This window comes from Dama dama, chromosome 8 (assembly GCF_033118175.1).
Source record: "Dama dama isolate Ldn47 chromosome 8, ASM3311817v1, whole genome shotgun sequence".
NCBI classification, from domain to species: Eukaryota; Metazoa; Chordata; class Mammalia; order Artiodactyla; family Cervidae; genus Dama; species Dama dama.
Genome location: NC_083688.1, coordinates 44,468,774 through 44,590,669, shown reverse-complemented (window position 1 = coordinate 44,590,669; position 121,896 = coordinate 44,468,774). Strand labels below are relative to the sequence as shown.

The window sequence follows — 121,896 nt, the reverse complement described above, 5'->3', positions numbered from 1 at the left end:
TTTTATCTTCATAAAAGCATTTACTATACTTACTTCCTTCATATATTACATCATTTCTTCCCCCTTTCTACTATCCTTCAAAGTCAATCGATTATTCTTGCTAAGGTTAATGAATGGCATGATAAAATGTATGATTCCAAAGAGTTACAAAAGCTAAAATCACCTACTGGCTTACTTTTGCAGCTATATAGTGGGTCTGTGTGGCAGCCTGGGCTGTGTGAGAGAGCTGTGAATGGTAGAGTGGGACTGACCTGGTCTTACAGATTAACAGGAAGCATTCTTGTCTGTGCTCAGGTCCTGTGGTCTCCATAGGTCACAGGAGACATTGAGGCATGATGTTTGCTCAGGAGACATGATCTGTTTGCTCAGCCAAGAACCACGTCCATTTGGCTGCACTGCCACAAGAGTTTCAAAGCTCAACATCTAGCAACTCCTTGAAGCCCCAGGTTGTTTTCTCTGATGTCCCACACTGCTTTTCACTCCATCTTACTTACTGAAACCTAACTCCTGCCACAAATATAATAAGCCCCATTTCTTCAAGCCCTCAGCACAATGCTTATACTCAATTTACTATTTACCTCATTCCATTTTTGTTGTTGTTGTTCAGTCATTAAGTCATGTCCAACTCTTTGGACCACATGATTGCAACACACCAAACTCCCCTATCTTCTGGAGTGTGCTCAAATTCATGTCCGTTGAGTGGGTATGCTATCTAATCATCTCATCCTCTCCTGTCCCCTTCTCCTTTTGCCCTCGATCTTTCCCAGCATCAGATTTTCCAGTGAGTTGGCTCATTGCATCAGGTGGCCAAATTATTGGAGCTTCAACTTCAGCATCTGCTCTTCCAATGAATATTCAGCATTCATTTAGGATTGACTGGTTTGATCTCCTTGCAGTCCAGGGGGCTCTCAAGAGTCTTCTCCAGCACCACAATTTAAAAGCACCGATTCTTCAGCACTCAGCCTTCCTTATGGTTCAACTCTCATATCCGTACATGACTACTGGAAAAACCATAGCTTTGCCTAGACAGACCTTTGTCAGTAAAGCAATGGCTTTCTAATATGTTGTCTAGGTTTGTCATAGCTTTTCTTCCAAGGAGCAAGCATCTTTTAATTTCATGGTTGCAGTCACCATCCACAGTGATTTTGGGGCTCAAGAAAATAAAATCTGTCACTGCTTCCACTTTCCCCCCCATCTATTTGCTATGAAGTGATGGGACTGAATGACATGATCTTATTTTTTTATATATATTTTCAGTTTTAAGCAAACTTTTTCACTCTCCTTTTTCATCTTCATCAAAAGACTCTTTAGTTACTCTTCACTTTTTGCCATTAGAATGGTATCATCTGCATATCTGAAGTTGTTGATATTTCTCCTGGCAAATGTGATTCTAGCTTGCAATTCATCCAGCCTGGCATTTCGCATGATGTACTCTGCATATAAGTTAAATAAAGAAGGTGACAATATACAGCTTTATCACACTCCTTTCCCAATTTTGAGCCAGTCTGCTGTTCCATGTCTGGTCTAACTATTGCCTGTTGATCTGCATAAAGATTTCTCAGGAGACAGGTAAGGTGGTCTGGTATTCCCAACTCTTTAAGAATTTTCCACAGTTTATTGTGATCCACACAGTCAAGGGCTTTTTAGCATAGTCAGTGAGGCAGAAGTAGATGTTTCTCTTCTGGAATTCCCTTGCTTTTTCTATGATCCAACAGATGTTGGCAACTTGATCTCTGGTTCCTCTGCCTGTTCTAAACCCAGCTTGTACATCTGAAAGTTCTTGATTCACATACTGCTGAAGCCTAGCTTGAAGGATTTTGAGCATAACCTTACTAGCATGTGAAATGACCACAACTGCATGGTAGTTTGAACATTCTTTGGCATTGCCCTTCTTTGGGACTGGAATGAAAGCTGACTTTTTGGCTCAGCAGTAAAGAATCTGCCTGCAAGGCAGGAGTCACAGGAGACGCAGGTTCGAACCCTGGGTCAGGAAGAGCCTCTGGAGGAGGAAATGGCAACCCACTCCAGCATTCTTGCCTGTAAAATCCCATCGACAGAGGAGCCTGGTAGGCTACAGTCCAAAGAGTCACAGAGTCAGACATGACTGGGCATGAGCAGCCTCATTCTACTTTGCTTGACTGTTATCTTGCCTCTAGATTGTTAATTCTTTGAGACTAAGACCAGGTATTTTCATCTTTATCTTCTCACTATTCCTTTGTCATCCCATTCTGGGTCCAGATGGATCCAAAGGTTCACCAAAATAAAAATGAAGTTGTGTTTCAAAACTTCTTTGGTTTTAGCCTCCTTTGGGACCAGTGAAGCTGTACCACCCATTCTGATTTATTTTAGGATTGAACACATAAGCCACATGTGACTACAGGTAAGCATTGTTTATACAGCAGAAGTGTGACCAAGTGTTTTTGACAAAGAGCAACATGATTAGAAATTCACTGTCAGAAGGAGAATTTTTAAGTAACAACTATAAAAACCATCAATTCCAAAAAGCTAATTTTTTCAGTAATGTAAAAGCTGCCCAAATACTTTCTTCAACTTTATTTATACAAAAGTGCCCTATTGCGGAGTTAGTATTTGTGCCAATAGCATTTATTGCTCAATTATGATTTCAGCAGCAAGAATACAGGCATTTCTCTTAAGGCATATTTGATGTGAGGACATATTTCCATTCAGTCTCCAAATTTATATAACAAATGCTACTGGAATTCTCAATTTTCAACCTGATGAAATTTTCACAACACCCAGGTGGATCCCAACATTACTTGTTTAGCATTTGGTCACATGGTTAGAAGGCTTAAATTATTTCTGGAAATCTTTTTATTGAGATATGATGGATCTATAACTCTGTGTTTGTTTTAGGCATACATTATAGTGATTTGGTTGTTGTCATTGTTCAGTCACTCAGTCGTGTCTGACTCTTTGTGACCCCCATGGACTGCAGCACGCCAGGCCTCCCTGTCCATCACCAACTCACTGAGTTTACTCAAACCCATGTCCATTGAGTCAGTGATGCCATCCAGCCTTCTCATCCTCTGTCATCCCCTTCTCCTCTTGCCTTCAATCTTTCCCAGCATCAGGGTCTTTTCAAATGAGTCAGCTCTTTGCATCAGTGGACAAAGTACTGGAGCTTCAGTTTCAGCATCAGTCCTTCCAGTGAATAGTCAGGGTTGATTTCCTTTAGGATTGATTGGTTTGATTTCCTTGCAGCCCAAGGGACTCTCAGAGTCTTCTTCAACACCACAGTTCAAAAACATCAGTTCTTTGAAACTCACCCTTCTTTATGGTCCAACTCTCACACCCATACATGACTACTGGAAAATCATAGCTTTGACTATACGGACCCTGGTTGGCAAAGTAATGTCTCTGCTTTTTAATATGCTGTCTAGGCTTGTCATAGCTTTTCTTCCAAGGAGCAAGCATCTTTTAACTTCATGGCTGCAGTCACCATCCACAGTGATTTTGGAGCCCTAGAAAATAAAGTTTGTCACTGTTTCCATAGATTCCCCATCTATTTGCCATGGAGTGATGGGACCAGATGCCATGATCTTAGTTTTTTGAATGTTGAGTTTTAAGTCAGTCTTTTCACTCTCTTCTTTTACCTTCATTAAGAGGCTTTTTAGTTCCTCTTCACTTTCTGCCATAATGCTGGTGTTATCTGCATATCTGAGGTTATTGATATTTCTCCTGGCAATCTTGATTCCAGCTTGTGCTTCACCCAGCCCAGCGTTTCTCATGATGTACTCTGCATATAAGTTAAATAAGCAGGGTGACAATTTACAGCCTTGACGTATTCCTTTCCCAATTTTGAACCAGTCTGTTGTTCCATGTCCGATTCTAACTGTTGCTTCTTGACCTGCATACAGGTTTCTCAGGAGGCAAATCAGGTGGTCTGGTATTCCTATCTCTAAGAATTTTCCACAGTTTGTTGTGATCCACATAGTCAAAGGTTTTAGCATAGTCAATGAAGCAGATGTTTTTCTGGAATTCCCTTGCTTTTTCTATGATCCAACATATGGATCATATCCAACATATGGATCCATATGATCCATGATCTATGATTCATGGTGGTGAAAGGTTGTTGCTGAACAATAAGACGCCAGGATTCTTGGCCTCCGGAGGAGACGAATTCAATCTGGGGCCAGAGACGAGGCTGGATCGCTCAGAGCTTTTGTGTAATAAAGTTTTATTAAAGTATAAAGGAGATAGAGAAAGCTTCTGACATAGGCATCAGAAGGGGGCAGAAAGAGTGCTCCCGTCCTAGTCTTTAGTTGTTAAGTTATATAGTCACTCACAGTCTGTTAATGAAAAGAAAGGAATGTCTTAGAATTTAGAATGGCACCAGATAATTCATCCCTGGCCATAAAACGATTGACTTGAATCTTGTAGAAGGGCAGATTACCAAACAAACAGTTTCATTTACATAGATTAGGGAACAATACTTGAGTAAGTAGGTTGGGCCATTTGGCGGAACTTACAGAGTCTGGGGTAAATTAACATATCTTAAGACAAACATTTCCATTAAAAAATGTATTGGTTAACTCAAGGTTTGAGAATAGTTAGCTTCAGGTGAAACCAGGTGTCATGGCAACACAACATTTTAAGAGAAACCTCCTTTTAAATTTGTATAGAGAAGAAGAAAATATCGCTGGTTTTTTTCCTCCTGCCGCTTAAGAGAGATGAAAATGTCTGGCACTTGCAACCTATTTCCTCTGTTTGGAGACCCCTGGCCTTCCTGCCTGTTACCCTCTCAGTGGCAATTTGATCTCTGGTTCCTCTGCCTTTTCTAATTCCAGTTTGAGCGTCTGGGAGTTTTGGGTTCACATACTTTTGGAGCCAAGGTTGGAGAATTTTGAACAATACTCTGCTAGCATGTGAAATGAGTGCAATTGTGCAGTAGTTTGAACACTCTTTGGCATTGCTCCTCTTTGAGATTGGAATGAAAACTGATCTTGTCTAGTCCAGTGGCCTCAGCTGAGTTTTCCAAATTTGCTGGCATATTGAGTGCATCACTTTAACAGCATTAACTTATCATTTGGTGTATGTATGTATTACAATAAATTTAGTTAACATCCATCATCTCACAGTTACACTTTTTTTTCTTTGCTATAAGAACTTTTTAAGACCTATTCTCTTAAAAATTTCCTAGAAACTTTTCATAGGAAAACTGGTAAAAATGGTCGTGGCCTGTCTGGTTTAGCTTCTGAGGACTGGGATCGGGGACATTTCCAAGTCAGGTCTGAACAGAGTGCTGAGAGCCAGAAATAGGAAATTCTTTCCAAATGGATTGTGCAATTACAAAGAACGTGTACATAGATTAAAATTCAAGGGGATTGTCAATCCAGGAAGGCAAAGAAAATAAATAGGACAATTCTGGACAGTAAATGACAGACCATCTGAATGAGAGCTGGGGACAGCTGGTATTGCCTGAGGCTGGATCTCATGTTTTAGGGCTGATCTGATTCATTTAAAGAGTCTGGAATGGAACAGACACTAAACTTAATATTTTGTCGAAGTTCCAGGAATACCATGTCTATTGTTCAGTCAGTTCTGGTCCAAAAGGAAAGTTGTGGGTTAGGTTGATCAGTCAGTCATTTCATATCACTGGTTTAAAACAACTTTTCATGTTATTTGGTACCATTTTATTCATGTTTCTTGTATTTGTGTTTCATTGAGTTTCTTCGATCTATGGGTTTATAGTTTTTATTTAACTTGAAGTTTTCATTCACTATTTATTCCAGGGTTTTTTTCTGCCCCTCAAATACTTTTTCAGAGACTCCAATTGCATATATATTAGGTTGCTTAAAGTTTTATTAACTTTCCCTGGTAGTTTTTTTTTTTTCCTTCATGTGTTTCATTTTGGATAGTTCTGTTGTTTTGCCTTCAGATTCACTGTTTTCTTTTTGCATATTTCATCTGCTGCTAACCTCATGCAATATATTTTTCACCTCAGACATTGTAGTTTGCATCTAGGATTTTAATATGGGTCTTTTAAATCTTTCATATCTTGACTGAACATGCTCAATATTTCCTCTATCTTCTTGAACATATAGAATAGTATCTGTTTTAATATTCCTGTCCTCTACTTCTATAATCTGTGGTTTTCCTGAGCCTGATTTTGTTGATTGATTGTTGTCTTCATTATGGTTTGTATTTTCCCATTTCCTTGCATTTTCTTGTAATTTTTTAATTAAGTGCTAGACATTGTGAACTTTACATTTCTAGGTGCTGGATATTCCTGTATTTTTGAGTTTTGGTCTGGAAATGCAGTTAAATTATTTATAAATAGTTAAATCTTTAAAAATATTTCTTTACTTATTTGGCTGACTCAGGTCTTAGTTGCAGCATGCAGGATCTTTGTTGTGGTGTGCAGACTTTCTAGTTGCAGACATTGCATAGTTGCATAGGCTTATTTCCCTGACCAGGGATTGAACCCACATTCCCTAAATGGCAAAGCAGATTCTTAAGCACTGGAATACCAGGGAAGTCCCAAAGAGATAAATCTTTCTGAGGCTTTCTCTTCAGCTTTGTTGTATGGAACTGTTAGTGTAGGGCTAATTTTTCTCTACTACTTAATGAAACACAAATTAAAAGATTTTCCATTTTGTCTGATATGAATTTGAACTATTTTTGTCCCTGTATGAGCTTTGAGAATTGTTTCCTTTGCTCCTGTCAGGTAGTTCTTCCCCAGACTTGGATGATTTCCTTCCTCATATGCACTAATTCAGCTGAAAACTTGAGGGACATTCTCAGCTCTGGGACTTTGCCCTGTGAACTCTAGCCACTGTGGCTCCCCAGACCCTGTCTCCTCAATCTAAAGAAACTACCAATAGAGGGATATATGACCATTAAAACAAAAGATCATTAAATTCTAGTTGACAAAAAGAAGAGAGTCAAAGGCAGAACCATTATTTAAGGGACAAGCAAAAGAAAGGAAGTCTGTAAAGAGATTGAGAAGGAAAGATCAGAGAGGTGGGAGATATATCTGGACAGAGTTGGTTGCCAGCAGCGAAGAAAGAAAGGATCGTTTCTGGTTTCTTGCCCTGATGGGTGAGGTTGGTCTGGTGGCTTGTGAAGGCCTTGTGCCTGCATCCCGGTGGGAGGTGAGCTTCTCCCTCTGATGGGCGGGCCGTGTGAGGTGGTGTGTTTCGGGGTGTCTGTGGGTGGCCCTGTCTGCTGGTGCTTGGGTTTGTGTTCCTGTCTGGCTTGTTGTTTAGCTGAGGTGTCCAGTGCTGCAGTGCTACAGGCGGTTGAGTGGTGTAGGTCTTGGATTTGGGTGGAGGCTTTCGTGGGAGTTCTCGTTGAGTAATACTTCCCGGGGTCAGAAGTTCCCTGGTGATCTAACATCCTGGACTCAGCGCTCCCATCCCAGGGACTCAGGTCCAACTTCCGGTCAGGGAACCAAGACCCCACAAGGTGTCATGGCAATAAAAGGGATTAAAACAAACAGACCAAAAAAAAAAGCAAAATACAAAACCCAGACAAAGGGTAAAAGAAAAATCAGGCAGATAGAAACAAAAACAAAGGAACACACATACACACACACACCCACATATACACACACGAAATCAAAACAGACCAAGGAAAACAAAATCCAAGAGACTCCAACAAAGTCAGGTCAGTTCTTTGAACCTGATGAACAAAAGAAACAAAAATTAGATCAATCAGTTAAAAACAAAACTAACTAAAACAGAAAATAAAACCAAAGCAGAGTGCAAACTGAACAATAAAGCAAAGAAAACAAAGCAAACAAAAATGGTGGGGGAAAAAAAGAAAAAATAGAAACGCAAAGTCAAACAGAAGTATGTAAAAAAGATCCACATATATTAAGGAAAAACAACAACAAAAAGAACCCCCAGAAAACAAATAAAACAAGCAGAAAAAGCAAAGAACAGGAGAAAGCTAAATAGAAATAGAATATATAAAGGAAAAAGTAAGATTTAAAAGAATCTCAAAAACCTAAATAGAAATAATAATAGTAATAAAAATAACAACCACAACAGAGAAAAAAGAAGAGAGAAAAAACAAAAACAACAAAAAAGGAAAAAAATCAGAACCCACAACAGAAGGAATCAAAACATAAGAATAATAATAAATATTTTCTCAGGTCTCATCCTTCTCCTCACTGACCCACAGTCCATCTCCACTTCCCTAGGAGGCCCTCCAGGGCTGGGGAAAGCTGGCCTGTGGACCAATGTCTCCAATGTCTGCAGCTGCCAGAGCTAGAGGGTTTTCTTTTCCGCGAACGTTCTTTGTCTTCATATATTCTACAGACACAGAGTCTACCTGTGTATGGTAGATTGATCGTATGGATTTAATCTGCCGCTTCCGCGGCTGATGAAAAGGTTCTTGATCTTCTTCCTTAGGCACTCTGCCCCTGGAGCTCAATTGTGGTTTTATCCCCACATCTACCTGCTGGCCATCCATCGGAGTCTACTGCCGAGTCTGCCCTGGAGGACTTGGGTCGGCCCGAGTGATGGTCAGCAGTGGAGATGGCATGGCTGCTTGGATCGTGGGGACTCCCAGATCACCAGGTGCCCAGGGAAGCCGGTGGCCATGGACAGAAGAGATACGACTCTATTAGGAGTCTTTTCCAGCTTCTGGCAGCTGGTGTTTGAAGGGATGCCCTTGCTGGGGTCCTTCTCTATTGCTCAGGGGCCAGTGCTCATACTGGGGAGAAAGAGGCTACGTAGATGGCTCCACCCCCTGCATGTGACTAAGCAGTAGCGCCCTGCTTCCGGAGCCGCCCTGTTTCCCTTAAAAGGCATTCCCTGGTGCAGATTTCCTCCTTTCCTTCAGGTCATCTCGCAGCAATCAAGAGCAGTCCTCGCCCTGGGTTTGCTCTCCAGTCTACGTGCTCCGGCTCCCAGCTGCCGTGCGCGTCGGTGGACGTGCATCCCGGGACAGGTTATGTAGGGCCGCGACTCGGATTGTCTGTGTGGTTTTCACTCTTGCCAGACTGTCGTGGATCAGCTTCTTCACCCGCCGACAGCTTCAGATGCTTCCCTTTCTGTCCCAACTGATTCCTCTGGATGTGGGATCTTTCCCCTGCTACAGCTCCCCAAGCGCTTACTCTCCTCTTCCTTCTTTCTTTCTTTTGTCCTACCCAGATATGCGAGTATCCATATAATCCTTTCCAGTGGTCAGGGACTGCTGCTAGTATTCAGGCCGTGTTCTGTGAGAACCGTTGCATCTATAGATGTATTCTTGATACATCCGTGGAGAGAGATGTACTCCATATCCACCTACTCCTCCACCTTCTTGAGCCCCTTCTATTTCTTCCTTTTTTACTGCTGACTACTGTTCCATTTTATGGACTGCAAGGAGATCCAACCAGTCCATCCTAAAGGAGATCAGGCCTGGGTGTTCATTGGAAGGACTGATGCTGAAGCTGAAACTCCAATACTTTGGCCACCTCATGCGAAGTGTTGACTCATTGGAAAAGACCCTGATGCTGAGAGGGATTGGGGGCAGGAGGAGAAGGGGATGGCAGAGGATTAGATAGTTGGATGGCATCACCGACTCAATGGACATGGGTTTGGGTGAACTCTGGGAGTTGGTGATGGACAGGGAGGCCTGGCGTACTGCGATTCATGGGGTCGCAAGGAGTCGGACATGACTGACTGAACTGAACTGAGCTGTTCCATTTTATAGATACACTCACATGGTTTATCCATTTGCCTTTTGATGAGTAAGTTATTTCTAGTTTTGGATTATTATTAGAGGAGCTGCTATAAAAATTCATATGCAAGTCTTTGTATATATATTATTTCTCTTGAGTAAGTGCTTAGGAGGGCTTTTGTTTTATTATATGCTAAGTGTACCTTATAACAAATAGCCAAATGTTTTCCAAGTTTTATTATACATTTCTGCCAGTAATGTATGTTATAGTTATTTCACATTCTCACTGATTCTTCATATTGTCAACTGTTTTGATTTTAGCCATTCCTGTAGGCTTTTAATTTTCATTTCCCTGATAACTAATGATATTGAATAGTTTCTCATGCACTTTTTGGCCATTGTGTATCCTATTTTGTGAGGTGTCTGGGCAAAGTTTTTGCCCATTTAAAAAAATGAGTCATTTGTTTTATTATTCAGAGTAAGAATTCTTCGTATATTCAGGCTTTATGTCCTTTGAAGATATATATTGAAGCCCTAATCTATGGTTTGCCCTTTCATTTCTTTAGATAAAACAAAACAAAACAAAACGTTCATTTATTTATTTGGCTGCTCCAGGCCTTAGTTGTGGTGCCCAGGATCTTTAGTTGTAACATGCAAACTTTTAGTTTTGGTGTTTGGGATCTGGTTCCCAATCAGGGATCCAAATCTACGCTCCTCAGTGGAAGTGCAGTCTTAACCACCAGGCTGCCAGGGAAGTCCTATTTTTATTTATTTTTTTTAATGAGGATATTTTGAAGGACAGATTTAAAATTTTTGATTTGTAAATGTTTTCTGCAATGATTTGTGCTTTTTTGTGCTCTAAGAAATCTCTGCCTACCCCAAAGTTTCAAAGATTTTTCTATTCTGTTTTCTTCTAAGAATTTTATAGTATACAGTGATGAAAATCAATTAACTGTACTGACATACAACACAATAAATCTCAATGAACATAATATTGAGCATAAAAAGAAAGGCACAAATGAATATGGTTTGTTTTCATCCATATAGAGTACAAAAATAGTAAAAATTAAGCTATATTGTTTAGAGATGCATATGTAAATGGTAAAACTTATAAAGTCAAGAAAATTCTTATCTCCAAATTTGAGAAAGTTGTTACCTCTTACGGGAGAACGTGGGTTATGATAAAAGATGGGCACACAGGGGCCTCTGAAATGGTCCTATTTTGTGCCTTTGGGTGGCAGTTACATGGATGTTTTTTACCATTCTTTATTAATATATGTATTTATGTTTAGTGCACATTTCTGAATTTCACAATCTTCAAACATTCAAGGAGCCTTAACTACATTATTATTCTTAATTCTGGGATTAAAGAAAAAGAAAAGAAAACCTTAATAGAATGGTTGGAAAATAGAAAAAGTATCCCCCAAAATAGAGATGAAAGACAAAGAAAAAAGGAGAAAATAGGACAAAAAGTACAGAGCAAGTTCAGGAGGGGCAATGTAAAAAAGAAGGAAAGAATGAAAGGAAGGAAGGAAAATAAAAGAAGTAGAGAAAAATGGATAGGACAGATCACCAGTTAAATACTTAAAGTCTCCTAGAACTTAAGAATGTATTTCCAGATTGAAGACTCTGAGTGTGAAGCACAGTGAAGTCAAATAGTGGATGTACAGCATGTACTGTGAAATTTCAGAATACCTAAGAATAACGAAAAGACGCTACATACTTCTTATACTAGTCATAGTCCTCCAGAAAAATAGGACCAGTGGTGTATAAAGAGATTTAAAGTGATTTATTTTGAGGGATCACCTCATTGGTTATGGACACTACATCCTATGATCTGCAAGCTAAAAACCCAGGAAAGCTGGTGGTGTAAGTCCCAGTCCAAGTCTGAAGGTCCAAGAATTGAGAACACTAACATTTGAGGGCAGTAGAGGATGGGAGAAAATACTTGCAAGTGAAAGTGAAAGTGTTAGTCATTCAGTCATGTCCGGCTTTTTTCGACCCCATAGACTAGCCCATCAGGCTCCTCTGTCCATGGAATTTTCCAGGCAAGAATACTGGAGTGGGTTGCCATTCCCTTCTCCGGGGAATCTTCCTGACTCAGGGATCAAGTCAGGGTCTCCCGCATTGCAGGCAAATTCTTTACCGTTTTCAGTAAGGGACTTGTATCCAGAAAATATAAAAAATTCTGACAACTCAATAATAAAGAGACAAATAATTTTTAAATGGGTAAAAGATCTGAATAGACATTTCTCCAAGAAAAATATACAAATGACCAATAAGCTCATGAAAAAATGTTCAGCATCATTAGTCATCAAGGAAATGCAAACCAAAACCACAATGAGATACCATTTAATACTCACTAGAATCAAAAAGTCAGATAATAACAAGTGTTGGTATGGATGTGGAGAAATTGGAAACTTCATATACTGTTAGTGGGGATGAGAAATGGAGTGTAGAAAATAGCCTGGAACTTCCAAAAATGATTAAAATAGAGTTACTGTATAAATCAGCAATTCTGCTCCTAGGTATAAACTCAAAAGAAATGAACATATGTCCATAAAAATACTTTACACAAATGTTTATAGCCGTATTCTAGTCAAAAACAACCCAAATGTCCATCTACTAATGAGTGTCTAAACAAAATGTGTTATATTCATACAAAGAAATACTACCCAGCCATAAAAAAGAATAGAGTTACTGATACATGACATAATATGGACGAACCTTGAAAAATCCTGCTAATTTTATGTGTATGTTAAACCTACCTTGCACTCCTGGGATAAATCCCACTTGGTTGTGGTGGAAACCACACTTGTTTTTAAAAGTTACTGGATTCAGTTTGCTAGTATTTTGTTGAGGACTTTTGCATACATATACATAAGATATTGCCTGCAGTTTCCTTTGCCTGTGATGTCTTTGTCTGGTTTGGGAATTGTAGCAATAATGGTCTCATATATTGAGTTGGAGAGTATTCCTTTCTTTTTATTGGTTAAGTTGTGTCCTACACCCTTGTCCCGACTCTAGTACATATGTTAAAGCCCTAACTCACATTCTGTAGGTTGTCTTTTCATTTTCCTGATTATATCATTTGAAACACGAAAGGTTTTAATTTTGAGGAAGTCACATTTATCTATTTTTTCCTTTGTTGCTGAGTGTTTGGGGTCATATCTAAGAATCCTTTGCCAAATCCAAGATCATTAAGTTTTACCCCTATGTTTTTCCTAAAAATGTATAGTTTTAACTCTAATGCTTAAATCTTTGATTAATTTCACATTGATTTTTATATATGGTGTGAAATAGTGGTCCAACTTTATTCTTTGGCACATGGAAATATATTTGTCCCAGCACTATTTGTGGAAAAGACTATTTCTCCCATTGGATAATCTCAGCACTCTTGCCCAAAATCAGTTGACCATACATATATGGGTTTATTTCTGGGCTCTTAATTTTGTTTCATTGATCTATATGTCTATCCTTCTGCCAGTACCACACTATTTTATAATTCTTTTTTTAAAACTTATTCCTAAGTTTAGATGCCCTTTATAAAGTTGTGGATTCCCTGGTATCCATAGCCCTAATTCCTAGTACCTCGAAATGTTACTGTAGTCACAGATAAGGTCTTTAAAGAGGTAAAGTTAAAATGAGGCTTTTAGGATGGCCCTAATCCAATATGACTGGTGTCCTTATAAGAAAACGTGCAGAAAGACACCGGCATACAGAGGAAAGAGCTTGTTGGGACATAGCGAGAAGACTGCCATCTAAAGTCCAGGACAGAGGCCTCAGAAGTAACCAAACCAACCTTACTGATGTCTTGGCTTCAAACTTCTAACCTCGACAGCAGTAATTTTCTGTTGTTTTGAGTTTCCTAGTCTGTGGGGTTTTGTTATGGAAACTTGTTTTGAGGTGCATCCACTCCATTGGAGACTTCAAATTGTGGGGGGGGCTCCCATGTATAACCCCAGGCTGCAAATTGATATTATAGTCAGTTTGCATGAAAAAAAACGCAGTTCTGGCTTTTCTGTAACTTTTACAATGCTGTTTATTTCACCTTGTGAGCCACAAGATTTTCCAGACCCCAGAGGCTAGACAGGTCCACAGGGCTCAAGAAATTCCAGGACCCACTCCTTTTCTTATCTAAAGTGCCACTTGGCTTGGTGGTAACAGTTGGTATGCTTGCAGGCAAGTATGTAGTCCAGGAAGGGTCAGAAGTTGGTCAGAGGCCTGCTCTAGTTCTGAAGCCCGAACAAGACTATTCCCATTTTAATTTGTCTAACACAACCCCAGCAAACTAATACATTCCTCTTCTGTTTTTTGGATGAGTTTGTAAAGATTATTCTTCCTTAAGAGTTTGGTAGAATTTTCAAATGAAACTGAACCTGAGCTTTTCTTTGTGGGTAGATTTTTTAATTTCTTCACCTTTTAAAAATTAATAATCATTTTTTTATTTTTGGCAGCACTGGGTCTTCATCACTGCACAAGGGCTTTCTCTAGCTGTGGAGAATGAGGGCTACTCTCTAGTTGCATAGATCTACAAAGTGACAATCTGCGTGATCGTCTATTTCTTCTTGAGTCAGTTTTGATAGTTTGTGTCTTTCTAGGAATTTGTCCATCTAGGTTATCTAATTTGTTGGAGGACAGTTATTCACGGTGTTCCTTTATAATCCTTTTGGTTTCTGTTGGATCAGTAGTAATGTACCCTATTTCATTTCTGAGTAATTTGAAATTTCTTTTCCTCTTGGTCAATGGAGCCAAAGATTTGCAATTTTTTTGACTTTTTCAAAAAATTATTTTGGGGGACTTCCCTGGTGGTCCACTGGTTAAGAATCTACCTGCCAATGCAGTGGAAATGGGTTTGAGCCCTGGTCTGGGAAGACTCCACGTGCTTCAGGGCAACTAAGCCCAAGAGCAGCAACTACTGAGGCCCGGGCCCTGGAGCGTGTGCTCGGCAACCAGGGAAACCACTGAAGTGAGAAGTCTGCACAGCACAGCTAGAGAGTAGCCCCCACTCACTGCAACTGGAGAAAGCCTGAGCATAGCAATGAAGACCCAGCACAGTTAAAAAATAAATTAATTAAATTATTAAAAATCAGCTTTTTGCTGGTTTAATTGATTTTCTCTATTGTTTTTCTATTCCATTTTAATCTGTATTATTTTCTTGCTTCTGGCTGCTTTAGGGTTTGTTTGCTCTTCTTTTACCCATATCTTAAAGTCAAAGTTTAGGTTATTGATTTGAGAGCTTTCTTTTTGCTTAATACGGACGTTTAAAGTTATAAATGTCTCTCTCAGCACTGCTTTAGCTCTACTTCACACGTTTTGAAATGTTACGCTTGATTTTCATTCACCTCAAAGTATTTTCAGATTTTCCTTTTGAGTTCCTTTTTGACCCACTGGTTACTTAGGAGTGTGTTATTTATTTTCCACAGACTTGTAAGTTTCACCCATTTTCCCTGTTATTGGCTCCTAATTTCATTTCACTGTGGTCAGAAAACATACTTTATATTATTTCTGTTCCTTTACATTTATTGAGGTGTGTTTTAGAGCCTAGCAGATGGTATGGCCTGGATAATATTCCATGTGCACTTGAATGTATATTCCTATATAGTGATAATGTACATTCTGTTGTTGGGTGGAGTGTTCTATGGCTGTCAGTTAGGTCTCGTTGGTTTATAGCATTGCTCAAGCCCTCTACTTTTCTTTTTGACTATCTGTCTAGTTGTTCTGTCCATTATTGAAAGTAGAATGTCAAAGTTTTCAACTGTCATTGTTGATTCTTCTATTTCTTATTTATTGTTGTAAGAACCACTGGACCTATGGAAGTCTCCATAGATATTTTATTTTTTTAAATCCAGTCTAGCAAACTTTCCTTTTGATTGGATCATTTAATCTATTTTAACTTAATGTTATTATTGTTACAGCTGGATTTGCATGGCTCATTTTTCTTTTGGTTTTCTATTTGTCATATGTCTTTCTTGTCCCTCTGTTCCTCTCTTTTGTTGCTTTCTTTTGCATTAAGGAAATATATTCTAATAAAGCATCTTTATTTCTTTAATGATTTTTCACTATATATTTTTTGAATTGTTTCAGAGGTTGCTCTGAAGTTTACCATATATAGCTTAATTTATCAGAAGCAGCTTTGGATTTACACCAGTTAATTCCAGTTTTATATAGAAACGTTACTTTATATAGCTTACTTATATAGCTACTTATATAAGGTTACTTATATAGCTCTACTCCCTTCTTCTTGTGCCACTACCACTTTTTAGTATTTTATTTTATATATATATGTATATAAAACATCAATTAATGTTATACAACCAACAATACATTGTTATTATACTACTTTACAGTCTGTAATCATTTCTTTATCCCAATGTAGCTTTTCTCCCACCCACCTCTTTTGTCCTGTTATTAGCAAATACATTATGCATATTAATTTTGTTATAGGCACAATCATCCATTATATTTTTTTAATAAAAATTCATTTATACTGTCTCTTCTAATTATACAATTGCCTTTTCTGATGTTTTGTTTTTCTTTTGGTATAAATTTGAATTACTGTCTGGGATTATTGCTTTCAACTTGTTACTTGCTTTCATCCTTTAGTATTTCTTGTAAGACACATCTACTAGCAAAAATTCTCTCAGTTTTTGTTTGTTTGGGAAACCATTTCACCTTATTTCACCAACTTACTTTCATAAGATTGTTTCTTGGAGCACTTTGAATAGGTTATGATATTGCCTTCTGGTTTCTCTTGTTTTTCCTTAAAAGTCAGTTTTTGGTCTTACTGGCATTAACTTGTAAGTCATGAGTCATTTTTCTCTTGCCGATTTCAAGATTTCTTCCTTTGACTTTCAGCATTTTTGCTATGTTGTGTTTGTAGATCTCTTGCATTCATCCCATTTGGAATTTATTGAGTTTCCTAGATATGTGAGATAGTTTTTCAATAAATTTAGAAAGTTTTTAGCCATTATTTCTTTGAATATTTTTTCTGTTCCTTCTTCACTCCCCTCTCCTTCTAGTACTCCTACTATGCACATGCTGGTGTGCTTAATGATGTCCACATTTCTCTGAGGCGCTTTTTATTTTCCTCTGTTCTTGGGAACATAATCTCTATCTATCTTCAAGTTAGCTTATTCTTTCCTCTGCCAGTTTGAGTTTCCTGTTAAGCCTCTAATAAAGTTATTTTAGTTATTGTACTTTCCAAATTCAGAAATTTCTGTTTGGTTCATTTCTATAATTACAGAGTCATATCCCTGATCCAGGGGCTGAATATATCTCTATTGATATTTCTATTTGGTGTGACATTATTGTCATACTTTATGCTTTTCTTTAGTTTTGTGAACATGCTTATAACAGTTACTTTGAATTATTTTTCTGATAAATCCAACATCCTGTTGCTCTCAAAGGCAGTTTCTATTGCCTATTTTCCCAATGTTTGGGTCATACTTTCCTGTTTCCTTGCATGCCTCATAATTTTTTGTTAGAAACTGGATATTTTATTTTATATTTTAAAAATTTAAACAGTTTATTTTCTATGGGGATATAGCCAATTAACAGTTTTGTGATAGTTTCAGTTGAACAGCAAAGGGACACAGGCGTACATATACATGTATCCATTCCCCACAAACTCCCCTCCCATCCAGACTGCCACATAACTTTGATCCAGGTGCTATACATTAAGTCCTTGCTGGTTATACGTTTTAAATATAGAAAGGTGTACAGAAAACGGGACATTTTAGATAATATAGCAACTCTGGGTACTTGTTTCCTCCTCACTCACCAGCCTCACCAGCCTCTTTTATTGCTGCGGGCATGCTTATTTATTTAGTGGCTGACTGGATCACTTTAGTGAAGTTTATCCCCTCCCACCTCCAACCCCCACCCCTTAAATTTCGCTAAACCTCTTCTGAGGTTTATAGAGGTTTATCTGGTATTATAGAAATTCAAGCAGGGCTCTGGGAAATGGAATATTTCCATTTCCAGTTATTTTTGCAACTTTCCTGTACGTTTAAATATATTTCAAGAAAAAGTTCAGAAACTTAAAAAAAAAAATCAGACGAAAGTAGTTGTGAGGAATAAAGCATATAGCGCTTTTACATTTGCTATTTATTCTTTTCCAGTACATCAGTAACAAAACTACTAGTGCTTGTTGCTAGAGACAACTAGAACTGCTTGGTAAGCAACCGCCCAGAGTTCATAGCAAACACGAAGGGAAGTAAAAACAGGAAATAGCCAACAGCCGGCTGCGGCCTGGCACCGGCTCTACTGGAAGGGCGAGTGAGTGGGGTCTCTGGGTCTAACACAGTGCATGTCGGACCATCGGACTTTTATCAAGTGAAACGTTTTTATAGGATGAGAGACGCGTCCAGAGAGAGGAAGGCCAGAGCGCTTGCAGGCTGGATAGGAAAGCCACGTCTGCTTTCAGACTTTTGGTTTCTTTTTCTCCATCTTGCCTGCGGAGTTTCAGGCGTCGGAGTTAAGTCTGGGCTGCCGCCAGAGGAGTGCCTAGCCGCAGGCCGGACGGTAGGTGCGCCCCCCACCCCACCCCCGACCCTCCCACGCTGCCTCCAGAGCTCCCTCGGACCGGCGCTTCCTGGCCCTGCGCCTGGGCGGGGGCGTGGGGCCGGGGGCAGGGGCGGGGTGGGACTTCTAGCGGGTGACTCAGTCCTGTAGAGATACATATATATATATATAATGTTCATGAATTTTTAAGTTTTTAATTGGAGGACAATTGCTTTACAATGCTGTGTTGGTTTCTGCGGAACAACAGCCGAGAATCAATAGGGCATCCGCTCCTTCTCGAGCTTCGCCCCACCCTCCAGGCCCCCATCCCAGCCCTCTAGGGCTTCGCAGAGCCTGGGGCCGAGCTCCGGTGCCAAGCAGCAGCTTCCCGCTAGCTGTTTTACGCATCGCAGGGTACAAACGGCAATGCCCCTCTCTCGGTTCCTCCCGCCCTCTCCTTCCCCGCATAGATCTGTTGTCTTCGCTTTGCCCCCTGGGCCCCAGACCGGCGGGAGCGCCCCGCGCCCCCAGTTCTCTGGAGCCCGATTCTCTGAGTCTCCCAGCATCCCAGGTACCGTCTGGGCGCGGGATCGCCCAGACCCAGAGACTCGCCCAGCAATGAAGCCGCAGAACCGCAACTTTGGTGGCAGATCCCCAGGGTCTTGTAAACTTTGCTTAAGGACATCCCGAGGGTTGCTCCTTTCCGGGCGTGACCTGATGAAAAGTTTGGCAGCCTTCCTTTGAAAAAGTTGATGAGAACTGGGACTTTCTGTGGCGTAGTACGTGTCTCCGCGGAAACGACTGGTAGGACGGGAATTTTTACTCTTTTGAAATAGCCTGGTGAAGTAGGTTAGGGCTGCTGTTTCCTGAAGCAGTGTGTGATGTGTGTTTTGGCAAACTGGAAGAACAGCTTGCCTTAGGGAAGTTCGCAATGGCTGACTGATAAGACTTTTTGCAGAGCCTTGAAATAAACTTGTTTCTACCTCCCCTGCTTTTTCCCTTAAAAGGAACTGGGGAATGCCTGGTCAGGGCATATATTTTTTTAGATATTAACAGTGGAAGGCAATAGAACAAAGGCCACTGAAATTCAGAACAAGTTTTCAGTTGAAGGTTACAGGAAGTAAGTTCAAGGACGCCAAAGTTCTCCAACAGTTTCATTTGTTGACATTTGAAATTTGTTTACACGTTGAGACCAGAGCCAATAGGGAGCTTGTTGGACACCAACAAAACATGGTTTAAAACTAAGGGCTCTGAGGGTTGACCCGCTTCAGGTAAGAGATTTCAGATACGATAAACGGAGTTCTGGGTAATTTCCCTTCAGTGGTTCCCCTGAATAGTCTTTAAAAAGTTTCTTTGGAAAAAAAAAAAAAAGAAGTTTCTTTGGGAGAGCCAAAAAAAAGAAACTTGGCCTAACTCCAACACTTAAAAAAGAAAAAATACTCGAGTTTGTAAGGGAATTTTTGAATGTTTGCCCTACAGAAGTTGCATTTTTAGTGTGAACACTTGTTCTATTTATAGCTTCTGGATTGGACATCCTGATTAAAATGGCTTTTCCTAGGGACTTCATGTTTTATATTTGAAAGTGACATTTGCACTTCATTTAACACTGCTATTTATCATCTGGAACCCGCTCTGGAAGGTGAATCCACCTGCAGGCCTGCAGGGGCCCCTTGCCTCTGTCCCCTGGGAATCTTGTACAACTGGGGTGTTGTGGGGCGATAGTCGTGGGTAGTTTTTCTGAGCTATGGCAGTGGACTTGTTCACAACTGTAAAGGAAGTATAGGTTTGGTCCCTGGGGCGACCTCAAGTCCCATTACCAGCAACGGCCATGCCCACTGTTGTCTTGGCTTGGGACAGGTAATCCCCAGGCCCCCCCCAACCCCCCGCCCAACGCCAGGTGGGTTCTTTGCCCACACACGGGAGAGTCTACTGTCTGGAGAGACAGCATGTGATGTGCACCTGTAGAGTTTTTAAGGTGTGGAGGCAAAGAGTTCTGGAGCAGGAAGTTTGGTTTGGGCTGTGGTCTCTGTCAGGCTGCCAGGCAGGAAGCCCTCAGGAGCTTAATGCTTGCCGTGGAAGCCGCCACAAGCGTCAGATGCTGTCCTCCAGTTTCTGTTCTGTCCCGAGTGTAGTAAGTTCCATTCAGAGAGAATGTTGGTAAGTCCAGTTTGTTCATAAGTCCAATGAAGTTAGCCTAGGTACCCAACTAACACAGTTGGCTGTACAGTGGTGGTGGTGGTTTAGTCGCTAAGTCGTGTCTGACTCTTGCGAACCCTTGGACTGTAGCCTGCCAGGCTCCTCTGTCCTTGGGAATTCTCCAGGCAAGAATACTGGAGTGGGTTGCCATTTCCGTCTCCATTGCTATACAGTACTGTACTGTATTAGGTGTACAATACTTTTCAAACAAATAATACCTAACAAACACAAAACCAAAGCTTTCTGTTTTGTTTTTCCTCTGGGGTAAATGATAGAGTCATTCATCTTTTTTCTTCTTTGGTTTTTTAAAATCATCCATCCCCCAGTTTCTTCTTCTTCTTTTTTTTAATTTGTATTTTTTATGATGGGCCAAGAATTCTCTTACTTTTTGTTTTTCTTTTTAATTTTGACCACACTGAATGGCATTTGGGATCTCATTCCTCGACCAGGGATCGGGATGATCTCAGGTGGCCTCAGCCTGCGTTGACTTGTAGGGGTGCTTCTGTTCCCCGGCCAGAGGCTGAGGCCAGGTCACAGCAATGAGAGCACCACATCCAAGCCGCCTGACCAGTGCTCAGTGACAAGACCCTGCTCCTTTGGTTTTGAGGAAAAGAATTCCCACAAAGACAGAAAGTAATGAAACAAGTTAAATATTTATTAGGAGGAGAAAGAGTACCATATGTGTGAATAGATGCACGGGCAGACTCAGAATGAGAGTCCCTGAATCTTGCCCTTGGCAATTTTAATCACGTTTAGGAGGCATTTCTTCTGGTTTTCCTTTGGCCAATTATTTTGATTTGCCTGGTTCAGAGTCTGTATTTGGTATATCTCAAGATCCTCCTCCCATGCGTGTGCATGCATTCTAAGCTAAAATAGATTCTACCGCAGAAGTGTTTGGGTGGAGTATCTCTTGGTCTTCTTCCCTTTTGACCTCTAAGGAGCCTTTCTGCACATGTATAGTCTAAGAGGTCTCCTGACTTTGAGAATGAGAAATGTGTGGCCTGCACAGGGCCCAGCCTCCTCGATGTCTTTTTTTTTAAGGACTAAGTGATATCGTTTATACAGTAAACATTATACTAGTCTATTCAGGAGATTTATGTGGGCTGGAATCATTCAGGAAGCCTCAAGGAATAGAGAAACCTGAATTAGAAATCTGAGTTAGGCTTTGAGAAAAGTTTGCCTGCGTGCTCAGTCATGTCCAGCTCTTTGCAACCCTTTGGACTGTACCTGCCAGGCTACTCTGCCCATGGAATTTCCCAAGCAGTAATACTGGAGTGGGTTGTCATTTCCTTCTCCAGAGGATATTCCTGACCCAAGGATGGAACCCACGTCTCTTGAATCTCCTTCATTGGCAGGTGGATTCTTTACTACTATGCCACCTGGGAAGCTGGAGAAATGTTTAGATATTAATTTGTAGAGGTGGAGAGTAAAGAGGACATTCCAGATGGAGGTAAACATTCTTGCAAAGTTATAGAGTTTGGACAGAGATTAAAGTATTAGGGAAGGAGTGGGGAACAGTCCAGCTAAATGTAGGGGTTTACCTGCTATGTAAGCGTCCTGTGGCTGCCCTCAGCCTTCCTTTCTTAATTGTCCTGCTCTTCTTGTCTTAGAGTTTCTGTTCACAGGGAATGAATCTCCTATCACTTTACCCATCTCCCTCCTGCTTCAGAACCCAAGCCTCTTGCATTGAAAGTGCAGAGTCATAAACAGTGGACCTTCAGTGATGTTCCAGGAAAACATTTTAAATCTTACAGTAGAGTACTTTGAAAGTGTAGTAGTACAGTAAATAGCTGGCCTTCAGGGGCTGGCATCCAGTGAATGGACTGCTGTATTGGGTACAGTGTGTGTCCTCCGTCACTCAGTCGGTCTGACTCTTTGTGACACCATGGGCTATAGCCACCAGGCTCCACTATCCATGGACTTTTCCAGGCAAGGATACTGGAGCAGGTTGCCATTTCCTACTCCAGGGAAGCTTCTCAAACCAAACAATTGAACCCGCATCTCCTGCATTGGTTGGCGGATTCTTTACCACTGAGCCAACAGTGAAGCCCCTATGGGGCCTCACCCAGTTCTTAAACAACAGCATTGTTACCTCATAGAATTGCAAAATCTTCCTTTCACAAGCTCTGTCTCCTGGATCTGACAACCAGGTTCTAAGCATGTTTCTTAGTCTACCACCATCTCCATCGTGCATCCTTGTAGGTTATGTAAGGCTGAGTAGGCGTGACGCAAGTGCAGGCCTGCTGCGGCCCTGTAATGCTGACCAGTCTGCTCAAGGCCGAGGAGGGTAAACTTGGCCGTCCTGGCCAGGACTCCACTACAACTGAATGTAGATGAATAGGAGCACACCGCATATGACAGTACTCAAGAAGAAAGTAAGTAAGGGAGGGGAGATAATTTTGGATGCTTGCACTCTAGGGGATGTCTGCCCTACTGAAAATTTGCTTTGGTTCAGGAGGAGTGGGCCACTGCACTAAGTGGTTTTCCCTAGTGACTCTGCTCATGTTTCAGTACAGTTAGATGATTCATCATCTCCTTTTCGTCTAGATTCTTTCTCCTTCTGGGATTCTTCCATACCCCCATTTTCTGCAGCCCGGATCCGGCTATTGTGAATCAGAGAAGTGACGTGAAGTTATGTTGAAACTTGTAGGAGTTTCCATGAGAGTCATGGGACTGAGCTTCATCAAAGAACTTTATAAGATATACCTTCTAATTTTATGTCATTTTATAATTGAGATCAACTATAGTTTGTGGGCAATTTGCTATAATTGAAATGTATGATTGGGAAGCCAAATATAATAATTTTTTAATGCATCATCTTAGCCACTGATGGGCTTCCCTGGTGACTCAGTTGGTAAAGAATCTGCCTGCAATGTGGGAGACCTGGGTCGGTAAGATCCCCTGGAGAAGGGCATGGCAGCCCACTCCAGTATTCTTGCCGGAAGAATCCCCATGGACAGAGGGGCCTGGCGGGCTACAGTCCACAGGGGTTGCAAAGGGTTGACACGACTGAGCGACTAAGCACAGCATAGCCACTGATACATTATGTATTTTCATATACATAATGTATCAGTGGTTAAAAGTATGCATTAAATATTAAAGTTAAAAAATGAAACATATGAAAAATTAAAAGTGCACAATAAATAATTCCAAATTGGAATGCATTTATGCTTCTGCTTCAGTACATGGTCTTCTAGACTGTTTCTGTAGCATTCCAGAAATCAGGACCCACGTGATGATCTGTTACTAAACATGTCATTTTAAATATTGGGCACAAAATGGCATTTTGTGCACTATCTTAGGGTTAACATGCCTATGGATGGAGAAAAGCTGCTTTTGTTATATTGGCTGCTCAAACTGCCACACACGGAGCCCCCATCCACAGGTTCTGTACACGGATGGAGGAGAAGGAGGGTGGGGCCTGTGCTGTTCAGCGTGGATGCTCTGAACTCCTATAACATGGTCAGGATCATGTAGCCTTTTCTTCCATATCTCTTTAGAAGCTTCTGGATGACTCTCTCAGGCACTTCATCTTCATGTCTCTGGGGATTCCCAGACACCTCCCAGACACATTCCCAGAAAGTTCCAGATTTGCATGATGCTTTCTGCACCTGGCAAGGCAGGCTTCTCCACATTGCTGCTCAGTTGTGTTGTATTGCTGGGAAGTTACATATGCTTGCCTGCTGTGGCTCAGTGAACATGACCTTGCTTTCAGGCCATGCCATGAGCAAAGTGATACAAAGAAGGGAATATTAAGTGTATCTGTCCTGAAATAGGTTTAAGTATGCCGGGAACCAGTCACACTGGCAGTTACGCTACTGGGAACGTTGCGTGCTTTTGATACCAGATGGTTTGTGGGCAAGGCTGGCATTCTGTGAGAAACAGTGAAAAGCCTGATAAAGAGACACTTCACTGTCACCTACTGGGGCTATGCTGGGTGCCACAAAGCTTGGTATACATACTATGGTGATGGAACAAAGGAGCTACTGACCAAGTCTGGGTGAGTTCTTCCCAGAAAAGCTTTACACGTAGGAGACGCTTCAGCTGGCCCTGCAAGCTGAGCATGGTTTTGCCAGGTAATCCAGGCAAAGGTGCAAAGGCGTGGGTAAGAACTCCTTGTTGAGGTTGGTTTGAAGCTGAATGTGCCAGGTGTGTGTTAATGAGAGGTAAAGGCAGGTGCCAGACCAGGAAGGGTCTTGAATACAAAGGAGATTGGAACCTGCTATGGGACATGAGGAGTCATTGAAAGGTCTGAATTTAGGAAAGTGCTTTGGTCCAAGCACGAACTTCAGAAAGTTCCTTCTGATAGATCTCTTTGGAGATGGGGAGGCCACAGGCAGGAGGAACAGACAGGCCAGCGTGAGAGATGGATGCTAGGGCACCTCCTCCTTTAAGAAGCAGGTACAGAAAGAGTGCTGAGGGGTTGGAGAAGGTTAGAGGGAGACAGTGTGAAATGTAGTGGTGTGAAGTCAGCCAAGGGAGAAGAGTTGCAAGGAAGGGTATCAGAATGCTTGGGTAAAAATAGACTTCCCTGTGACCATGGATTTGGCCACTAGGAGGCTACCGCGGCCTCTGGAAGAGCACCATCAGATGAGGACACTAGGGTGAGGCGAGTGAGGCACTCATTTCAGGCCCATCATTTAGGGGGTGTGAAAAATCAAGATAAATAATATTTTAACACAAGATTTTGAAAAAATTGACATGAATGCCAAAAATCCATGATGAAGAAATGATCAGAATTCTCAACAAAGACAGTATCCACATTATTGATGTTTCCTTTGTTTCAAGTTCAGTATGGCACCGAGTGTCACTGTGTGAAGGATGTGGGGTGGAGGGGATGCCAGTGGAGGCATCTTGAGTGAATTGAGACACTGTAGGACCTGGGGCACGCCTTGCAGGCTCTCCCTTTCTGAGATCCCAGCTTCACATGAAAGGAAAAACAGTGAAAGACTGGTTAAGTCTAGGGGATCTCAGGCTGAAGGAGTTTTTTGTTTTCTTTATTTTTTAAGGTCGAAGAGACTGAACATGTTTACAAGCTGAAGGAGGAGGAGTCCCTGAAAGTAGAGAGAGGTTGATGAAAGGGTGGAGACAAGAGGGCAAATGGGGAGTGGATGGCCCAGGAAGGTGTGGGACAGCAGGGGAAGGTGGAAGGTTGCAAGAGCTCACTCGATCAACTGCAGGGTCAGTCAATGAGAAGTGGCTCCAGTGTGTGGTGTTTGGACAGAAGAAAGCTGTGAGGGTGGAAGGGGGTGAAGGGGCTTTTGAAAGGAACTGACCGCAGTCCTGAAATAGCATGCCAAGCAGCAGTAAGGGGCCAGCTGATGTTGAAAACCACAAGAGTGTGGGATGATTTTCCCCTCCACTCAGCACGGCTTCTACTCTAATAAATCTGTGAGTGGTGGACGCTCGCCATCTGAGGATGGGATACTGGCATGACCATCCCGGTTCGCCGATGAGGGGTTTCGTGGACAATGGAAATTTTAGTGCTCAAACTGGAAAGTTCTGGCATGCCAAGGGATGGCAGAGCTGGCAGGGAGGAGGCAAAAGGGCAAGAGAATTGAGGTGCTAGCCAGAAAAGGGTTTGTAGCCCTTGCTTCTAGGTCCTATCTGGGGAGCTAAGAAAGTGAGGCCGTTGCCTTGAAGCGGATTCTGAAACTGTTCACTCATTCAAATGCTAATTGAGTGCTTCCTAGGAGTCAGGCACTGGGGTCTGTGCAGAAACTTTAACCACGAAGAGGGCAACAATGTTCTCATGGATATCCTTCTGTCAGTTGGCGTCAGTTGGCGCTCAGGACCCCGTCTCACTTAGGTCTAGAGAGTGGAAAACCACAAACTGCATTTCTTAGACTCCTCTACAACCAGGATGTGAATTAAGGTACATGTGGGCAGGAAATGTAAACAAGTGGAGGAGGGACCAAGTAGCTGGCTGCTTTTGTTGGTTTCCCTGCTGGCAAGCCTGGCGGTTCGAGCAGCACATTGTTAAGTCCAGTCACCAGCTGTGGGGACAGAGGAGGCAGATGGGGGGGCTGATTGACCCTCTGATCTTGGGATCACTGACTGAGCTGTTTCTTTTTTTTAAATTTCCTTATTTTATTTTTGGCTGTGCTGGGTCTTCCTTGCTGGATGCGGGCTTTCTCCAGTTGTGGTGAGCGGGGGCTACTCTCTGTCGTGGTGTGCAGGCTCCTCATTGCAGCGGCTTTTCTTGTTACAGAGCAGGGCTCTAGGGCACATAGGCTTTAGTCGTTACAGCACGTGGGATTAGCTGCTCCTCAGCCTGTGGGATCTTCCCGGACCAGGGATCGAACCCATATTCTCTGCATTGGCAGGAAGATTCTTAACCACTAGGCCGCCAGGGGAGCCCCGAGGTGTTCTTCAGCTCTATGCTACTGTTGACAGCCTCTTGCGTCCTCACTGCCTTGGCCAAGACGAGGTCTTTCTGGGAGCCCTGGGAGTCTTTCTCAGAAGCTGTTAGGAGACCATTCCTCAAGCCCTTACAGCCCTTTTGTAAGCACCTGTTTCCACCTATATCAATGTTTTTCTACTCAAAACACCTGGATTGGTTTCTTCTTCTAGAAGCTGACAGCCTTTCCCTTTCCGTTAACCAGTGGAAAGGAACCCTCATGACTTACATCTGCTTTATTTGGTGTATTCAGTGATCACTCGCAACTAGTTGAGAAGTGAAACTGGAACTGCTCTGACTCTGAAGGTGGGGAACAGTTTGTACCATTGTGGAAATTTTGTGTGGGTGAGGAAACGAAGGAGAGACAGTCATTAAATTAAAATTTGCCAGAGAGGGGGTGACAGAAAGGGGAATTCCATAAAAATTCTAGAAACACACACAGAGCTGCCAGTTTTGCCCTGCTGGGAAAGGTGAATTGACTTAAGACAGTCGGTGTGAAAGAACACTAACAGAAGTCTCGGTCAGTCGGGAGGGCTGGGTGTTTGAAAGGAGGAAAGAGAAAGAACTGGGCTTGGACAGCTCCTTGTCTCTGAGTGAGGTGAAGCCATTGACTTCAGAGGTGGTGTGTGGTGCTGAACTAGGAAGCTCAGGCAGGACGGGGCTGGTAAGTAATGAGCACCCTCCTTTCACCAAGAACTCATTCTACCTGCCACTCCCCTCCCCATCCCTTCCACCCTATCTTTTAAAAAAATGTATTTATTTATTTTTGGCTGTGCTGGGTCTTCATTGCTGACTTTTCTCTTGTTTCGGAGAGCAGGGACTATTCTCCGATGGCTGTGCATGGGCCTCTCATTGAGGTGGCTTTTCCTATCGCAGAGCATGGGCTCTCCGGCACTTGGGCTTCAGTAGTTGGGACATGTGGACTCCGAAGCTGCAGCTCCCGGGCTCTGGAGCGCAGGCTCAATAGTTGTGGCACAGGGGCTTAGCTGCTTCGTGGAATGTGAGATATTCCCAGATCAGGGATCAAATCCGAGGCTCCTGCATTGGCAGGCAGATTCCTTACCACTGAGATGCCAGGGAAGCCCCCCTTCTACCCTATCTCTTGAATCATGTTAAATAAAATCAGACTTGTTCTTTTTGATGGTAACTTTGGGATGCTTCTAGGCTTTCTTGTTCTGAGGATTGTCTATGTACACACCAAAAAAGCTCTGAAGGCATTTTCAATGCTATGAGATAGTTTCTATATGGCATGCTCTGGTTGTTTTTATGCAGTGCTTGTTAACTGAACTGGTAAGTGTTAAATGTAGTAGAGAGAGAGGAAACTCCTGTTTTTGGCTCAAGAACGCATAAGGTTTCCTTTTGGCTAATTATTGTCTTCTAATTTTATTGCACTGTGGTCAGAGAATGTGGTCAGAGGTGTATGTATTTTACTGTCTGTACATCTATTGCTGAGCTTTTGTAGTAAAATATTACAAATTTAGTCACTTCCCCTCTGTATTTTTATCTAGTGATGTTCTGTTATTCCCACAACAGAAACCACTTTTCTGTGTTAATTATTTATTATTACTATATGTTTTAATATTTTTAATACACATATCCCTAAACAATATGTGGTATTGTTACTAACATTTAGGGTCTTAATGTAAGCTGAGAGTGCTCAGCATGTGTGCATGCTCAGCCACTCAGTCATGTCCAGCTCTTTTGCTACCCCGTGGACTGTAGCCTACCAGGCTCCTCTGTTCATAGGGTTTCCCAGGCAAGAATACTGGTGTGGGTTCCCATTTCCTTCTCCAGGGGATCTTCCCAATCCAGGGATTGAACCTGCGCGTCTTGTGGCTCCTGCGTTAACAGGTAGATTCTTTACCGCTGCACCACCTGGGAAGCCCCAAATTATTACCGACATTTAAGATCTTCAGTTCAGTTCAGTGCAGTCGCTCAGCCGTGTCCGACTCTGCGATCCCGTGAACCATAGCACGCCAGGCCTCCCTGTCCATCACCAACTCCCAGAGTTTACCCAAACTCATGTCCATTGACTTGGTGATGCCATCTAACCATCTCATCCTCTGTTGTCCCCTTCTCCTCTTGCCCTCAATCTTTCCCAGCATCAGGGTCTTTTCAAATGAGTCAGCTGTTTGCATCAGGTGGCCAAAATTTTGGGGTTTCAGCTTCATCAGTCCTTCCAATGAACACCCAGGATTGATCTCCTTTAGGATGGACTGGTTGGATCTCCTTGCAGTCCAAGGGACTCTCAAGAGTCTTCTCCAACACCACAGTTCAAAAGTGTCAATTCTTCGGCACTCAGCTTTCTTTATAGTCCAACTCTCACATCCATACATGACTACTGGAAAAATCATAGCCTTGACTAGATGGACCTTTGTTGACAAAGTAATGTCTCTGCTTTTTAATATGCTATCTAGGTTGGTCATAACTTTCCTTCCAAGGAGTAAGCATCTTTTAATTTCATGGCTGCAATCACCATCTGCAGTGATTTTGGAGCCCCTTAAAATAAAGTCAGCCACTGTTTCTACTGTTTCCCCATCTATTTCCCATGAAGTGATGGGCCCAGATGCCATGATCTTAGTTTTCTGAATGTTGAGCTTTAAGCCAACTTTTTCACTCTCCTCTTTCACTTTCATCAAGAGGGTCTTTAGTTCTTCTTCACTTTCTGCCATAAGGCTGGTGTCATCTGCATATCTGAGGTTATTGATATTTCTCCCAGAAATCCTGATTCCAGCTTGTGCTTCATCCAGCCCAGCGTTTCTCATGATGTATTCTGCATATAAGTTAAATAAGCAGGGTGACAATATACAGCCTTGATGTACTCCTTTTCCTATTTGGAACCAGACTGTTGTTCCATGTCCAGTTCTAACTGTTGCTTCCTGACCTGCATACAGGTTTCTCAAGAGGCGGGTCAGGTGGTCTGGTATTTCCATCTCTTTCAGAATTTTCAACAGTTTATTGTGACCCACACAGTCGAAGGCTTTGGCATAGTAAATAAAGCAGAAATAGATGTTTTTCTGGAACTCTCTTGCTTTTTCAATGATCCAGCGAATGTTGGCAATTTGATCTCTGGTTCCTCTGCCTTTTCTAAAACCAATTTAAACATCTGGAAGTTTATGGTTCACGTATTGCTGAAGCCTGGCTTGGAGAATTTTGAGCATTACTTTACTAGCGTGTGAGATGAGTGCAGTTGTGTGGTAGTTTGAGCATTCTTTGGCATTGCCTTTCTTTGGGATTGGAATGAAAACTGGCCTTTTCCAGTCCTGTGGTCACTGCTGAGTTTTCCAAATTTGCTGACATATTGAGTGCAGCACTTTGACAGCATCATCTTTCAGGATTTGAAATAGCTCAACTGGAATTCCATCACTTCCACTAGCTTTGTTTGTAGTGATACTTCCTAAGGCCCACTTGACTTCACATTCCAGGATTTCTGACTCTAGGTGAGTCATCACACGATATGATATGCATGCTTTAACAACTTTTTGCTTTAGCAAAAATATTTGTTTTATTTTTTGTCTGTTTGTGAGATTCATTCATAGTTTTTCATTTTTCATGGCTGTATTGTATTTTACAAAGGACTGGGACATTTTATTCAGTCTCTTTTAATAGACTTTTAGGTGGTTACCATTATTTTGCAGTAAGATTTACTGATGGTTGGAACATTATGTACATGTCTTGGTATATCTAAGAATTTTAAAAGCGTATTCATTTAGGAATAAAATTTTCATTTCATAGAGTAATGTATGCTTTCATCTTTACCAAGTATTGCCAACTTGTTCTTTAAAGTGACCAAGTCAATTTATAATTCCTCTAGCAATGTGTAAAGTTTCTAATTTCACTATATTTTCTCTGACATGTAGTAACAGATTTGACCAGTGTGAAATAATATCTCACTGTAGTTTAAATTTGCATTTCTCTGAATACTATTTTGCCTTCAATATCTTTTCATATGGTTTGTGGCTGTTTGGGGTTTCTTCTTCTGGGAATTGCCTATTGCCTATTTTCCCCTTGGGTTGCTTATCATATGCTTACTGATTTGCAGAAATGCTTTCCATATTCTGGCTACGTCTTACAAAATCACTTTTGTATTTGTAGGTTATAATAAGGTTCTTGAAGAATCTTTTCTAGACATTTTATGTCCAGGACTTTAGTACTTGTGGAATGGGCTTGTGAATGGGTTGTAAATGGTCTGAGCAAAGGATCCCAGTTTATCATCTTTGTGTGTATGGAGAACTAGTTGTCTCAGCACCATTTCTGGACATGAATGTCCTTTCCTCCTGATTTACAGGACCACCTTAGTCATCACTGTGTGGATTTATTTCTGAGTTCTCATCTGTGTATTGGTTGTTCTGTTACCTATTCCTGTGTCATATTACTATACATTTGTAGTAAATCTTAATATCTGGTAAGGCAGCTTCATTCAACTGGTTGTTCTTAAAGCTTGTACTGGTTATTCTTGGCCCTTCTTCTCCATATAAGCTTAAAAATCAGCTTGCCATGGTCCATGGCAAAATTTTTTCGGTGTTTGATTGGACTTAAATTTATACAAATTCATTTGGGAATTGATATCCTGATGATATTGAATCTTCTGTCCATGATTATGATACATTTCTTTAGTTATCTTTGTCTTAACTGAAGTCTTCCTTAAAGTTTTATAATTTCTTGTTTAATGTCTTGTGTATCTTTTGAGAGATTTTTTCTGTATACCATATAACTTTTGCTGCTTTTGTAGATGGTATCTTTTTAAAAAAATTTACATTTTCTTCCTATTTTTTGCTAGTGGATAGAGATATAATTGACTTTCCTTTATTAACCATATATCTCCAAGCCTTAACCTCTTATGAATTCTAGCATTTTGTCTGTTGGTATACTTGGGTTTCCTATGTATAAACTCTTATTGCCTGTGAAGATTGATAGTTGGTTCTTTGGTTCCTATGCTTATGCTCTAATTAAAGTTTTTTCTTATTTCAGTGCTAAGCTCTGTCCTCTCGTACAGTGTTGAATAGAAGGGGTGATCATGCTTGTCTTGAGCCTCATTTTTAAGGGAATGTTGCTAACATGTCACCACTAAGCATAATATTTGCTGCTGACTTTTCTTTTTCTCATATTAATAATTACTGTTAAACTATTTATAAATTGCTGCCTCATAAGTCCCTTGCTTTAGATCCATAGATCATTGATTTTAGAGAACTCACATATTTATTATATTCAATCTCCATACTCACAAGCAAGGTAAAACTGTCCATTTATCTAGGTCTTTATTAATGTCTTTCCAATAATGTTTTTTAATTTTTTTTCTGTTAATGTTTTGCGTATCTTTGTTAGACTCACTCCTACATGTTCTCTGTTTTTATACTATTGTATATGGCTCATCTTAAACAGCTTATCACTGTGGTTTTTAGCTGTTTTTTCCTTTTGCCTTCCTACAAGTGTACATGCTCAACTGTATATTTGAGCAAACATTTTTTATGTTTTCTTTAGGATTTCGGTGTGTATTATAGTCATTTTTTTCAGATTATCTAGTGCACAGTTTCTCAGTTTTGGCACTGTTTCACTTAGGGCTGAATAATTCTTCGTTGAGGGGAATATGCATTGTGTAATATTTAGCAGCATCCCTAGCCTCTGTCTTGTAGATGCCAATAGCCCCACCTGGTTATGATAACCAAAAATGTCTCAAATTGACCAAAAATTGTCAAATGTCCCTGAAGAGCAAAACTGCCCCTGATTAAGAACCATTGAGTTGGCCTGTCAAATTTCAAAAATTTCCCTTATCTTCGTGAACCTTTGAAGATACTTTTTTTTTCTGTTTTTATTTTTTAAATTAATTATTTTAATTGGAGCCTAATTACTTTACAGTATTGTGGTGGTTTTTGCCATACACCGACATGAATCAGCCACGGGTGTACATGTGGCCCCCGTCCTGAACCCCGCTCCCGCCTCTCTCCCCATCCCATCCCTCAGGGTTGTCCCAGTGCACTGGCTTTGAGTGCCTTGTTTCATGCATTGAACTTGGACTGGTCATCTATTTCACATATGGTAATATACATGTTTCAATGCTCTTCTCTCAAATCATCCCACCTTCGCCTTCTCCCACAGAGTCCAAAAGTCTGTTCTTTATATCTGTGTCTCTTAATGTCTCACATATAGGGTCAGTGTTACCATCTTTCTAAATTCCATCAGTCAGTTCAGTTCAGTTTAGTGGCTCAGTCCTGTCTGACTCTTTGCGACCTCATGAATCGCAGCAGCCAGGCCTCCCTGTCCATCATCAACTCCCAGAGTTTACTCAAACCCATGTCCATTGAGTCGGTGATGCCATCCAACCATCTCGTCCTCGGTCGTCCCCTTCTCCTCCTGCCCCCAACCCCTCCCAGCATCAGGGTCTTTTCCAATGAGTCAACTCTTCACATGAGGTGGCCAAAGTATTGGAGTTTCAGCTTCAGCATCAGTCCTTCCAATGAACACCCAGGATTGATCTCCTTTAGGGTGGACTGGTTGGATCTCCGTGCAGTCCAAGGGACTCTCAAGAGTCTTCTCCAACACCACAGTTCAAAAGCATCAATTTTTCGGCGCTCAGCTTTCTTCACAGTCCAACACTCACATCCATACATGACCACTGGAAAAACCATAGCCTTGACCAGATGGACCTTTGTTGGCAAAGTAATGTCTCTCCTTTTTAATATGCTATCTAGGTTGGTCATAACTTTCCTTCCAAGGAGTAAGCATCTTTTAATTTCATGGCTGCAGTCAGCATCTGCAGTGACTTTGGAGCCCCCCAAAATAAAGTCTGACAATGTTTCCACTGTTTCCCCATCTATTTCCCATGAAGTGATGGGACCAGATGCCATGATCCTAGTTTTCTGAATGTTGAGCTTCAAGCCAACTTTTTCACTCTCCTCTTTCACTTTCATCAAGAGGCTTTTTAGTTCCTCTTCACTTTCTGCCATAAGGGTGGTGTCATCTGCATATCTGAGGTTATTGATATTTCTCCCAGCAATCCTGATTCCAGCTTGTGCTTCATCCAGCCCAGCGTTTCTCATGATGTACTCTGCATAGAAGTTAAATAAGCAGGGTGACAGTATACAGCCTTGACGTACTCCTTTTCCTATTTGGAACCAGTCTGTTGTTCCATGTCCAGTATTACCTGTTGCTTCCTGACCTGCATACAGGTTTCTCAAGAGGCAGGTCAGGTGTTCTGGTATTCCCATATATATGCGTTAATATACTGTATTAATGTTTTTCTTTCTGACTTACTTCACTCTGTATAATAGGCTCCAGTTTCATCCACCTCATTAGAACTGATTCAAATGTGTTCTTTTTCTTTGTTGAGTAATATTCCATTGTGTATATGTACCACAGCTTTCTTATCCATTCATCTGCCAAATGGACATCTAGGTTGCTTCCATATCCTGGCTATTGTAAGGAGCGCTGTGATGAACATTGGGGTGCACGTGTCTCTTTCAGTTCTGGTTTCCTTGGTGTGTATGCCCAGTGATGGGATTGCTGGGTCATATGGCAGTTCTATTTCCAGATTTTTAAGGAATCTCCACACTGTTCTCCATAGCGGCTGTACTCGTTTGCATTCCCACCAACAGTGTAAGAGGGCTCCCTTTTCTCCACACCCTCTCCAGCATTTATTGCTTGTAGACTTTTGGATAGCAGCCATCCTGACTGGCATGTAATGGTACCTCATTGTGGTTTTGATTTGCATTTCTCTGATAATGAGTGATGTTGAGCAGAAGATACTTATTTTTAAACTCTTTCAGATACAGATTCCTAGTATGTGAGTTTCACTTGTCTGCTGTCATAGTGCTTTTTGTGTTTATGCAGGTGATTTTTAATCATGAACTCACCTTCAGCAGAATGTATGTCTCATATCCTCTGGGTTGGGAAGGTGACCTTATGGGGGTGGCTTGGGCTTTGCCTCTCAAGACCTTATTGAACTTCCTTAGTCTGAAAGTGGTTTTTATGTTAATTTCTTGGTTTGGGATGAAAAGAAACTAACAAAGCAGTGAGTATTTGGACTGTAGCCCTACTTCCCCCTTTCATGCTCCCTTCTTTGAAGTGCCAATCACTGCTAGCCTCAGTTCACTGTCCCCAGCACAACGCCAAAACTGCCCCAACAATAAGCACTGGTGTTTTGCTGCATCTGGTTGGCCTGGGTCAGCACAGGATCTGTAGTTTTCCTTTTGATATTTTCTTTGACTATGCCAGATGCTGCCACTGAGTAATTTGGATTTTGCTGCCAAGCTATACTTCTATTAGTAACGAGGGAAGACAGCACGCCAGCTCTCTTGCTGAGTGTGTGTGACTGGCAGAAGGCAGCCTTGGGTGTAACGGCTAGAGGAAACGAACTGAGCCGATAATATTTTAAGAAGCAGTTATCTAATTTTGTTAACTCTTGATGGCATTATTATATCATTGATGGTTATGAATTATAAAAATTACTGTTTTTAAAAAGAGGGAATTGAACATTTCATTTCTAATAGCTCTGTTTGGTTCTTTTTCAGTATATCTAGTGGATGTACATAACATCTCATATCTTTTTTTTTTTTTTTTTTAATAATTTTATTTACTCTTGGCTGTGCTGACTTTTCTCCAGTTGCAGTGTGAGGGAGCTACTCTCTAGATGCTTCTCATCGCAGCGGCTCCTCTTGTGGTAGAGCCCAGCTCCAGGGCGCAGGCCCCATAGTTGTGGCTTAGCTGCTCCACAGGATGTGGAACCTTCCTATCAGGGATCAAGCCTGTGTCCTGGATTCTTTACCACTGAGCCACAAGGGAAGCCCCTCATTTCTTCTTGTGTTTACTTATTTTATACTTTCTAGTGTTGTATAAATATTTTATAGATTAATTTTTAATAATAGCAACTGCAGAACTACGACTTTTAATGAATAGAAAAAGAACGTGCCTTCCTTTTTTGGAAACCAGTAGTTAGGTTTAAAGTCCTCCTGTTAGCCTGTGAGTAGAGTACAGATTTAGCCTCTGCAAAACACATAAAATTAGTATTGAGCTTTCAGATCAGAAAAATAATGAAGTACTCTGAGTACCAGTTTTTCTACTTTGAGTAAACAATCATTTTAAATTTCATTTCTCCAGTTATTCAGAATGGCTGTGTTTAAGTGAGGCTTGGATGAATGAGCATGGGATTGGCACAGACACATTGATACTTATTAACAAGCCTACATTAACTAAAGTGTCTATTTTATTAAAAACTAACCCTTTTAGACTATTGAGAGGAAGGTTAGTGTGAAAGGTATGCATGGATGGCTTATTTTAAAATAAGATATTTAAAATTTTTTAAAAACAAAATTTTAAATAAACATAATTTTGTTAATTTCAGACACTAAAGTACTCATTAATATTTCCATTGGTGGGAACTCTGGAACTCTAGGGAAATTGTGCTTCCTCTAAGAATCTTTCAGTTTTTCTTATTTTTGACAGCAGGGCTATTTAACATCCTATATATCCCTTTTTGCTTTGACTGCCAGGAAGCTCAGGACACATTCAGGGTCTGCTAAAATCTGTTTAGGTCTTTCTGGCCTGCATATTTGCATTGTATTCTTTATCCCTCCACCTCATTTTGACTTTCTAATCTAATTATTTTCCTCCTTGTTCTCATATAAATTTTTTTTCTACTTACGTGTTTGTTGTAAGATGCCTCATCTTTTATAACCCAAGATTGTATATCAGTAAATAAAATAGAATCAGTGTTCCTTTTAGTAAATCCTGCTAGTTTAATACATGTGCACACAAATATGCACCAGTAGTTATCAACCTGTAGTCAGGTTATTTTCCAATTTTTTTTTGCTAAGATTAGCTTTTAATCTGAAATGTTCTCTGCTAGAAACCAATAGGGTATTGTACCAGAATGTAAGCTTATTTAAAATAAAGTATAACTATGAAACTTTAAACAGTGATCCCCATTTAGAACTTAAATTTTGAAAGAAAATAGGTTGAGTTTCAACGGAAGAAGTTAGTAATACACCCATGGCATGAACACCCCACCATTCCCACCCAATTCCTGGATCTTTCCGCAGATCTGCTCAGCTTCCTTTTTTCCACTGATGCAGTCAGCAATGCTAGTGACAATTGCTGTCCCTCAGTGTGTTGTGAGTGTGGGCTTCTGATCCTCCTAAGGGGCTCGGGGTCCAAAGAGGTGATCAAAACTTGGCAAGGCTTATGTTCAGCCATGGTGACAGGTCCTGTGAGCATTCATGATGACACTGTGTAAAGTGCCTGGGACTTTGGGTGGATGGCAGCAGGTGTGAATGAGGGATTTCCAAGTAGGAGAACACCTGGGAAAAAAAGGGTGAGGTAGAGACAGAAACCGGTTTTCTCCCATCATTTTTGACACCTTGCAGAATCCCCTTTGCTAAGATTTGTGTTTGTTCAAGCCTACCAGAAGCTCACCAAAAAGTGGTTAACCCCCATGACCTCAGTTTCTGTGGTCCAGAGAGCAGCCTAGTCACTGGGCTTTTCCTCTGCCCCTCACCATTCACCTGCCACTTCATCATTAATTCCTTAGTAGTGATTTTCCCCTTACCACTCTTCACACTCTGATAAATTCTGATAAAACATGTGGGATTTTTTTTGGAAATAATTTGTCTCTGGTTTCCTTTCCTTTAAAATGTAGGTTGTCTTCTTTGTCTTGATTTTGCGATCAGTTGCTTTGTCCCTGGAGAGGATCACTTCTGTAGACTTAACAACATGAGTTTAATCTGCTAAATTAGAGAGACCAGCAAGAAAAGAAGAGCCTATACCTGGACTTTGAGGCATACGTTATTTTGCTAGGAGGATTTAAAAAAAAAAAGTTCCGTTTTAACCACAGAACCCCTCCATTGGAAAGGATTCTGAAAGAAATGAAGAAAACCACCAGAAATGAAATCAGTAGCTTCATGGCCTTCTGTTGACTGGACTAGACTTTTCTTCCTGCCATTCCTTGGAATGACACTGTACAGGATGTCTGCTGAGGTCATCCATCAGGTGGAAGAAGCACTTGATGAAGATGAGAAGGATGCACTGCTTTTTTTGTGCCGAGATGTTGCTGCAGATGTGGTTCCACTGAATGTCAGGGATCTTCTGGATATTTTGAGAGAGACAGGAAAGCTGTCTTCTGTGAGCTTGGCTGAGCTGCTCTACAGAGTGAGGCGGTTTGACTTGCTCAAGAAGGTCTTGAATATGGATGCCCCGACAGTGGAGGCCCTCCTGCGCAGGCACCCACATCTGATTTCAGACTATAGGTAATGCATCAGCCCCTCCCGAGGCCGCCCCAGTGGGAGGGAGGGAGGGAGGTCTAGACTTCAGAACCATAGAAACAAGGACATTAAGAAAAGCAGGTTCATCCCTTTATCTACCCACCGACCTTTATTTCCCTATTGATGTTCATTCTTCTGAAATGTTTGAATCCTTAGTACATGTTTGCTTAAAGTGACTGGGTAGAAGGTCAGAATGAAACTGGAAAGGACAGATGGTACGTATTTGCCTGATGGGTAGAATGGTACAGACAAATGACTAAGAGCTAGGACTCTTGCAGGCTTCTAATTATGAGGTCCGCTGTGTTCTTTGCTAGCCTGTGATGTCAGAGCTGGGCAATTTCCTCTTCTGAGAAAGGAAAATAACAAGCCTGAAAGTAATCTTCCTGACCTTTGTAGAGCTTTGTGATCCTTCCTGAATCCCTTCTGGTCTTTCCCCTCCCAAGGAAGTTAGTGGGGGAGCTAGCTTTCTGTGAGTGTCTGTGAGGTCCCTGCTCCCGAAGGCTCTGGGGAGCCCAGATTGACGGTTTCTTCAATTAACCACATCTAGACTCCCTTAAGTTCAGAGGGGAATGGCCACTGGAGTTCCCTTTAGTTCAGACAGCCTTCGTATTGTTCCTTCCTCCTGGTCACGGAGCATTCTCTTGGAGGCTCAGAGGTGCACAGAAACCACAGGAAAGGCTGCATTTCTGGGGAAAGAAAGACAATTTGTAACCTTAAATTAGTGATTCTTTTTTCTCTGGACCACTGGTCTTTAGTTATATCATTAAGGTATATTTGGAGATGATATACATGATTAAAAACTGTATTAAAGAGGGTTGCAAGCAGTGTGGCCCTTGGAACGTGGATGAGACTTGAGATTAAAGTCTGTTTGAAGCCTCAGAACCAGTTACCAGCCACATAGGCTGAGCCAGCTGCTGCCATCGGTTGGGCCTTCATTTTCCTGCTTGTGAAGCTAAGAATAATATCTGATTTCACAAGTGTGTCTGTAAGGATTGATTGTGATAATTTAGTTTGTGAAGTACTTTTAAAAATTATTATATTTTAAATTATGTAAGGCACAGTTTAAAACCAGGTAGCACTCTACCAATCTAAGGGTTAATTATCGTTGCTGTTTTTCTTAATCATCTTCCCTTTCTCCAACCATTATATGATGTCAGAAATCTTAAAACTTTTCAGGAGGCACTGACTGGGTTTTTGTGAAAAAGTCAGGGGACTCTCTCCATCTTCTGTTTCCTTGCTGTAGTGAATGGAGACAGTTTGGGGACCTCTGAGTAGAGAAGCCAGGGAGTGCTAGTTTCATTTATTCAGCTATTGAGTGGGCTTTATTGTGGGTTGACATATGCGAAGTGTTTGGTAAGCACTAGAGCAAAACGAAGAATCTTCCGTCCTCAAGAATCTGAGAGTCTAACTGGGAAAATGGGCTTCTAAACAGTGATGACAATGACAAGGTACCAATGACAATCATGAGATGTCCTTGGGAGCCCCGATAAAGCATGCTGGTACTCCAGCTGTAACAGAGATGACTAAGTGAGGAGGGGCTTTCTGCACAGTCCCAGTCCCCAGGGTGTAGATGCTTTACCCTTTGAGTTCTGGAGTGAGCCAGGACAGCTCAGGCGTTACTTTGCTTCACAGTCTTGTGATTCAAAGTATTGTCCCTGTATTAGCAGCTTCAGCATCACCCGGGAATTTGTTAAACTGAGAGGATGAGATCATTTTGAATTCTATTTATGTCTTTCATCTTAGTCATTTAGGTTCTTCATTTATTTCACTATAATTTCTTGGAGAGCTGGGGTATTCTTTGGGGAAGTTTTTATTCATTGTTCTTTTCATAGCAGATGGAAAAAGAGGTACCACGTTCTACTGAAAACTCAGAAGGGATAAGTTTCCTTTTTGAATTTCCTTAAGATCTCCTGGGGTGATCTATGCTTTCTGTTTTCTGGGGGACACATTCAAAATAGGGGCAAGAATTTGTCTCTTAACCGATTTTTGGCCTAGAGGAGACCTGCGCTCTTGGTATTCTCACTAGGACTTGTGTCTGAATTTACTAAAGAACCTTGTCTGGTTTTCAGGGTGCTGATAATGGAGATTGGTGAGGATTTGGATAAATCTGACGTGTCCTCATTAATGTTCCTCATGAGAGATTATATGGGCCGAAGCAAGATGGCCAAGGATAAGGTGAGTTTTCTTTCTTTTTCTTGATTCATGTTCCCAAGAGTTATCAGAAGTTGGGAGTTGTTCTCTATGGTAGAAGAGAGGGAATCAGGCACTTAAGCAAGGAGGCCCAGATTGAGGGTGAAGGTGGGAAGGGAGAAGAATATGAGGGTTTTTTCATAGTAACACTGATGGGAAGAAAATTGGTTCATGAATTGAGAGGCAATAGAGTGATATTGGCTGGTGTGGCCCTGGGTGTGTGTTTCATCCTTGTATTTTATTCTTTATCTGTGCCTAGCTTATCCTTCAGCTGCTCTCCCTGGTTTGACAGGTCATCCGGGAGGGTTAGGAAGTCCCATCTGCTCACGCTGAGTGGAGGCAGATGGGAAGGGCTGGCCCACTGCCACCTTGCTCTCTGCTGTCTCTCTGTCCTCAGCCAGTTCAGGGTCAGCGTGGCGTCATCAGGCTGCGGGGGAGATGGGCAGGGGAAGGTCCTTGAGACGGATGAATCCAGAGAGTGGCAGAGGTAGAGATTTGCAGTTGAAAATGAGCTAGGGGTGAAATCTCAGGGATGCTGTGGTCACTGAAAAAGTATTTAAATCCCAGCTGGCCTGATATGTACTTCTGACCTGTGGACAGGCCAGGAAAAGCTCGGGTCTCTAGTATCAAGGACCTGCTTCTGAGGACTTTGGTAAATCATTGCTTAAGAATCTCCTCATGTTTCTTAATGATTGTTGTTTCATTTCTGAGATCTATAGGGCAACTGTATGCCCCCATTATCAAATGCAAAATGGAAAGTAAAATTAAAAAAATAGAACTCATTTTTTGGCATCCCCTAATCTACTTATTTCTCAATCATTTATGTAGATTTAATTATGATTATTAATTGAAAAATAAAGATAGCACATTGGTAACCAAATGTTAAACAGAAAGAAAATAAAACCAAAAGTGATGCCTATTTCTGAAATGTAGTTCTTTGCAATCCCTATGTTCCAGGCTGAACAAGTAGCAAAATACCCTCACCTTATAATTTTACCACCTCATGTCTGTCCACTGTATCAGAATGAACTGGAATTTCCAGCACTGATTAAAACATTTTAGGAACTTCAAGATTATATCATTTAGAATTTTTCTAGTAAAACCATTTCCCCAGCTACCTTCTCACTTCCCTTTTTCAGTAAATCCCTTAGAGTTTTTCAGTATGACACCAGCCTGGCTTTTGGGAAGAGAATTAATGCAGGAGGATTTTATTTTCGGCCTGCTTTCTTAATCCTTCATACAAAAAATGATTCATGCATCTATTCCCAACCTAGGTGCAGTTGGCACCCCCCAAAGACTTACCTCTTTTCTGGGTAAATTCCAGGAGTGTAATTTGCTCATGGCCTTGGAGAGACAATAAAACAAAGCAGTCTGGTTTAGGATCCTTGAAGGTCACTCAGAGGGCTCCTCTGGTCATATTTTTTTGTTGTCATAAATTATGCAGCCTGATGTTTGCATATGAGGCCTGATGGTCAGCCTTGCTGACATTTGTTTCTTGTTGATGGTTCTCTTAGAGTTTCTTGGATCTTATGGTTGAATTGGAGAAGCTAAATCTGGTTGCTCCAGATCAACTGGATTTGTTAGAAGAATGCCTGAGGAACATCAACAGGATAGACCTGAAGACAAAAATCCAGAAATACAGGCAGTCAGGTGAGCAGCATTTTGGCCCTCTCTGTGGCCTAAGGAAGTGCCTATGTGTAGTGGGTTAGGTTGGTAGAGATTCATTGTACAGAACCCGAATGTCCATGGCCCTCACCAGCCTGAGGCTAGCCATTGGAATCCTTTATATGCTCTATACCCCATATCTGCTAACTTCATCACCCAGCACCCCTGACCACAGAGTCTTGGCCCTCTGTAAAATGCCGCCAAGCAGCTGTTAACATTCTGGGCTTCAGGAAGGAGTCTGCACCCCAGCTCCCTGCACTGGCCAGTGGCATTGTGTGCACTCAGGGCTGCTGAGCCTACGCCACGCCCTGCTGCCTTGCCTGACCACCATCCAAGCTCTGGAGACATCCTGTCCCTGGGGTCCTGTAACTGCCTTGCATATAACCTCCTCATGGAAAGGGGCATCTTTTCTGCCGAACCCCTTCCATAAAGGGGACCAGCTCACACTGGCCTTCTCTCTCATGGCACCCCTTCCCATGTCTTTTATTTATTTTTTATTTTATTTTTAAATTGGAGTCTAATTACTTTACAGTATTGTGGTGGTTTTTGCCGTACATTCACATGAATCAGCCATGGGTGTACATGTGTTCCCCATCCTGACCCTCCCTCTCACCTCCCTCCCCATCCCGTCCCTCAGTTCCCATGTCTTTTAGACTCACACTCAATATGGGCTCTGCTAGCAGTCTACTGCCGCCATAGAGCCTGAGGGCGTGACTGATACCCAGTGATCTGCATACAGCCCTCCCCCATGCCCATGAATGAGTCAAGATCAAGAATAGGAGTAGCACTTTTAGTCTGTTCTTAATGACATTGTGAGAAGAGTCATCTGATCTGACATTTTGAGTTCAGTAAGTGGCTGGAAAGTTTTGGGTATTTTGAAAGATCGTGACTGACTCTGAACTGAGCCTTTGTTGAAGATTCATTTGATGACAATTTGTGAATCTTAACTCAGTGCCTCTCTTCTGCTTGTAGCTCAAGGACCGGACAAAAATTATGTAAATGCTCTCCAGGCATCTCTGCCAAACTTGAGTATTAAAGATCCTTCATATACACTAGGGGTGAGTCTGAGGCAAATGTGTGGAATCCTGGCATGAAACAATTTCATAACTTTAATAAAAATGTACATATTCTCCTAGCATGTATTTCAAATTTAACATCTGAAAAAAATTGTGACAGAAATATGCATTTGTTTATAAAATATGTATAAATTCTTATAATTTCAAAGCTAATGTGTTTATTGAGATAACTTGGAAAATACAGAGAACTATATATAAAGGAAAGAATGTTAATCACCCCCAGGTTAATAGTTGTTCCCCACTAGTCTTTTTTCCCTGTGTGCTTATGTATCCACATATACAGACATTTTTTCCATTGTTTGTTTGTCCCTTTGAAATTTTGCCTTTTTATTTTTTAGTATTTATTTATTATTTATTTGGCTGCACCAGGTCTTAGTTGTAGCATGTGAACTCTTTGTTGTGGCATGTGAGATCTAGGTCCCTGACCGGGGATCAAACTTGTGTCCCCTGCACTGCAAGACAGATTCTTAACCGCTGGACCACCAAGGAAGTCTAGAGAATTTAACTTTTTAGATAAAAATAGGTAGGACATGCCCATGGACAAAAAATTCAAAATGTGCTAAAATGATTTTTAAAGTATGTTTCCTCTTACCCAGTCCCTTTCCCCAGAGGCAGCTGTTGTTACCCATTTTCTTCTCTGACCATTTGGAGATAATCTATGCACATATCATATTAATTTTTATTTTTTTTCTTCTCTACAAATGGTAGCACACTGTGCCCACTGTCCTGACCTGAGAATTCTTAGAAATTTTTTTTGTATGAATCATATGGGACTGCCTCTATTTAATCATTGTTTTTAGTGATTGGACATAGTTTCACTTTCTAGATGTATCACAATATGTTGTATATATGTGGATTTATATTTTTTTCTAATCGTTTGTTATAAAACAGTACTTCAAAATAAATATCCTTGTATTTACCTCTTTGTGCATTTGCTTTTCATTGAGCTTATTTTAGTGATTTCAACAAAAGTGTAAAAGTGTTTTTGTCACTGAGTGATTGATTTGTGATCATAAATAACAGATAGTCACTTCTGGTGGTCGTGTTAGTCAGCAGTGCAAGGTCATCATCAGAATAATCGTTTGGTTAATTTTTTATATTGATAATTTAATCTTACTGTAATCTCATCCTCATCCACATATAAGGATATAGGGAATATATAGTTAGGACCACAGTTTATCATTTGTGATTAAATCATAAGCACTTTTGTAAAAGTATGTGATGAAAATATTGACTGTACCTGTAATAAAAATAGTTTTGTGGAGAAGATAAGTTGTAAGAGAGCATTAAGCAATAGAATTTCTGAACTCAGATGGATGGTGGTAGGCATTAACTGCCCAACCCTCTCATTAAATAAATTAGGACATTTAGGCCTAAGGATCTAAGGGCCTAAGGACCTAAGGACCAGAAGGCCTTCGTTGAGGCTGAGCTGGTAAAGAATCCGCCTGCAATGTGGGGGACCTGGGTTCAATCCCTGGGTTGAGAAGATCCCCTGGAGAAGGGATAGGCTACCCACTCCAGTATTCTGGCCTGGAGAGTTGCATGAACTGTATAGTCCATGGGGTTGCAAAGAGTCAGACAGGACTGAGCAACTTTCACTCAGGCCTAAGGAACATTGAATGCCCACTCTACCTACCGCCAGACCTAGGCCCATCCATACTCCTTCCACACCGTGGTGTATTTTTTCCAGAATTAAATATGCTTTTCTTTGTCCTTCTGAACCTCTGTGATACCAAATCATGAGAGAAAACTGATCTAGGATTCAGATCCAGATTTTCTGAACTTTCTTTGCTATGGTATATCTAACAGAAATTATACTGTCATTCTTAGTTAAAAGCCTGCTGTATTTTCATTATTGCCTTTCTATTTTGTTAATGCAAGTAATTGTATTCACTGTCTATGTGGCTTTTTAGGAACCCACATGCTCTGTAAATTTTGCCTTAAATTTGCTGTATTAACCTGTGGCCTTGGTCATTCATTCATTTAGTTAGCAGGCACTATGGCGTATGAATTCAGTGAATTCCTCACAAGATTTAGGAGCCTGGATGTTAACTCATACAAGTTTGCAAAGGTGCTTTTAAAATTACAGTAGCATTTGCCATCCCAAATTCCAAAGATTCCTGGATGCCCTTAGGGAAGTCTTACCCGCTTACCCCACCCTAAATGTCCTATCTCTTTATTCTAAATGCCCCATCTCTTTATAAAATTTCATCCAAATTTAGCCCCTGAGTTCAAATACTTCCCTTTATGTGACAGAATATCTTTGGAAATGTTAAAGTTAATTTCCAGAGATATATTTCCTTGTTATTATTGATTTATAATTTAATTCTGTTTTGGTCAAATAATTGCTCTGTATGATTTCTGTCCTTCAGAACGCACTGAGTTTTTTTGTTTGCTTTTTATGGCACATTATACAGTCTATTTTGATGAATGCTATATGCACTTTGTTAAAAAAAAAGAATGTTCTCAACTATTGAAATGTTGGATACATTGCAGTTAGTTCAAGCTGGCTGAATGGTTTTCAAATACATTCTTTATCATTATTATTAAAAAAATTGCAGTGGCATTGTAGGACACATGATACCAACATATGAATTAACAAATTGTGGGACTTTCCTGGCAATCTAGTGGTTAGGGCTCTGTGCTTCCACTGCAGAGGGCCACAGGTTTGATCCCATGTTGGGGAACTAAGATCCTGCAAGCCACGCGGTGCAGCCAAAAAAAAAAAGTTGTAACTCTCTACTATAATTTTTTTAATATTTATCTAGAGTAAATCTAGCTTTGACTTGATGTTGTATCTCTTTAATAGTATGTAAGAGTGAATGCACACCCATGTGGGGTTCCAGATTCTAATATCATTATCCTCTGGCTAAGTCATTGGTTATTACTGATAAAAGCAGTTTATGTGTTTTCTTTGATTTAGCTGCACAGACTTAGCTCTAGACACAGCTTAATGAATAGTGTACTTTCTCTTTTGGCTAGGGTAGCTTCAGAGGAGAGCTGTCATTTGAAAGCTGAGCGTATCAGATGGTTGACAGTATGTGCTATGTGTGCCTTACACGGGACCTGTCATCTGGGAGGAGAAAGGGTCTGTTCAATCTTTCATTCTCTGATGCATCCCATTCTGGCCCTCAGAGAGGGTGGCTAATGTTCAAGAGCCACGCCCACATGTGGCTTACGCATAGCTAGGCATCATAGAAAAATAAAAACTGGACATTTATTAAGCACTTCCATATGCTCAAACGGCACTGTGCTGAGTGCCTTGTATACATGTAATCCTCAAAAATATTTATAAGGTAGGTACTATTATTGTCCTCGTTTTGAAGATAAACAGACATATAGTTAAAGAATTTGCTCAAAGTTACATAGCTAATAAGTCCACTCTTAATCATACCTCTGCCTTGCCTCTGTGTTAAAGATCAGGGTGAATGACCTGATCTTTAACACAGAATGTTGATTGTTGCAAGTTCCAACAGCTTGTTCTAACTTGGAGTTATTGTGGCAACTCTCTTGTACCATGACGTCTGACTTTATTGAGCTGTTTTTGAAACATTCTAATATGCTAGTTGAATATATTGACACATTTATTGTATTACTTTGAATTGCTGCTTTGGTCATAGACTATAGTTTTATGGAATTAATGTCTCTTGCTAGTTTTCTTTAGATAATTTAACAGTGGATGTGATACATTTATTTATTCCTAAGTAAGAATCCTATCAAGATATTTAAAGAGGTGTAATTTAATATGCCTCTGAAAAATGAACGGGGAGTGTGACCTTGTTTTTTATGTTTGAAGATCCAGAATGGCAGGAGTAAAGAACAAAGGCTTATGATGGGACCACCTGACATTCAAAGTAAGACCAGCTTTTCTTTATATTCGCCTTTATAAATGCTTGATAATTCAAGTACAAAATGTTGCATGTTTAGAGCTGGCCATTCCTTTATCTACATATTTTAATTAAGCTCTCAAAATGAACAGTTAAACTCTTAAAGTATATTCACTGGCATTTCTAGTTATCCATCAAATTAGCTTATTTGAATGTAAATACCTCTGACTTCATCATTTTGGCTATATATTTTAAAAGATGTGACATTTATACCTCAAACAGAACTATAACCAGGCCATGTTAAACATTAATCGAGCCGTGGTCATAAGCCATGTTAAACCAAATATCTAGGAGCAGGAAGAAAAAAGGTTACTAGGATCTTGTTTTATAGCCCATTTAATAAATGTAGATACTGTAAGATGACATTCGCCACCTCTACAAATAAAAGAATTAAAAAAAATCCTAGTCATCTGGTCCCATCACTTAGTGGCAAATAGATGGGAAACAATGGAAACAATGATAGACTATTTTCTTGGGCTCCAAAATCATTGCTGTTGGTGACTACAGCCGTGAAGTTAAAAGATGCTTGCTCCTTGGAAGAAAAACTCTGACCAACCAGGACAGCATATTAAAAAGCAGAGACATTACTTTGCCGACAAAGGTCCATCTAGTCAAAGCTATGGTTTTTCCAGTAGTCATGTATGGATGTGAGAGTTGGAGTATAAAGAAAGCTGAGGGCTGAAAAATTGATACTTTTGAACTGTGGTGTTGGAGAAAACTCTTCAGAGTTCCTTGGACTGTAAGGAGATCCAACCAGTCCATCCTAAAGGAAATCAGTCCTGAATATTCATTGGAAGGACTGATGCTGAAGCTGAGACTCCAGTACTTTGGCCACCTGATGCAAAGAACTGACTCATTTGAAAAGACCCTGATGCTGGGAAAGATTGAAGGCAGGAGGAGAAGGGGACGACAGAGGATAAGTTGGTTGGATGGGATTACCGACTTGATGGACGAGTTTGAGCAAGCTCTGGGAGTTGGTGATGGACAGGGAAGCCTGGAGTGCTTCAGTCCATGGGGTTGCAAAGAGTCGGGACATGACTGAGCGACTGGACTGAGTCATTTCAACCAAAAGATTTAAGGGATGTAAGATCTCTGTCATCACTCTTAAAACATCAGCTCTTGATGCTATCATTTTCAGGAAGGGTACTTTTTGCTTGTCTTGAGTCCTCCTTGAAGAGAGGGCTCAGTCTTACTGTAGTGGATGTGATTGTACTTAAGAGGCAGGGCTGCTTAGACAGGTCAGGAGGGCTCAGTCCTACCTGAGGAGCTTGGAATTTGTCCTGTGTGCAGTGGCGATCCTGAGTGTACCAAGCAGGGTGGTGGCTGGATGGAAGCCTCCTTTATGTGGCAGGCCCCTTGCCAACATCCCCTGACTCTGCCAATATACTGTCTGTGTGCACCTCCAAACATTCTGCCCACATCAGCCAGATGGAGCAGGTGGAATGTCCATCATTCCATGCATAAAAGTCGGCCCTCCAGCCAGAGCTGTTGAAGAGTGAGTTAATTTCTGACAGCATGTTTCTTAAAACACCGGTGAGGGTGGTGAGAGTTAGCTGTTTAAATTGGGAGACCTGGTGGATTTGGATAGGAATTTAAAATAATCAGAGCTCTTTCCACTGGGCTCTGTGATGGCCGATTTATCCTTAATGGTAATGATACAGGTGAGGTAGAGGAGCTCTCAATAGCCCTGCAGATCCTTAGGAGAGCTGGTTGCCTGCTCTTGCCTGAATATGGTTCATTTGCTGGTAAAAGAGAAAAGCATCCTGATAACTTGCCCTCAATCTAATAGAAGTTTAAAATAATCAAACCAAGTGTTCATATTATTTCGGACTTTCAAATAGATTTCAACTGGATGATGATTGCAATAACTATAATTTATTAACACTTTTAGTAAGTGCTAAGTACCCTGAAACACCAGTACTTTGGCCACCTCATGCGAAGAGTTACCTCATTGGAAAAGACCCTGATGCTGGAAGGGATTGGGGGCCGGAGGAGAAGGGGACAACAGAGGATGAGATGGCTGGATGGCATCACCGACTCGATGGACATGAGTCTGAGTAAACTCCGGGAGTTGGTGATGGACAAGGAGGCCTGGCTTGCTGCGATTCATGGGGTCGCAAAGAGTTAGACATGACTGAGCGACTGAACTGAACTGAACTGAACTGAAGTACCCTGAACTGAGATGAACATTACATAGATTATTTTGTGTGTTTTCCTTTAATTCTGTCAAACCATGATTGTTAAAATATAAAAAAGTGAACATTTCCTCTTAATTCTGAGTTTCAGACATAACTACTATTAATGTTTGATCTGTGTACCTCTAATAAATATATGTAATATACACACACAGATACATGATTTTAAGTACATTGGCTCAATATTAAACATATTATTCAGTAATCTGTTTTTCTCTTAATATATTCTACATATGTTTTCATGTCAAGTACATAAAATCTCTGTTATCTGCTTTAACATTGCATAGTATTCTATTATATGTACCATTATTTATTTAACCAGTTTCTTGTTAGTAGACTTTCAGGCTCTTTCTAGCTTAGGGCCATTACAGTCCTTCAGTACCTCTCCATGACATTTTTGCACACTTGTTCTGTTATTTCCTTAGGATAAACTTCTAGAAGCAGAACATTGGTTTAAAGGGTATTGCTAATTGTCCCTTAAAAATTCTGTTTCGGCCTATACAGCATTACCATTTGAAAGTGCTCATTTCCCCAAACTTGACCAACACTGGCATTTTCTTTGCTTGTCTTTAGATATTATTCCTCATTTCTGCAGCAGTCTTATAAATTAGGTGCTCATCTCAGAGATTAAAAAACAAAACAAGACAAAACAAAACCCCACCAAACCCTGAGACTTCAGGAAGAAACTTGCCCCAGATCACAGAGCTTATCAGTGATGGTGCTAGGGTTTCAGCCAGCCCTTCATGGCTTCAAAATGGGTGGTTTCTCCACTTCCCCGGGACTAGTAAAGTCATTTTTTATCTACTTTGCTTTAGGCTCATCTACATTTGCTAAGCCCACTGTCCGATATCTTGCCATTGACATTTTATTTTACAATCTTCCATTGACACTGGATTAAGAAAACATGGCCATCTCTTCCATTAAGTGGCAAACTCATAAAAGCTTTTCCTTCTTTGAGTCTCTAAGGCTGTTCCCTTGAGGCATTGTGTGCAATTTCAGCACACGCAGTAAAGCTATTGATATGTTGGGAAGTAAGTTTATCAGATTCTCCCTATCAGGTTAAAAACTCCCCCGTCACTGGGTTCTTACCTGGAAAAGGGCAAGGGAGAACCTTCTTTCACTTCTATTTAGGTGGGTTTTCTACACAACTCCTGTTTATCATGGGGACTTGTGTTTTGTTATCAGTTAGTTAAGTGTTTCAGTGTGAGGTTAGAAGCTTGGGGCTGAGTATAGCTGGGGAAGAAAGAGATAGTGGGGGGAAGAAAATCGGGAAAGAGAACCAGGTGTGGCATAAAAGCCAGCAGGGACTAGGAACAGTCCTAGCTCTCCTTCAGGTTTGTTAATGATTTCTCTCTCACCCCCAGGAGAACCAGTGAAGAGATCCATTCAGGAATCAGGAGCATTTTTGCCTCAGGTACGGAATAAATGATCTGACTTGGTAGTGTAAGCACAGTATCTGTGGAGAACAGTGGTGGCTTTACAAATCTCTGTCTATTAAGAATTCTTTGTGACAGAAGGACGCTGAGGATGCTATTCTGAGAACTCTTCTGTTCTAAAGGGGAACCTTGGATGTAGCAAAGAAAAAGATGTTGAAGTGGATTGCCATTAGTGAACTTTGGAATACAGGCAAATTCCAAAGTGGCATTTCTCTTCTCAGCTGAGTGATTGCTGAGTAAATAAGTAAGCAGTTGACCCTGAACCTTGACTTGTTATGACTTTTTCTATGCTGGTACGTCTTCTCTATAACAGAAGGCAATAGAAGGCCTGCTTTTGTGTGGGTTTGGAAAAATATCACTTGTACAAACTCAGGTTGCTGTGGAAACTTATGACCCATCTTTTCTCTGTGTTTTACGTTATCTTTATGTCACAAAGCTAATGTGTAAAGCGACTGCGGGCTTCATTAAAACTAATTAGAAACTAAAATAACTGGTTGATGTTGACGGGAAATGTCAGTCATGGTGACTTCAGCCTGTGCCTGTTGAGTAACTCATCTGCCAAAAGGAAAGTTAAGGAAATCCAAAAGAAAAGATAGTATGGGTGGGACGTTGAGGTAAGAGAACAATGTTTAGCTTCTTTGACAATCCCTGCTTTCCTTTCCAGCACGTAGTGGAAGAGAGATATAAGATGCAGAGCAAGCCCCTGGGAATCTGCCTGATAATTGACTGCATCGGCAATGACACAGGTAGGTGTGGATGCTCCAGGTGAATTGATGCCCATGGTGATGTCGAGGCACACACAAGCAGTAATCATCAGAGGCGTCGACCCTAGCTGCTGTTTAACAAACCACTGCCAGAAATGTGGTTTCACACAGGAAGGGTAGTTTCTTACTCACGTCTGGTGGGGATGGGGCTGGGGAGCGTCACTGCAGGTGAACGTCAGTGGGGTCATCGTCTGAGGGCTTGGAGGTTTCTTTGGATCCTCTATGTATGGCTGGTGGGTGAAGGAAGTGAGTGGAGGAGCTCAGAAGGACTTCAGGGACAGGCTTGAAAGTGATACGTATCATTTCTACCCACAATCCTTTGGTTAGAACTCATGGCCCCTTCCAACCACAATAGACAAGGAACTGAGGCTAGCCGTGTGTCAAGAGGAAAATGAAAGGGAGCTGGAGGAACCCACAGTGCTGTCTCGGGCACAAAGGCAAATTTTGTGAAAGTTGGGGAGGTTCTGTCTTGTCTTTCCATACTAGATGCTGCGGCAGGAAGGAGTCCTGAAGTCCAAAGAGGGGTTAAAAATTGAAGGTTTTTCTGGGCTTCAGTATTATCAGATGCCCCATCATTTCACCTAGATGAAAAGCTTTTCTGGGGAATATTAAAAATAGGATAAATTTGTGCTCGTTTAGAGGCAATGTGTCTGCCACCCTGGCCTTTGGTTATTGGCCTGAGTCTATACTACCTGTTTATCCTTGTTTGAATCTGAATGGATTCTTTTGCTCAGTCGTTGGATGTCTGACTCGAACTGAATCAATCACTGGTGATGCATCAAAAAATAAGGAGAAGAGCTTATATATGTGCAATAAAATTTGGTTTCATTATTTATCTCTTTCCTGAAAGGATTGATCGTTTTATTTCCACAGTTTTCCAGCTTCGCAACATTCTCTTAGAATGGGTCGGAACTGTGTTTTTTAGGCTCACGTAAAATGTTACCATGGTGGAACTTGCCTGGTGGTCCACTGGCTATGACTCTGCTCCCAGTGCCTGGGGCCTGGGTTCAATCCCCGATCAGGAAACCGGATCCACCTGCCTTAACTAAAGATCCTGCATGCCCCCCAAAGATCAAAGATCCTGTATGCCACAACTAAGACATGGTGTGGCCAAACAAGTAAAAATAAACATATATATTTAAATGTTACCATGGTGAGTTTTATGGGAAGAGAATCCAAGAAAGGTCCAGTTAGCAACTCTTACACTGAATTTCCTGGGATTTCAGATATGATCTCACTCTCTCCTGTCCTGTATTTGGTTAGATGTGAGAAATGCTGTCTCCTGAGCTATAGATGTGTCCCATATTTATTTATTTTTATTTTTCTTAAACGGAGGTGTATTTGATGTACAAGATTTGTTCTTTCTGTTTTAGCCCTTAGTGTTCACTTAAGAATGAGGAAATACCTTCTCAGAAAGAGATTGTGTGATCGTCCTCCTGTTTCAGTTGTCACCAGTTTGGTTTCACGCATCAGCGAGAAGTTCCCAACTGAACTTGGTGTAGGATATTGAGCTGTTGCGTGAGGAGAATCACAAAGATAAAGCCATGACTTGTGATTTCCGTGGCTAAATTCCAGTGTCTACGTCCCTTGTTGAGTTATGACCCTCTTGTGGGCCGGGACGGAGCATGTATTTGTATTTTTCTGTGTTACAGAGTTACGATCAGAGTTGAGCCCTGGGATTCCACCACGTAGGTGTGAGTCATGGCTTTGCCATGTCCTGGTTGGTTCCCTGGGGCACTTTTTCTAGCCTCTCTGTAGCTCCATTTTGCTTCTGTAAACTGAGTTCATAACAGGACACACCTCACAGGGAGATTGGGAAGAGTGAGTGAGTCGTGCTTGATAAGAACTTAGGGCAGTGCCTCACACACACACACACACACACACACACACACACACACACACATTTATCAGGCACTAAAATATCCATTTTGTGGACATTGGTTAATGTTATTTGTCCATTGTGTTTGTTTAATTTTAGTTGTAGATCGCTGGGCTAGAACTCGCCATGGCTTTGAGCTTAGCACATGGACCCTGACCCCAAACCAGTGAGGGACCAGAGAACTGGGATCCAGAGGCCTGTATCAGTATCTGCAAAATAGCTCAAAGATACTGTCTGTTGATGGGTACGCAGGACTTTGCACCAACACTGTCCTTGACTTTGTTTCTCCCTGGTCTGGCGTTCCCTCCATTCCTTCCATTCCTGATTAACAGCTGCTGGAATCTGCCCATTGGAACTCAGGGAGGGTCATGGAGGCTGGGTGAAGGCTGTTTTCTATAATCAAAGAAATGCAGGGCCCCACAGGGCCCCTGCACAGTATCACTCTTATCCCCATTTCAAGATGAGCAACCAGAGCACAATAAACTCCCTTTCTATCTTTTCTCATTAAGGAATAGAGCTGGGATTTGAAAGCTTGACTACAAAGCCTCTGTTTTTAGCCACATGAGCTTCTGCTCTGTGTCTTCAGAACCTGGAACTGGATGGCACATGAGAGTTCAGTAAATATTTGTTGGGTGAATGAACGAAGGAACAAACTCTATTGGTCTTGGTATGTTTCTAAAACCATTCCTTTGTTCCTGTAGAATTTAGCAGACTCCCTTACACCTATCAGTTCCTGTCCTCAAAAAAAAAATGAGACTTCTATCCAAAGAGTATGTGATTTCCCCAAAGCTTTATAGATTTATTTTTCCTTTATTCCATAAATGTTTATTGAGCACCTACTATGTGCAAAACACCACGCTTGGCCCTATGTGAAGCAGGTATAGTGGCTCATTCTTTAAAAAAAATTTTTTTTTAAGTTTTTTTTTTTTTTTTTCATTAGTGGCTCATTCTTGAGAAGATCTTTAGAGAAGTCAGTAACCTCTACTTGGAGCAGACGTAGAGGCTTAAGGATTTGGGGCTAATTGTCTCAGTTCAGTGGCTTTGTGCCTGGCGTCCTCACTGTTGAGTCACTTGTGTCAGAGACTTCGCAAAGCTAGGCTTACACGAGGCCCTGCTTCAGGGTGCCCTGACAGAGCATCTTGTTAAGGAGGGGAGAAGTGAAAGCCCCAGGTCACAGACACGTGGACTCTGGACCTTGACCTTGGGGCTGAGGTTTTTAGACTGAATGAAAGATGGTGTTTGCAGATTTTAAGAGGATGTGTTTATTCGTCTTTTCTCCCTCACTGTTTCTGAAAAGCTTGAAGATTTTTGTGTGCTCCTTTAACTAGGCTAAGATGTAGATTTCTCTAACTGATGCTGCACACATCTCTGAGAAATTTGCGCAAGTAAACTTTCTCTTCTAACAGAGCAGCAGTGGTTCTGAAGGCCGAAAGTTGATCAGAGAGCTTCTTTTGCAAGGGTGTTGACTGGAGCTTGGCTGCTCCTTGGGGTTACGCAGCCCTTTTCCTCAATTTTGCTTAATGGAATGGGTTGACAACCCAAATCAGCAGCATTTTCCTATACTGATAGATATAAACAAATCTCAGCAAGGGGAATCAGAGCAGCCATGGTGGCCTCTGCTCCTGAGCTTTGAAAACACGTGGAAGTCTGACCTGAGATGGTGATGGAGGCTTCACTCCCATAGAGCAGCCACTGTTGCCTGCCAGCTTGAGTGCCAAGGAAGATGAAGCCTCCCCCTCTCAACTTCCACGGCATTAGCGGACTCTTAAAGATAGCTTCCCTGGGAATTGGGCAGGGGGAGGGTGTGAGGAGCCAGGAAGTCTGTGGTGGATGCTTTTTTTCCTGGGCATTCTTGTTTAGTTTGGCTGTGCTGGGCCTTGGTTCCTGTGCAGGTTTTTCTCGAGTTGCAGTGCATGGCCCTCTCGTGGCGCTGGCTTCTCTTCATGAGGAGCGTGGGCTCTCGGGCATGTGGGCTTCAGCAGTTGCGGCTCCTAGGTCTAGAGCACAGGCTCAGTACTTGTAGTACATGGGCTTAGTTGCTCTGCGGCATGTAGGGTCCTCCCAGATCAGGGATCGATCCTGTGTCTCCTGCATTGGCAGGCATGTTCTTTACCACTGAGCCACCAGGGAAGCCCTTTCTGAGCATTCTTATCCTCTGAGACTTAAGCAACCATTCAGCTGGAAACCTAGCATCACTAATGAAATTTCCCTTTAAATCGGTGTGTGTGTGAGTGTGTGTGCCCTCAGCCATGTCCGACTCTTTGCGAACCCCAGTTCTGGGGTTCTGCAGCCCACCAGGCTTCTTTGTCCATGGAATTCTCCAGGCAAGAATACTGGAGTGGGTTGCCATTCCCTTCTCCAAGGGATCTTCCAGACCCAGAGATCGAACCTGCATCTCTTGAATTGGTAGGCGGGTTCCTTACCACTGAGTTACCTGGGAAACCCTTTAAATCAGTGCTACATAGCAAACCCTTTTTTCACAGACAGCATAAATCTAGGATATAAAGAAGAATTTTAGGTCCACAAGCCCTTATTGGAGACCCTTGTATTTCAAAATTTAAAAGTTTAAGAGTTCAGAACAATGATGGTGGTACATATACTGTAATTTATAGAACATTCCAGTGGGGTCTAGGGTAGTGCCCCATAATCTGTGATTATTTCTACAGCAAAAGAAATAGATATTTGCACTAAGTGGAATAAAGACTATAAATAGCTTTTCATCAGTTCAGGAAAGATTTTGCTACAAAACAAATTAGGGAAAAGAACTTAAGTTTTTCAGATTCTGGAGTTTTGGAATTGTGGAAAAGGCGTGGTGGGTATGTGGAAAAGCAGAGGACTTTAATGCTGCCTGAGGGACCACAGAAGCTTCTCTTGACATGCACTTGACATGTTTATTATTAATATTGTTTTCTCCTAAGAAAAGCTAGTCTGGAAGGAATTACTAGTCATCATGTGTAGCTAAAAAAAATGACATTTGTAAAGTAGCTTATAATTTTGTGTGTCCAGTAAATGGATTGTCCAGTAAAACCCCCTGATTGGTGTATCTGAACAAATGGAAAGTCAGGTTTATACAAGCCCCGCCCCGCCACTCCCCACTTCCCTTCTCACGCTTCTGTCTTTTTTTTGTTTGTTTGTTGTTGTTGTTTTTTTCCACTCCGCCCCACCGCGCCCGCCGCTCCCCCGCTGCTTCTGTCTTTATTCACCATTTTCCTTCCACTTGGAGGCCTTTCCTTTGCCCTGGTGTTTTTTTGGGGGGAACCGCAGCTGAATTACACCTTTCCCATAATTTCCTCTTCAGGTGTCTCAGACCTCACTGACTTTCCCTACTCTGATCTCCTATTTTACATAAACTCCTACTGCTCTATGTGACATGTCAGTTATTGTTTTATATGCATTTATACACATCTCATTGGAAAAGACCCTGATGCTGGGAGGGATTGGGGGCAGGAAGAGAAGGGGATGACAGAGGATGAGATGGTTAGATGGCGTCACTGACTTGATGGACATAAGTTTGAGTAAACTCCGGGAGTTGGTGATGGACAGGGAGGCCTGGCTTGCTGCGATTCATGGGGTTGCAAAGAGTCGGACATGACTGAGTGACTGAACTGAACTGAACTGAACTGAACTGATACACACCCAAGTACCCCCAGTCCTGCCTCCCAGCACATGGCTCACCGCCGCCCCCTCTCCTATGTGATCGTTCTGCTCCATGCCCTGAGACACGTGGAGTGGGCACCAACCATGGCCACGAGCGCCTTTGCCCCACACTGTCACCGAGCCACACTGATGCCCAAGGCCCCAGCAGAGCTGTCGAGGAGAGACCTGCGGCAATGGCAAGCACCCGTCGGCCCACAGCGGCTGCTTTTCCGCAGGGGATTCCGCCATCGCCCCATGTTGGTGCACTTTATCGGCCGTCCACTTCACCTCCTAAGAAAACAGTCTCTAAACAGACATGAAACCCTTTGGTGATAGAGGAGCCCAAGATTGGGCTAGAAGGAGACTGTGGTGTGCGATTACCCCCGTGGAGAGTTCTTAGGGGAAGTCGATGACAGGTTGGAGAGAGGGGATGGAGTGTATCCTGGATAGATAGATAGTTTGGAGGGAATGGTAAATGATTGGATGTCATAACTAGCTGAGGGGTGTGTGGAACAGGGAGCTGTGTGTGTGTGTGTGCCCGCATGCCTACCTTCAGTTAGGAGTGGGGGAAGAAGGTCTTCTGGGTAAATCTGGCCTCGCTGTTGTAGGACTGAGAGCTGTGGTCAGGCAGGTGGAATACCGTGTTGGTCAGGTGGTCCGCCCTGGAGGCGTCTCTGCCTGGAGCACAGCTGCAGCCTCCCACCTGGTTGGCAAGGTTTTCCTGGCCGGCCCCACTGTTGTCCGCATGCCCTGTCACTTCACCGCGCGGTCGTGTAACTGCCAGCATGGGTCCACACTCATCTTCACACTGATGCCTCCCGGGTGCCTTGGCCTGCCTCCCAGAGCCCACTTAAGACCAGGACCCTCTTGGAGCCACCACTGGTGCATGAGAGTCACAGCCAGCCCAGGACCTGGCACAACGGCTAAGCCTCCCACAGCGGTGGCTGGCATGAGGCACGCGGGAAGGGAGGTGTGTTCATGGCCACTGGCCCCACTCACAGATGTAGATACCCCTCCCGCACCTTCTGCTGCTCACACCCGCGGCGACCGCCCCAGCCCACCCGTAACCCCACCCTGTCCAACCCCACCGCCTTACCACCAACAACGGCAGGAGCCCCAGCGCAAGCCCAGGGGCATCACTGCAACTGCCAGGAGCACCAGCCACAGCCCCTCAGGAGGGAGGAAGGCAGGCATCCGGAGGCCCCAGGTGGGTCCTGGTGGACGCGGTGCTGCTGGAGAGTCCAGGCAGTGGTGGGGGCATCTGAGAAGGAAGAAGCTGGTGGTGGACAGCTTGGAGTGGGCAAGGTTGCCACTACTGTCAAAAGGTTTGTCCTGGGGGACAGTGGAGGTGGCCTGACTGTGCTAGGGCTAGAGCTGCAGGGTCCCAGGGGGCTGGTGTCACAGCGCTAAGGCCGGCAGAGCAAGCGTGAGCTAAAAGGGTAGTAGGATTGTGCCAGGGAGATCAGTAGGTGGCAGGGGGAGAGGAAGAAGAAAGGCTTCCTTGACCGGGAATCGACCCTGGGCCGCGGCGAATCCTGACTGCTGTACAACCACGGAGCATCAGGGGTTTGCCCCTGGCCTGCTCCTGCTGAACCCAGCACCTCCACGCCACCCGCTCTGTGCCACCTTGGTGCCCACACCTGGCCCAGATGAAGCAGGACAAAGGCTAACAGAGTGTTGCCAAGAGAACCCACTGGTCATAGCAAACACCCTCTTCCAACAACACAAGAGAAGACCCTACACATGGACATCACCAGATGGTCAATACCGAAATCAGATTGGTTATATTCTTTGCAGCCAAAGATGGAGAAGCTCTATACAGTCAGCAAAAACAAGACTGGGAGCTGACTGTGGCTCAGGTCATGAACTCCTTATTGCCAAATTCAGATGTAAATTGAAGAAAGTAGGGAAAACCACTAGACCATTCAGGTATGACCTAAATCAAGTCCCTTATGATTATACAGTGAAAGTGACAAATAGATTCAAGGGGTTAGATCTGATAGACAGAGTGCCCGAAGAACTCTGGGCAGAGGTTCATGACATTGTACAGGAGACAGGGCTCAAGACCATCCCCAGGAAAAAGAAAAGCAAAAAGGCAAAATGGTTGTCTGAGGAGACATTACAAATAGCTGAGAAAAGAAGAGACACCAAAGGCAAAGAAGAAAAGGAAAGATATACCCATTTGAATGCAGAGTTCCAAAGAATAGCAAGGAGAGATAAGAAAGCCTTCCTCAGTGGTCAGTGCAAAGAAATAGAGAAAAACAACAGAATGGGAAAGACTAGAGATCTCTTCAAGAAAATGAGAGATACCAAGAGGTCATGCAACGATGGCATCAATAAAGGACAGAAATGGTATGGACCTAACAGAAGCAGATGATATTAAGAAGAGGTGGCAAGAATACACAGAAGAACTATACAAAAAAGATCTTCATGACCCAGATAACCATGGTGGTATGATGACTCACCTAGAGCCAGATACCCTGGAATGCAAAGTCAAGTGGGCCTTAAGAAGCATCACTATGAACAAAGCTAGTGGAGGTGATGGAATTCCAGTTGAGCTATTTCAAATCCTAAAAGATGATGCTGTGAAAGTGCTGCACTCAAATATACCAGCAAATTTGGAAAACTCAGCAGTGGCCACAGGACTGGAAAAGGTCGGTTTTCATTCCAATCCCAGAGAAAGGCAATGCCAAAGAATGTTCAAACTACTGCACAATTGCCCTCATCTCACATGCTAGCAAAGTAATGCTCAAAATTCTCCAAGCCAGGCTTCAACAGTATGTGAACCAAGAACTTCCAGATGTTCAAGCTGGATTTGTGAAAGGCAGAGGAACCAGAGATCAAATTGCTGATATCCTTTGACAGTCATAGAAAAAGCAAGAGAATTCCAGAAAAACATCTATTTCTGCTTTATTGACTACGCCAAAGGTTTTGACTGAGTGGATCACAACAAACTGTGGAAAATTCTTAAAGAGGTGGAAATACCAGACCACCTGACCTGCCTCCTGAGAAATCTGTATGCCGGTCAAGAAGCAACAGTTAGAACTGGCCATGGAACAACAGACTGGTTCCAAATTGGGAAAGGAGTACGTCAAGGCTGTATATTGTCCCCCTGCTTACTTATCTTATATGTACAGTACACCATGAGAAATGCTGGGCTGGATGAAGCACAAACTGGAATCAAGATTGCCAGGAAAAATATCAATAACTTCAGATACATAGATGACACCACCCTTATGGCAGAAAGTGAAGCGGAACTAAAGAGCCTCTTGATGAAAGTGATAGAGGAGAGTGAAAAAGCTGCCTTAAAACTCAACATTCAGAAAACTAAGATTATGGTATTTGGTCGCATCACTTCATGGCAAATAGATGGGGAAACAGTGGAAATATTGACAGACTTTATTTTCTTGGGCTCCAAAATCACTACTGATGGTGACTACAGCCATGAAATTAAAAGACACTTGTTCCTTGGAAGAAAGCAATGACCAACCTAGACAGCATATTAAAAAGCAGAGACATTACTTTGTCAACAAAGGTCCGTCTAGTCAAGGCTATGGTTTTTCCAGTAGCCTTGTATGGATGTGAAAGTTGGACTATAAAGAAAGCTAAGCACTGAAGAATTGATGCTTTTGAACTATGGTGTTGGAGAAGACTCTTGAGAGTCCCTTGGACTGCAAGGAGATCCAACCAGTCCATCCTAAAGGAAATCCGTGCTGAATATTCATTGGAAGGACTGATGCTAAAGCTGAAACTCCAGTACTTTGGCTACCTGATGCACCCCTTGATGCTGGGAAAGATTGAAAGCAGGAGGAGAAGGGGATGATAGAGGATGAGATGGTTGGATGGCATCACTGACTCGATAGACATGAGTTTGAGCAAGCTCCAGGACTTGGTGATGGACAGGGAAGCCTGACGTGCTGCAGTCCATGGAGCTGCAAAGAGTTGGACACAACTGAGCAACTGAAATGACTGATACACTTTGCTTCTCCAACAAGAATATGGGCTTCTTGAAGAATAGGAACTACATGGCTTATTTCATCTGTATCCTGTCACCAGAGTGTTTCTCTAACACAGGAAGGGGAACTTTGTAAAGCATGAGTTTTGAGGTCAAGCGTGTTTTAAGAGAAGAGAATAATTTGTTCCCCTTTAGGAGCTTTGTGATGCATGTTGGCCTTAAAGCTTCTGATCAGTCTTTACTTCTGAGTAAAGAAACCTGGTTAAGTTTTGTCAATCTTGCATTTGTCCTTCATGTTTGACCTCAAAACTCCCCCTTCCACTAAGAATATTCTGCACACTTGTGTTGCATTCATGTGCTTTGTAATAACTTGAGCTGGGCTTATTAAAGTTACTCAATAAGTGATTGTAAATAGTCTGGTGAAGCAGCCACCCTTTCTTTTTTATTCTATACATTTATTTAATGAATCCCATTTTGTAGACAGTATTAAGATAAATGTGAGCTCATTTCAGTCAAAACACATTCTAACTGAATGGAGTCGTGACATTCTACTGTATTTAATTTTTTGGATTTCATCTCAGTAGTCTGCAAGCTGGTGGGCACTGCTGCTTCTTGCTTTTCCCTAACAGCCCTGTACTAACTGTCAGACCAGAAGAAACCCCTCTCAGGAGGTTAATAAAGGAACAGCTGAATTTTACAGAGCTAGGGTTGGGTCAGGTGTGGAGTTTCTAAGATGCATAGAAGAAGAAGTGGGACTTCTGCAGTCAGTTGAAGTTTTATTTTCCAAACTCAACACCCACATTTTTCTTCCCCTATTTGCAAAGAAGGACAGGGAAGTTACTGTTGATACATGGGGGTGCAGAATCTGAATCTGGCTACTCTGAGTCCATTTTAGTTAGCTTTCACTCTAAGGGGCTTCCCAGGTGGCACTAGTGGTAAAGAACCTGCCTGCCAATGCAGGAGACATAAGAAACATGGGTTTGATCCCTGAGTTGGGAAGATCTCCTGGAGAAGGAAATAGCGACCCACTCCAGTATTCTTGCTTGTGCAACCCTATGGACTGTAGCCTGCCAGGTTCCTCTGTCCATGGAGTTGCACAGAGTTGGACATGAGTGAAGTGACTTAGCACACTGGTTTCTAAGGAAGTAGATTCCATGCAAGAGAGGCATCACAGGCAGGCTCTATAATTGTGATGAAGTGGCTGCCTTTATATTCTTTAAAACTAATACTTTAAAAAAATTTTTTATTTACTTATATTTATTTTTGACTGTGCTGGTCTTTGTTGCTGCACACGGGCTTTCTCTGCCTGCGGTGAGCAGGGGCTGCCCTGTTGTGGAATGCTGGCTTCCCACTGCAGTGGCTTCTCTTGTTGCGGAGCGCAGACTCTAGGCACATAGGGTTTGGTAGTTGTAGCACGTGGGCTTAGCTGCCCCATGGCATGTGGGATCTTCCTAGAACAGGGATTGAACCCATGTCCCCTGCATTGGCAAGTGAATTCTTAACCGCAGGACCACAAGGGAAGGCCCCAAACTAATATCTTATGTTTGAATAACCACTTACAGTTTGCAAAGCATCTTGGCAGAAATGTCAGTGAATCCTTACAGCTACCTTCTAGAGGACATGGTATAGTCACTGATCCATTTTATAGATGAGTAAGTTACAGACGTCATTTCTTCAAAGCCACACTATCATGATCTTGATCCTGTATAGACTGGCTTATATCCATGTTCTTGCTGGGTCAAGAAAAGACAACAGCTGGCCTCAGTCCTCATCATCTGATAGAGAAAAGGTGTGTTATTAATGGGAAATGCCAGCTGGGATCCCTTCAGACCGTGTCCATTGAGTGGCTGTTGTCTCAGGAATATTTTTTTTTTTTCTATTTTGTGATGATCTTTTTTTTTTTTTTTTTTTTTAGTTGGAGGCTAATTACTTCACAACATTTCAGTGGGTGTCTCAGGAATATTTTAAGAGATCTTCTGTCTTGGTCTGAGGCCCATCCAGGTCTGGTGGTCTGATTGGCCTTATACTTGGCCTTGAGGACCTGTATGGCTTTTGGATCCACTTCCAGCTTTATTGTTTTTCCTTCTGTTCTTCTAGACCTCAGATTCCCATCTCCTTCTTAGCTCTTCTGTTAGTGTAAATTAGCCTTCTTTCAGGACCAGACAAGGTTTAGACCCATATGTGAGTGGAGGAGTCAGGACTGAAACTCAGACCTTGTGGTTCCAAGACTTCCTCTTTTACCCAGATTCATGCAATGGCCTGTTGACTGCCTTGCGACAGCCCAGCCAGAGCCTGCAGGCAGCCCAGATCAAAACAAGAAATTAAGTAAGGCGCAGGACAGCATGGGTTCTGTTCAGACCCCTGCATACGAGGATGGAAAGGGAGGAAGTGGCTTTCTTTCAAGGGCTTTGATAAGGGAGTCAGTCTATCAGTGAAAAGAGGCTTTTGAGGGGACTAAGCCAGTCTGGACTTCCATGGTGGCTCAGACAGTAAAGCGTCTGCCTACAATGCGGGAGACCTGGTTTCAATCCCTGGGTTGGGAAGATCCCCTGGAGAAGGAAATGGCAACCCACTCCAGTACTTTTGCCTGGAAAATCCCATGGACGGAGGAGCCTGGTAGGCTACAGTCCATGGGGTCGCAGAGAGTAGGACACGACTGAGCAACTTCACTTTCGCTTTCAAGTCAGTCTGGGACAAGGAAACAAAAGAGCTTTGAGTCCGGTGTTTCTCTGTTTGCTTCTGCCCCCTAGGGGAGAATATGCTCCATGATTGGAGAGTGACCCCTGAAAGGGAGAGTTTGGAATAAAGCAGAGGGGATGGCCCTGGGGTTCCCGCCCAGGTTCTCTCATGGTACAGCCCCACCTGAACCCAAACTGCACCCTGAAGCCTTGCCTACACCCTCGGAATCCTTGCCTACACCCTCAGAATCCTTGCCTGCACCCTCAGAATCCTTGCCTTCACCCTCGGAATCCTTGCCTGCAACCTTGGAATCCTTGCCTGCACCCTCGGAATCCTTGCCTGCACCCTCGGAATCTTTGCCTGCACCCTCGGAATCCTTGCCTGCACCCTCGGAATCCTTGCCTGCACCCTCACCCTCGGAATCCTTGCCTGCACCCTCGGAATCCTTGCCTGCGCCCTCACCCTCGGAATCCTTGCCTGCACCCTCGGAATCCTTGCCTGCGCCCTCACCCTCGGAATCCTTGCCTGCACCCTCGGAATCCTTGCCTGCACCCTCAGAATCCTTGCCTGCGCCCTCACCCTCGGAATCCTTGCCTGCACCCTCACCCTCGGAATCCTTGCCTGCACCCTTGGAATCCTTGCCTGCACCCTCGGAATCCTTGCCTACGCCCTCGGAATCCTTGCCTGCACCCTCGGAATCCTTGCCTACTCCCTCAGAATCCTTGCCTGCAACCTTGGAATCCTTGCCTACACCCTCAGAATCCTTGCCTGCACCCTCAGAATCCTTGCCTGCACCCTCAGAATCCTTGCCTGCAACCTTGGAATCCTTGCCTACACCCTCAGAATCCTTGCCTGCACCCTCGGAATCCTTGCCTGCACCCTCAGAATCCTTGCCTGCGCCCTCACCCTCGGAATCCTTGCCTGCACCCTCAGAATCCTTGCCTGCGCCCTCACCCTCGGAATCCTTGCCTGCACCCTCGGAATCCTTGCCTGCACCCTCGGAATCCTTGCCTGCACCCTCGGAATCCTTGCCTAGCGGGAGGTGCTGCTGTGCCTTATCTGCCACTCGGAGACCCTGTGTAGACAAGTGAGGTTGCTTGTCATAGGATTTTAGAGAGATTGACTCCTTCTTTATATCTCTTCATTATGGCATTTTACATATATATATATATATATATATACACACACACACTATATACATATAATTCATTGTTTTTTTTGCCCTCGCCTCCTGGTCAGGCAGAAGGACAACAGTGAATAGCTTAACTACATTCTCAGGTGATAGTTATCATTGCTTCCTTTTGCTGACTTACCTGGTGAATTGAAACGTGAAGTGGAAGTGTTAGTTACTCAGTTGTGTCCGACTGTTTGTGATCCCATGGACTGTAGCCTGCCAGGCTCCTCTCTCCATGGAATTCTCCAGGCAAGAATACTGGAGTGGGTTGCCATTCCCTTCTCCAGGGGATCCTCCCAACCCAGGGATTGAACTCAAGTCTTCTGTGTTGCAGGCAGATACTTTACCATCTAAGCCATCAGGGAGGCCCAGAATATAAGGTGGGAGGGAAGTTTCAGAGGGAGGAGACATGTGTATACTTATGGCTGATTCATTTTGATGTATGACAGAAACCAACACAATATTGTAAAGTAATTATCCTCCAATTAAATAAATTTTTTTTAAAAAAGGAGAAAGAAAGTGTAGTGGGTAGAGGTGAGAGAACTCATGACCTGGGTCAACCTTTCTGTGGCCTTTGGATCTAGATTTAGCTCTGCACTCTGCAAATGCACCCGTTCCTATGAACTTGTGGATTATTATAAGAAGGAGCCCCTTGAACAAAAGTTTTGGTTGAAAAGAAAAAGTGTTTTTCACTCTCATTTAGATGAGAGGTGGGCTCAGTCCATGCCTGAGGCCAGATGTGGTGGTGGCCTCAGTCAGGGAAAGAGATGTAACGGGACAGACTGTGACTGTGAACCTGGGACATGAGTCTCATAAGTCATGTTTCAGGCTGATTCTGTCCTCCTGCCCCATCCTCAGGACCTTTGCTGCTACTGCTGCTAAGTCACTTCAGTCATGTCCAACTCTGTGCAACCCCATAGACGGCAGCCCACCAGGTTCCCCCATCCCTGGGATTCTCCATGCAAGAACACTGGAGTGGGTTGCCATCCCCTTCTCCAGTGCATGAAAGTGAAAAGTGAAAGTGAAGTCACTCAGTCGTGTCCAACTCTTAGCGACCCCATGGACTGCAGCCTACCAGGCTCCTCCGTCCATGGGACTTTCCAGGCAAGAGTACTGGAGTGGGGTGCCACTGCCTTCTCTGCTCAGGACCTTTAAAGCCTCAGAAAAGAAAATGTTGGTTGCTCAGTCATGTCCAACTCTTTGCAACTCCATGGACTGTAGCCCTCCAGGCTTCTTGGCCCCTGAAATTCTCCAGGCAAGAATACTGGAGTGGGTAGCCATTTGCTTCTCCAGGAGATCTTCCCGACCCAGGGATAGAACCTTCACTGCAGACAGATTGTTTATCGTCTGAGCCACCAGGTTAAAGCCTCAAACCATGACACAAAAAGTAGAAACAGACAAGTAATGGAGATGAGACCATGTTGAGGATTATGACCCAGTGTCTCTTGAGCTTTCCTTACTCCTGTGTTGTTTTTCCTGTTTGTTTTTTCCAGACAGTCTTCGGGACACCTTCACTTCCCTGGGCTATGAAGTCAAGCGTTTCTTATATCTCACTATGCAAGATATAACCGACATTCTGTGCCAAGTTGCCCAGATGCCCCAGCACCATGACTCTGACAGCTTCGTGTGTATCCTGGTGAGCCGAGGGGGCTCCCAGAGCGTGTTTGGCGTGGATCAGACTCACTCTGGGGTCCCTTTGGATCATATCAGAAGGATGTTCATGGCAGACATGTGCCCCTCTCTCTCAGGGAAGCCAAAGCTCTTTTTTATTCAGAGCTATGTGAAATCAGAGGGCCAGCTGGAGGACAGCAGCTTCCTGGAGGTGGATGGGCCGTCAGTGAAAAGTGCAGAATCCAAGGCCGGGAAGCCTGGGGCCTACCGAGATTTGATTCACCGAGAAGCTGACTTCTTCTGGAGCCTGTGCAAAGCAGATGTGTCCCTGCTGGAGGGGCCCTCCAGCTCACCCTCACTGTACCTGCAGTGCCTCTCCCAGAAACTGTGGCAAGAAAGGTGAGCCACACAAGCTGAGGTGGATCCTGGCCCCAATTGTTTATTTTCTGCTGCCAACACGGAAGGGTCTTCCCAAGTGGTGCTAGTGGTAAAAATCCCACCTGCCAACACAGGAGACATAAGAGATGCGGGTTCGACCCTTGGGTTGGGAAGATCCCCTGGAGGAGGGCATGGCAATCCACTCCAGTATTCTTGCCTGGAAAATCCCATGGACAGAGGAGCCTGGCAGGCTACAGTCTTTAGGGTCACAAAGAGATGGACATGACTAAAGCGACTTAGCATACGCACATGCACCAAGATGGAAGTGCCACTGTTTGATGCCCTTCTCTTCAGGGGGATTTTTTTCATTCCTTGATGGGGTTGCCTTAAGAGTCTGAGATAGATTCTGCACAGTTTATGAATGCTTTATGCCTTAGAAGGAATTTAGTAGAGCTTGTGGTTTGGATATTTTTCTTCAAAATTAAGAAATGTTTTGTTTTTTCTTATTACAAAAGCATTGCATGCTCCTTACTGAAAAAACAACAATGACAACAAAACCATGAGATATAGATGCTGAAAGCAGAACATAGCAAGCAGTTTTAATCCAACTTACCAGAACCAACCTGTTTAACCAAATCTCAATGTATTGCCTTCCAGATCTTTTTTGAATCCCATACAATTATACATAACCATGTTTTTTAAGCCAAAGTGAAATCATAATCTACTGTTACTTTACAACATGCTTTTAGCTTGTGTAACAGCTTATTTTTACATGCCAGGAATCACATTTCTATAGCATTTTACTATCTGCCGAGTAGTCCCTAATATGGTTATAGCATAATTTCCTTGGCCAGTCTTTAGTTGTTGGGCAACGTTTTGCATTGGGCAATGTCTTTACGTTTTTTCAGGTCAGTATTTGTGCTTATTCATAATTGTTTTATTGAAGGGAAAATTCCCAGAAGTGGAATTGCTTTGTCAAATGACCAGCATTAAAAAATATGTTTATTTATTTGCAACCTCACCGGGTCTTCCTGGCTGCTCTCCGGCTTTTCTTTAGCTGCAGAGAGTGGTGGCTGCTCTTCCTTGCAGTCTGTGGACTTCTCATTGCAGTGACTTCTCTTGTTGCCGAGCACAGGCTCTAGAGTATGGGCTCAGTAATTGTGGCACACAGACCTAGTTACCCTGTGGCGTGTGAAGTCTGCCGAGAACAGGGATCAAACGCTTGTCCCCGGCCTTGGCAGGCAGACTCTTAACCATTGGACCACCAGGGAATTCCAATAAGCATGTTAAAAACCTTTGATACATCTTATCAGATTGTCTTCTAGGACAGTTAGACCAGCTTTTCAAAAATATTTTGGCCGTGCCATGTGGCTTGAGGGACTTGAGTTTCTCAATCAGGGATTGAACCCAGAACCCTGGTAGCGAGAGCATTGAGTCCTAACCACTGGACTGCCAGGGAGTCCCCATAGGCCTACTTTTATGAGACTGTCTACATCCCTGAGTTCTCACTAATGGTGTGTGCTCTTTTATTTCCCCATATCTTGACAATTTGATGGGTAAAAAATGGTACCAGAGTGTACAGGTTTGCAAGTCTTTGTTACTTGGACATTTTTGATGTTTATTGGCAAGAATACTTTCCTAAGGGAACCATTAGTGATCTGGTTTTCCTTTAGGTGGAAGCAAGCCTCACTGTGCCTCAAATGTAAGATTAGTAGTCCCTTTTCAGTTGCCCACTAATTACAATTTGGAGTATCTCCAAGTCACTTGTGAAAGGCATCTTTTGTCACTTAGGGGACCCCAGGAATAAATCTCAGGGTCTGGGACACCTAGCCTCCTCGGGGATGGCTCAACAGTAAGGGGAAGGCTAGAGCAGGGGTGACTCATTCTTCCAAGGTGCAAACGCCATGGGCCAGCCACATCGTTGGCCTGGCCTTTTACATTCATTATGTATTTGCACAGAGTTGCCCCTTGGGGGAGTGGACTGTGGTCATCGCACCAGACTGCAGCAAACCTGTTCAGATCATGTGCTAAGCAGCTTGTAGACTATTTAGAAAGGCACAGTTTTACAGCACTTTCATATCTGCGAGTTGATTTCATTCTGATGATAATCTGTCTCCTCATTGATAATCTCATGGGATTAATTTTTGCCTTTTCTGTTCCCTGCAGGAAGCACTCACTCCTGGAGCTCCACACTGAACTCAACAGCCTGGTGTATGATTGGAACATCAAAGTGTCTGCTAAGGAGCGGTACTACGTCTGGCTGCAGCACACTTTGAGAAAGAAGCTCTTCCTCTCTCACAAATAAAAAGTCAAAGTCACAGTGTGTAAGAACTTGCTTCCTTAAAAAAAAAAAAAAAAAAAAAAGAACTTGCTTCCTGTTGTGTCTCCATATGTCAGAAAGCACAGAGAGAACAGGCTGTCTTATGTCTCTTCTTATAAGGGCACTGATCTTGTTCATAAGGACTGCACCACCATGACCTAATCCCCTCCTGAAGGCTATCTAATACTATCATATTGGAGGGTGGACACAGACATTCAATTTAAAATTGTGGCTTTCAGATCTGAGGTTGCCTGTCTGTCTAGGATTCACATAGCTTTCTACATCTAATTAGGTATAGTATACCTTTCCTTGGGCTTCCCCGGTGGCTCAGTGGTAGAGAATTCACCTGCAATGCAAGAGTGAGTCACAGGAGAGCAGGTTCAATCCCTGGGTCAGGAAGATCCCTTTGAGGACTCATGGCAGCCCACTCCAGTATTCATGCATAGAGAATCCCATGGACAGAAGAGCCCAGCAGGCTACAGTCCATGGGGTCCAAAGAGCTGGACACAACTTAACAACTAAACCACCACCACCCAAAAACAGTGGAGCATTTTTTGCAAATGTTCATGAAACATTCACCACAACAGACTATATTCTGGGCCATAAAATAATATATTTAAGAGGATTAAAACCACACAAAATATATTCTCAGACTATGGAGAAATTAGCCTAAAAATAGCCTCTGAAAAAATCTACAAATATTTGGAAATCAGACGGCACACTTATAAATACCCCCTCTTCGAAAAAGTCTGGGGAAATTGGAAAATATCTTTAATTGAATAAAATGAAAATACAAATAGCAAAATCTGTGGCATACAGCTAGTAAGATCGATCTCTAGTTTGGCAGGCCTGGAAAGAATCAGACACGACTGAGCCACAGAGCACGCATGCAGTAGCTAGAATGATAAGGGAAAAGACAGACACAAATGAGGAGTGTTAGTAAGAAGAGACGAAGGCAATGGCAACCCACTCCAGTGTTCTTGCCTGGAGAATCCCAGGGACAGAGGAGCCTGTTGGGCTGCCGTCTATGGGTTCGCACAGAGTCGGACACAACTGACGTGACTTAGCAGCAGCAGCAGCAGTAAGAAGAGATGCCACTGCAGATCCCATAGGGACATTAAAACAGCAATAATGTTTATTGGCAGCTTTATGCTGATAAACTTTTATGAAATTGACTATGTCCTGGAGAGACAAACTGCCAAAGCTCACTCAAGGTGCAAAGAATCACATGGACAGAGGAGCCTGGCGGGCTGCATGGAATCTCAAAGAGTTGGATGTGACTGAAGTGACTTGGTACACACATATACCTTTCCTCCTCAGATTGGAGAGCATGACCTGGAAGAGTATTATTGCTTAAAATTATCCTTAAAGTGGGACCTCCCTGGCAGTTCAGAGGTTAAGACTCTGCACTTCCACAGCAGGGGACTTGAGTCTGATCCTTTGTTGGGAAACTGATCCCATGTGGCACTTGGAGGAAAAAAAAAATACAAAGCAAAAAACAAAACAGCAATAAAAAAAGCAGTTATTTATTAAATTATATTAAATTATATTATGTTGTCTGTTTACTTTTGTTAACACCATTTGTCAGCCCACAGATTTCAGGGAGAAGAGTGTTAAGGGTTTGCTTGTGTGTTTTGCCCACTGGCAAGGGTTATAGGGTGGAGCAGAGGGACTTTGATTCCAGGAGCAGGCCTCCAAGATGGGAGGAATAAGGACTTGCCATCCCTTGCCTACTTCACAGAATTGTTCCCAGGATGAAATGAGAGAGCTTTTATGATCATACCCAGTGACTGCACTGGTGATGCCATGCGCACATAGCTTTTATTATTAATAACACACTATGGAGGAGTTATTTTGAAAACGTTGAATCAAAGCTTGAAAACTGGTAAGGATTTTGGCAGGTTGAGATGGAGAAGAGAATACATTGCAGAAGAAACAGATCAAATGAAGGAGCAGGGGAAATGCAAGGCATGTTTTAAAAACCGTGAGTGTAACTTTTAGCTGGAGTGTAGAGAATGTGAGCGATGGTGACAAGCTAGGAGGTGCCTGGCATGTGGTTGGCCTGTGAAGAGCTGAAAAGATCCCCATCTCTGTCTTTTAGTCAGTTCTCATGTAAGTTATTTTTCCTCACTTTAATAGTGGAGTCTGAACTACTTTGACACTTTTGTATATAAGCATTTGATTATTAAATGCCTTATTTCATTGAGTATAGTTTTTAAATGAAGTTTTTTAGGCATTCTAAAAGAGAACTATATTAGGTATCAATACAATGGATACTCATGTACCCACAACCCAGCTTAAATGAAATGTTCTAAAATCTTCAGAGAAGACTCTGAAGATATTGCTTAAGTAATAGGCCTAAGTATAAAAGAGATAAATGTATTAAAATACTTCAAACCTTATAATAACCCCCCAACTGAAAATTCATCCAATGTTCAGCAATAGGAGCGTGATTATGCTGAGAAGTCCAGTGGTTGGAATTCTATATAACTGTTAAAATTATATATACAAATAATAAAGGTTTACAGAAGTTGTTCTTAGCTCATCACATGAATTATCTCATTTAATCCTCAGAACAGCTCTACAAGGTAGGTATTTTTGTCCCCTTTATTATTTATTCCCACTTGATAGATGAGAAGGGTGAGCACAGTGATGTTAAGTAGATTATCCGTGGTCACCCTGGCTGAGGATAAAAACTCAAGCCATAATCAGAGCATTCAAAAAATGTTTTTATTTATGTATTTGGGTGTGCCAGATCGTAGTTGCAGCACATGGAATCTTCAATCTTCACTGTGGCATGTAGGATCTTAGTTGCAGCATGCAGGAATTTTTAGTTGTGACATGAGGGATCTAGCTCCCTGACCAGGGATTGAATCTGGGCCCCTTGCATTAGGAGTGTGGAGTCCTAGCCACTGGATCAGCAGGGAAATCCCAACAGAGCCTTTATTTTTATAGTAAGTATATTTAAAGCAAAAACAAACAAAGAAATGTCTCAGGAAAACAGAAATAAATATTTTCTCAGGAAAAGCCCAGAAATAAATATTCCAAAAGTGGTATACTGATGACAGGACTGTAGCTAATATTTTTTCTGTTTTCCAAATCCTTATCTCTATATATTTGAGAATACTGCTTTCTAAAGTAAAGACTAGGTAATTCTTTCAACTTTTGACTCATTGGTTCTTCAGTTGTAAAGAAACAACTCTTCTCTACTTCCGTCTTCACTTCTGTCTGGTCTTTAGTCCTTTTCAGGAGCAGGATCCCTGTTCTCGGGGCTGCTGGTCCAGGCCACGGGCTAGGAGGACTGACTCAACCTCAGTTCCATTCCAGCCCCCAACCCCTTCCATCCTGTTCAGTGAATGAGCCATGGTTGGTGTCACTTGACACCTTCTTCTATCTGCAGTGTTTGAAATGGGGATCTCTTCACTAAGATTCTAGGAGCAAGTTTGCAGGATTGAGGTCAGCCTTGTCGGTTTGTGTAGCAGACCCTGCTTACTGTCCCAAATACCATTCTCTTTATCCCTAGTAATAGAAGTCTTAATTTGATACTGAGCACAAAGCCTCACAGAATACAGCCTAGTTGTCCAGCTTGTGCTAGTAGTAAAGAGTTCAGTTCAGTCACTTAGTTGTGTCCGACTCTGCGATCCCGTGAACCATAGCACGCCAGGCCTACCTGTCCATCACCAGCTCCCAGAGTTTACCCAAACTCATGTCCATTGAGTTGGTGATGCCATCTAACCATCTCATCCTCTGTCATCCCCTTCTTCTGCCACCTTCAATCTTTGCCAACATCAGGGTCTTTTCAGTGAGCCAGCTCTTCGCATCAGGTGGCCAAAATATTGGAGTTTCAGCTTCAGCATCAGTCCTTCCAATGAACACCCAGGACTGATTTCCTTTAGGATGGACTGGTTGGATCTCCTTGCAGTCCAAGGGACTCTCAAGAGTCTTCTCCAACACCACAGTTCAAAAGCATCAATTCTTCGGCTCTCAGCTTTCTTTATAGTCCAACTCTCACATCCAAACATGACTACTGGAAAAACCATAACCTTGGCTAGATGGACCTTTGTTGACAAAGTAATGTCTCTGCTTTTAAATATGCTGTCTAGCTTGGTCATAGCTTTCCTTCCAAGGGGTAAGCTTCTTTTAATTTCATGGCTGCAGTCAGCATCTGCAGTGATTTTGGAGCCCCCCAAAATAAAGTCTGACACTGTTTCCACTGTCTCCCCATCTATTTGCCATGAAGTGATGGGACCAGATGCCATGATCTTAGTTTTCTGAATGTTGAGCTTTAAGCCAACTTTTTCACTCTCCTCTTTCACTTTCATCAAGAGGGTCTTTAGTTCATCTTCACTTTCTGCCATAAGGGTGGTGTCATCTGCATATCTGAGGTTATTGATATTTTTCCTGGCAATCTTGATTCCAGCTTGTGCTTCTTCCAGCCCAGCGTTTCTCATGATGTACTCTGCATATGAGTTAAATAAGCAGGGTGACAATATACAGCCTTGACGTACTCTTTTTCCTATTTGGAACCAGTCTGTTGTTCCATGTCCAGTTCTGACTGTTGCTTCCTGACCTGCATACAGGTTTCTCAAGAGGCAGGTCAGGTGGTCTGGTATTCCCATCTCTTTCAGAGTTTTCCACAGTTTATTGTGATCCACACATTCAAAGGCTTTGGCATAGTCAATAAAGCAGAAAGAGATGTTTTTCTGGAACTCTATTGCTTTTTCAAGGATCCAGCGAATATTGACAATTTGATCTATGGTTCCTCTGCCTTTTCTAAAACCAGTTTGAATATCTGGAAGTTCATGGTTCACATATTGCTGAAGCCTAACCCTCCTACAATGCTGTAGACCTGAGTTCAATCCCTGGGTCCTGAAGATCCCCTGGAGGCAGGCATAGTGACCCACTCCAGTATTCTTGCCTGGAGAGTCCCCATGGACAGAAGAGCCTGGTGGACTACAGTCCATAGGGTCACAAACAGTAGGACATGACTGAAGTGACTTAGCACACATTCACACAGTCTGGCTTATAGCTTGTTATTTGATGAAAATGTTTATGCCTGTTTTAAGTTTAAAATAAAAATTTGCTTAGATCATTTTAATTTTCTAATTATTGTTTTAGAAAATGTGCGTATGTATGTATGGTTAAAAATGTAATGTTAAAACCTGAGCTGATCAGTCTGATGTTCTGTGATGACTTCAAGGGATGGGATGGTGGGAGGAGATGGAAGCTTAAGAGGGAGGAGTTATGTATATACACTATGACTGATTCATGTTGTATCACAGAAGTCAACATAACATTGTAAAGCAATTATCCTCTAACTGAAAATAAATAAAAATAAAATTTAAAAACCTGAGCTGACCTAAGTTTTTGATATGTCTGGTGGTGTCATTGATTTTCTTTTATATTTTTGTGGTTTCTGTTGGAGAGATGGAGATGCTTTGTTAAGACGTTAGTAGGACTTGGACACTGTCCTCATAAGAGAGGTAATCTACAAGGAAGAGGTCTAACTGAATCATTAAGATAGACCAGCTTTTGGACCTGGTGTACAGTGGGTAAGAGTTTGACAAATACATACACAGAACTGGGTATAAAGAAGAAATAGTAAAGCTGCACCTATGTTTAGGATTACCAAAGATAATGACTCCAAAGGACCCACTGTTGGTAAATCCACAATTTCTTGTTTCCCAGCTAGACCCTTTCTTGTATACAGCAGCCCCAGAGGTGGAAATGTAGGACTCAATCAAGGCCATTAAAAGAAATGTCTGATTTTTCAAGAATTTATTCTCTCCTCTATTCCAAGAAACACTTACTCTAAACATCTTCTTGTGCCATACCAAAGCTACCAGACCCATGCATTCAAATTTTTCCACTTTGGCTCTATCAAACACTTGATAAGCAAACATTCAAGAAATACAAATTCTCTTCAATAAATCCCTCTGCAATATCAGCTGGTATACACCAAGGACCACGGATTAATCAAACTCCCCACTAGATACGTGGAGGGTCACTGATAAAGTAGATTACAGGTGAACAAATACTTGTATATACATGCTCCTAGCAGTAAATTCACAGCAGCTGGAAGCCACTGGAATGTACATCAGCAGATGAATGGATTAAGCAAACATGGCACATCCATAAAATAGTTATTTATCCATAAGAAAAAATTAAGTACTGATCAAAGCTACAACACAGATGGACCTTGAAAACATTATGCTAAGTAAAAGAAGTCACACACAAAAGGTTACATATTGTATGATAGCATTTATGTGAAATACCCAGAAGAGGTAAATCCATAGAGAAAAATAGCAGATTAGCAGTTGCCAGAGACTGGGGTAAGGGGGGGTTGGGGGAAGACTGCTTAAGCAGGGTCAAGGTCTCCTTGACCCTTGAGGTTCTTAAAATGTTTTGGAACTAGATAGAGGTAATGGTCGCATTAACATGGTAAATGTACTAAACATCACTGAATTGTACACTTTAAAATAGTACATTGTATGCGAATTTCACCTCAAATTTTTTTAAAAAGGGGAAAAAGAGAAGATTAAGATAATTTATTTGTTGTTCCATGAACCTTTCTCCCCAACTTTTTTTCTAAGACACCTTATTTTTTAGAATAATTTTAGGATTACAGAAAATTTGTACAGAAAGTACAAAGTTTCCATATACTCTCCCACTCCCCCCAGTTCTCCTCTATTTACACCTTGCATTATTGTGGTACAGCTGTTACAATTGAGGAACAATACTGATACATTTGTATTAAAGTCTACCAGCATTTACACTAGGGTTCATTCAGTGTTGTACAGCTCCTGGTTTTGACAAATACATAGTATCAGGTATGTACCATTAATGCATCTTACAGAACAGTTTCACTGCCCTAAAGTACTTTGTGCTCCACTTTCTCATCCTTCTCTCCCCCAAGCCCTTGACTACCACTGATCTTTTTACTTTCTTTATAATTTTGCCATTTCTAGAATGCCATACAGTATAATGGCCTTTTCAGACTGACTTCTTTCACTCAATAAAATGTGTCTAAAATTCATCCATGTCTTTTTATAACATGATCAGTTCAGTTCAGTCACTCAATCGTGTCTGACTCTTTGTGACCCCATGAATCGCAGCATGCCAGGCCTCCCTGTCCATCACAAACTCCCCGAGGTTACTCAAACTCACGCCCATCAAGTCAGTGATGCCATCCAGCCATCTCATCCTCTGTCGTCCCCTTCTCCTCCTGCCCCCAATCCCTCCCAGCATCAGGGTCTTTTCCAATGAGTCAACTCTTCACATGAGGTGGCCAAAGTATTGGAGTTTCAGCTTCAGCATCACTCCTTCCAATGAACACCCAGGACTTATCTCCTTCAGGATGGACTGGTTGGATCTCCTTGCAGTCCAAGGGAATCTCAAGAGTCTTCTCCAACACTACAGTTCAAAAGCATAAATTTTTTGGCACTCAGCTTTCTTCACAGTCCAACTCTCACATCCATACATGACCACTGGAAAAACCATAGCCTTGACCAGACGGACCTTTGTTGGCAAAGTAATGTCTCTCCTTTTTAATATGCTATCTAGGTTGGTCATAACTTTCTTTCCAAGGAGTAAGCGTCTTTTAATTTCATGGCTGCAGTCACCATCTGCAGTGATTTTGGAGCCCCCCAAAATAAAGTCTGACACTGTTTCCACTGTCTCCCCATCTATTTGCCATGAAGTGATGGGACCAGATGCCATGATCTTAGTTTTCTGAATGTTGAGCTTTAAGCCAACTTTTTCACTCTCCTCTTTCACTTTCATCAAGAGGGTCTTTAGTTCTTCTTCACTTTCTGCCATAAGGGTGGTGTCATCTGCATATCTGAGGTTATTGATATTTCTCCCAGCAATCTTGATTCCAGCTTGTGCTTCTTCCAGCCCAGCGTTTCTCATGATGTACTCTGCATATGAGTTAAATAAGCAGGGTGACAATATACAGCCTTGATGTACTCCTTTTCCTATTTGGAACCAGTCTGTTGTTCCATGTCCAGTTCTGACTGTTGCTTCCTGACCTGCATACAGGTTTCTCAAGAGGCAGGTCAGGTCAGTTCTTTTTATTTCTGGATAATACTTCATTGTTTAGATACACCAGAGATAGTTGGTTCACTTACAGAAGGGTATCTTGGTTGCTTCTAAGTTTTGGCATCATGAATAAAGCTGTTAGAATCATTCATGTGCTGACTTTTGTGTGAATGTAGGTGCTCAACTTACTTGAGTGAATATGTAGGAGAGAAATTGCTGTATTGTCTAGTTACCCTATGTTTAACTTCTGAAAAAATGGAAAAACTGTATTCCTAAGTGGCTGTACACTTTGGCAGAGTTCTTTTGCTCCACATCCTTGCCAGCATTTGGTGGTGTTAGTGGCTTGCATTTCAGCTATTTTAGGTAGATATGTATTGATATTATGTGTATATATATTTTTTAAATTGAAGTATAGTTGATTTACATGTTATATTCATATTGTTCTTTTAATTTGCAATTATTTAATGACAAGATGATGAGTACTTTTTATCCTTATTTGACATCTGTATATCTTCTTCCAACCAGGAATTGAACCTGGGCCCTTGGCCCAGTGAAAGTGTGGGGTCCTAACTACTAGATTAACAGGAAATTCCCCATATATCTTCTTTGTTGAGATATATATTAAAATCTTTTGTCCATTATTTTTATTTTTAATTGGAAGATAATTGCTTTGTGGTGTTGTGTTGATTTCTGCCATATGACAATTTGAATCAGTCATAAGTATACATATACTTATGTATACATATACATAAGTATATATGTATACAAAAGTATATATAAGTATACTCCTTCTTGAGTCTCCCTCACACCCTCCCATCCCACCCCTCCAGGTGGTCATAGAACACCAGGCTGAGATCTCTGTGTTATATAGCAACTTCCCACTTGCTACCTATTTCACACATGGTAATATATTTATGTATGTATATAACATATATGCATATAATATGGATTCTTTACTGTCTGAGCCACCAGGGAAGCCTATATATGTGTGTGTATATATATATTCACTCAACTCATCCCACCCTTTCCTTCCCCTCTCAGGTCCACAAGTCTGTTCTCTATGTCTGTCTCCATTGCTGCCCTGCAAATGTGTTCATCAGTACCATCTTTCTAGGTTTCATATATATGTGTTAACATATGATATTTGTTTTTCTGTTTCTGACTTATTTCACTCTGTATAACAGCCTCTAAGTTCATTCACCTCAGTTCAACTGACTCATACTTGTTCCTTTTAATGGCTGAGTAATATTCCATTGTATATATGTACTACACAGCTTTATCTATTTATCTGTTGACGGATGTCTAGGTTGCTTCCATGTCCAGGCTATTGCAAATAGTGCTGCAATAAACACTGGGGTACATGTGTCTTTTAGAATTATGGTTTTCTCAGAGTATATGTCAAGTAGTGAGATTGCTGGGTCATATGGTAGTTTTATTCCTGGTTTTTAAAGGAATCTCCACACCGTTCTCCATAGTGGCTGTATCAATTTACATTCCCACCAAAAGTGCAAGAATTGTCCCTTTTCTCCACGTCCTCTCCAGCATTTATTGTTTGTAGATTTTTGGTGATGGCCATTCTGATGTGTGAGGTGATACCTCATTGTAGTTTTGATTTGCATTTCTTTAATAAGGAGCCATTTGAGCCTCTTTTCATTTGTTGGCCATCAGTAAGTCTTCTTTGGAGAAATGTCTGTTTAGGTCTTCTGCCTATTTTTTAATTAGGTTGTTTGTATTTCTAATATTGAATTCTTTCTGTATTTTGGAGATTAATCCTTTGTCAGTTGCTTCACTTGCAATTATTTTCTCCCATTCTGAGTGCTGTCTTCTCATTGTTTATTGCTTCCTTTGCTGCGAAAAAGCTCTTAAGTTTAATCAGCTCCCACTGCTTTGTTTTTGTTTCTATTTCTAGTATGCTAGGAGGGGAGCCAAAGAGGATCCTGCTGCAATTTATGTTAAAAAACATTCTGCCTATGTTCTCTTCTAAGCATTTTATAGTTTCTGGCCTTACATTTAGGTCTTTAATCCATTTTGAGTTTGTTTTTGTATATGGTGCTAGGAAGTTCATGCATCAGTTCAGTTCAGTTCATTTCAGTCGCTCAGTCGTGTCTGACTCCTTGCAACCCATGAACTGTAGCACGCCAGGCCTCCCTGTCCATCACCAACTCCCGGAGTTCACCCAAACCCACGTCCATTGAGTCAGTGATGCCCTCTAACCATCTCATCCTCTGTTGTCCCCTTCTCCTCCTGCCCTCAATCTTTCGCAGCATCAGGGGCTTTTCAAATGAGTCAGCTCTTTGCATCAGGTGGCCAAAGTATTGAAGTTTCAGCTTCAACATCAGTCCCTCAAATGAACACCCAGGACTGATCTCCTTTAGGATGGACTGGTTGGATCTCCTTGCAGTCCAAGGGACTCCCAAGAGTCTTCTCCAACACCACAGTTCAAAAGCATCAATTCTTTGGTGCTCAGCTTTCTTTATAGTCCAACTCTCACATCCATACATGACTACTGGAAAAACCATAACCTTGACTATATGGACCTTTGTTGACAAAGTAATGTCTCTGCTTTTTAATATGCTCTCTAGGTTGGTCATAACTTTCTTTCCAAGGAGTAAGCATCTTTTAATTTCATGGCTGCAATCACCATCTGCAGTGATTTTGGAACCCAGAAAAATAAAGTCTGGTTTTCCCAGCACCACTTATTGAAGAGGCTGTCTTTTCTCCATTATGTATTTTTGCCTCCTTTGTCAAAGATGAAGTGCCCATAGGTGCATGGATTTATCTCTGGGCTTTCTGTCTTGTTCCATTGATCAATATTTCTGTTTCTGTGCTAGTACCATACTGTCTTGGTTACTGTAGCATAGTAGTATAGTCTGAAGTCAGGAAGGTTGATTCCTCCAGCTCCATTGTTTCTCAAGATTGCTCTAGCTATTGGGGGTCTTTTGTGTTTCCATACAAACTGTAAAATTTTTTATTCTAGTTCTGTGAAATATGCCACTGGTAATTTGATAGAGATTGCACTAAATCTGTAGATTGCTTTGGGTAGTATAGTCATTTTCACAATATTGATTCTTCCAATCCAAGGACATGATACATCACTCCATCTGTTTGTGTCGTTTTTTATTTCTTTCATCAGTGTCTTATGGTTTACTGCATACAGTTCTTTTATTTCATCAGGTAAGTTTATTCCTAGGTATTTTATTCTTTCTGTTGCAGTGGTGAATGGGATTATTTCCTTAATTTTTCTTTCTGAGTTTTCATTGTTAGTGTATAGGAATGTGAGGAGCTTCTGTGCATTAATTTTGTATCTGGGGAATTCACTAAATTCGTCTGCAAACACTGAGAGTTTTACTTCTTTTCTAATCTGCATTTTTTTCTTCTTCTCTGATTGCCATGGCTAGAACTAGTGGCAAGAGTGGGCACCCTAGTCTTCTTCCTGATCTTAGAGGAAATACTTTAAGTTTTTTACCATTGAGGATAATGTTTGCTATGGGTTTGGCTTACATGGCCTTTTTTATGTTGAGGTCAGTTCCTTCTATACCCATTTTCTTGAGAGTTTTTAATCATAAATGGGTGTTGAAATTTGTCAAAAGATTTTTCTGTATCTATTGAGATTATCATATGGTTTTTATCTTTCAGTTTGTTAATATGGTTTGATTTGCATATATTGAAGAATTCTTGCATTCCTGGGATAAACCCCACTTGATCATGGTGTATGATTCTCTTAATGTGTTGCTGGAGTCTGTTTGCTAGTATTTTATTGAGGATTTTTTGCATCTATGTTCATCAGTGACATTGGCTTGTAAATTTCTTTTTTGTGTGTGATGTCTTTGTCTGGCTTTTGTATCAGGGTGATGGTGGCCTTGTAGAATGAGTTTGGGAGTGTTCCTCTCTATACAATGTTTTTGGAAGAGTTTGAGAAGGATAGGTGTCAGTTATTCTCTAAACATATGATAGAATTCACCTGTGAAGCCATCTGCCCCTGGGCTCTTGTTTGTTGGAAGATTTTTTAAATCACAGTTTCAATTTCAGTGCTTGTGATTGGTCTGTTCATAATTTCTATTTCTTCTTGGCTCAGTCTTGGAAGGTTTTACTTTCCTAAGAATTTGTTCATTTCTTCCAAGGTGTCTATTTTACTGGCATATACTGCAAGGAGATCCAACCAGTCCATCCTAAAGGAAATCAGTCCTGAGTGTTCATTGGAAGGACTGATGTTGAAGCTGAAACCACAATACTTTGGCCACCTGAGGCAAAGAACTGACTTACTGGAAAAGACCCTGATGCTGGGAAAGGTTGAAGGTGGGAGGAGAAGGGGACGACAGAGGATGAGATAATTGGATGGCATCACTGACTCAATAGACATGAGTCTGAGTAAACTCCGGGAGTTGGTGATGGACAGGGCGTGCTGCAGTCCATGGGGTCGCAAAGAGTCAGACACGACTGAGTGACTGAACTGAACTGAACTGATTTGCTCATAGTAGTCTCTCATGATCCTTTGTTTTGATTGATTTGAGCCTTCTCCCTTTCTTTCTTGATGAGTCTGGCTAATGGTTTGTCAATTAATCTTCTCAAAGAACCAGCTTTTAGTTTTTGATCTTTGCTATTGTTTGCTTCTTTTCTTTTTTTATTTATTTCTGCTCTGATCTTTTATGATTTCCTTTCTTCTACTAACTAGGTGGGAGGTTTTTTGCTGTTGTTCTTTCTTTAGGTATAAGGTTAAGTTGTTTATTTGATGTTTTTCTCATTTCTTGAAGTAGGATTGTATTGCTATAACTGTCCCTCTCAAAACTGCTTTTGCTACATTCCATAGGCTTTGGGTCATAGTGTTTCCATTGTCATTTGTTTCAAGGCATGTTTTTTTTTTTAACTTCCTCTTTGATTTCTTCAGTGACTTTGGTTATTTAGAAGCATATGGCTTAACATTCATATTTTTGTAATTTTTGCAGTTTGGTTTCCTGTAATCAATATCTAATTTCATAGCATTGTGGTCAGAAAAGATGCTTGATATGATTTCAATTTTTTTAAATGTACCAAGGCTTGATTTGTGACCCAAGATGTGATCTACCCTGGAGAATGTCCCATGTGTATTTGAGGAAAAGTGTATTCTGCTGCCTTTGGACAGAATTTCCTGTGGATATCAATTAGGTCCATGTGTGTTATTTAATGTGTCATTTAAGGTTTGTGTTTCCTTATTAATTTTCTGTCTGGATGATCTGTCCATTAGAATAAATGTGGTCTTAAATTCTACTATTATTGTGTTACTATCACTTTCCCCTTCTATAGTTGTGTGTTTGCCTTTAGTATTGAGATGTTTCTATGTTGGGTGCATACATATTTATAATTGTTACATCTTTTTGGATTGATCCTTTGATCCTTATGGAGAGTCCTTCCTTATCTTTTGCAACAGCTATTTTAAAGTCTATTTTGCCTAATATAAGTATTGCTACTCCAGCTTTCTTTTGATTTCCATTTACATGGAATAGCTTTTTCCATCCCTTATTTTCAGTCTCTATGTGTCCCTAGGTCTGAAGTGGGTCTCCTGTAGGCAACACATACACAGTCTTATTTTGTTATCTATTCATCCAGTCTGTGTTGGGGCACAGACAAAACAAATGTTGGGGCATTTAATCCATTTACATTTAACATAGATATTGATATGTATGTTTCTATGGCCATTTTCTTAATTGTTTTAGGTTTGTTTTTGTGGGTTTTTTTCCTTCTCTTATGTTTTGTGCTTAAAGAAGTTCCTTTAGCATTTGTTGTGAAGCTGATATTGTGGTGCTGAATTCCCTTAGCCTTTGCTTGTCTGTAAAGCTTTTGATTTCTCTATCAATTCTAAATAAGATCCTTGCAGGATAGAGTAATCTTGGTTGTAGGTTTTCCCCCTTTCTTCACTTTAAATATATCCCACCGCTCCCTTCTGGACTGTAGAGTTTCTGCTGAAAAATCAGCTGATAGCCTTATGGGAATTCCTTTTATGTTATTTTTTACTTTTTTACTTTCCCCTTGATGCTTTTAACATTTTTTCTTTGTATTTAGTTTTGTTAGTCTGATTAATATGTGTCTTAGTGTGTTTCTCCTAGGGCTTATCCTGTAAGGGACTCTGTGTTTCCTGTCCTTGGGTGACTATTTCCTTTCCCATGTTAGGGAAAGTTTTGACTATACTCTCTTCAAACATTTTCTCAGACCGTTTCCCTTTCTCTTCTTCTGGGACCCCTATAATTTGAATGTTGGTGTGTTTTAAATCTTGTCCCAGAAGTCTCTGAGACTATCCTCAATTCTCTTCATTCTTTTTTCTTTATTCTGCCCCTTGACAGTTATTTCCATCATGCTATCTTCCAGCTCACTTATTCATTCTTCTGCCTCAGTTATTTACTGATTCCTTCTAGAGTATTTTTAACTTCAGCAATTGTGTTATCACTGTTTGTTTATTCTTTATTTCTTCTTGGTCCTTGTTAAATACATTTAATACATTTAAATAGAATAAATACATTAAATAGAACACATTTAATACATTATGTGTTAGTAGTTTAGTCATATCTGACTCTTTGCAGCCCCATGGAGTGTAGCCTGCCAAGTTTCTCTGTCCATGGAATTCTCCAGGCAAGAATACTGGAGTGAGTTGCCATTTCCTTCTACAGGGGATCTTCCTGACTCAGGGATCGAACCCAGGCCTCCTGCATTGCAGGCAGATTCTTTACCATCTGAGCTACCAGGGAAGCCCATTAATACATTAAATAGAATAAAATCCATTCTACTTTCAAGATTTTGGAACTTCTTTATTATCATTGCTCTAAATTCTTTTTCAGATGGGTTGCCTATTTCCTCTTCATTTATTTGGCCTTGTAGGTATTTACCTTGCTCCTTCATCTGTAACTTATTTTTTGTCATCTCAATTTTTTTTTTTAAATGAGTGGGACTGTGTTCCTGTCTTACTAATTGTTGTCTTGAGGTTTCCAGCAGTGGAGTTTGTAGGAAGTTGGGTAGAGCTAGGTGAGATGTGGACCTCTTGGATAACTCACTCCAGTTAACATTCCCTGGGGCCTGATGTTCTTTGTTAGTTCAGCAGTTTGAACTTGGTGTTCCTACCACAGGAGCTCAGGACTGATTACTGGACTGTGAACCACAATCCCACAAACTGCAGTTCAGTTTAACTCAGTTCAGTTGCTCAGTCGTGTCCACCTCTTTGCAACCTCGTGGACTGCAGCATGCCAGGCCTCCCTGTCCATCACCAACTCCTGGAGTTTACTCAAACTCATGTCCATCAAGCCAGTGATCTTATCCAACCATCTCATCCTCTGTCATCCCCTTCTCCTCCTGCTTTCAATCTTTCCCAGTGTCAGGGTCTTTTCCAATGAGTTAGTTCTTTGCATTAGGTGGCCAGAGTATTGGAACTTCAGTTTCAGCATCAGTCCTTCCAATGAATATTCAAGACTGATTTCCTTGAGGACTGACTGGTTTGATCTCCTCATAGTCCAAAGGATTCTCAAGAGTCTTCTCCAACACCACAGTTCAAAAGCATCAATTCTTTGGTGCTCAGCTTTCTTCATGGTTCAACCTTTACATCCATACATGACTACTGGAAAAACCACAAGCCAAGGCAAAAAAAAAAAAAAAAAAAAAAGGAAAGGAGCAGAATAATAACAAAGAATACAGAAATAATAATTTTAGAAAACTAACAGGTATATTAGAGAAAATATGAATCTATATATACAGGTACTGGAAGGTAAAACCAAACTTCAATGGCAAAGAGAACAAAATAATAACAAAAAATAAAAGGAAATAGAACAGTAGCAAAGAGTTAAAAATAAAATTGATTTGGAAAACCAGCAGATATATTTAAAAAATTAAGAATATATGTATGAAATAATCATTGGAGGGTGAAATCAGAGTCTGATAGTAAAGAGAGAAGAAAATAGAGAGTAGAACAAAAAAAGAGAGAGTAGAATAATAATAAAGAATAAAAAATGTTTCAAAAACCAACAGAAATAGTAGACAAATAAGAATACATATGAAATAACCACTGGAGGGTAAACTCCGCTGGGTGTGCATGCTCAGTACTGTCCAACTCTTGGCGACCCCATGGACTGTAGCCCGCCAGACTCCTGTGTCCGTGGGATTCTCCAGGCGAGAATACTGGAGTGGGTTGCCGTGCCCTCCTCCAGAGCATGTGTATACTTACTGCAGATTCATGTTGGTGTATGGTAGAAACCAACACAATATTAGAAAGCAAGTATCCGCCAACTAAAAATAAATAAATAATTTAAAAGGCAGAAAAACATCTTGGTTGTGGGGAGCAGGGCTTAGGTAGGGAAAGGCTAGGGAAAGGCTAAGATGCGGGGCTTGGTCAGAGGTGGGGTTTGGGTGGGGCTGGGGTCGCGCCAGGAGCTTCCCTGCCAAACCCTGAAGCACTCTCCTCAGCGGGTTTTTCCCGGTCATCCCCAGAGAACGTACCCAGGCAGAGAGGGGCCCTCGGAGTGGGCACCAGAGGGCAGAGGGGGCCCCAGATGGTGGAGGCTTTTGGAAGGTGGAGGGGGGCCTCTGGGGATGTAGGGGGGCCCGGAGGCTGCCTGGGGCTGAGTGTGTGGGGAATGCCCGGCGCTTCCCCCAGAGGATTCTCAGACCGGGGATCCCTCCCCTGCCCTGCTGACCTGCAGGCAAGCCTGCCTCTCCAGGGGCTAAACCACTCTCCTCCCCTCCCCTTCCTAAGGTCCCCTCGGCCACCACGTTAGCCTCCAGCCTGGGCTTCTCCCTGCCTGGCTCCCCCGGACTGTACCTGGGCATTGCTGGGCAGGGAGGGGGCGTCCTCCTGTTCCCCTGGTGGTTGAATGTTCCCTGCCAGCATCTGGGAAGCGTCGCAGGTAGGAGAAGACGTGGAGATCCGTGTCTTCTGCCTCAGCCACCTTGGCTCCACTCCTTTGCCCATTTTTAAATGGTAGTTTCTTGCTGTTGTGTTTTAAGAGTTCTTTATATATTTTAGATATAAGTCTTTTACCAGATGTATGTTCTACAAATATTTTCTTCCAATCTGTGGTTCGTCTATTCATTTTAGTAGTGTCTTTCACAGAGAGAAGTTTTATTGAAGTCCAGCGTACCACACATTTTTTCATGGATTGTGCTTTTGGTGTTGTATGTGAGAAATCACCAAATCTAAGGTCACCTAGGTTCTCTGTTAGTTTTATTCTAGATGTTGTAGAGCTCTGCGTTTTACATCTAAGTTTATGATCCAGTTTGAGTTAATTTTTGTGAAAAGTGTAAGATCTGTATCTATATTAATTTTTTGCATGTCCAGTTGTACCAGTACAATAACATGTTTCTCCACTGAATTACCTTTGTTTCATTGTTGAAGATTGGTTGATTGTATTTCTATGGGTCTGTTTCTGGGTTCTTTATTCTGTTCCACTGATCTATTTGTCTATTGTTTCTCTAATATGTCTACTGTAGTTTTTTTTTTAAAAAAAAACTTTGTATGGAGTATAGTCAATTAAAAATGTTGTAGTAGTTTCATGGCATGGCAGAGCTTCCCAGCCATAAGTATACATGTAGCTATACTCCCCGAAACGTCCCTCTCACACAGGTTTCCACATAACATTGAGTAGAGACCTCCCTGCTATACAGTAGGTCCTTGTGGGTTATACATTTTAAATATAGCAGTGTGCAAAACTGTTTCATACTGTTTACTGACGATGCCAAAGCCTTTGACTGTGTGGATCACAATAAACTGTGGAAAGTTCTTAAAGAGATGGGAATACCAGACCACCTGACCTGCTTCTTGAGAAACCTGTATGCAGGTCAGGAAGCAACAGTTAGAACTGGACATGGAACAACAGACTGGTTCCAAATAGGAAAAGGAGTACATCATGGCTGTATATTGTCACCCTGCTTATTTAACTTATATGCAGAGTACATCATGAGAAATGCTGGGCTAGAGGAAGCACAAGCTGGAATCAAGATTGCTGGGAGAAATATCAATAACCTCAGATATGCAGATGACACCACCCTTATGGCAGAAAGCAAAGAAGAACTAAAGATGAAAGTAAAAGAGGAGAGTGAAAAAGTTGGCTTAAAGTTCAACATTCAGAAAACTAAGATCATGGCATCTGGTCCCATCACTTCATGGCAATTAGATGGGGAAACAGTGGAAACAGTGGCTGGCTTTATTTTTTGGGGCTCCAAAGTCACTGCAGATAGTGACTGCAGCCATGAAATTAAAAGACGCTTACTCCTTGGAAGGAAAGTTATGACCAACCTAGACAGCATATGAAAAAGTAGAGACATTACTTTGTCAACAAAGGTCCATCTAGTCAAGGCTATGGTTTTTCCAGTAGTCATGTATGGATGTGAGAGTTGGACTATAAAGAAAGCTGAGCTTTCTTTATAAAGAATTGATGCTTTTGAACATCCAACAAGTGTTGGAGAAGACTCTTGGGAGTTCCTTGGACTGCAAGGAGATCCAACCAGTCAATCCTAAAGGAAATCAGTCCTGGGTGTTCATTGGTAGGACTGATGTTGAAGCTGAAACTTCAATACTTTGGCCACCTGATGCGAAGAGCTGACTCATTTAAAAAGACCCTGATGCTGGGAAAGATTGAGGGCACGAGGAGTAGGGGATGACAGAGGATGAGGTGGTTAGAGGGCATCACTGGCTCGATGGACATGAGTCTGAGTAAACCCTGGGAGTTGGTGATGGACAGGGAGGCCTGGTGTGCTGCAGTCCACGGGGTTGCAAAGAGTTGGACACGACTGAGCGACTGAACTGAACTGACATGTCCACCCCAAACTCCCTTACAATCCCTTTCCTGCCTCTCATTACCATAAGTTCATTCTCTAAGTCTCTGAGTCTGTTTCTATTTTGTAAATCACTTCATTTGTATACTTTTTTTCAGATTTCCCATATGAGGCTGTCATATTGTATTTCCTTTTCTGTCTGACTTCACTCAGTATGACAGTCTCTAGGTCCATCCATGTTGCCACAGATGGCATTTTTTCACTTTTTTCAATGGCTGAGTAATATTTCATTGCATAGGTATACACCACATCTTGCTTATCCATGCCTCTGTTGATGGACATTTAGGTTGCTTCCATGTCCTGGCTATTGTAAACAGTGCTGCAATGAACTTTGGGATGCATGTATACTTTTGAACCATGCTTTTCTCTGGATATACCTGAGGAGTGGGATTTCAGGGTCACATTGTAGCTCAATTTTTAGTTTTTAAAAGAACTTGTATACTGTTCTCCATAATGACTGTACCCATTTACATTCCCACCAACAGTGCAAGAGGGTTCCCCTTCTCTCCACACCCTCTCCAGCATTTATTTTTTGTGGATTTTTTGATGATAGCCATTTTGACTTGTGTGAAGTGACATCTCACGGTAGCTTTGATTTGCATGTCTCTAATAATTAGTGATGTTGCACATCTTTTCATATGCTTCTCTTGGCCCCCTGTATGTCTTCTTTGGAGAACTGCTATTTAGGTCTTCTGCTCATTTTTTGATTGCATTGTTTGTTTGACATTGAGCCTCATGAACCGTTTGTAAATTTTGGAGACTAAGCCCTTGTAAGTCACATCACTTGCAAGTATTTTCTCCCAGTCTGTAGACTGTCTTTTCATTTTGTTTATGATTTCCTTTTGTTATTCAAAACTTTCTTGAGTTTGGATTTCCCTGGTAGTTCAGTGGTTAAGAATTCACCTGCCAATGCAGGGGACATGGGTTCCGTCCCTGATCCAGGAAAATTCCATGTGCCAATGGGCAACTAAACCAGCACTCTAGTGCCCTTGCAATGCAACTGCTGAGCCTGTGTGCCCTAGAGTCCATACTCTGCAACAAGGGAAGCCACCACAAGGAGAAGCCCACACACGCCAGCTGGGGAGTAGCCCTTACTTGCCACAACTAGAGAAAGCCCACACACAGCAATGAAGACCCTACACAGGAAAAAATTAAAAAAAATTTTTTTTTAAAAAGCTTGATTTTGACTAGGTCCCATTTGCTTTTGTTTGTTTTATTTCCATCGTTCTGGGAGACAGAGCTAAAAAGATACTGCTGCAATTTATGTCAGAGACTGTTCTATCTGTATTTTCCTCTAGGAGGAAAATAGTATCTGGCTTACATTTAGGTCTTTAATCCATTTTGAGCTTACTTATGTACATTAGTGTTAAAGAATGATCTAATTTCTTTATTTCTTTTTTTTACATGTAGCTGTCCAGTTTTCCCAGCACCATTTGTTGAAGAGACTGTCTTTCCACCTTTGTGTAGTCATGCCCCTTTGTCAGACTAATTGACCTTATGTGCATGGGTTTACTTCTATGCTTTCTATCCTGTTCCATTGATTTCTGTTTTTATTTTTGTGCAAGTACCATACCATATTTTGTTGACTATAACTTTGTAGTGTTGTCTGAATCTGATCCTGATTCCTCCAACTCTGATTTTCTTTCTAAAGAATGCTTTGGCCTATATTAAGCTCTATGTCCCTGATGGGTAAGTTGGGAATTTGAATAAACACATCTGTATTTTTTGTCTCATTTTATACAGAGCACATATTATTGTAATGTCAAAATATAGAATAATTGCTTATTGTTAAAAACATCTCTTTTAATATGTATAAACACAATGTATTCACTTTAAACATAAATGACATAATATTTTAACACTGTTCACTTTTTATTTATGTAGTCAAGCCTATACCTATATGTCTCAGTATGATATTTGAGTCATTTCCAGTTTTTCACTGTTTGTATGAGGATACAAGAAATATCTTTTCCTCCTGAGTTGGTAAGGATTTCCTGCCCCAGACCTAGGATTCTTACTCCCTCTGCTGGCATAGGTAAATCCTCTTTCAAGACTGAGCATTATTATAAGTCTTATTATATATCTTCAATCTCTTACTTTCTTCTTTGATCCTTCAGTCTGAAAACAAACTTTGCTTTCCCCTTCAAATAAACTCCCTTTCTTTCAAGCCACTGCCTTCTATGAAGTTTGGTGGTGGTGGTTTAGTTGCTAAGTCGTGTCTGACTCTTGCAACCCTATGGACTGTAGTCTGCCAGGCTCCTCTGTCCATGGGATTTTCCAGGTAAGAATACCGGAGTGGATTGCCATTTCCTTCTCCATCTATGAAGTTTAGGTTAATCTATATTCTCCATTTCACCTTTCCCATTTATTCCATACTCCCCTGCAATCAGGATTTCACATTACTCATTTAAACAAACGTACAAGACCCATGAGTCACACTAACCATACTTATGAAACCAGTGGTCCTTAGACTCTATGGAGTACTTAAATGTGTATATCCCCAAAGACCACTCTCTTGTTTTCTATTTTTCTTTTGACAATGTTGTAGCTTCAGTGACTACTCCTTTGCCAATAACAAGATGGGTATTTAAGCCCACTCTTCAAGTTCAAATCTCACCCTTTAACTTCCTGGTAGATTTTTCCGCTTGATTTTCCCTCTGGCACCTCAAACTCAGGCTTCCCAGGTGGCACAGTGGGTAAAGTATCCACCTGTAATGCAGGAGATGCAGGTAGACGCGAGTTCAGTCCCTGGGTCAGGAAGATCCCCTGGAGGAGGGCATGGCAACCCACTCCAGTATTCTTGCTTGGAGAATTCCATGGACAGAGGAGCCTGGTGGGCTACAGTCCATGGGGTCACAAAGAGTCACACACGACCGAAGCAACTGAGCAGGCAGGCATGGACCTCAAACTCAGTGTACTCCAAATGTAAAAAACCCTCCATTCCAAAACTTCTCTTCTACCTGCACCTCCAGTTTTAGGTAACAGCATCACCCCAACATCATTTTCATTCTAGTGTACCCTCTCCTGTGTTTCTATATCTGGCTAGGAACTAAATCAGGTTAGCTTTGCATCTATGATGTCTTTTCCATCTATCCTTATCATTACACTTCCTCTGACTTCACTACTCCACTGAACTAGGAAAATAGCTTTCTCACTGATATTGCCCCCAGTTTCTCAATCCTATGATCACATGCTAGGGAAATTAAAATGGAGATAGTCTTATCCAGGCTTCGGAAGTAGAGGAGCAGGCCTCTGACGAACTTCTAAATTGCCTGGAACCTACCGCCCGCATGCAAACATAACAATTGTTACCAGCAAGTCAAGTGGCACTTTAGATAATAAAGGGAGCAGGTCTAAGAATTTCTTCAGCCCTGGAGATCTAGCCAACATCATCCCCCAACACCACCACCACCACCAGGGTCTAAGGAATCTTCTGACTCACAAGGTGAATCAAATAGCACTGTAAAAGTTAAAGGAAAACCAGAGTTGCACTTTTGTGCGCCGACAGATGATCATATCAATTTTCGGACCAGGAATATAAATAAGAACTCCCAAAGCCACGATGCAAACTCTCACCCGTGGGCTGGACTCTCTGTCTGAGACCCTTCTCAGTTCAGACTCCAGATTGCTGTTGCTTCGGACTCTTCCAGCGCTGTTCCCGTCTAGATGTAAGTTTCTGCGTAATTTGGTAATGTATATGTTGTTACTTCTCTCTATTGTTTCTATTTCTTTTCTTCTAGTGACTGTGTATTGAAATTTAGTTAAGCTTCTACTAAAAATTGAAATTATTTATTTGTTTGTAACTAGAGGTTTCTTTTTATAATGAATTCTTCCAACCTAAAACGAAAGTAAAACTTTTGGCAAAACATCACAGCAATCGCAAAAATCTTTCTCGACATGTCTTTGTCATTTTTCCTCCTTAAAAGCCTTCGAGATTCTCTAATGCATACACAATAAGACTATGGCTGGAGGTTGGGATGAGGGACAGGTTGGGAGAGTAGGGTGCTGCTGGTTTTAAATCTTGGAGTCTAAAGGTCCAGAGAACTCCAGTGTCCAAGAGGAGAAGAGAGAATCCCGGCTCAGGAAGAGAGAGAGAGAATTCACTCTTTCTTCTCCTTTTTTGTTCTGTTTGGACCCTCAATGGCTTGGATGATGCCCACCTACTTTGGTGAGGGCACAATTTTTTTTTTACTTAGTCTATTGATTCAAATGTTAATCTCTTCTGAAAAACATCCTTATAGACACACTCCAAAATAAGGGTCACTTGATCTCTGGGCATCAAGTGCAATCTAGTTGACACTTAAAATCAACCATAACAAGGCTGTCTGTGACTTGGGATTTTGACATATCTTAGATCTTCTATTTTTTTTTTTTTTCTATTGAGCTGTAATTCACATTTTATAAACTTCATCTTTTTAAAGCATACAATTCTGTGGGTTTTAGTATATTCACGGCTATGCACTCATCACCAGGACCTAATTTCAGAACACTTTCATCTACCTAAAAAGAACCCGTACCTGTTAGCTACCACTCCTTACTCCTCCCTGCCTCCTAGTCCCTGGATTACCACTTTCTTTTTCTACACATTTTCTTATTCTGAATATTTCATATAAACAGATCATTCAATATGTGGCCATCTGACTTCTTTCACTTAGCATGTTTTCAAGGTTCATTTTTTTGTAGAATATATAAAAGGACTTCATTTACTTTTATGCCTGAATAGTATTTCAATGTATGGATATACCACATTTTGTGTATCTATTCATCAATTGATGAGCATTTAGATAGTTTCCAATTTTTGGCTGTTATGAACAATGCTGCTATGAGTATTCATGTGTAAGTTTTTGTGTTGATATATGTTTGTAATTCTCTTGGGTATAGACATAAAAGTGGAATTGTTGGGCGATAAGGTCAGAGTTGAATTGCTAGTAACTCTTATGTTTACCTTTTTGAGGACTGCCAAACTATTTTTCTTTTTTTTAAGTCAAATTTTTAGTGTTAGTTCTTAGTTTTTATTCTGTTATTTCACACGATCTTACAGTACACATAAATGGCAGACTTGTGAGAATAACTAAATGGCTTAACTGGTCAATGGAAGAACAGTATTCATCATACAAAGTAATTTTTAAATTTCTTTCCTATAGTCACACATTTGGTTTGCTCTCAGATTTTTGCTATTGTACATTTATTCTGCATATTGCACATGTATTCTCAATTTTTTACATTTTTAATACTTTGTATTGACATATATATTTAATATAAAATAAATATTTTATAACATACCCTGATATGTCTAAAGATTTATGTTGAAGTGTAATTGCATTCAGGCCCAACTTTCTATATAACTAGACTAGCAATTTCTGTGGGTTGTTTGGGAAATACAGGAACTATGTGGGTGTTATTCCCATTATCTTGTTCTACCTGCAACTTCAGGACTGCCAAACTATTTTTCAAAGTGGCTATACAACTTTCCCTTCCCACCAGCAGAGTATGAGGGTTTCACACAATCACCCCTCCATAGCTTGGTTCAAATATTTCCCTTGAGGACTTAAAGTACTAGGATAAAGTTTAAATTTTCCTTCAGGTGTCTCTATTGTACTTCTGCCTTTCAAGCTTAGCTTAAATACCTCCTCCAACAAGGCATCCCCATCTGGATTCTTGCCTTGTTCTGTAGGGCTCCAATAGCACTTAGATGAGCTCCTTTTGTGGCCTTACCCTGCCCAGTTGTTACAGAAATTACATGACCTCATATGGAGTTAGTGGCAGCAGTAGCCTTGGGATCCAGAGCATAGGATGTGGAGTTAGAGAGGCCTAACTGTCAGTTCTGAATTTCCAGTCCTTCTTAGGATTGGGATGATGGCAAAGTACTTTTTCTCTCTGAACTTTGACTTCCTCATCTATTGAATGTGGATAATAACACTGACCTTAGAGAATTCATGCTTTACACATAGGAAGAGCTTGCTAGATATTTAATATTATTGAACAAAAGTTGGGAAAGTAATGCATCTCATGAACCAGGTGAGCAGCGATAGTTTCATCAAGTTGCCTCCCCAGATGGTGCAATATGTACAATTGAAGAAATGAATAAAAGACCAACACTTGGAGCTTGTCTGTCTTTTGGTTATCTTTTTAAAAACATTGTAGTAAAATAAACGTAACATCACTTTATCATTTTAACCATTTTCAGGCGTACAGTCCAGTGGCATCAGTACAGCCACATGGTTATGCAATCACCTCCACTCTTGTGGAGTGGAGTCCGGTCTTGTCTGTCTTAGACGCAGAAGTTCTTCAGATCATGCCTAGGTTTTGGAAATGGCACTCTAATAATTTACTTCAGAGATGAAGTATCTTTTTAAACTTTTCTATCTGGAACTCTGTGCGTTCGATTTAGCTGAACTATTGCGTGGTGTCTTAAAGCCAGACTCACTGGTTTAAATCTTGGCTCTCTCGCCAGCTCCTTTTGTGATCTTGGGCAAATTACTTAATTGGGTCTTAGTTTTCATGTCTTAAAAGAGGGGTCACAGGAATAGTATTTATTTTAGAGAGTTGTTGGGATAATTAAATGAGTAAATAGTTGTCTGGCACATAGCAGTTGGGATACAAGTGTTGGGTACTGTTTTCACTATGTGATATAACGCCTTTGAAGTCTTTTTCCTGCTGAACTGAAAGTGCTGGAAGGACAGAGACATCACCAACTCGGCCTACTGTTAATTGAGTTCCTTGCAAATACTTCCCAAAATGCTTATAGTCCAGCCCCTGACCCCTCCGTTGTTTGTTTGTTTGTTTTTTTTTTTTGCCTTAAATTTTTTTGTTGTTTATTTGCACATGTCCTAAGATGGCTGACTACTATTTCATGAGCTATTTGAGTTTTATTTGAAAGGTTAGTGCATTTGGGGAAGGAATGGTTAGGAAAAACCAATACTTCCTTTTTTGACTCATTGTTGGGGAGAGTGACCCCAGGGAAAGGCTAGAGCATTAAGTGTCTTCCAGAAATTCATCTGGGGGCTCTTGGCTTTCCCTGGGAAAATCTCCAGCTCTACAATGAGAAGGTTGTACATCTGCCATTAGGAGACGCTTTTTGTCAGAATTATCCTAACCCCAGGAAAGGGGAGGAAGCAAGGCAAGTGAATTTGAGATGACATCAGCAATTCGTCAAAGTTACCAAAATCAAGTGATCCAGTTTTCACTTGCTGGGTCAGAAACTAGTTGAATTCTCTTTCCATAAAAAGGGGAGCTTCCTGGAACTTGGAGCGTGAAGAGGATTCTAATTTCTTCTTAAATTCTGTTTTCAGAAAATTGTTCCACGAATTTTTAACCTCCAGAGGTTGAATGAAATTTGATCAGAAGTTACACTGTCAATGCTCCACCCCACTCCCCGCCCCGCCCCCACCCCGGGCTGCGCCAGCCTTTTCCCGTGCTTGATGTCCTAGAAACTTGCAAAAACTTTCATATTGTCAGCAAAGGCAGTATTTCTGCCTGTATTTATTTACTAACTGTACCGGGTCGGGGCAGGGGGTGGGGGAGTTTAGAAACCCCTGGAAGGCACAACACAGCCCTTTCCTGGTCGAGATTTGCTAGTTCATAAATGGAGACAAAGTCTGGCAGACTCGCCAGAGCCAGAGTTCAGAATCTTCAGGAAACCGCAGAACAAGTTTACCGTGTTAGAATACATCTCCAGGAATCCAGCCGTATTGCTTCTAGTATCAGAGAGTTACGACAGGGGAAGACCCTATGGATGATCACGTTAAAAATGCCTCTTTTTTTGTTTGTTTTTGTTTTTAACAATAAAAGTAATATATACTCACTGCATAAAATTTGAGAAACTCAAACAAGAGCCAAGAATAAAATTTATCTTATCTCTAATTATACTACTCTTTGTTACTGATATTTTTCCTATGTTCTTCTTTTAGAAAGCCGTTTCTTATTTCGAAATACTGTTGCATAGTGAATATATACCTCAATTCTTAAAGAATGAATAAATAAAGAATGGAAAGTTTTGTCAATTCACTATTCCTCTGCTTAGAGTGACATTTACTGTAAAAAATACAGTTGATGAACTAGCCAGGTGGAAATACTGACTTGCATAATTTGTCATTTCCTCATACATGCATTTCCCATACATAGAAGAGTGCCCAGTCCATTAATACGAGATAACTGGTTATCCTTAATACACAGTAAACTTTTAATATTCAGATTACCTGTCCCTTGATGCAAACCTCTGATCAGCCTTGCTCTCTCTCTCTCCCATCACCCTCCCCTGCTTCCTCGGAAGTTCGCACATGATCACCTGAGATGCTGTCTCCCAGGCTTGAAATCCTAGTAATTCCCACCAAATAAATCTAACTCTCAACTTTTAGATCATGTGTGGTTTTTTTTTTTTGTTTGTTTTTTCAGTTGACAGTTTTTTTTGGCTGACTGATGAAGGGACCAGAGCAGATTCCTCTCCTTTGCCTGAACTCTATGAGGGCCTGGAACCTTGGGACCATCAGGAGCCCCTTGTACCCTCCAGCCTCCTCAGGAGTCCAGGCGATTCTGAGTCTCTCCTGGTTCTAGGCTCTCCCATCTTTGGTCTCCGATCCTAACTTGTATTCATTGCGGGAAGATGTTACCTTGAAACTTGGTTTCAAGAAGAGGTGCCTGGGTCACTAAGGTTTACCACTAAGCAGGAACACCCTCGGTCGGAGGTCCGGGACGATTTTGCTGGACCAGGGAGCCCTCAGTGTTGAGGCACTGGGAAGGCTCAGCTTGGATGCTGAGTGGTGGATAATCTCAGTTTAGAAACTGGGGAGACAGCTCAGTTAAACCCTGAATAAGGTAAGACTGGGATATTGGGAGGAAGACTGGACTGTCATTTTTCCTTGAAATGGCTACCTTACTAGAGTTTGTCAAAATAAAAACAAAGTTTATGAGAGCTTTTGAGCTCCAAAGAAAGGACTCTCTCCTCCTGGCTGGCCTTTCTCAGGCAACTGAGAAACTTGCAGGAGTGGTGGAGGCAAGTTGGCCCTATAGGGAAATGCACTCACATAATTAACAATCTGTCAACCAGGGACTGAATAACCCGAGATCTGAGCACCCATGGAAGTCTTATACTGCACTGGGACACTCGAGGCATGAAAGAGGGGACAGAAAAACTCTGGGGCCAAACCAGAGGAACAAGCCCCTAAGCAGCACACTGGGCCCACCACATAATCGTCAACAGCAATTTTATGTCAACAAACCGATTTCAGAATGGGAAACGAGGTTTTCAAAACAAAAAAGAATGAACAATCACCAGCCTCCAACTAATACCCCAGCCAGGTTCCTGTACAATACACATGGAGATTATACTTGCAAGTATAATCTAATTGGCTGGGGAAATTATACTAAAGGAGACATCAACTTAAAATGGCCAAATTAGGGTTCTTTTCACATTCCAAAACTGATTTTTTGCATACGCAGTCAGAAAAAGCCGGCTATAAGATCAAACAGACTGAATGGAATACTTATTTTGATTGGTATTTAGAAGCTTCTAAAAGAGGAAATGATACAGTAACTTCTTTGGAGGAAACCAAAGAAAGGTTGTTTGAAAATATATCAGAATTTTTAAAAGTTTCTAGGGTTCACCCTGTCTCTGGCTCTGCTCCTCCTGTGGCTACTGTTGTTCAGTCACTAAATCTTGTCTGACTCTTTGAGACCCCATGAACTGCACCATGCCAGTCTCCCCTGTCCTTCACTATCTCCCAGAGTTTGCTCAAACTCATGTCCTTTGAGTCGATGATGCCATCCAACCATCTAATCCACTGTCGTCCCCTTCTCCTCCTGTCCTCAATCTTTCCCAGCATTAGGGTCTTTTCCAGTGAGTAGGCCCTTCTCATCAAGTGGCCAAAGTATTGGAGCTTCAGCTTCAGCATCAGTCCTTCCCATGAATATTCAGGGTTGATTTCCTTTAGGACTGACTGGTTTGATCTTGCTGTCCAAGCGACTCTAAAGAGTCTTCTCCAGCTCCACAATTCAAAAGCATCAATTCTTTTGTGCTCTGCTTTCTTTACGGTCCAACTCTCACATCTGTCCATGACTACTGGAAAGTTATAGCTTTGATTATACTGAGTTTTGTGAGAAAAGTGAAATCTCTGCTCCTCCTTTATCTGAACTGCCTAACCCAGAAGCTTTGTCTGTCTCTCTCCCCTGTTAACTCCACCTCCTATCATTTCCCCTTCCCCAGTAAAGGAAGGCAGAACATCAGAAGTAATCCTAGCTCCCTGCAGGGAGAAACCTATTACTGGAAGGGGCGAGCCATTCTCAGTGTTTACTTGTACATCCTGGACCCAAACAAAACTTAGAGCTCTAGCTAAGGAATTTTCTAAACCTAGTCAAGATCCAGCAGGACTTGCTAAGGAACTTGAGCTAACCATTCGAATCTATAAGCTGGTGTATTTAGAGCTGTATCAGTGAACATATCTATTGGTTTCTGAAAGTAAAGCAAAGGAATGGATAGAGAGAACAGGGTGGAAAGACTGTTTAGCAGATTTTGATTTATATACCTCATAGGATTGAGATAACTGCAAAAGGAATTAGTTCATTAAAAACTCAAGCATATTCCAGAGCTTTTCCACAAGCAGTGGATTGATCAAAGATTCAACAATGTAAACAAAGACCAGATGAATTAATTCCAGATTACTTAGAGAGGTTTGAGAAAACTTTTAAGCAATATTCAAGCATAACACCTGAGTCATTCTCTAACCGCCAAAATGATCCTTTATTCCACTCTGCCTTTCTAGAAGGTTTCGCTGAGGATGTGGCTACTTGAATTGAGACATAATTTAGATTGGTCTGCATTATAGACAAATACCCTTGCCATGCTGGCAGACAAGCTTTTCAAAACCATTAAAAAGAAAAAGACACCTTTATAAAAATTACGAAACTTCAATTGTGCCAGTTAAGTAAACCAGGACAGTTGGTGGTTAACAAATCTCTGTTTGATCCACAACTGACAAAGAAAGCTTTTACTGCAACTGGTCTCGTCACCTAAAAAGGGACTGCAGAAAATTTAAAAGAAAATTTGAGGACAGACTAAATTGGGCTACTCTGAGAGGAGGACAAGGGGAGTCTTTCCCCTCCTCCCTTCTAATACCCTTGGGGAAGTGGAAATGAATATTCAAGGAAAATCGACTAAAGCCCCAGTAGATTCTGGAGCCATCTCTTCAGTTTTGTGTGTGCCTAGTTGATCAGTGGTGTCCAACTCTTTGCAACGCCAAGGACTGTAACCAGCCAGGATCCTCTGTCCATAGGGATTTTCCAGGCAAGAATACCGGAGTGAGTTGCCATGCCTTCCTCCAGGTTAATCTTCCCAACCCAGGGGTCAAACCCAGGTCTCCCGCGTTGCAGGTGGATTCTTTACTGTCTGAGTCACCAGAGAAGCTGTACCCAAATCAAAGGCTCCCTTCCTTGAAGTAATACTTCAGTGCAAGTGGTCGGGGTTTCCAATGCTTCCAGCAAGGCTTTTAAATCACTTCCTTTAGAATTTTACTTAGGAGAACTTAAATAATAAACACTCTTTTTTTCCCAGTAGAAATTTCCCCTATTCATGTGATAGTTTATTAGAAACTTATGAAGCCCAGATTTTGTTTACTGCTAAGGGAGAAATGTTTTTAGACCTAAAAGATCATCAGATTTCTCTCATCACTTAATGTTCATGGTCCATGACAAAGGTGTTGCAGAAAAGAAAAATTGCTAGGCTTGGTACCTCAAGAATTATAGGCATGCAGTCAGGATGGCTGCTATCCAAGTCTACAAGCAATAAATGCTGGAGAGGGTGTGGAGAAAAGGGAACCCTCTTACACTGTTGGTGGGAATGCAAACTAGTACAGCCTCTATGGAAAACAGTGTGGAGATTTCTTAAAAAACTGGAAATAGAACTGCCATATGAGCCAGCAATCCCACTTCTGGGCATACACACCGAGGAAACCAGATCTGAAAGAGACACATGCACCCCAATGTTCATCGCAGCACTGTTTATAATAGCCAGGACATGGAAGCAACCTAGATGCCCATCAGCAGACGAATGGATAAGGAAGCTGTGGTACATATACACCATGGAATATTACTCAGTCATTAAAAAGAATTCATTTGAACCAGTTCTAATGAGATGGATGAAACTGGAGCCCATTATACAGAGTAAAGTAAGCCAGAAAGACAAAGACCATTACAGTATACTAACACATATATATGAAATTTAGAAAGATGATAACGATAACCCTATATGCAAAACAGAAAAAGAGACACAGATTTACAGAACAGACTTTTGGGCTCTGTGGGAGAAGGTAAGGGTGGGATGTTCTGAGAGAACGGCATTGAAACATGTATATTATCTAGGGTGAAACAGATCACCAGCCCAGGTTGGATGCATGAGACAAGTGCTCAGGGCTGGTGCACTGGGAGGACCCAGAGGGATCGGGTAGAGAGGGAGGTGGGAGGGGGGATCGGGATGGGGAATACATGTAAATCCATGGCTGATTCATGTCAATGTATGACAAAAACCACTACAATATTATAAAGTAATTAGCCTCCAACTAATAAAAATAAATGAAAAAAAAAAAAGAATTATGGGCATGTAATTCCACTAAAATAGGGAGAATACATTCTACATCACCAGTTAAAACTACCCTGGACCAAAATAAACCCCTGCCCAATATTCGCTAATATCCATTGAGGCAGAAAGTTATAGAGAGAATGAAACCCTTGATATCAGCTTACATTAATAAAGGGCTTATCATGCCATGAACTTGTCCTTGTAATACTCCCATTCTGCCAGGTAAACCTAACGGCAAGGGTTGGGGATTTGTACAAGATCTAAGATCTATCAATGCTATTATTATTCCTTGACACTCTGTGGTTGGTACCTAACCCCCACACCTTACTATCCTGTATCCTTAAAAATAGTGACTTCTTTTCAGTGACAGATTTCTGCGGTGCATTCTTTAGCCCTGTGCATCCTGATGATCAGTATCTTTTTGCCTTCACTTGGAATGAACAGCAACGTATGTGGACTGTGATGTCACAGGGCTACACTTACAGCCCCACTTACTTTTCTCAGATATTAAAAGCAGATTTAGAAGATCTAGTTTTTCCTCATAAATCGGTCTTAATACAGTACGTAGGTGGCTCTCTGTTGTGTTTAAGTTCCTTAATAGTCAGTAAGACAGCCTGTACTTGCTCTAGAAGTTAGCTTCAAAAGGACATAAAGTGTCTATAGAGAAATTATAGTTTTGTAAAGCTAATGTAAAGTACCCAGGGCATGTGCTATCTAAAGATGGGCTTTTAACTGATCTAGACAGAGTAACGAGCATTTTGGCTTTCCCTGCTCTGAGAACAAAAAGACAACTAAGGAGGATTTTTAGGTCTTGCAGGCTACTGCAGGACTTGGATTCCAAATTTAATAGCTCAACCATTATATGATTTACTTAAACAAGATCAAACTGAACCTGTTTACTGGAACAGGACACTCTAAGGCCATGGAGACCCTTAAGGGCTTCCTGGCAAAGGCCCCAGCCTTAGGGAATCCAAATTATGATTTACCCTTTTTCCTCTTTGTCCATGAAAACAAGGGAACTGCACTAGGAGTATTAACCCAACAGCACAGCAGCCACTATCGACCAATAAGATACACAGCCCACAGCTAAGTGCAGCAGCCAAGGGCCTTTCTCCTTCCCTCTGAGCTATCACTGCAGCAGCTCTGATGTGTCGAACCACAGAGGAGACAGTTATGAATCACCCTCTCACTGTCTTTGTTCCACACGCTGTGGAAGCCTGACTAAACTCTCATCGCACACAGCATTATTCAGCAGGTTGATTAACCTCTCATGAGATTGTCCTGCTCTCATCAAATATAACTCTCCACAGGTGTATCAAACAATGCAGCTACCTTGCTTCCAGAAAAATTGGATGATGCAAACAAAGCATGATTGTATTGCCTTAACTGACAATCTTTTATCCCCTAAGACTGACTTTCAAGAGAGTCCAGTGGATAACCCTGATTTTATATTATTCACTGACAGTTTATATTTATAAGGACTGACTTTCAAGAGAGTCCAGTGGATAACCCTGATTTTATATTATTCACTGACAGTTTATATTTATAAGGACCTCATGGAAAATACCAGGCTGGCTATGCTGCTGTTTCCCCAATGTCTATCCTTGAAAATGGTCATTTGCCTAATGTCTCTTCCACTCGACAGGCTGAGTTAATAGCACTAACCAGAGCCTGTCAGTTGGCAAAAGGAAAATCTGTCAATATCTACAAAGGACAGCCACTATGCTTTTGGAGTGGCGTATGATTTTGGTATACTTCGGAAACAAAGAGGGTTTCTAACATCCTCAGGACAGCCTATCAAAAATGGGAAACCAGTAGTGGAGTTTGAGATGCAATTCCGCTACCAAGTGTGCTGGATATTATTAAGGTATCAGGCCGTTCAAGGACCGACACTGCCGAGGCAAAAAGAAACTTTAGACTAATCACACCGGCAAAGCAGCAGCCTCTCAAATTATTCACAACCAACTAACTTCTGCCTTTCCCTCTCAGTCTCCCAGTAGCCTCTCTAACATGTTATTAAGATTTCAGAGAACAGCACCAGACAAGGAAAAATACACCTAGATACAGAAAGGAGGAGGATTCAACTCTAAAAGAGAGCTGTGGATAGGTCCAAACAGGAAGGCTGTCCTTCTGTTTGGAGCTCAGTATCCTGTTTTACAATATATTCATGAGGTAACTCATTGGAACACAGATAAGATGGTGTTATGGGGCAAACAATATTTTTGGAAACCTTCCTCTACTACAGTTTGGGAAGATCTATTCAGGATGCAGTGCATGTCCAAAATATAACCCAGGAAAGCCATTGCATAAATTCTCAGGGGAGTTTTCCATTACCTACAGGCCCTTTGGAAATGTGGCAGGATGGGTTTTATACAGATGCTTCCCCTGCAAGGTTACCAACCAGTTCTTCTTTTGATCTGTGTGTTTTCACACCGAGTTGAGACATTCCCAAGCAGAAGGGCCACGGCACAATCGGGAGAAAAGCTGCTTTTAGAAAGAGTTGTTCCCATCTGGGGAATCCCCTCAGAACTACATAGTGACAGAGGAACTCATTTTACTGGACAAATTGTTAAGGAAGCTTGTAAAATGTGGCCAATTATACAATACTTCCACTGTACCTATTACCCCCAGTCTTCTGGGTTAATAGAAATGACAAATGGAACAATTAAAACTCAGTTGGCTAAAATTACGGATGCTTATTCCTTATGCTCACCTAAGGCTCTTCCATTGGTCCTCCTCAACCTCAGATCCACTCATTTTGGCAAACACCATTTCTCTCCCTTTGAGATCATTACAGGGAGACAAATGAGATTGGATGAGGATCATATGATCCTACATTACTAAAGGGAGATATATTACATTATTGCAAGTGTTTAATCAAATTATTGGCAAATCCTTCTAAACTTGTTTCCAAAGTTTATCACAGTAATCTATCTTCAAATGAAGATCAGATGTCCTGTGACTTACAACCAGGGGATTATGTATATTGGAAAATATGTCATTTAAAGGATTCCCTCCAACCTAGATGGAAGGGCCCTTATCAGGTTCTTTTAACAAGCTCATGTGCAGCAAAACTGAAGTAAATTGACTCTTGGATTCATCTTTCTCCCCTAAAAAGGGCTTCTGCACCAGGCTGGACTGTAGAGAGAATTGTTGACCTCAAACTCATCTTAAAGCAGTGCTCTGATAATAATAAAGTACCAATGCCAGAATGATCAGAAGACAATATCAGAAGCAGACAACTGTCCCAAAATACTAGACCTGACCAGTATGATTGTTCATTACGTTTTCTTCTTGATTTCTTGGACTTACACATGAATCAAATCTTTTTGTATCATGGGCCCTCTCTTACGCATATTTTAGAAATCAATTAAATTATTGGGTTTGTGGTCAATTACCTGCATCCAGTACCTCTGGTTTATCTTGGTGGGTTTCTCCCCCCAAGGTTCTGACTAGATGGCTCTTAGAAAGTTTATTTTAGAAAAAAAGAATTATAGTTTGGTCTGGGCTACTACTGATATCACTCAGTGGGACCCACTCACTTGGCGAAACTAACATGCATATTCTGACCCTGGCCATAAATATGAATTTTCCCTTAAGGTTCAGTTCAGTTCAGTTCAGTCACTCAGTCGTGTCTGACTCTTTGTGACCCCATGAATCACAACACACCAGGCCTCCCTGTCCGTCACCAACTCCTGGTGCTTACCCAAACTCAAGTCCATCGAGTTGGTGATGCCATCCAGCCACCTCATCTTCTGTTGTCCCCTTCTCCTCCTGCCCCCAATCCCTCCCAGCATCAGGGTTTTTTCAAATGAGTCAACTCTTCACATGAGGTGGCCAAAGTATTGGAGTTTCAGCTTCAACATCAGTCCTTCCAATGAACACCCTGGACTGATCTCCCTTAGGATGGACTGGTTGGATCTCCTTGCAGTCCAAGGGACTCTCAAGAATCTTCTCCAACACCACAGTTCAAAAGCATCAATTCTTAGGCACTCAGCTTTCTTCACAGTCCAACTCTCACATCCATACATGACCACTGGAAAAATCATAGCCTTGACTAGATGGACCTTTGTTGGCAAACTAATGTCTCTCCTTTATAATATGCTATCTAGGTTGGTCATAACTTTCCTTCCAAAGAGTAAGCTTCTTTTAATGTCATGGCTGCAGTCACCATCTGCAGTGATTTTGGAGCCTAAAAAAATAAAGCCAGCCACTGTTTCCCCTGTTTCCCCATCTATTTCCCATGAAGTGATGGGACTGGATGCCATGATCTTAGTTTTCTGAATGTTGAGCTTTAAGCCAAATTTTTCACTCTCCTCTTTCACTTTCATCAAGAGGCTCTTTAGTTCCTCTTCACTTTCTGCCATAAGGCTGGTGTCATCTGCATATCTGAGGTTATTGATATTTCTCCCAGAAATCTTGATTCCAGCTTGTGCTTCCTCCAGCCCAGCGTTTCTCATGATGTACTCTGCATATAAGTTAAATAAGCAGGGTGACAATATACAGCCTTGATGTACTCCTTGTCCTATTTGGAATCAGTCTGTTGTTCCATGTCCAGTTCTGACTGTTGCTTCCTGATCTGCATACAGGTTTCTCAAGAGGCAGGTCAGGTGGTCTGGTATTCCCATCTCTTTCAGAATTTTCCACAGTTTATTGTGATTCTTGCCTTTGTGAACCCCATAAACAGTATGAAAAGGCAAAATGATAGGATACTGAAAGAGGAACTCCCCAGGTCAGTAGGTGCCCAATATGCTACTGGAGATCAGTGGAGAAATAACTCCAGAGAGAATGAAAGGATGGAGCCAAAGCAAAAACAATATCCCTTAAGGTTACTCAAGCTCAACAGGAATAAGAAGCTACATTTCGGTCAAAAAATGTAAACTCTAGACTGTTAGGAAGGACACTTCCTCAGTTATGGGTTGGATTTATCTGGTTAATACCAGGCTCTGGTCATCTAAGCCTAAAGACCCCCCAATCTGGGAACAATTAAATCATAGTAAAGATAATCAGCATTATAACACTAAAAAATTAGGCTGGATGCCTTATGAAAATTGCCAGTATATCATATATCATTTCCCTTAAAGATAGTGATTGGTACGGAACAGATTGGGTCAGATGACCAGAAATATACTGGGAGGTAGCTAACGGGGCTTAATGGCTTTGTGGGACCAATCTCTGGCCCTGGCTTCCCACAGGATGGTTAGAAAGGTGTACTTTAGGATTCCCTTGGGCTCAAGTCCACTTACGTACAAATTTAGATGTTACTCTAGCAAATTTACCATCAGTATGAGCCTGATGGACCAAGAGATCTGTGTTTCACTGGTATGATCACTTAGCAGCTATTTTTGTGCTCTCAGTAGGATTGGAAAAAGTTATTTCTCACACTAAAGCCTTAACAGAATTCACTCAAAAGGCCTTAAATGCTAGCAACCAGGTTATTAGCTTTCTAAATTTTGAGGTCTCTATGATGAGTAAAGCTGACTTACAAAATTGTGTGGCCCTTGATAAACTTAACAGCATCTCAAGGGAGCACTTGTGCCATCATTCAAACTGAATGCTGTGTTTGCACACCAGGTGAATCTTCTAAGGTAACACATTTAATGAGTCACATGGAAAATCAGATTACTGTGTTAGATGATCCACTTCCTAATCTTGATAATCTTTTGGGAAGATGGTTTGGTTCTGGAAGCTCATGGTTTAAATCCCTACTTGTAACTTAAATAACTTTATTAGCTGTATTACTTGTAATCTGTCTACTTTATAAAGGTCTTCTTGCATTATACACTGTGTAACCAGGCCCTAGACCAAATTAATGATAGCTAAACATCTTAAAGAAACAGGTCACGTATATAACATAGAATAATTGTAATAGTGTGATTCTTGGTATGGGAAGAAGCAACGAGGGAAATATCTCCTGGATCCTAATAGGTTAGAAGATAGAGGATCCAGAGAATCTTTTATTATCTATCAATGGGCCTAATCCAGAAATTAACACCTGGAGTGACATATCAATAAGAATTTTCACCTGATCTGGGATGAGCCTCCCAGCACAGTGGGACAAAAAAGATGGTCGTGAAATGTCTCCTAATATGGTCTAATTTCCCACTATGGAAAGGGATTGTGAAATGAAATATTAATATTTCCTGCCATACCAGGAAACAATATCATAGTCATCAGGGATTTCAACCTTCCAAATGTAAATTTCTGAGCCCAAATAGAACAATACCTCTATCTGGCAACCATCAGCCGCTTCCCCAGTAAGTGCTGAGGAGCTGGATGTGTGGGTGTGTGTCGGGGAATGTGTAGGAGAAAGTTTGCCACCCCTTATGGTGAATGAAGAATTAAGGATGTGAACAGGTAAGAAGCAGGATTTGGCCCCAGATAGCTGAGATGCATATGAAAGGAATGAATTCAGTGAACCCAGACGCTTGCATCTTCCTATACATAGAAGGGCACTAAATCCCTTAATGAGAAATAACTGGTTTTCCTTAATTAATAATAATCTTTTAATATTCAGATTACCTGTCCCTTGCTGCAGACTTCTATTATATAATATATAATATATATAGCCTATATGTATATAATATATATATAGTAATATATAACCTGGCTCCTTCCCCACTCAACACCCCCCCAACCCCCACCTACCTCCTCAAACAGTTCTCTCGGGGTCACCTGAGATGCTGTCTCCTGGGCTTGAAGTCCTAATAATTCCCACCAAATAGACCTAACTCTCCCAGTGGGGACATTTTGATTTGGGAGAACTCAGGGTCAACTGAGTTCCAATGAAAGCTCTCTCCAGACCTCCTAAAGGGTTAACTGTTTGAATCAAGTTTTCTGGGCTATAGGTTTTTGAAGTGACCTCCCAGTGAATTTCATCTTTCAGCACTTCTGGAGAAGTCTAAGGCCTGGAACAGAGAAGGTTTAAACTGAGCGAGGGCCCGGGAAGTTGGGCTGCTGTGTTGTCCTCATTCTCTAACCTGCGACCCCCCCCGCCCCCACCTCCTTCTCTCTTTCAGAAAGGTCATGGCATCACCAAGCCAGCGTTTCAATTCCACTTTAGATGACAACCGGCAAGTGAACTTTCGAAAGAAGCTTCTGATTATTAACTTGGCCCTGGGGGATGGAGACGTGGAGGGCTTGAAGTTTCTCTGCCAAGACTACATCACCCCCAGAGAACTGGAAAAGTGCAGCAGAGCCTTGGATATTTTCGAGTACCTGCTGCAGCGGGAGCTGCTGAGTGCGGAAGACCCCTTCTTCCTAGCGGAGCTCCTCTACACCATTCAGCAGGAGGTCCTGCTGCAGCACATTGGCTACACCAAGGAGCAGGTGCAGAGCTGGCTGCACGCCCGCCGCAGGGTCTCCCACTTCAGGTGATCAAGATCAACCTGGCAGGGCCATCAGGCTGGGAGAGGCTGGGGTTAAGATCTTTAATCTTAAGATGAAAAATGAATTTGATTTTAAGCTTTTTTTCCCCGCTTATCTACCTCCTTGGATGGTATGGTGATTCTAAACCAGGAGATTTCTCAGCTTCAGGTGCTAATAATGAGAAGGGAGGCTGGGAGATCAACAAAGCTTTGAAACCCAGCCAGGGCCTGAGAGGGGCCTCCTTTTGTTTTGCTTCTCACTGAGGAAGGAGGCCCAGCTCCAGGCAGCAGGCCCCACCTCCAGCCTTCCTCGTTGTCAACCTCTGTGCTCTCAGCCTCCTCCCTCCTGGGAGTCACTGGTGTGTCTGCCGTTCGTAAAGAGAGTAATGCATGTGCTTAGTTGCTCAGTCATGTCCGCCTCTTTTTGTCCCCGTGGACCGTAGCCCGCCAGGCTCCTTTGTCCATGGGGATTCCCCATGCAAGAATACAAGAGCAGGTGGCCATGCCCTCTTCCAGGGATCTTCCCAACTCAGGGACTGAACCCAGGTCTCCCGCATTGCAGGAAGATTCTTTACCCGCTGAGTTACCAGGGAAGCACACTTGGAGCCAAATTGACAAAATGAAAAAGGAGATGTGTCTCTAGGGTAGGGAGGTCATCATTTATGCCTTGTCCAATTTCCCCAATTCGGGGCGAAACCCAGACAGGTAAAATATAGGCATTTTGCCCAAAGAGGTAAAACAAAGGCAACAGACCTGAGGCAACACCATCATAAACTGTCCACTGACATAGTGTCTACATCAAGCAACCTCACAAGGAGGAGCCTCTGTGATATTATTTTATAGCTTGGACGATTACAATGCTTCAGGTCTGAACACTTGAACTGACTCCTAGAACCTGAGTGACCCTTGGGTCAGTGAGAGAATTCTGGAAATTATTAACTCCATTCTGTTGGTTAAAAAGCTGAGGAATGGTGTTGGGCATGCAGAGCGGTTAATGTGTGAATGAAGTGTTCATTTTCTCTTTTTTTTTTTTTTGGCCACATGGCCCAGTATGTAGGCTCTTAGTTCCTCCACCAGGGATTATACCTGTGCCCAACACTGGGCTGCCAGGGAAGTTCCTAAATTCAGTTTTTCCAATTGTTGAGTGTATGGCTTTCCAGAAGCTGGGATAGTTTCCTTTCTATAAGTGAACTTCATATTCACTGGCATTGGGTGCTCCCTGATGAGGGCCTATAAAGTAAGCCTGATTTCTGGAATGGGGTCTGGAGAAGGGTGGGCATGCCACAGTGGTGTTTTATACCTTCTTAGTGGGATTTGAAACAGCACTGGACCTGGAATCAGAAGACCTGGGATCAACAAGGCTCACCGTTATTAACAAGGCTCATAGTGGAATAGGTCAAATTGAAATACGACAAGTTTTTGTTTTTAAATCTATAAAATGAGATTAACAGTTGTCTACTCACAGGGCTGTGGTTATTCAAATGAGAGATAATGTTTGATAAAAGCTCTCCATTTTCTGCCTGTCCTGCAAGTGTGAGGCTTTAATTTGTCTCTTTGCTCTATGTCTTAGAAACCTGCTCTACGAACTGTCAGAAGGCATCACCTCAGAGGACCTAAAGAGCATGATCTTCCTTCTGAGGGGGTCAGTTCCAAATGTCCAGATGGTGAGTGAGCCATACCCGATGGGATCTTTGTGAACACCACCTTAAGCAGTGCTTGGAAAGATGTTGGAAAGGGAACAAGGGTTAGAAATATGGATTGTGATGTGCCTGGAGTCTAGGTCCAGACTAACTCCTGAATGTGGGGCAAGTGACTGAATGTTTCTGAGTCTCCCTCCATTTTCTAATACAGCCTGTTATAGACAATTATACTACTTCCTTCCAGGACAGTGAAGAGGAATAGATGAAATAAGGTACATAAACTGTTAGCTGGGGCCTGTATTTCGCACATAGTACGTGTGTGCATGCTGAGTCCCTTCAGTTATGGCCAACTCTTTGTCAGTCTTTGAACTCTAGCCCGCCAGGCTCCTCTGTCCATGGGATTCTCTAGGGAAGAAAACTAGAGTGTGTTGTCATGCCCTCCTCCAGGGGATCTTCCCAAACCAGGGATCGAATGTTGTCTCCTACATTGTAGGCAGATGCTTTAGCACTATGCCATCAGCGAAGCCCTTTGCACATGGTAACCATGCAGTAAATGATTGACTGCTATGGGCATTCACTGGGTCTTATGATACAGAACTGTGCAGGGCACCACGAAGGAATGAGGAGCTGGTAGCTAATGGCAGAGTGGAATTCAGTTGTTCATCACCTCCATTTGTTGAGGTTTTTGAGGGAGACTATCCTCTTCAGTGGATTCTGCAGTGTCTTCCATGAAGAGTTTTGTGAAAATCAAATGAGACGAATGTTTGAGGGTGTCCTTTCCACAGGGTTGTACAGGAGCTTGGAACCAATAGTAATTTTAAAAATATTAACATAATGCTGTCTGCTGATATTCTTGTTAGGTTGATCACAATCAAGGGCTGGAAAGTAGCTGCCCATATCTCTTCCAGGCCACAGAACTTTTTGTTTTTTGAGTTTCTAACAGCTTGTGACAAGCCAGTTATTTAATTTGGGAAGGGGCCAATTTTCAAATTTTACCCTATAACATTAATTTTGTTATTCAACTGTTATTTTCTTTAGGTTTTAAGTTATATAATATTTGATAATACCAAAAAAAGATGTGTAAAATGTATGGAAGTTATAAAATGTAGAACCAAGTGAGCAGCCATGCATCCCCTGTCCAACTCAGAAATGAGCACATCACCCATGCAAAAAGGCTGAGTGTAGCCCTCCCATATCACATTCTTTCCAGACTAACTGGTATTATTGACAAATATTTTCTTCTCTCTCTTTTTTTAAACTTTTTGGCTGTGCTGTGTAGCATGTGGGATCTTAGTTCCCCTGACCAGAGATCAAATCCTTGCTCCCTGCCTTGGGAGCAAAAAGTCTTAACCACTCTTCCCTGGGACTGCCAGGGACATCCCAATAACTTCTTTTTTTAAAGAAAAATCACTGAGGAGTGGGAAGCTGTTTTACATGTGGTAGGTATAACAAGGACCATGTTTCATAATCCATTAAACATGTTTCCTGGTGTCAGACCTATAGGTTAACTAGTCTGCAGTTTAATTCTCTATTTTGGCTAGCTATACTCTTTGAGTCCTTTCCGCCCCCCCCACCCCCACCCCCCCAGCCCACCACCTTTTCAGGGCCCTCAGGGATTTTAGCCTCTTGTGACTTTCCACTGTTTCTCTCTTCAGTCTTTATCCCAAAGATGGGTTGTGGGATCCTCGGGAATGGGGAATGAGTCTTACTCATTATTAGAGCCACAAAGCATTGCATAATTCGTGCTCTGCCACTTACTGGCTCTGTGACCTTGGACAAGTTACTGAACTTCTCTGTGCCTCAGTTATATCATCTTTAAAATGGGGATAATAATAGCATCTACTCATCAAATTGTTTCTGAGTAGTTAGTGAGCTGTGTCTATTTGGTATGTGGTGTCCCTGGGTCAGGAGATCCCCTAGGGAGGAAATGGCACCCCACTCCAGTATTCTTGCCTGGGAAGTGCCGTGGGCAGGAGCCTGGCGGGTTACAGTCCACGGGGTCCCGAAGAGTTGGACATGCCTGAGTGACTAACACACATACACACACTGATATAGATTGTATAGAGATTTACAATTTCTATGCTGTCTCTTTCCCCATACTATTTAGGTCCTCCTGGATATATACTCTGCCTTATTTATTAATGCCATGGATAATCAGTGGGCAAGTAAAAGTGACTTCATTGATTCTCTTGCAGACCTCTAGAAGTTTCTTGACATATCTGGAGAAAAAAGCTAAAATAGGTGAAGACAATGTGACATTACTGGAGAATCTCTGCCAACATATTGTGCCAAAGCTTATGGAAAAGTTAGATAAATACAAAAGAGAGGTAATTAGCTTATGCTTGCTTGCTTGTTTGCACCAGACCATGGGAATTCTTAAATCAATTGGCCATGTATGATGTTTACTCATCACTCTGATAATATTCTCTTGAAATCTATTTGGTCATTCAACACATGTTTATTGAATGCATACTTTGTACTAGGCACAGTTTTAGAAGTTGGAGCTACAGCAAGGTATAGAGCAAAGCTCCTACCCTCTTGGCACTTATATTCTAGTGGGAGAAAGTGGTTTTAGACAAATGTCTTCTTCTGATTCTTAAATAGAAATGAGAATAACAGAAATGGTTTTGAATGAAATGACATAAAATAGGAGGCAGAATGGCACAGGAATTAAAAGTGGAATGCGTGGAGTCAGATTGCCAGAATTCCACTTATTAATGGTTCAGAGGCCCTTTCCTCAGCTCCTCTATGTCTCACTTTTCCCATCTGTAAAGTGAAGACAATAATTGTACCTGCTTTGTGATTTTTTTTTTTTTGAGGATTAAATGATGTAATTCCTTAAAAATGCATGTCTGGCACAGAGTAAGCATTCAATACACATTGCTAGGAATACGTTTGTTAGAAAGTCATAAAAATTTTCATATTCTCAAAAATTACTATCAGAGAAGAATTTTATTTTATTTTTTTTCTTTTCCAGAAACAAAATTAAAAAACGGATGCTTCAGGCTGCTTTCCCACTATGTAAAAAAGCAGTGTTCCTTGCACCACAGTAAAAACAGTGACCATGGAAGAGAGTTTTGATTGGTTCTTAGACTTGAAAGACCCTTTGGCCATCGCTTTCAACCTCCCAGGCATCATAGAAATCAGTGGCAGTTCATTATAGTAATAAAACGTGCCCTGTTTTCTAACACAGATTCTGTCTTTTTTTTCTTTCTGATAAGCCTAAATAGTAGAAGCTTTCTTTATTGAAGCCTTGGATTGTAGTCTTGAATTTAATCATGCACCCTGAGAAAAAAGAGATTGGCCTCAATTTGGGCATCTGTGAAATAAAAGGTGGGACCGGGTATATTTTAAGATTCCTTTTAGCTCAGAACCACTGTCCATGGCTTTGACTGAGCTTCAGTTTCCCTTGTATATGCCCACCTATTGTTATAATTCTGTGTCTCCTTTGCACAGTCTTGTTTTGAATGTTGGTTGATGATGAGAAGGTGGTTCACTGCCCCTCTCTCTGTCCTCCCCTAAAATCTGGTCCATGCCACACATACATTTCTTGCTTTAGTGTGAGGAAGGTGTTTGTGCAGGAGCTGCTTCTCTTGGGCCGTGAACGGGATTGGCTCTTTGGGAGATGACAGCCCAGTGTGAAGACAGACATATTCAGGTGCTCTGGGAGCAGAAAACTTACAGTCTTGTATTAAATTCCATGTTGGGGTCAGGACATTTCAGATGCAGCACACCCACCTCAAACCAACTAAAGCAAAGAAGAAAATTGGTTGCTTCTTTCACCTGAAAACATATAAATAGGAAGACTGCCTCCAGATGTGGCCTGAATTAGGCTGAAATCTGCACACAGCCAGCACACAGCACACAGCACAGATGCACACAGCATCTCTCTCGGCCAGGGCCCTCAGGGTTGGTCCCTGACTATAGATTAGGGTCCATGGCTCGGAATTCTCAGGTTTATTGTCAGGGCCAGTGGTTAATCTGTATGAAACCTGCTCCAATGCACCCTCTCAACTCGATACCTCTGGTGAGATGTTGTATGTAATAAGTTGTTTTTCTTTTAACTTTTTTCCTGGCAGGATCTGAGCCTTGTCCAAAGTCTGACGTTTGCCCTTAAAGATGTGGTAAAAGTGACACATTTATATCTTTAAGCAGAAACCAAATTTCTGAAAGTAGAACCCTTTTTAAAAAACACCAAGGGAATTTCCTGTTTAAAAAAAGACCCATTTGGCAATATAAACATTGTATTTAACACAACTTTTGCATATACAAAATTTTAAAAGGAAGTTTTTCTATTAACAATTTTAGATTGTATTAAAATTTACTGTTTAAATGTATTTTTGAACAGGTGCTATCTTTACATTGTTCAAAGATAAGAAAATATGAAAAAGTATTCAAGAAGAGTCTTGCTCCCATTTCTGCCCACTGAATGTTCCATTCTCTCTCCTCTTTATCCCATAGATGATTTCAGGGTTTCTTACTGCAAATGCAAATACAACAAATACAAATATAGGTGCATTTTACAATAGGCATTTCTTAAAATAAAGTATATACTCAACACTGTGAAACTCACATCTCTCATTTGGTCTCATTTAAAATGTTTGTTTAAGATGCCTGGAAATATTGGTACAATTCTTGACTGGGAATAACTCTGTGAACTTTGTGAACCAGCCACTTGTAAATAGTAGTAATTGCCTTACCAATAAATAAAGAAAAATTTTCCCTGTTTACTTCCAAGTAGTATCTTTGATTTTACTTAATAACTTTTTCCCGCTTATATAGTGACATATGTTCATTGTGGAATATTTGGGAAATACAAGAACACACAAAAAGGGAGAGTTCATTCACTTATATTTCATTTTGGCATGCTCTTTCCCTTTATCTCACACTGCATTTGTCCTTGATCTTCCCTATTTCCTTTAAGTGAGCCTCACCTCCATGCCCTTTCAATCACGAATCCACAATATTTTGTCTTTACCAATATCTGCACTTCCACCCAAGTCTCGATTTCAAGTGTGCCGCTCTCTGACAACCACATTCAGTCGTTTGGTCTCACTTCCTCTGGGACCCTCCCTCCAGCTGTCTTCAATGCTACCAGGACCTCCAGTCAACCCACTGGCCCTGCCTGCCATCTTCCCAATGTCAGCATTGCCCCTCACTCCCTCTCTCCCTCTTTTTCCGTGTGTCATCATTAAATTCACTCTCTTGCACCAACCCTCAACACCCTTGCCTTCAGAAACTAAACTCTAGAATCCAAAGTCTGGTTGATCCCATAAGTCTGTTCACTCCATGTTTGTCCTAAAATTCTTGGCTGTGGCTGGTGTAAAAAGACAACATTGCAGACCTGGTCTCATTTAAAGCCAATGACTACAAACCTCAAATAGATGTTCAGTGTCTCCTGGAAATCCTGTGACGCGTCCCTAGTTCTGACAGGCTTTTGCTTTCTCAGATTATTTTACACCTTCTTTGGTCTGCTCAGACCTCTATCATCCTCACGTCCCTCACGCTCATGTGATGGTCTCATTAATTTAAGGAAAGTGATCAGAAGAGACTTCTACCTTCTACCACCAAGTCTCCCTGCCCTCCTGCACATTAAGCCTCCTTTGCTGATTTCTCTCCAGTCAAGAAAGGGTGAGCTGCCTTTGTTACTCCCAAGAGTTAATGACTTATATAGGGACTGCGCCTTCCTGCTTACTCAAAGCTGTTGCCTCCACAGCCTTCCCTCCTATCTCCATTACCCCCAACTCTTCCCAGATCATCCCCCTCAGGATACAAAACATGCTGTAATTTCTCCTTCCTTCAAAACAAAACCAAAACTGACCCCCACCCCCCACCCCTGCCACCGCCAAAGCCTATCTTCTGTAGGAGGCTCAGAAGTAAACTCTGAGTGGAGGATTCTTGTGCCAGAGGTTTGCTCAGAAAGTGCTCTCTGAGACACCAGCGGGAAGCGGGGAGCAGGATAGGGAAGAGGAGGAGGCAGGTAAAACAGGCCATGCCTCTGTTATCTCAGCCTGGTCTGGATGGAGAACTCTCGACTGGAAATCATCCATAGAGTCCCACTGTACCAGGGGCCAGGGAGCCAGGCTTTCATCTTCTCTTGGCCCCCCATCCTTGGCTAAGAGCTGCCCCAGGTGGGGGAACTTAAAACTTCCAAGTAGAGGGCAGTCCCTAACATAGCCCCTGGCATAAAGGTGTGAACTTTTAGAAGCATCCCCTCTCAGCCGGCAAGCTCACGGGGGTAGGGGAAGGTAGGGGGCAAGGTGGGGAGCCCAGGGGGATTAAAAAGGGTGAGAGGAGACCTGTGAAGAGCACTGCCGGCACCCCCTGCATCCCTCTTGACTCCACATCATATCTGTCTTCCCATCCTCAGATCTGTCCAATGTTTGCATTGGGCCACAGTAAAATCTGGGGCCGTAAATCATATGTATGAATATAAACTGTTCTCTTCTCCTGCTGCTTCTTTGGAATGACTTGAAAGGCCAGGTTAGGATTTATTATTTTTGTGATGTTTAGCGTGTCTGCCCCTGGTCCCCAGTCCGCCCCTTTTCTGCCTACCCTCGGCTCCTTCCAGATGCCCCAAAGCCCTAATATATGCAAAGGAAAATGAAAAATGTCACAGAGTTAGCTCAGTGTTCCCTTAAGCCCAAAATTTTGTGGAAGAATTTTCTATGCTCTCAAACTGAAAGGTCAGAGCTATTTCTTAAAAAGCCTTACCTTTTCTTTACTAACCCACTCTAGATCTATCATTTGTGAATTTATCTAAGCAGAAACACTCTCTTCTCCAGACTATTTTAAACACATCAAAACAATGTTGAAAAACTAAAGAATGAACCGCAAACTGGGACATGGTATGTGCCATATATCTCTCTATCTCTCTCTATATATATAGATATATCTGAAAAGGGATACAGAAATACATGGAACCAGTACCTGCTACAGTTTCAGTGGTAGTTGCTTCTGGGGTGGTGATATAATTGACATTGCCAAGGCAGAGATAATTTTGCTGGCTCACTTTTTATTGTCCTGAGCCATCCTGTGGCAAAGTAACCACTCTGATATATAGCCTGGAACAGGATGTCTGCAGATGTGAAACTCCCTTGGGATGCCTCTGAGTGCCCCAAGCCTGTTCTGATAAATTAGCATAAGCCAAGGGGTTCAAATGCAGACCTAATTTTCTACGTCTGTGACTCCCCACTCCCACCCATGGCTGCTGATATTTCTCCAGCCCCCAAATGCACAATCAGAAGCTCAGTACTATTTCTGATCACCCTGCATTGCTGCTTATTCCATCATTTGAAAGAATCCTCACCATTCCCCACCCCATCCTCACTTATGCCTTCCTAGCACTCCAGATCCGGCCACCCTGCCAGGAGACAGTGAGTTTGTTTTGGCTAGGGGCTTCTTGCTGCTGCCAAATTAGCAACACCAGGCCTTGGGTCTAGCCACTTGCTGAGGCTAAAAATGAGGACTCTGTAACAGTGATAGAGAGGTGTTACTGTTCCCATTTTATAGATCAGAAAATCAAGGCTCAGAGATGCTAAGCAATAAACAAGGTCACACTGCTAGAAAGTAGGAAGGACCAGATTTCATCTCTATTCAGTTGAGCTCCAAGTCTATGATCCTGACCTTCCTGAGTGCAACACACTGCTCTTGTGAAAATATTTCCTGAAGGACAGAAGCCTGCATTGGATAATTTACATCCTATCTTGTTTCTTGGGAGCTTCCCTGGTAGCTCAGTGGTAAAGAATCCGCTAGCCAATGCCTGACAATGCAGGAGACTCAGATCTGATACCTGAGTCGGAAAGATCCCCTGGAGATGGACATGGCAACCCACTCCAGTATTCTCGTCTGGGAAATCCCATGGACAGAAGAGCCTGGTGGGCTACAGTTGCAGAGTCATTATGACTTAGCGACTAAACAACAATAACAACAACTCTGTTCTTGGAAATGGAAGTCTGGCCTTTCCACTTGCATTATCACCCTGAAATGGTCTAGGACAAGACGATTTAATCCACAGTTTCAAGCCTGTGAGAAATGACTTCACCCAGGTTAAAGATAGAATATGAAAATGGACTGTTCTGATATTTATAGGAAACGTGATTCATCCTGCCAGTAACTGGAAGCACAGCCGTCTGTAGAAGAGTGAGGTGGATTCAATCTTCTCAGGCTCTAGCACTGGCTCCTTAGGTCTAACATCCCTGCGGGTGACAAAGCCACCCCCATTGCTTGCTCTTTGTGTTCAATAGGAAGTTTCTGATGACAATAATTCAGCGGCTAGACGAGAACACATATGGGAGCACTGGACAGGCTCTCAGATCACAACAACCGCCCCTTCCAGGTCTCCCTGCGCCTTGTTGCCAGAATCTCGGCTGTTTGCCCAGTGATTCCAAACAGAAATGCAGAGACAGTTGGGAGGAAACAGAAGAGTAGCCTTATTATTTTCACCAGGCAAAAGGGAAACACAGGAGACTTAACGCCTCAAGAGGTATGCCCCTCCTCTCTCCGGAGAAGGGAGAGGTTTCATAGCCTCATGAAGGTCTTGTATTTTTTCTTTCTTTCTTTTTCAAATTTTCAAAACGGCCACAGCTGGCCTCAGGCAACTCAGCACTGGGATCTGGTGTCCCTGAAGTTATCCGCCCATGACCTTCTTTCTGAAACGTAGAATGGTACAAAAAAGTATGGGGGGAAGAATGCCAGGTTCAGAGTACAACTCATATGAAGTCAGAGTAATTAGTTTTGATTAGCTTTGTTTAGCTTTGTGAAGGACAAGTCTAGCTACAAGTGTTTGTTAGTAGCAACAGCTAAAGAATAACCAAGATTGTTTAACTCTTATAGGCCTGTTTGGCTGGTGTATACCAAAGGCCGTTCATTCATTTCTGTTTTTTGCTGCAGCACTCTGATGCCTGGCCTCCCAGGGTACAGGCAGGGCAGTATTTAATAGTCCTGCCCAAAGACCAAGGCACTTGAGAGCTAGCATGTCCTCAAGCAAGATGTCATCCTGGCCCTTGCCAGGGAAATCCCATGGACTTGCTGCGACTCCCTTGCAGCAAGTAGCGCTTTTCTATTTTGAAGCCATAGAGTTTAGAATTCTCAACTCATCTCTTTTCTATTCTCTCTTATTGTTCCTACTTTTGTTACACATGTGTATGTGTTTATCTCTTTCCTTTCATCATAAACATCCTTTTAAAAGTCCTATTTCTTTTTTTAATTTTTAGTACATAAGTAACTAAGGATGAAAATCTCTAACAAAATTTGCAAAGCTAAACGTACTTTAGGGACACATGTACTGAGGAGGAATTTTAACCTGTTAGGAAGAATAACTTCACCACATCTTTCAAAAGTTGCATAATTCTAGGACAGAGTGATTCATTACTCTTCCAAGAATTTTCCTCAGAAACAGTCATGTTCACCAAAAAAACATGTTCATTACTGCACTGTGTATAGTAGCCCAAATTGGAAACTACCCATAAACTCAAGTTGGAAATTATTCCTTACAGAGAGGAATGGCTAAGTAAATTTTACAAGTATGCAATGACGTGCCAGGTATGAATTAAAAGAATGAATTGCGATTCTACCTACAGACCTGGAATGATGCCCATTATATGTTGGTAAGTAAAAAGAAAGCAAGCTGTAATATGCATGATTATAGCCCCCAACTGAATATTGTTGTTTGGTCACTCAGTTGTGTCCGACTCTTTGTGACCCCATGGACTGTAGCCCTGCCAAGCCCCTCTGTCCATGGGATTTCCCAGCAAGAATACTGGAGTGGGTTGCCATTTCCTTTTCCTGGGAAGCCCCAACTAAATATTAATATATGTTAATACATATACAAATATATATGGGCTTCCTCAGCGGCACAGTGGTAAAGAACTCACCTGCCTGCCAATGCAGGAGATACGGGTTTAATCCCACATTAAAGTGAGTCAGGAAGATCCACTGGAGGAGGAAATGGCAACCTACTGCAGTTTTCTTGCCTGGAGATTCCCATGGACAGAGGAGCCTGGCGGGCTACAGTCCATGGGGTTGCAGAGTCGGACATGACTGAGCTCGCATGCATATACACGTATATATTATACACATATCATACAAATATGCATATAATATATACATTATATATTACAGTCCAGTCAGAAATGGAAACCACATCTGTAATTTAATTTGAAAGGGAAAATGTAATAGGAAGAATGATTAACTAGTTGAAAAGGTTAGCTGCTCAAGGTAAAATGTCTCCAGGGCTGAGGGTGAGTACCCAAGGAGGGAAGAAATTGGGAAGACTCCTCCCCATGACCCGAAGGATGGGAATCAGAACTGGTTGAAGAAGATGTGCTGTGTCCACGGATGATAGAGAACTTCCTGGGAGTGGATAGAGGGGTGGAGGGGGGTGTGTGTGTCACGAGCCAGAGCTTGTCTACAGTTGGCAAGCGGGGCTGGCAAGCAGGGGGCTGCCCACGGGGTGCCCACCCAGGTCTCAGGTCCCGCAGGTCCTCTGCAAGCCTCCAGCAGCCGTGCCTGACGGGGGAAGAGGAGCTGCCCCACCAGGAAGAGAAGTTTCTCCTTCTCTGCTTTCGCTTGCCCTGTCCGTCCAGCGCCCTCTACCTACAAAGTCTAAGAGTGTGCCGGCTGGCAAAGGTATTTTACATGATGTAGCTACAGAATCATCAAGCCAGGCTAATAAGAACGGATTTGAACTGAGAGGCAAAAAGACTGTTTGCTTCTGGCATGATATACTGATCCAGCTTCTGTAAACAAAATGGTATATGTGACATATTATGCACATAGATGCTAATAATAATTATTATTCACAAGTATTATGTGTTTACTCTGAGTGCCAGGAGCTGTTCTAAACATTTTGCAAGTATTTGTATATGCTTAATTGTTCATTCGTGTCCAACTCTTTGTGACCCCATGAACTGTAGTCTGCCAGGCTCCTCCATCCACGGGTATTCTCCAGGCAAGAATAGTGGAGTGGGATGTCACGCCATCCTCCAGGGGATCTTCCCAGCCCAGGGATCGAACCCAGGTCTCCTGCATTACAGGTGGATTCTTTACTGTCTGAGCCAACAAAGGTTGTTAATATCTCTATTCTATGAATCAGGAAACTGAAGCATCAAGTTGTTCAGTCATTGCCCAAGGTCACACAGCTAGCAAGTAGCATAACAAGAATCACGATGACTTTACAAGCAAAGAAAAAAAAGACTAAAAGAATCAAGATGTTATCAGTGGTGACCTCTCAAGGTGGCATCGAAAAGGCCACAGGAGAGGTTTTCACTTTTTCATTGGTGCTTTAAGTAACTAAATACAGTGATAAAATCACTGCTTTTTTATTTTGTTTCTGTATCTTGGTGAGGGGTCAGGGTTGTATTTGTCCAAGCAGTAACTAAAATAATTAGTAAATAACAACTCCCCGTGCCAGGCAGTAAGAAGCGAGCAGTCTAGGAGAAGGGCAGGCAGTGTGCGGGGTAGGGAGCCGCGGTGTCCCGAGGGCCAGAGCGGAAGGGTTTGAGTCTCGGTGAACCCGGCAGCTGGCTCTCACTGTGTGCGGTGTGATCTGTGCCTCGATTCCTGCCTCCCCTCCCCAGCCCCACAGCCGCAGAGAGTAGGTTGCTTGAGGGAACGCGCGTTTATGGAGCACTTGTAAGGTAATATCCATGAGCACCACTCTGCAGGGCCACCTTATCAGATGTCATTTTCATCTCTATTTCCCACATGAAAAGACCCAGCCTGGGAAGCAAAGAAAGGTGTCCAGGTCCTCAGCGACAGGCCAAGTTGATTGCTGATCCGTCTGATTCCAAAGTTCAAAGCTCACCCAGCCGCTTTCTACATAGTGAAAGGCTAGGCTGCCTGCCTCTGGGAGGCTGACCCTGGTGGCTGACCCAGCAGATTTAGATCCTTCCCCGGGGAGTGAGGGCTGCAGGCTAAGGTGTCAGTAGAGGGAGGTCAGGCCAGAGGTGCTGACATTGGCTTTCAATGAACCATCATTTGTCCTTCCTTCTAGGCACTGCCCCTGAGCTATGTCCACGTTCAGACTGTGTGGGGTTGGACCTACGCAGACTGTGCACAGCTGGCCACTTGAACTTCGGGAACGTGGATGCGAGCCTGAAATTTCCAGACAGAGTTTCAGGGGAAGAGAAGTGGCGGCCGCCACTGCAGAGCTCAGTCCTGACACAGATGCCCTGTCCAGAGTTGGTGCTAATTGGGACCCACTCACACTCTCTTTGCCGACAAAGGTCTGTATAATCAAAACTGATTTTTCCAGTAGTCATGTACAGATGTGAGAGCTGGACAATAAAATAGACTGAGTGCTGAAGAACTCATGCCTTTGAACTGTGGTGTTGGAGAAGACTCTTGAGAATCCCTTGGTCAGCAAGGAGATCAAAGCAGTCAATCCTAAAGGAAATCAACCTTGAATATTCATTGGAAGGACTGATGCTCAAGCTGAAGCTCCAATATTTTTGCCACCTGATGCAAACAGCCGACATGTTGGAAAAGACCCTGATGCTGAGAAAGATTGAAGGCAGAAGGAGAAGGGGATGACAGAGGACGAGATGGTTGGATGGCATCACTGACTCACTGGACATGAGTTTGAGCAAACTGTGGAAAATAGTGAAGGACAGGGATGCCTGGCATGTTGCAGTCCGTGGGGTCACACAGAATGAAACACGGCA

At 42.0% G+C, this 121,896-nt stretch overlaps 2 protein-coding genes across 6 annotated transcripts; both read left to right on the top strand.

Moving 5' to 3' along the window:
- The first annotated feature begins 17,846 nt into the window (after positions 1-17,846).
- On the top strand, positions 17,847-68,829 carry CFLAR (CASP8 and FADD like apoptosis regulator). 5 transcript variants are annotated; one of them, XM_061149012.1, is made up of 10 exons: positions 17,847-18,159; positions 37,365-37,971; positions 40,056-40,161; positions 41,691-41,826; positions 42,814-42,899; positions 46,714-46,771; positions 50,364-50,413; positions 51,100-51,181; positions 66,016-66,532; positions 68,678-68,829. In XM_061149012.1, exons 2-10 carry the CDS (start codon positions 37,610-37,612, stop codon positions 68,814-68,816), a joined length of 1,536 nt encoding a protein of 511 aa, XP_061004995.1. In that variant the 5' UTR covers positions 17,847-18,159; positions 37,365-37,609; the 3' UTR covers positions 68,817-68,829. The 5 variants fall into 5 exon arrangements, with proteins under 5 accessions (XP_061004995.1, XP_061004998.1, XP_061004997.1 ...); XM_061149014.1 differs by lacking the exon at positions 17,847-18,159 and adding an exon at positions 18,821-18,942; XM_061149013.1 differs by lacking the exon at positions 17,847-18,159 and adding an exon at positions 27,141-27,398.
- A 38,421-nt stretch (positions 68,830-107,250) lies between these two features.
- Positions 107,251-117,615, top strand: LOC133060517 (caspase-10-like). The gene is made up of 4 exons (XM_061147984.1): positions 107,251-107,597; positions 109,162-109,255; positions 111,427-111,558; positions 117,478-117,615. Exons 1-4 carry the CDS (start codon positions 107,251-107,253, stop codon positions 117,613-117,615), a joined length of 711 nt encoding a protein of 236 aa, XP_061003967.1.
- The last annotated feature ends 4,281 nt before the right edge of the window (positions 117,616-121,896 follow it).

Excerpts from the sequence above, each read along its gene's own strand:
- CFLAR (XM_061149012.1), top strand. The coding sequence starts at position 37,610 with ATGAAATCAGTAGCTTCATGGCCTTCTGTTGACTGGACTAGACTTTTC. Across the intron at positions 37,972-40,055 it reads CATCTGATTTCAGACTATAG|GGTGCTGATAATGGAGATTG; the intron begins GTAATGCATCAG and ends TCTGGTTTTCAG. Across the intron at positions 42,900-46,713 it reads ATCCTTCATATACACTAGGG|ATCCAGAATGGCAGGAGTAA; the intron begins GTGAGTCTGAGG and ends TTATGTTTGAAG.
- LOC133060517 (XM_061147984.1), top strand. The coding sequence starts at position 107,251 with ATGGCATCACCAAGCCAGCGTTTCAATTCCACTTTAGATGACAACCGG. Across the intron at positions 107,598-109,161 it reads CGCAGGGTCTCCCACTTCAG|AAACCTGCTCTACGAACTGT; the intron begins GTGATCAAGATC and ends TCTATGTCTTAG. Across the intron at positions 109,256-111,426 it reads CAGTTCCAAATGTCCAGATG|ACCTCTAGAAGTTTCTTGAC; the intron begins GTGAGTGAGCCA and ends ATTCTCTTGCAG.